At 41.4% G+C, this 139610-nt stretch overlaps 7 protein-coding genes across 13 annotated transcripts; 3 read left to right on the top strand and 4 right to left on the bottom strand.

Moving 5' to 3' along the window:
* Positions 1–19406: 19406 nt before the first annotated feature.
* Positions 19407–22066, top strand: irak1bp1 (interleukin-1 receptor-associated kinase 1 binding protein 1). Its single transcript, XM_029496367.1, has 4 exons — positions 19407–19663; positions 20256–20337; positions 20436–20566; positions 20685–22066. The coding sequence occupies exons 1-4, from the start codon at positions 19407–19409 to the stop codon at positions 20944–20946; spliced, it is 732 nt and encodes a 243-aa protein (XP_029352227.1). The 3' UTR covers positions 20947–22066.
* LOC115037681 (uncharacterized) lies at positions 20982–23839 on the bottom strand. Of its 2 annotated transcripts, XM_029496366.1 has the most exons (7): positions 23495–23818; positions 23157–23312; positions 22975–23064; positions 22682–22776; positions 22089–22249; positions 21890–22006; positions 20982–21821 (listed from the first exon to the last, which is right to left on the bottom strand). In XM_029496366.1, the coding sequence occupies exons 1-7, from the start codon at positions 23632–23634 to the stop codon at positions 21711–21713; spliced, it is 870 nt and encodes a 289-aa protein (XP_029352226.1). In that variant the 5' UTR covers positions 23635–23818; the 3' UTR covers positions 20982–21710. The 2 variants fall into 2 exon arrangements, with proteins under 2 accessions (XP_029352226.1, XP_029352225.1); XM_029496365.1 differs by having other exon boundaries at positions 20982–22006; positions 23495–23839.
* Positions 23840–25353: 1514 nt separating this feature from the next.
* On the bottom strand, positions 25354–58133 carry phip (PHIP subunit of CUL4-Ring ligase complex). Its single transcript, XM_029496205.1, has 40 exons — positions 57992–58133; positions 57820–57878; positions 57705–57734; positions 57495–57554; positions 54242–54392; positions 53923–54021; positions 53458–53618; positions 50239–50460; positions 49386–49486; positions 48949–49019; positions 48385–48485; positions 47826–47866; positions 47174–47272; positions 46029–46185; positions 45611–45745; positions 42882–43010; positions 42462–42687; positions 41919–42068; positions 40712–40895; positions 40485–40587; positions 40123–40260; positions 39862–39959; positions 39547–39754; positions 38732–38842; positions 38349–38456; positions 36595–36719; positions 36215–36297; positions 35949–36060; positions 34776–34837; positions 34477–34632; positions 32780–32900; positions 32553–32678; positions 32250–32325; positions 31282–31341; positions 30954–31106; positions 30236–30388; positions 29861–30072; positions 29165–29406; positions 28770–28904; positions 25354–28680 (listed from the first exon to the last, which is right to left on the bottom strand). The coding sequence occupies exons 1-40, from the start codon at positions 58029–58031 to the stop codon at positions 27971–27973; spliced, it is 5508 nt and encodes a 1835-aa protein (XP_029352065.1). The 5' UTR covers positions 58032–58133; the 3' UTR covers positions 25354–27970.
* A 3886-nt stretch (positions 58134–62019) lies between these two features.
* hmgn3 (high mobility group nucleosomal binding domain 3) lies at positions 62020–69717 on the bottom strand. Of its 2 annotated transcripts, XM_029496482.1 has the most exons (6): positions 69556–69717; positions 67501–67551; positions 67185–67214; positions 65396–65449; positions 64762–64860; positions 62020–62876 (listed from the first exon to the last, which is right to left on the bottom strand). In XM_029496482.1, exons 1-6 carry the CDS (start codon positions 69568–69570, stop codon positions 62835–62837), a joined length of 291 nt encoding a protein of 96 aa, XP_029352342.1. In that variant the 5' UTR covers positions 69571–69717; the 3' UTR covers positions 62020–62834. The 2 variants fall into 2 exon arrangements, with proteins under 2 accessions (XP_029352342.1, XP_029352343.1); XM_029496483.1 differs by lacking the exon at positions 67185–67214.
* Positions 69718–73870: 4153 nt separating this feature from the next.
* Positions 73871–80187, top strand: enpp5 (ectonucleotide pyrophosphatase/phosphodiesterase 5). Its single transcript, XM_029496566.1, has 4 exons — positions 73871–74102; positions 75016–75915; positions 76401–76577; positions 77805–80187. Exons 2-4 carry the CDS (start codon positions 75039–75041, stop codon positions 78206–78208), a joined length of 1458 nt encoding a protein of 485 aa, XP_029352426.1. The 5' UTR covers positions 73871–74102; positions 75016–75038; the 3' UTR covers positions 78209–80187.
* Positions 80188–85558: 5371 nt separating this feature from the next.
* clic5b (chloride intracellular channel 5b) lies at positions 85559–91095 on the top strand. Its single transcript, XM_029496536.1, has 6 exons — positions 85559–85609; positions 88774–88883; positions 89000–89125; positions 89741–89847; positions 90086–90267; positions 90931–91095. Exons 1-6 carry the CDS (start codon positions 85559–85561, stop codon positions 91093–91095), a joined length of 741 nt encoding a protein of 246 aa, XP_029352396.1.
* Positions 91096–99894: 8799 nt separating this feature from the next.
* runx2b (RUNX family transcription factor 2b) lies at positions 99895–138343 on the bottom strand. 5 transcript variants are annotated; one of them, XM_029495994.1, is made up of 8 exons: positions 138158–138342; positions 137816–137939; positions 120221–120483; positions 118542–118698; positions 116510–116614; positions 106773–106940; positions 105066–105227; positions 99895–102404 (listed from the first exon to the last, which is right to left on the bottom strand). In XM_029495994.1, exons 2-8 carry the CDS (start codon positions 137871–137873, stop codon positions 101926–101928), a joined length of 1392 nt encoding a protein of 463 aa, XP_029351854.1. In that variant the 5' UTR covers positions 137874–137939; positions 138158–138342; the 3' UTR covers positions 99895–101925. The 5 variants fall into 5 exon arrangements, with proteins under 5 accessions (XP_029351854.1, XP_029351857.1, XP_029351856.1 ...); XM_029495997.1 differs by lacking the exon at positions 105066–105227 and having other exon boundaries at positions 138158–138343; XM_029495996.1 differs by lacking the exons at positions 137816–137939; positions 138158–138342 and adding an exon at positions 121592–121964.
* Between the last annotated feature and the right edge of the window lie 1267 nt (positions 138344–139610).

Below are 139610 nucleotides of genomic sequence, written 5' to 3'. Positions count from 1 at the left end.
TTGTACCTTAACAGCTATTAATTGCATTTGTGGTTTTGACATCAGCTACTAGACATGTAATCAATTGCTGTTCATTGTGACCATGTTATTTTTGACTTATATTTTATCATTTTTATTTCACTGTATGCGGTTTTAAAAACAGCATTTTTTTTTTACCTTAAAAAAAAAAAAAAATCCAACAATGGCTAAACGGTTATTTGTGGGTTAGCTTGTCTTCAGGTCAACAGTGACTCTGTTCCAATACCAAGTTTGCTGCCCACTTCTTTCAATACAGTGCAAAACTTGATTTTTGAGGCTAATACTGATATCTGAAAGTTCAGACCCTTTTACATACAGTAAAGTTTCTAAATCCCATTAAACTTAATTCTACAGTGTAGTGCATTTTCTCCTCACATACACTGATACCAATGTAGCCAAAATAAGATAATATCTGGTGTCTGTTCTCACTGAAATTTGAGTACTACACCAACATGTATAACAAGGAAAACACAAATGTAAATCATATTTCTTTTAAATTACGCAAGTTAATAAAACTCACAATAAGCACAAATTTTTGCAGTATGGCTTAAATGCCCCTAGACAGGCGTTTGCTTGAAAAAGGAGGAAGAAGTGGAGAAGGAAAATAAAAGCAGATTGCAATAATCAAATACCCTTTTCCCCTGTTAAAGGGTTTAGGGTTTCCGAGTTTAAATTGGCCTAAAATAGAAAGATGAAGGAAAATGGGGGCTACTGATGTCTACAACAGTCTTTGAGGTTGACGGAATTTCTCACCCTTTTACTGCAAGCACCAAAAACCCGCATCCTGCCCCGTGAATAGAGCTAGAGACACACACACACACACACACACACACACACACACACACACACAGACACACAGACACACAGACACACAGACACACACTCAGACACCAGTACCCCCTGCCTGGCTGCTTCTTTGTAGCCATGTTGTGATTGTATCAGATGTGGAGCGATAGAGGTTAGGAGTATAGGGGTGTTGGTAGGGGGATGTGTGAATTTGTAATGTGCTTATGCTGGAACCGCAAAGACAGGAGATAGGGGCTCCAAAGCTGTGCTACACTCCCACACACTAACACACACATATTCACGGACACTGTAGGGAGTGGAACTCTAGCCCCTCAAACTCCTTTCATCCTACTGAAGGTGGAAGTGAGTGCAGGGTTTCCTGGAGTCACAGTGAGATTCAGCACTCTATATCCTCTGCAAAACTTCAACCTGCTGCCAGTTTGTGTTCATGTTCATATGTGTGTGTGTTTACGTGGTTCAAAGGCTCGGAGGGTGAGGTCAGAAATCAGTGTGTGATCTCCAAGGCTCTATGTATAACACATCTAAGTTTGAATTATTGCATTAGACCATATAGCACAGCTTTTCAGACGCAAGGGTAGAGAAGGGTTGAGGTCTTAACATTTACTCTACTGTACCATCCAAGCATTTCTGATTTTAAGTCAAGATTGTAGTTATCCTCGATATGGTTGTTCCTCTGGAGTGGCATGATTTACAAATGCAAATGCAGGGTCTTAAGACTGCATTGTTGGGCCACCATGTGAGGTGGTGGATGAGGCCCTGGAAGGTCACAGAAGCTAAGGAACGAGCAGCAGATAGCATTGCTTCCCTGAATGCCAGGTTAGAGGTCAAAGGGGAGCCACACTGGCCTGGTACTATGACATACCTACAGCACACTGCACTGGTGCTTAAAAGCCAGGGCAGTTTGTCACGCTCGTTTCCTTTTATACTCATTTACAAAAGAGCAGATGGTTTTATTTTCTTACCACCATTTTATGAGAATTATATGTGCAACATTTATAGATTGTAAAACATCTGTTCCTATTTATTAAATCATCATCTAATCATTTGATGTAAAATAGATCATAAGAACAAGTAAGAGTCTCACATCTAATTTCAGTCATATTCAATCAGGAGAATACCATGTCTTCTTGGACTAATAATCATATCATAAGGCTGATGTACTTTTTCAGTTTTAGCGGGCAAAAGCAAATATGAAGCCTGTATTGCTTCTCTTGTGAGTTTGTCTGATGTTAGGTCTCCAGCATATGGCTATAATTTAGGACTTACCTAAGTAATTCTTACTTAATTGATGCTCAAAATTTCTTTCAGTTGCTGTAGCATTTTCCCCAGAGTCATTTACCTGTTACCTTGTTGTTCAATCTGGTCACATGCCTTTTTAGTTTAGTTTTAACTTTTATTCTTTAGGCTGGTAAGGATAAAAAAAAATAATTCTGTCTCTCCTTCAAAGTGTTTCTAAAGCTCAGCTTGTTGACTGTGGTGATTTTGCGAGTGCAGTGGACCATGGCACACCCTTGGCCACATATACTATGCACACTAAACATATGGGTGTGCCTCTAAAGCTGTGGCCACGCTACATGACTGATCTCTTCATTGTTCAGATTTTAACAGCTTTCGTTTGTATTGTTTACTGGAGGTTCTGAAGTTATGATGTGGCACAAACAAGGTCACACATCACATAAAGCTTCACTTCCAGTTTAACCATCAGGGATCTTAAAACTTTACCCATCTGTCTCACAAAAAGAACACAATCACATAACTGAACCTTGATTTCGGGTTTAATGATGTGGTTACAAAACAATTCATGCCAACTATTGTCTTTGTGCTCCTTAAAAGAGCAAGTTGAATAAAATGACTTGATTTGGATTGGAGGTACAAACCGATATCACTGTACTTCTATATTTTTTTCTCCCTGTGGCTTACCATAAGTGATTCAAGAATATTCACAGAAATGTGACTTCTGCCTTTAGTAGCATCAGAAGTCAACTTACAGCGAAATTCCAATATACCTTCAAGCTAGTCCCTTCTAAGCTAGCTACTACAACGCAGCAGTGGAGTTCACTCCACTACTGGGACAGCTCTCTTGAGAGTCTCTGGAAAATGTACCCTTTCTGAACTTAGATATATAAATCTTTCATTTTAAGATTTGAAATTATACAGCAAAACTTAACATGAAATTTGTGAAGTCATAGAGAAATACACTATAGCTCTCTTATCCATGATATCCACCAACACTTTCTATAATATCCCTGGAACATTTAGCTGAATTATTTGAATTAATCATTTGGTAATATCCTGAGTCACAGTAAGCTCTCTTTGTAAGATGTCTTTTCAGAGTGGGAAAAAAGTGGACTGAATCGTTTGGTTATACAGGTTGTTCCAGAGATAGATTATTAAGCAGGTGTTACACTTTTTTCTAAGCTATCTCTCTACTTGAGACAACACTTGAAGAACTATCTGAAACACCATAAACTACCTCTTACAGATTTTATGTTCTATTGTTTTCTTATATATTAAACAAGTTTCTGTAGTCATTATGACAGGATACACACTATGGTAGCAAAAGATTTTGCCTGGTGAGTGTGCACACCCACAGACAAACACCAAGATCAGAGGATATCCTGCAGCCCAATGTGCTTGCGGCCATATGAGGGTACTTCATGGCACAGTGCCTTTGCTGGACGGCTCAGCAGGACACAGGAGAGTGTTTACACACTTGTACCACCACCACACGCATTACTGCTGGGTCTGGCTCCTGTCCCCCTCTGCTTCTCCATATAATATATCAAAGCATCTTTGGGGTGTCTATGGATCTCAGAAAATCCGCCCTAACTTCCTAAGCAGACATGCTCGCTTTCTTTCCCTTATGCGCTCTCTCTATCTCACACACTCACACACACACAGAGGCAAACACCATGTGTGGTGATGAAGGATGTTACCTTCCCTCTCTCCGGTCTCCAGCTGATGTACATACACGATTCCCGACAAAACACCTGGAATAACACCACACATACACATGCACACATACAGAGAGAGAGAGAGAGAGAGAGACAGAGTGAGAGAGAGAGAGAGAAGCTAGAGTCACTGCACTGCAACAGTGCCAAAACAACCCCAAGGCAAAAATCACACAACTGAACTGTTGCGATAGACATGAGTGTGGTATCATCATGTTAATGGATGAAATAAGAGACCTGCACTGGAGCATTGCACTCCCCATTTACTGCAACATTCCAAACAAAAGCCTCCTCATCAAGCAGTCACCAAATAAACTCTCATCATACTACAGCTGTGGGCTTAGTTTTTCAACCAGGAAACTACGTCAGCAACTTCACTGATGGGGAAAATTCTATCTTAATTGTATTTATGGGCTTACTTCATTCATTTGACCTAACTTTAACTCACTGCTTAACATGACTGTTCTCTCTTCCAAATGGCAGATATGATGCTTCGGAGAGCAACTGAGCTGGAGGACACAGTGGAACAAATGGCCTGAACTAGACTAGCAAAAGAAAAAGAGAAACATCAAGAGACAGAGAAATACACAGTGTGGGTGTTTTAAGTTGTACGAAAGAATCTCTCTGGCAAGATATAGAAGAGCACACACATCTCTGAATGTTTGCACACACTCCGTGTGTCTGTGCACATGCAAGCAAGAGTGAGAGTGCAGACGCCTATCTAAGGTGATACAGCCTATCTCAGTTCACTTCCTTGAGATGAGGAGGAGGACGAAGAGGCGGTGCAGAAATAAAAAGATAAGGAGAAAAGAGTTGAACCATTCATAGAGTGTGTTCCTCAGGGAATATGTTGTTTTGTACAGAAAAGAACAGTGTGTTCATCTGAGAAAGAAATGAGAGGAAAGGAACTTCACAATCAACCATAAAGCATAGAACTACTCATGAATCAAATATATCAAAAACCAAAAACTTATTATATATATAGATAGATAGATAGGTAGATAGATGGATAGAGTAGAGTAAGTATGTATATAGTGTACAATGAGTGTCATGCGTGTGGTCTCTTCTCATCGTGTTCAGGAAGGGGCAGAGAGCTCTGTTTCCTTTGGCTCTGAACACACTGTTGTGACTACATTATAGCTCGTCCATTTTCACTCCCAACTACATGTCTACAAAGCAAGTTTTAGTATGTATAGGTCCAGCAAATCCAAGCTTTCAACAAAGGCCTCTGTAGTTTTAAATTATTCATTTAAATTAGGAAACACCTATTCAGCAGTCTAAAAGATCAGATGAATATTCAGATCTACACTATACTATACTAAAATGTGAGGTAGATAGACAGAATAAAAGAAAGATATGCTTAATTTGCCAGGTTTAGAAATGCTAAAAATAGGGGTGTGCCAAAAAAAAAAAAAAAATATATATATATATAGATTTTTATAAGAATCGCGATTCTCATTTACTACAATTCAGATTGGATTTAAAATGTCCCAAAATCAATTAGAATACATAAATAAAACAAATCTGCAGGCTGTCTGCCTCCTTTTTGTATATGGCACATCCTGATGTCACCACAGATATAAGCATGCGCGGTAAGCACCAAAACAAGGAGGAAACTACAAAAATGGAGGAGAGTTGGACTCATTTTGGTTTTCACCTAGAGTCTTATAAAATCCATTTTATTTTTTCTCAAAATCCATTTAAATTTGTCCCATATTCTCTTTTGCTTTCTTTCTTTCTTTCTCTTTTTTTTTTTCAGTTTTTCTATAGAGGGGTCCGTTTTGAATTGAAAAACGATTTTGAACCAAAACGTAACTCCAAAAATCGTAATCGAATCATGAGATAGTAAAAGATTCCCCAACCCTAGCAAAAACGTTTCTCCTGCTACAGGTTTTTCTGCTACAATGTGAAATGTTTTGCTGCATACTTCTCACACAGACAAAAGGAGTATCAATCTTCTCATTTAACCACTTCAGAGAAAGTAAAGAGAAGTGTGTTCCCTAAAATGTTTGGAGTATTTTCATTAAAAAAAAAAAAAAAAAAAAAGGCTTTTCAACAATAACATCTGTGTCTCACATGATCATTTCAAACCCATATGATATGCATACAACCGAGAAGAGACAAGAGGAAACCTGGAGCGAATTTTTTCATGTTTACTCAAAATATACAGAGCCCAGTTTCCTCCGTCCCAGCTGAGTGCTTACAAATCCACCAACTGCTTATCAAATTAAACCCCCATTAGCAGTATAAACACACCGTCTCACACACTCGTACAAACAACCTATTACCAGCACAAATATGCTTGTGTCTCACACGTTTAGCTACTCAAACTACTCAGTGTGTCACAGGCTCTTCAGATGCGTCTCCACACCCAGGTGTACGGGTCTGAATGTCAGGATCTGACCCATACAGCTTGTGCTCCTGACCTCTGCCGTCAACTGTCAGCGCCTGTCACCATCCGTGTCGGGACGCATGTGCAGATATAGTCCAATAACACCACAGCTGATGAGACATGGCACCCAGCATGGAACCCACAGTTTAATTCTTTCCATGCGCGCTTGTTAACATGTAGGATTTTCATTGCAGCCACCATAAAAGAGTGTGTGCAGGTAACACAGCCTCATGGAACTTCACTCTGTCTGGCAGCTGTTAGAGGGATTTATCTCCAAATGAAGTAATGTAAACTCTAAAAGAAAGACATTGCTGTAAAAAGGACAATTGCATATGTCTTCCTTCCTCTTCCCATGCAGCCCCCAGGGGACGCCTTACTGGTAGTGGAGAATCTGGGAAGTGGAGACTGAATGGAATACTTAATTTCATCAGCATAAACCAATCATCAGGTGATTTTCAGGTGTACAATGGTGTTTAGATGAACATGATGAGGTGTGTTTATGGGTTGTGTCCGAGGAAAGGATAAGGAAGGGAAACTGAACAAGGCAGTTGATGCCCCCTGCACATTTCACCTAAGCTACTTGTGTCTCTCAGCCATGTAAGTTCAACTAGATTACACTGACATGAAATGATTCCCTCAGTAAAGCATGATCGCATGCACTTCACAAATAATTCTTCCACATTTCCCTCTTATTAAACTGATACAAGCAACTACGGCCATGTCTCGTGGGTCTTTGTAAACGCATTACCTGTTTGCCAAAGCAAACTTGACTTATTCTAGAGGGCAGTGGAAATAAAAGGTAAGTCATACAACTGCTTCACTCTTTCACTCACCATTTGGTTTTGTTTGTAAAAAGTTTATAGTCGTATGCTGAAACAGGCTGAAGAGCCATTTTGCTGTTGGCAAAATGATTTCTGAAAGCAGACCCGCTTTTGGATTGCTTTCAGTATCCTAAGTGAAATTACATGATTTAACATTACTCTTATAGTCTGGAGACTTTCCATGTTTACTGCTGTGAAAAGCATCTAGTCACCTCTATTTAAATATGCTTGCTCATAAAAAGTGGATTGAGAAGCTATTTCCATTGTTTGTGTGTTTCACAGCGATGCAGTCTATGGCGCCTAAATGTTTGCCCTGAAATTAATCCAAACAGAAACCCTATAGTTCTGCCTCTTTCATTCCGCCGCCTCCTCGTCTTCTTCTTCTTCCTCCACTCTGGTATTCTACTCTCTCTCTATTCTAATAAATCTGAGGGGGCCTTTTCCACTTTTACAGGAACAGCAACTCATTAAATGGTTGATTTCAGATGGCAGAGTGTGAATGTTTTGAGTTAACTTTATTGATCTGTGAGTGGGTCTGTGGGCCAGAGAGAAACGGACGTCCCCTTCGGCACATGAGCAGTAGATTTACACCTCCGCTATTTAAAGACACCTCTAAACCCAGGTGGCCACTGGCCCGCTCACTCCTCGATTGCCTTGGAGCAGACACTGTGGTCGTCTCTCCCGCACACATGCTCACATAAATAGGGCGGAAATACCTCAGAAACAGATTCTTTATTGGCTTACCTGGATGGATACACCTCTCTCCTCCAAGGACTGTAGTGATGCAGAACTGCCTGGTGGTTCATGCCTGATTTACATCGGACCCCTTGAAGCTTCAACTCTGGCTGTCTGTAGCACATAAAGAGGTGATATGGCAGTCATACAGAGCAAATTCATATAAATAAAATTTCATTCAATTGTTAAATCATAATTGGTGGAGCTTCACTGTTTTATTAGTTTTACTGTTTTATTTATCACTGTGCTGAGAAAAGACAGAGTGTTGATAAACATCACAGGCCAGCTTTTAGCCCAAGACTGAAAATGAACAGCATGCAGTTTATTCCATTGAACAACCAAGCCAAAAGATTTTTTTCTTCAAATATAACAGCTCCTTCTCTCTCCTTTGAGCATGATCTAGCAAAGGAAACTCAGGGGAATACAGAGGGCCTGAAAGAATACAGTTTGACTTCCATTGGTATTTTACATCCACGCAGCTCATATTTGCCCTCCCTTCACCGTATCAGCCAGGGAGAGCTTGGTCTGTCTCCTACATATGACATCACCCAGCATATGAGCCATTTCCCATAAACCTCTACAGTCCCCAGGGTGTAGACAGAGTGATTATGAAGAAGCAAGAACGCTTTTCATCAGTAATAAGTGAGTTTTTATCTTGTCTGGTTCTCTTTAATCAATGACCTGGCCCTTTTGGAATTAAACATGCAAGACGTAATTGATTTTGCTAAGATTTTTGCAAATTTTTTCATTCAAACCTCATCTCTGTGTATCCTGTTAATCTGTTTAGACCCTCTCTGCCCTCTCTGTATTTGTGTCTCTCTCTCTCCCTCAGGGCTGAAAGCTGCAAGGCTGTAAGGTCCCTCTCTTCCCACAACTGCTCTCACTCGCCCTTGTGACTGCTCAGCTGTCAATCACTTTAACGTTAGACCCACACTGAGCAGACTGATGTTGGCACACACACATATACATCTACATACATATCTGTGTGTTTGTGTATGTGTGTGTGTGTGTGTATGTGTGTATTATACACACACAAAAAACAGTAGAAAGATGAAGGGGGTCCTGTCAGCACCTGCTGGGCCTCACTGGAGAATATGTGGAGACACAGATACATCCCCCTATACAGACACACCGCAGGGTACTAGTTGTGAAGGTACCATTTTAATTTTCATCATATTTACTCAGCCTCCTGTGTTGCCTCCAACTTTCCTGCTCCCGCAGTGTCAGTATGGGCTGCTCTGCTATGCCTTTAACTAATGAAAGCACTAGGCAACTGAGAATCACAAAACTTACAGATATATGGGAGCACGCACATACAAGTAAAGGGAAGTCTGAGGTCATACAGTTTGTTAGACATACTAACATGTCAATACACACCTCAAGTCAGGTATTTTCTATGAGCAACACAATCTTGAAGAAATACACAGACTCAATTGTCAAGGTTCTCTCTTATGAACGTAAAGCCTTTCAATTAATTTCATCTGTTTCTGTCCAAAACCACATTCTCTCTCTCTCCCTCTCACACACACACATAACATATGCAAGCAGAACACATGCACGCAAACATATACACACAGTCCATTAGGCTCATGTGTTGGGCTCAAACCACGGCCCAGAGTGCTCTTTCATGGCTCCATCATTACATCAATAACTCTTCACATTAATCTCCGCACAGCAGAGCACACAGGCTATTACCAGACCAGCCCTGCACCACAGAGGCTCACCCCGAAGCAGACATGGGCAAAATAGTAGTCAAATATATTCTGGATACTTGAAAAACACATAAGACGTGCTGGGTTTGTCTCATTTTGCAAGAGATTTGTCCAGTTTTGAGGCTGATTTAACAGCAGAGGATAAATTACGTATACCTTGAGTAGTGCAAATCCATGAAAGTATATCTCGACATATTTGGCGACGTGTGCTTTGAAAAGCTTAAAGTAATTTTTTTCTGTGTGGACTGCTGATTTAATACAGAACACAAAATTATTTTTGAGGAGCTGGTTTCAATAGTGACTAACAACAATCTTTCGCCAAATCTGTGTAACATAAGATCATACCCTTTTAATGAAGCTCTTGAGAATAGTCTGGAAAAAAAAAAAAGAAAGAAAGAAAGAAAAAAAAAAAACATGGTAAATTTTCAGAGATTAGCTTACTCCATCACATTATTAAATCAGCCTTTAGTTTGCAGTTAAGAGCTCCTGTGAGAAAAAGGCTGCTTGTTAATAATCACTAGGATGAGCTAAGGCAACTGGGCTGAGGCTGCCATCACTAACACTACATCAATCACATTCAAAACACAAAAAAAATCTGTTTCGTGTTGTACAATGAACATCAAGCTCAGATGGAGAGACAGCAGAAGAGAAACAAGGAGGAAATAAATGGAGTGGAAGTGAAAGGAGGGGTGTAGCCCTCGTCTGTCTGGACAGGAAATGGGGTTCTTTAACCTTTGACCCAGGTCCACTATGCAACTGCGGGTGTGTATGTGTGTTTATCCTCCTGCATATGCTTTAGAACAGGTTTTCTCGCAAGCAGGTTTGATAGACAGATGGTCCTTGTTGTCATGGTAGCCTGTGCAGGTGCGTATGTATGGGGTTTCCTGCCCCAAGGTGTAGTGCATTGGTGGAGTGGGGTGTTTATTATCCAGATTGCCAACGGGCAGCAGACTCTCACCGCTCCCCAGAGGTAAGAGGAATGATGAAGGGAGAGGAAAAGAGGGGAAGAATGATGGACAGTAGGATGAATGGACAAAGGGAAGGAGTGCTGAGCTGTAAAAGTTTGGAGGAATGTCCACTTTTATCACCCTGAATCTGATCTTGGATGAAAAAAAGCTGTGAAGTATGTTTTTCACTCATCTCTGATTCTGTGCCATAATAAAAGACTAAAAGAATATTGCCTCAGAAACCTCCACTGTTCCGGGAATGGCAGCCTCTGCTCAGATGACCTCAGATATTGTTCCGTTTCTTTTCTTCTTCTTTCAACATTTCGGACCACAAATGCAAGACGGGAGAAGGAATCGCGGTAAGGGGGTATGTGGTTTTTAACGTAGAGGGATTTGAGCTGTGGGGCCAGGGGTCAATGCTGGAGATTCTCCCCCGAAGGCAAGTCGGCTGCAAACGGGGTAATAATAAACGTTTGGCGTTTTGAGTTTCTGAGCCCCCATACCCCTCCCCTCTGTCCTGAGTTCACCGGTTTAAACCATACCAAACACACACCCATCAAAATTCCTATAAATGTCTTAACATCAAAATGAAGTATTAAATACTTAGTATTAAGTATTAAGTATTAAAGACAAAAACTGTCTGATCTACATTTTAAACAATAAAAATTTTACAATAAAATACTGTGGTACCGAGAAAAATGTAGAACAGCTATCCTTCTTTTGCTCTTGCAGGAAAGACCAACATTGATATTACTATCAATGCTTTTCAAAGCTAAAGCCAAAAAACACAAATGAGGAAATGTCTTCTTTGAAAATATTCTGAGCTATATTAAAAAATTGCAAGGAGTCCAATCTGCCTTATTTTTGTGAGTTTAAACCAAAATATGATAACTTGAAATTAATTCAGGGGCAGAACTGATCAATAATCAATAAATGTTATAACAAACTAGATTTGAATGTGCAGCATTCAACAACAGCTTTACTATAGTATTCTGAATACAACTATACCTACAAATTATAGCTACCAACAAATATAGCAATTAGTCATTTAGCTTAGCACTGAATTGAAATCAAAATAAACATTTTGAAAAAAACATTTGAAAATTAATTTACAGCCACAATTTAAAAACTTTACAGTTCAGTTTAAGAAAAAATTAAATAACCCTGAGTCTCACACACACGCGCACACACACACACACACACACACACACACACACACAGAGTTTGGCATGGGGAAATATGTCTATACCACCGGCCTAATCCCAGGCCTCATTGCCTGGGTTGTTTGTTTTTGTGTTTACTCTGGAATGTCAGACATCCGAGGACGCGGCACAGCGGAAGGTCAAAACCAGCCAAGCTCCAAAGACTCAATAAACATTATTAAATTCTAATTTGTTATAAAAGGTTTGGGGAAAGCAGCGTAAACCATTAACAATTTCTCTGGTTATTTTCTTGTCCATAAAGGTCTTTAGGTATTGTGGGAGCATGTCCACTTTACATCTAAACACATACATACACTTGATGACTATGACACACACGCATGTGCGCACACACACACACACACACACACAAAAATAGTCTTTGTGTCATGTAGGATTTCAAGTGTACTGCAAATCTTGCAGAGAAATTTGGTTACAGGAAGTGTTACAGTGCCATAAAAAGTAGACCATGAAACTAAGAGGTAACTGAGGAGGTGAAAGCTTAAAAGGTACAACAAAGTTTTAGGAAACAGTGATATGGGGACCAAGAGTGAACGGGCACTACAAAAGAAAAATATTTTTAGTGAACACAGAAGCTGCTGATATTATTTTACAGATGAAGCACAGCTTAGCTGATTTGTTCTGTTGACATTTTTTTAATAAATGCATTTTGAAAGTAAAATCAAGTTTTTTTTTTACTATTTGTGAGAAGTCCACCAACACTTACAAACAAAAGGAAAATCGTGAAAACAGACTCAAGAGACAGTGATCTGGCTTCCCGAGAGAGCTGATGTTATAGAGACAGCTATCTTGTAAAATCACACTTTCCACTTCATATGTCAAGAAAGCAGTTTGATCTATTGTTTGGAATAGAGGGGAGGGAGAAGTGAAAAGAGGGAACAAACAAAGATACAGTGCTGAAAGGGTTGTTAAGTCTGTAATAGGTCTTTGGCACTCAAAAAGACATAAGTCCAGCAGTAACAATGAACTTTGTGGGAAATATTGCTATAGCCTCCATGAGGGAAACATGTGTTGTTGTGTGTACTTGACTCTGAGTGTGTGTGTATATGTATTTTTCTGTGTAGTGTGTGTAGTGTCTATGTTGTGCACTCATTAGTGAAAAGCCTCAGTGCAGACTAGCTCCAGTTACAGTAGTAAATGCTGCCTTTGAACTTTTAATAGAGCCCTGAAACTCAACCAGCCCTTAAAAAACACAGATCTACAGGAAAAGACAAAATGGAGAGAAAGAGGTGGAAACGGTGACAATTAAACCACACAAAGTGTAACAAAAGGCTAAAGAATTGGGTTATGAACTAGATCTTATAGGTCATTCAATCATGAGCCACAACACTGCGACAGCCATACCCAAAACGTTATAATTGAAGTCAACTCAGAGGCTAATAATGCTAACGAAGCACAACATATAAACACACCTGCCGAATTGGCGCAGAGACAAATTTGCGTTCTGAAAACAGGCAGAAAACATGCCGAAGCACAACTGGCATATGAAGGATCCAAAATACTTTGTTTCCATAACACACACATACACACCTCATTATCATCATTTATGGTGCTAGTGAGTGCCAACACCTGTGTGTGCGCCCCGAACACGCAAACCTTTCTGTGCGTGTGTGTGTGTTAAATTGAGTGGGTATTTATCTGGGTGGGTGTCTGTTGCAGAATCTTCTGGCATTCATTGCAATAAACAGATGTTGAGCCTTTATGAGCTCTTTACAACAGGTTCAGCCCCAAGTGTTTCTGTGTGCTCTGTGTGTTTGAGCATATATAGGCCAAACCTGGAAACTGCTCATCAGTCAACCTTAAAAGTGACCACAGTATGATGTGCACAGGAAAGGTCTTCAGCCAGGTGCCAAAGTTGCAAACAACCTATTGTAATCTACATACACAAAAGGGCATCATTTAAACTAGTTACAGGAAACGCTCCAGCAGGCAGCTTAAATTTCCCTTCATCAAAGCTAATCCATTAATCTTTTTTCATGGCAAACATGTCACCTTGTCATAACAGGAAAAGCACGGGTGTCACTAATAACATTAAGAGTTGTTTTTTGATTTAATGGTCCTATTCCGGCCACTGAGCCACCGTGCAGTTACGCAACCATGGAACCAGTACACATGAACATACAAAATAATGTTATCCATACCTGCGCTTTCTATAATAAATTACTAACAAACTATCAGCTGAGACAAACTATTCACTGATGGGAGCAGAAAGGGCTTGTGGACAGGACTGTTTATTTGACTACAGGCTGTTTACAGAGTTGAAGTCTGCAGAGCTGAGTGACAGCATGAGAAAATACCTCTGATAAAATACTGACATACACACAAATCTGCAGCAAACTCGCCTCCTTGCTCACACCATAGCTGAGGAGGGCATCTACAATGTTCCTGTTTACGATTTCAGTCATACATAATGCTTGATATGACCCCATCAAATATTATCAAATTTTTTCTTTATTATTGCATTTTTTGGATTGTATTACTCATTTGGCCAAGGGTGTCACCCTATAATTTGAGCAGCCTGCCATATTAGCTACTTTTGTTCAGACCATTTTCAGATCACAAATTTTTAGTAATTGATTCAAAAAAATTATAATAATAATCAAACCCTACCAGTGTGGCATGATCATTTTGAACAATTTTCGACATTGAAGTTTGACTACTTTTACGCCAAAAAACAGTGCTTTAAAACACTTTAACTTCTGGACAAAATCTTTTAAAACTCTGGTTAAGGCTAGGACAACAGATCAGCAGCAACAGGAACGATTTAACCATTCATGCTCCCGTCCTGCACGTAGAAGGACAAATATAACTGGGATGCAGTCATGTTTTGGGCTATTTGTCATTTTTTCCATACCAGATAACAACACATCTGCACTCAAGTTCATAGTGCAGAAATCTTAAGAGCCCATCTTCACTCATGCTATCATTACACAAGTGTTCCAACCTTCCACAAAACAATGAAAACAAATTTTAAAACTTATGATAATGACGATGTGAGCAAAAGATACATGAGAACATGAGACATTTTTCTAACCACGCACCAAGAAGTTTTAGTTCAAGTTCAGCATATCTCCTGCTGCTGAAATAATGATGATCACCACCTGAACCTGTTACTAAACAGAGCTGAATACTGTTGCTTTTATAACCAATAAAGCTGTTCGTCGGAAGAGTCTGGAGACGTAAACAATGAAAATCTCCATTTATTGTCTTTCCTCATTCTATCAGCATCTGTTTTTAACAGGGAGGGAGATTTGAGTAGGGAAATAAAAAATTAAACTTGACTTCCCCACACCCCCCACCACCCCCTTTCACAATAAAGTCCTAGACAGATGACAGCTGTGGACACACGGAGTGCATGCTGCATGTTTTATCGCCTTCACCCATAAATAAAAAACGCAGAGTGGAAGAAATACAGTCAAAATATACGATTAATGGCAACGGGCACAGGAGGGAGTCTGGAGATTTCTTGGACAATATGAAAATAAAACTGTAATAAAACTGCACGGGCCTTGATTGTGGTCTATGGAGAGACATGGAGGGCCTCCAACACAGCGAACTTTATTACTTCATCTGAGAGAGCAAGAGAGAGGGAAAGACACATCAACAGATTCAGAGACCATTACAGTCAAGTCTTTTTCCCTAAGTGGCCACAGTCTCCATGTGAGGACCCCCAGACCTTTTTCACCCAATGTTCAGGGACAGAGCAAAGGGTAAAACGTACTCCACTTAGTTTGCCCAGATTTTTATTTACACAACCAACTGTTTTTTTGGTTTACATAAATCTTTACAACATTTTTTCATAGCAGGCATCACAGTAAGTACTATTAAACGGATGGTAGTTGTATAAACACTAGTGGGAAAAGAAGAATTAATGCCTTTAAGAGTAAAATGGATTCTTGTTTATGTAAGTGGTCAGTAACCTTATGATGATCACCAACTGAACAAATAATTTACCGCCATTTTCATTTACCACATCATAGCATGCAAGTATGTTGCTCTAAGCATTTAAAAATTTTCAAGGAAGCCATCTCTGTAGTCAGAAAGGAGCAGGAAGAAATGGAGACAACATGTTTGAATTCATTAAAGCAACAGATCAATGTAGGATGGGTGAAAACGGCATGATGGTTTATAGGCCACTGAAGGAAAATGCTCTGGACGTCCATGGGCATTTAACAGTCAAGCTCCCCTCTGCATCTTTCTTGGCCACAGCCACGCATCAGATCTAGGGTTTCACAGATCATACCGGGGGACCGGCGAAACCGGAGACAATAACAACAAATATGGCCTTGTATTTTTAGGTTATGATTATAAAGCCCATTTCACAGTTTAATACCCCAGAGAGACCAAACAAACTTCACTGTTTAAAGAAACCAGCAACCAGAATAGGATCAAATCTCTGCTGTTCCCAAACGTCCTCGAAAAATACAAGATGGTGTGTAATAGGTCTAGAGTACATTAAGAGACGGCAGTTTACAATCTTCTATGACAGATTCATATGAGTTATACCAAATACAGCACCTTTTACTTTTTCCCCAAACGAAAACAAAGAAGCTCATGGGACGCACTATATCTGTATTGTTGATTTTTTATTAGACTATATTTGGACTGTTTATACTGGTATTCCATTGCCATGACTCGTGGAATTTTTTTCTATTACAATTATAATGTTTTAAAATACATGAACAAATGTTGAGGGCAGTAATACACTTTTATATATTAATATTCTGCAACAAGTACTTATATTTTAGATGATTAGAATTATTTTGAAAATAACAGATATTCATATCATGCACAACAGAAAAATGACAAGTTAAATGTATCAAGGGCAGACTACTATTATCAGTTGGTCCTACTTTTTCTTCTATCATTACTGTTATACTTTGCTGCCATCTGCTGAGGAAGCAGAGATACTGACTGCACAAATGATATCTTTATTCTCTGAACACTTCGGTCTACACTTCGATATAAAATTGATTGATTGAAATTGATCGAAAGAATTTCGTGAAGCAATATAAAGCTTATTGGATGTGTCTATTCTCTTTATTCTCTGGTTTCCGTCTAAATTTGCAGTATCAAATTCACATTTGTGTAAATTAAATTCAGGTTAGCGCCATCATCTAACAACAGTTTGGTTACACTGGTCACAAAGCGACACACACAATTAGTTCATCCAAATTTACAGCAAAAAAAAAACTGTGTTTGCTTCTAAACTGGGGGGTTCAAAAATGTCCCATTTATATCACTGAAATAAACACAAAACTACTGCGCCGGTGTTTGCTTTTAGCTAGCTAGCTACCTGCCGCGGCCGCTTGCAGCCGAGTAACAAAAACTAAAAGCTAAAGTTAGACAACATGAAACGGTCTGTTAAATAACTCAGGGTAATACTTAAGTGGTTATTTACCTGAAACTTTATTTTTTCGGGTTGGAAAGCAGATGTTGCAGCAAAAGCGAAAATGTGTTGAGAAAACGTAGCGAACTTCGAATTGTGAGTGAGTGAAGACGTTGACGCATGCGTAATAACTTTAAATAAAAAACGCCAGGTGAACGAGCGCGATGCCACGTCACGTGATCACGAGCGCCAAATGATTACACTGAATCAAAACTATACATCCGGAATGTATAATGTATGAGCCCATCTATGATTGATAAATAGCTACTGGTTGAAGAACAGAAAATGTAAATTGTGTGCTAAAATGAATTGATGCTACCTGAACAACAAATAAGATATCAATGTTTTGCTTGTATAACAGCGGTTAACTTTTTTCGTTCATGTTATTGGAAAAACAGACTGAGCCCTTTAACACAGGTACTGCATAAAAGATGTGATCACATCATCACCATTTCTGCTTTCTCTGCAGTATTTTAAAAAGTGGTACACTGCTTGTGCAAAGTGGATAACTGCCATAAGACCCATAGACTATAAAGCCATGCAAGTCCCAGTTTCTATATCTAATTGGCTAGACTAGACTAACATAGGAAAGTGAAATCTGAATTCACTGCTTCTCAACTGAATTTGGTAAATTAGTAAGAGATGTATGTCTGCAGCACTGTACTTTTGTGCTGCTCTCATTTCATGGGCACAACCCACATACTCAGCTCTGCTGCTCATCCCACAAATGCATGTTCCTTACAAATGTGGCACCATTTAAAAGGGAAAAAACAGGCTCTCCAACGGTACAAGATTTATTGCCAAGAAGCATTGTTAAAACAAAGAAAGAATCTACCAAACACACATTTCTTTACTTTTTGTGCTAAGTTTATTATGCACCATGCATTTGGTTAATTCCAATCTCTACTGATGGAAAAGGTGGATGCAGGTACAACTACCAGTTGGTTTCTGAATGTCTATTCATACTGGTGTTCCCAAACAGAGCCAGATCTTTTTCTACCTTGAGCTCCAGCTGCTCTCAAACTAAAAGGAGAAAAACACCATCAAAAAGAAATGGTGGCACTGAAGAGTGAAGTGGACTAGTTGATACAGCTGCTGGAAACCCCCAAGGTTGAGAATCACACCAGACGGCCCTGCAAATCTCAACTTCAAGCTGGAAAGCTGGGGGGAAAACTTAAGGGCATGAAAGAGAAACAGAAAATATCTGGAAAAATGGCTGCAAAAACAGAAACACAAAAATGAAGAACTGAGTTCTGTTATGACCCAAGCACAAGAGCACCTGAAGAATAATATACTCCAAGAGCAGTAGGAAGAAAAGTCCAGTGTCCTCCAATCATGTGAACAATGTCCAGCAGAATTTCAAGCAAAGAGAGATAGACTTGGAAAACCAGCCAGCAAAACATGATTAGTTGAACTGTCCATCTGGAGCTTCTGATGGAGGAGTTCCAGAAAAAGCCGAAAAACCTTTCCCTCAGTTGGAGGTTGGGATTTTCTTCACTGAATAACAAAAACAGCAAGACAGTTTTCCAGGTTTTTTGTCACTGAGGCAATTACTTCTATAAAAATAGCTTATTGTCTACAGTATACATCTTCCATTGTGATTTAAAAGTGATTAATGAACAAAATTCTAATATAGGCAAAACCACAACTTCCCTGTCAATATTTTCCAAACAATAATGCATAAACTAAATAATAAAGAAAAAATACATGGGAATCGTTTTCCAGGGACAGAAATACATTCATTATCATTTCAGCAAATTTCCCTGTTTGATCTTGCAGATTCTAAATAATTAAAGTTTTAGTCAGTGCATGATATACCAATTAGAGAGGAAATCTTTTCTAAAATGTAAGACAACATTGGAATTGTAATAAATAACCCAAACGTTTCATTGTAAATTTATTTTTCATGTTCTTCTGATACAACCATCCAGCACTTTATGACTAATTATATTAGTTTATTAAGTTAATAAAGACATGAGTAGCAGCATATTTTTTCTTACTTCCTCCTCATTGGTCTGATGAGCACAGCATTAAAGTCGGCTGTATGAACTCCAAACAGCTTTTGTATTGCTTGAGGACAGATCACATGTTACAGTCCTCATCAGATCCCACATGAGAACATTCTGGTTTGGCCTTAAAACATAGCGTCCACATATTTTCCTGCTTCAGGTATATTACAGCAGTTTTAAGGCCCAAGAACAAGAATAATAAAGAAAAAAGAAAAATATTTAATAAGGATAGTAAAGAAAGCCAGCCGGTGTATTAGGACGACAGGAAAAGCTTTATTTATTTTACTTACTCAAAACCCATATTGCAATCCTCTGTAGTCCAGTTCTAGAAATAGCCTACAATTCCCAACGTGCACTTCGCCAATTGCTATAGCAGCGGGAATTTGGTTTTCCGGAGTTTCCGTCATGCACAGTCCGAGTCGAGTTTATGCCGCTGTGTTACCGGGCACAGGCCGGGAGTTCTCCGGTAACGTCAAGGAGCAGGTTAGCCGACAGACTGCAGCCACCCGCGGCAGGGAGCTCCATGTTACTGGGACAGCGGAGCTTTGTCGCCCGGCGGACCGAGCGTGGGTTCGGGTCACGGTGGGAAACAGCAAGGAGTCGGTCAACGAGGTGACTAACAGCGTTTCCCGGCGGCTGGACTACATCTCCCAGTCCCTCAGGTGCAGAGTGTTGGTCTTCATTAGCCTGACGTTAGCTTACTGCTGTTGACCTCTGACCTAAGGAGACGGTGGTCTAAGGGCTGACAAGAGCTACTTTGTATGTATTACTTAAAAAATAAATAAAATACAGCTATAAGTTAGCTTTGGTTAAGTTATAATATATAAACGTTGACTTATTAATCCTCAGAATGGACTATTTGAGTATTGTGTTATGAACATTGCTGCATTAGTGTACGAAGTGTCATTTCAGTGTTGTATCTAGTTGTGGCATGGCTAATTCTAACAATGCAATGATGAGTGGTTCGATCTGTTACATTATGAGGTATCATTTTATTATGGGATTTCACTCAGTAATGTACTCATTTAAAGAACAGGGCCCTTATTGCAGACATACTGTATTTGAGTAGATGTATTTCCACCCCTGGTTGTAGCATTACTGAGAAGAATACTTCTAATGGTAGTTGTTGCAACAATAAAGAGCTGCAGCTGTTTCAGTGAGCAAGAAGCACTGTTAGTGTTTACTGTGCATGCTCACTTATTTTATCTTAAATGTTTTGGGGTTTTTTTTTTTACATTCATTCACTGTGTTTAGACAACATGGCATCAGTGACAAAGACACCTCAGTGAGGAAGTACCTCCACCGAGAGTCGGACCTATATCACATGGATGCAGAGGTGGAGTGTAATGCTTTAGAATACTGTTAATCTTTTATTGACCCGACAGCAAGTATGTGTGCCAAGCTGTCGCTAACCTTACGTAAATTCTCCCATAGGTCATGGTCACCTTTTCAGATTTTGACAAGATGGAGGGAGTGTGTACTGTCCTGCTGGAAAAGCTGGACAAAAGTGTCTGTGTGGGGACGCCACAGTTTTACCACAGTGCAGAATGCATGAGTCATCTAAGGTAAGAAAAAAAAAAAACAAAGATCACCTCACCCACTCCTTATGAAAGCATAGCTGCATAGACCTGGTTTTGTTTTGTTTTTTTTCCCATGATTTAGCAGTTACCTTCTCTGTTTTAGGAGGGAAGTTTGTGTATCGGCAGTTGAAAATGCTAAGCAGAAAGCCTGCGAAATCAGTCAGCTCCTGGGACAAAGCCTGGGGCCTCCCCTACTGGTCACAGAGGAGGAGACAAGGGAGTGGAAGAATGAGGATGAGGACAATGGAAGCAGAGGACAGGCAGCCGCAACCCTCTCTCTCCTTCCTCATATACCCACAGTCACTGCCTCCTCAAGGGTATCTGCCTCCTTCAGCCTCAGAGAAAGAAGCAGGAAAAAACTTTAAAGACATTACGCGCAAACTTATGAAACCAAGAGCTGAGCTTCACAATTTAAAAATTTTTATTGTGTAACTGTGGCTGATCAAAACTTATTTTTCTCTTTTTGGACTTTAGCCAAAGCAGATACATCAATAGCAAAAAAAAAATACCATTTTCAAATAAATTTGATCATTTTCAGTATTTCCAATTAACATGCCAGCCACTCAAGTCTGTCTTTATAGACAAACACACGAAATAAAACAGTGAAATAGGTTAAATTCAACATTTTCATTCTACTGCTTATCAGTTTCCAGGTCGCAGTGGGTCTGGCGCCAATCCCAGCTCACATTGGGCGAGGGCAGGGTACACGCTGGACAGGTCACCAATCCAACACACAGAGACAGACAGACCAACAACCACTCACGTTCAGACCTATAGACAATTTAAAGACACCAATTAACCTAAACATTCATGTCTTTGCACGTGAGAACGCAAGCACCTGGAGAACATGCAAACCACGCAAAAAGGCACCAGGCCCAGGAACTAAACCCAACAGCGCTAACCACTGCCTGAATTTAACATCTTCAAATTATACATAAAATTAATGTGCATTTTGATTATTGCAAAGAAACAAAGGGTGGGCAGTTCATAAGTCTTCAACAGAGAATGATTTAATTTCCTGGTCTCCAGTCACGAGTGATTTGATGATCTTGATCTGCACTTGGCCACAGACAACCATGGTAAGAAGAAAATGAAACTGTCAGTTGGATGCATCTTTGAGACCAAATTGTCAGGCATCATTGATCTCATCTTCAGGAAAGAGCTCTCTGAGCCAGGGCTGCATGACAAACCGCTCCCCATCAAAATGTGTGAAGTAATGCTCCAGGGTAGGAATGTCCGGCTAAAAACATCCAACAGTGAGTCCAGAACATATTGAGTGTGTCTATGTACCAATTTTCCAGTACTTACCCTCATTCCAGTGATGCGCTCCAGTTGTGTCTGAGGCAAATATGCGACTAAGAGAGAAGAGGGTCCAGGCCCACTGAATAGTACCTTATAATGCGGGGTTCTTTCTGCTGTAACTCCCTAAATATACACAAACAGTTCTGAACTAGAGACATGCAAATTTGTGAAACTTTATTACAGAGAAGAAGTTGTGGGTGCTAACCTCAGAGCTGGAATACATCTTGTTGATCCACTCTTGAGGGGCTTTAAGTTCAGGGTCCCAGCTCACTACTACACCAACCATATTCCCCTTCCGCTCTAGCACCACCTCTCCAACTCGTAGAAACACATATGGAGGACGGGGGCTGCGCACTGTCTTGGATGCTGCAGGAATGAGGAAGAACCAGTCAAGTTGAACAAATTCAACAACAATATTCTAATATTCATTATGTTGCAAACATTTCATGATATGTTGGACAGAATAAGATAATTTTTTGCAATTAAATAAGCAATGACTGAAAATTACAAACTATGGAAGGACATTCTACTTAACTTGAACACAATTCAGCGTATTTGGCACATTAAGACCGAATTGCGTACTTGCTGAAGCTCAGTTCAGGCATATAAAAAGGTCAAGAAAGGAATAAATGCAGATTCGGGGAATCTGCTGTAAAGGAATTAAAACTAAAAGCAGGTTGATTTCAAAATAAAATGCATACATAGTTTGCCCCTTTAATTAAATGACAAAATAAATGGGCTCAATGTGATTTTATATTTACAGAGATATTCTTTGTGATTGCTTTTCCAGACACAAACCTCCAAAGAAGCCCAGGTCATTGTCATAAAGCATGGTCTCTACTGGAGGCAACATGTGTGCCTGTTCCTCTCCCTGGCCCAAACCCACCAGAGACCTTTAGAAAGCAGAAATAGTTCATCTCTACACACACACAAATGTGGATTTTTCTCTGATAAGAATCGAAAACATTACAAGCAGAGAGAACTCCAGCTTCAAAGAAACGGATTATGCAAATAATGATGGAGCCATTAAAAAAATGAAATCACAGCACAGGCCTGAGCCTACAGAGCAGCTGCTGTGGGGTCACTCTCACATGGCATGGCTCATCTGCTGGTTTGCCCAGGTCGTCCATGCAGTGCTGTTGAGGTATGAGCTTCTCCACTCCTTCCAAATCCTCAGCATCCTGAAACATCACGGTTACTGACTGAAAACACCGCACCCGTCTCTCTCTTTAAAAAGACTGGCTCCTGTGACAGAGAAGTGAGGGGCACCCACCGTGTGGTGGCGTGGTAGCGCTGCGCGGCGCTGGCGCCGCTCCACCGGGTGAGGAGGTACTGCGCGGGCACGGCGGACAGCAGCAGCACGAGCTGCAGCACCGCGGGGCCTGTCAGCCGGGGCATGGCAGTCAGCTGTGATCCTCTCACTTCCTCCCTGTGAACACACTTCTGGGCTGAATGCCTTTGTTGTTTACTTGTTCGGCCTGATGTTTGTGTGCGTCAACCGCAACTTATAGAAAGTTAAAGCGTGATAAACTACACATGCTGATAAAAAGAGAAGCCAGTTGAATGATTTCAGTTCCAGAAGTCATTAATGTCAGTAATCGCGGCTCTTACCTCGTGTTAAACTCCTCAGTATTTCCCCCCCAACTACCTTCCGCACATTGCGGCTGTCGGGCCTGTTTGTGCCAGGACAGCAGAGCGAAGTGACACAGTTTCACTTCTGTTGTATTTACATAAAGCGGTGGCTCTTCCATGCCGCCGCAGCCACCTGTGTATTTACATTCTCGTCCAAATCACCAAACAGGCTGTCTGTCCAATCACCTCAGCCCACGGATGGACCGGCCGACCTTTAGAGACGCGCCACGTCAGGGGAGCGCCCGGGCCGGCTCACTCCGGAGGAACCAGGAAGGAGGGTCGATCAGACAGCATGACGTGTGAACGCTCTCAACTCAACTTCATTCACGCGTTTCTCTTCCTCAGCAGTATTATGAGCTTCGTGTGCCTTCTTTCCTTTAACAAGCACAAACATATCATCCCGCAAGTCATTTTATTAAAAAAACAAAACAAAAACGAAACACAAATCTTTAACTGTTTGAACAAAATGATGATGCTGTTTAAAAAAAAAATAATAATAAAAATGAACCCAAAAATGAATAGGAAGTAAAAGTGGATATGGAAACACAACTGTTTATTTACTTAAAATATTGGTGTTAACTAACAGGACAGCAGTACTCCCCTACACATACATTCTAGCTTTATGCTTCTTTTTTGCATGAATAGTTTTTTATATAAAAAGTATCCAAACTAACAAAGACATCGTCTTTAATCAGCGCACAGAAAACAGACCCCCTCCCCCTTCCCTTTTTCATTCTTTTCTTTCCCCATCCCATGCCCCATTAAAATGTAAAAACAAACAATCCTTCCTGGTGGCTCACATGCAGCCACTTCACACACACACACACGCTGTGACCTTTAACCCCTGACCTCCAACTCTATGACGCCTGGTCAGAGGCCACAGACAGCAGAACTGTGCCACAGATTAGCACAGGCCTGCGGAAAATGAATGCATGTGTCCATGAGCATCAAAATGCAGCACAGGTTGTGTAAAGTAAGAGGGCTGATCTGATCTGCTGAGTCAAGATGGAGAGCACTGAAACTTAAACATTATGAGGTCCACATGTGAAACACGACAGACAGGACAGGCCAGACAGTTGTGATTGATTTGTTTTAAAAGATAGTAAGTTCCAATACCAACTCTAGCTCATAACCAATAGGCTGCTTTTAAGGCAGCTATGAAGTGATTGCAGGCTGCAACTAACATGGTGAAGGTAACCTGACCAGCAAAGCTCAATTAGCTCTTTTACTTTGACAGATTTAAAAAAAAGCAGGCCAAGGAGTCCATTAGAGGGGAGGTTACCTAATTCCTAATATCGTTGTAAATATCCTGCAAATATTTGTTTTTTTCAAGTGTTATATTTAGATGGCTCATATGAACACATTGAAAAATTAATTTCAGGTTTAGAAATAAAATATTCATTCATCTTCGACCGCTTATCAGTTTCCGGGTCATGGAGGGTGCTGGAGCCAATCCCGGCTCACACTGGGTGAGGGCAGTCCATCACAGGACCAACACACAGAGACAGACAGACCAACAACCACTCACACTCTCACTCAGACCTACGGACAATTTAGAGTCACCAATGAACCCAAACATGCATTTCTTTGGATGGTGGGAGGAAACCCGTGCAGGCACAGGGAGAGTATGCTGATTCTGCACAGAAAGGCCCCAGGCCGGGAACCCAACCTGCAACCTTCTTTTTGAGGGGCAATAGCGCTAACCACTATGCTGCCATGCTGCCCGGTCTTAAAACTTTGCTGTCAAAATGTATTCATCATGATAATATCTGCATATATGTAAATGTGATTGTTGGTGACTGAGACAGAACAAAATCCAGAATCGTTATGTGCCTATGAAGAGTTGATAGGTCAATTTTATGAATGAAAGTCATCAACAAACACTTAATACCAACAAAATTGCTGCCCACAAAATAAATACATTCATGGGCAAAATTGAAAAAGTCTTATTTTGAGCAAACGAATCCCAATAATAAGATTTACTTTGATGTCAACAGAAACTCAGTTTGGAATAAAACTCTTCATATACACAATATGAACAAAGCATTTGTGAAACCTTGAATAAATGTGTAAATTGCGTTCTTAGAGAACTGCAGCAGAGAATAAAACAGTATTCCAACAGCATGACTCCACAGATCTAGCCACAGAAACACTGTCCTATGTGGCAGGAACACAGACAGAAAATATTTGACACACTTATATGTGAAGGAGCGCAACACACTCACTGTGGAGACTGTAAAACTAAGCTAAAATAAACACATTCAAAAGCCATGTCCTCAAACTTCAGTGCCCAAAGACAGAATTTGGCAGACTTATTTATAACAAAAACAAAAAAAAAATAATAGGCAATTGAGCTATATAGGTTGAATAATGTGTGACAAGGAAGACCTATGAGATGAATATGTATATCGACACTATCATTCAATGCTTCCCAGTCAACCCCACAAGTGTAGGTTTGGCATTCACTTGCTCTGTGCTGGGGTAAAAACAGAAACATGTCTAAAGGGGAGACAACCATCTTTACATGTTCTGTCCTCCAGGTGTGTGTACAGAGAGAGAGAGACAATATTTTTTTCCTGTCAGGCTTTTAATTTTTCTGACTATTCTCGCTTTCCAAAGCCTTCCCTGTGAGCCTGTCGGGTCCTGTCCAGTCCCCTGAGCCCAGCAATGAGCAGAACGAGGAAGTCCAAAACAAAAACAAAAACAAAAGGCCCCAAAAAGTGAAACTGAGAGTATTATGCCAGAGTAGCAAAGGCACACAATCAGAAAGATGAATGTAAGACTAGTCTCTCTCTCTCTTTCTCCATCCAAATTCTGTCCAATCCAGTTTGATCTGGCCCCGTCCTGTTTCCTTCAGGCATGAGAAAGTGCTAGAACATGCGAGACAGAACTGTATGTGTCTGTGTGTGTGCGTGCGTACGCATGTGTGTGGTCACTATAGAAACATATCAACATTTAAAAAGCTCATTTTTATGTTAACAATTTTTAAAATACACAGTACTCCCTACAACTGCATTGATAATCTGTCTGTGGTAAGTGCATCTCAAAGCTAGTCACCCAAAGCTCCACTTCCTGTACCTTAGGTATAAACTGACGATAGGTTGGTTATAGGATAATATATTGACATGAATAATGGTATGCTTACAACAACAGTAAAGTCTTTTTTCACCTGTTATAAATACATTTCTTTGAGAGTTTTCACAATGATCAAACTGTATGCCACTGTTTGTACGCTGAAAGTGAATGACACGCTTCATTGTGTTGTAAAAACACGCACACTCCTTCAATTGCACACTCACATAGTCACAACTAAAGTTCGTACACATTCAGGCACAAGTACTTTGCAGGGTAGATGCCAAGCACGCTTATACACACGTGCACACTCACGCACGCACGCACGCACGCACGCACACACACACACACACACACACACACACACACACACACACATGCCAAAGACATAAAGGCACAAGGTATTGCTAATTTTGAGGATGCATTGAAACATGATCTATTTAAACATATAAATGACCCCTTTCGTTCTACAGCTTCTAAAAAAAGATGCTTCCTCGTTCTATTTGACATGCAAAAAGAAAAAAAACCCACACATCCACACACTCCCACACATACAGCAATAGTAAACAAACCCCACTGAACTACAGTACCTACAAAGGTACACCTTTTGGTATTTTAGCGCAGACAGACACGCTCAGGTGTAAGACTTGCAAAACACAGAGCCGATCATTACGTACAAATCTTAGAAAAAGCTAAGAGAGGGTTGTATAAAAAAAGAGCAGGAACAATGAAGATGGGGTGAAGGATGCTGTCAGGCCAGTGGTCTGTATTCCATCACAGACCTAACAATTTTAACTCAGTGGGCGTCTTTGACCAACCCAGCAGAGGCATTTTAAAAGTTCTCTGAAAAAAGAAGTGTGATAAGATGTATCCAGCTCTTGTCGTGACTTTTTCAAGTACTAAATCACTGTTAATGTTTCACCCAGTCTAACACCAACAGTGTTTAAGGTCAGACAGAGGTGAAGAGTGGTTCACTGGACAAGAGCGAGTCACAAGACCACCAACACAGGAGTCAGCAAGTGTCCATCGGATCCAACATGGACCAATAATGTTAGAGGAGTTGGAACAAATGAACATGCGTTGTTTGAAAGCCACTGGTTGCCGTAGTGATGTGCTTCCTGGGCCGAGAAAGAAGAGGATTTGACACGTAACTGCACTGCTGTGTCTCTCCATAACCACAGCTTCAAATAGCAGCAGATGAACCAGCGGCAACCTGGACCCACACAGAGTAACGCACATAAATGCATAACACAACAAGCACGATTTGCCAAACTTAGCCCCCTTCTCCTCCAACGCATAGATCAAGAAATCTAAATCTTCAAAGATTTCTTCTCTGTTCAAAGAGTCAGGCTCCTCCTCCGTACATCCTGTGTATCTGCTCTGTTACCAGCCTATAAGGTTGGCTTTGGCCTTTTCTGTCAGCTTGCGCACACGCCCCTTTGAGGAGGTACCAAAGGTAATTGACGAGTCCTCAAACAGCAGCTGCCTCTGCTCCTCCTCAGAGTCCTCTTCCATGTACCAGGCTGACCGTCGCCCCTGGTTGCGTGTGCGCATGGACCCTCCGGCCTCGTCCCCTGCCTCTTCCTTCAGAGACTCCTTACGATTGGGTCGCTGGGGAGCCGTGTGCGGAGGAGGGGTGACCTCCTCGTTGCCTCTCCTGCTACTCCTCCTCAGAGGTGAAGGCTCAGGCGACTCAGCAGGAGGAGTGGATTCTTCAGTCCTTATCACTCGGGGCCGACCACGCCGTCTAGGCGTCGATGTCAAACCAGAGTCCGACAACACAGATGTTTCCTGCGCAGAGGACATCCCGCCTTCATCGCCAGTGGATTGGTCGAGCTCTTCATCGGGGGTAGAACTTCTGCGGTTACTGCTCCTTCTCATCTCTTCCAGTTCCTGCTTGCTCTTCCTGCCTCTCTTCTTGCCAGGCGGGCGACCTCTGGGTCTCGAAGGGCTCACTGGAGTCGTGACTTCTGGGGGACTGACTGGTGGGTCTATTCTGGATTTTCGTCCTCTTCTTCCCATGCCCAGAGTCATATGACTGCTGTGGCCATTTAAGTGGACAGTGCTCTGAGATGAAGGGCTGGCAGGACGGCCTAAGATTCACATAACAAAACATCAGTATCTGGCAGGTGATAATATATATAAAACATTAGCATTACAACTAATCAACACCCACTCTTACCAGGTGTGTGCCGTACAGGAGTCCTGAGTTTCCGCCGGGTGCTACCTTCTACAGTTGGAGAGGGCATCGCCTTTTCAAGAACTGATGGTGATGAAGTTGACAAAGAATTATGAGCCCTCAGCGAACGGGTAGACTCTGAAGATGGCAAAGAGATACACAAAAACTTAAGCATATTTGCAGAACATGCTGTGATGAACTCACACAATCTTGACCACTTGTGTTTTATCCAGCTGAAAAATAAGCTCCATATTTAGCATGCAGACATGAGAGTGATGTTGTGCTTCTCATCCTCTCTCATCAAGAAAAGGAACTAGGGGCATTTCTCAACATGTGAAGCTACACCTTTAAAATAAAAAAATGTCAAAGTATTGCTTTACATGTGCAACAAGTCTCACCTGCTGTGCTCTGTGTGCTGCTTGTGGTATTATGTGAGGAGGATGAGGCAGGTGGTGAATGTGCAGAATGTCTTGCTGCACTTCGCGTTCGCCCTGCTGCTGGTGTGTCCGCCTTCCCGTTCACCAGCTGTGGGGGCTGTTTCAGGGGGACACTGTGTCTCTGAGAGGAGGGTCGTGAGGGAGCTGGTGATGGCTCCCTTTTTGTGGCTGCCCTTGATGATACACGTCTCTTTCTCTCTGGGCTAGAGGAACAGCATAGGAAGAACAAACCCAAAACATCAAACTGAATGCACGATGAGAGCTCATTCATTCATTCATTCATTCATTCATTCATCTTCAACTCCAATTCCATTTCCGGGTCATGGAGGGAGCTGGAGCCAATGCCAGCTCACACTGGGCGAGAGTGGGGTCACCCTGGACAGGTCACCAGTCCATCACAGGCCCAACACACAGAGACACACAACCACTCACACTCGCACTCACATACAGACAATTTAGAGTCACCAGTTAACCCAAACATGATGTCTTTGGATGGTGGGAGGAAACCCACGCAGGCACGGGGAGAACAGGCAGAGTCCACACAGAAACAAGAACCTGCGACCTTCTTGTTGTGAGTGCTAACCACTATGCCGCTGTGCTGCCCACCAGAGCTACAAACTCTAAAATAAAAAAATGGAAATAAGTCTTTCCTTCTACCTTGATGCAGTGCTGCTTGCGGGAGACTCACTCCTCCTCCTCCTCCTCTTCATGGCGTGCCGTGTCTGTCTGTCCGTAGTGTGTCGCGTCTGTCTGTCTGTGCCCTGTCTATTGAGTTTATCTGTCAGGCCATGGATGGCCTTGTAGTCAGCCAAGATGGAGCTGACGTGCTCCTCAAACAGCGCTGAAAGCCTCAGACTCATACTGTAGATCTGGAGCAACAAAAAAGGATGAACTAAAATCAGCTACTGTTAAAAAGCGATGGCTAATTTCCGGATTATTTTCAAATCCATCAAATTCCAAATACTGGATACAATATAGTCAATATTGCTGTTTGTTTCAGCAAGTGTGTGTGTTTGTCCATGCATGTCTCACCCGAGACTTCTTACTGGGCGTGTAAGCTTTGGAATTGCTGAAAATGAGCCTGACATCTTTGCAGAGCTCAATGGGAGACTGGTACTTTCCTTCTGTCAGCGTGTTGAGAACAGTTCCAAAGTCCATTGGAGAGTCGACTATTTGCAGGTAATCCTGGGAGAAGACGGGAGGAAAGTTGGGACATTTCAATTACCGCTTTGTAAAGATGTGAACAGAATGTGGAATACACAAGAAGAAGACAGAGTCAGAGAGGACAGGGAAGTAAGAGATTTGGGGGATTTGAGGTTTCATTTAGAGTGGACTGGACTTTACTAAAGTGGAAAAAACCAGATTCAACATTACAGAATCCCACTCCTCTTCTGCTACCAAGAGAACTGTAGCCAACTGAAGCCGCAAGTGTTCACATTGTTTTTCTTTCACAACCTGCACATCCATTCAATTTGGTCTTCATTTCAGATGCTGAATGAAGAGGCTTGATCTTCAGATCAAACAGTTCCCTCACCTCAAACACCACTCCTCATGTAATTGAATTGTAGCCACTCAGGTCTCAGACAGACTTTGCAGAAAAACTCAAGGACCTAATGCAAATCAATGTGAGACTGGTGGAAATTCACAACCAGCCAAACTGAAACCAGAAGATTGGTTTGTGTCTGATGAGGTAGAGTTCAAACATGTGCACCATATGTGATAAAGAAAGTAAGACTTGTTGCATGTGTACCGGGTACTCTTGAAGGTCCACGGGTTCCCTGAAAGGCTCAGAGTCTTCACACTGAAAGATCAGGTCGAGCAGCTCCTTGCAGCGCCCCCGCCATGCATGAGGATCGTACAAAGGAGGTCGGGTTCGCAGCTGCCGCTGCATAGGCCGACGTCCCTACGCAAAAAGTGACAAAACACTGTAAGTAACTCGTACTTGATAATACAGCACAGCCTGCGCTTTCTTTAAAGCTGGTTTATGTGACACTGCAGTAGCTTTTCATGTGAAAGGAGACATGTTAGAGGGTTAGGGTTAACGTATGGGAACAAAATTCTGCAGTGAGACATGCTACCTTGTGGTTTCGTGTAGATGTTCCAGGAGTATTAGTATCTTCGTCATCCTCCTCTTCATCCTAAATAGGAAGAGGGAAGGGAATTATAAGTCTAATGCATTTTTTACTGTTTCAACTACCAGCTACCTTTCAAGTGTAAGCTTTCATGCATTATGAACTCTTTGAGCTGCTAAACTAGATTTATTGAAAGCACATATTAGATAGTTTCACTGCTCCGCCCCACAGAGCTAAAAAACAATAAATACATGTTGGCTCAAAACTGAGTAAAGACTAGAAAGTGATGTTTTGACCTAATTTTTCCACAAGTCCTCATACCTCCACAATTCCAGTGAAAGTACTTTACATTTACTACAAAATAAATATTGGCACAAAAAGCTAATGGAAGTTCTAAAATTCAATCTAAGCCATATCAAGCAGGAGCTAGCTACCCTTAGCCAAAGCAAAAATCAGTTTATTTTCTAAGCACTGTCGTTTTCCATCTGAAAAATGAATGCATTCGATTAAAACACATTTTGGTAGTGATTTTTTATAACACAGAACTAAAAAGAATTTTGGCACAAATATAACTAGTTTGCCAGAAAAGAGCACTGACTGCCATCTGTTGACAAATGGTATTCATGTCGTCTAATTTAGCTAGATTAAAATTCACAAAAAAGGGGACATTTGTGCCACATATTTGATATCTGTTACACAGTTGAAAACTTTAGGCCCTTTATTCTCAGTTTTGCAATGACTGCTCCGCTAATGTGGGGCAGCGACAGAGTTTTGACAGTTATTACAGGTAATCAAAACTTTTGTGGAAACTTTTATGCATTAAGCATTTCAACTTGGCTGCTTCTCAAGGAAGTTATTAGGACATTTGTTTAAAGGATGGGACTTTTTTAAATTGAAAACACACAACACCTTCCAGAAATAATACTCCATTTAGAAATCTTGTCAGCGATGGTTATATATATATAAAAACATACCTCATCTTCTGAATCAGAGAAAGTTGCCTTCTTCATTGTTTTGTAGAGGGGCATGAGGTCCGTCAGACTTTGGTCCCTGAGAGAGATGAGACAGCGCAAATTAATTCATGTGAAAGTACAAAAGTTGTGAGATGTTTAACATGGAAAGATAGAAATTTGTTGTTTCAAATAGCCATAACAAAAATTAAATACATGTTTAAATGACCAAATTTAAGCATTTAATTTCAACTGACGTAAGCTCTGTAACTAAATACCAACTCACAAGGTTTTAAATCAGTGGGACTACATATTTAAGACACTCACTTTATAAACTGCAGCATGAGGTCAGAGACAAACTTGGCAGTAGTGACGATGAATGATCCGGGCTCATTGAAAGTTTGAGCGTTGTGTTCAATGTAACGAACCTCCCACATCAGAGAGGACAGTCGTCTGAAAAGAAAATACACATTTATGAATTTATTTGTTTCAAGTTCACACATTCTGTATCATCTGCCAACTGCGTTACTCAAACACAGCCGGATAGTAGTTACCTGTAGAAGCGGTTCACCAGCCTTTGCCGTATAGTGCTGAGGTCAGTGATGTAGGCCACTACAGTGCAGTATGTGGGGTAAGCCTGTAGGTCCACTGGAAAGGCAAAAGGAGCTGCCACATCTGAGCGGAGAGTTTTGTCAGCAGAGAGAAGTTAAAATAGGATTATAACTGGCACAAATCAGCTGCAACAAGTGAAGCTTTTAGTACCATGTAAAAAACTACATCAGTTTTTAGATGACCAAGAAAAAGGAGAATTTGTCATCTTGTGTTGAGCCTCAACAAGAAAATGGCATAAAATAACTTACATGTATTTATATTTTAAGATAAATTCTAATTAGCCATAGTTGATATGCATATGCCAACAAATAAAAACAGATCCATAACATCTATACCCATAATTAAACTCCCAATACACAACGCAACCAATACATCTCTAAACCTATGTAACCCATATTAGCGCCCTATTTAATAAATGCATTTGAAAACCTAGAAAAGAAAACTTTTACAACTCAATGCAACTCATTCTGCCAATCAACAAAAACAAAGCACAAATAATTACATGAGATGAAATAGCTCCTTGTATCTATTTCTCATATTTAATAATTCCATAACAAATCTGAAATTCTCATAAATAAGAAATGTATCGTGCAATAAACGATTCCTTCTGTAAACAAATACCATCTTAACTTTTTTTAATATTGTTCTATTCTCTGATGTCAAGATATTTCATAATGAATTCCATGCCACCATTGTTTGATATATAACCTGTGTAGTAGTAAACTAATGATGCCTACCTGCAAAGTATTTGAGGGGGTTTTGTTATGATAATAATTCTGATAAAACCAATTAAATAATAATGCAATCTTCCTTTCACACTCCCCCAAGTTACATTATCAAGTGCAGTGAAGCTGCGGCTAACATCAGGGAGTTGAGGGTATTTAACAAATGTGGAAATCTTTACAAGAACTAGACATTACAACAGCAATATTAACTCACACATTTCTATATTTGGATTTATATTTTTTCTACCTATTCTAAATATTTCTACCTAAATTTAGACATCAGAAACTTATCTAAACAAGTCAATAACAATCCTGTTCTGTGAGCCAACTGCAGCATAAAGCGTGGGAGTAACAGGGAGGCATCTAGAAAGATTAATGCATCCATAATGTGTGCTGTGTATATTTCTGTATATAGTATCTCTCTTCTTTCTGTTTTATACTGTGCTCTTTCTTTGATTTGTAATGATATTATATTTTAATCTGTTTCTATTCTCTCTGTACATAGCAGCTGTAACAAGGAAATTTCCCCAAGTGGGATCAATAAAGTCTCATCTTATCTTTAGCGTGCTGGCTGTTGGTCCTTGTGTGTGCTGTTCCCACAGACTGCCACTAGAGGGAGCCCTCGTGTCAGCTTTTTTGCACGAGGATTGCAGTAATACAAAGCCTGCGCCTCATATGATATTACATCACTTAAGAGGAATTTGAACAAGCGCCTCACTATCTGGCTCAACCTGTTAGCAGCTTATTCCTTTTAGCATACGATCTGTGTCCCTGCTATGCTGGCCTCATGCTGATGAGCTCAGAGTGGTGACTCACATTGTGTGGAGTCATGCCTCTTTACTAGAAATGTTTCCCTTATGGCTAAACTTTACAGAAGTGGATTTTGTTTTCACAGAGGATTAATAATTTCATACCAAGTGTGCAAAGCTGGTCGATGGCTTTGATGATGCGTTCACACTCCTCTGCACGTGTGCGACAGCCCCATTCCCCGTCCAGAGGGACATACAGCAGCTCTTTCTGCTCATCCTCTACCAACGGGACACTCATGCCCAACTCTTCCGGGAATGTGGCTGCAAAAAAAAAACAACTGCAAATATTTGAAACAGGAAAAAAGAAAACAACAACAAAAAAGCCAGAATTCTACTTTTTAATAAAGAAATTGTGTGTGTGTGTGTGTCTAAGCATGTGGGTGGGTGTGTTCCACATAACCCACCATCATCAGGAATAGGCTCCATATCCCAAGGACTCATCTTCTCTGTGTCTCCATTATCCCAGCTGGGTGGGAAATAGTGCTGATATGAATCATCGACATTCATCACATTGTAGTCTCTTTGTTTGTCATTTCTTTTCTATTTCGCACAGGTGACAACCAGCATTGCAAACACTGCCATCCCTCTCCCACGTCCTAATGGGGACGTCATTGTCTTTTGAAGTTTTTCAACAGAACAAAAAATAACTCGGATGGCAAAACAAAGGGTGGTGCCAGTTAGCGTCATTGTACATATCACATTCAAACTGTCATGTGGGATACTTCTCTCAAAATTCTTGAATGATTCAATCCATGAGGTGTTTATGTGGTTAATGAGTGTTGTGAGAGGAGGTGTTGACAGCATAATCACAAGCAGCTATTTATCTATATTTGCCAGAGTTTGTCAAAATACACAAATCCCTGTTAGATGCAAAACATTTTAATGAAATGTCAGATTACATATTGTGTTGGTACAATAGTTGGATCGGTGAAAAGTCGGGTCTTAAAATCACTATGTCTTCAAAGATACTCTTTGTACTGAAACACCGCCTGCAACTCTGGATCAACTGGGAGCTGAAACAAAGTCTTCACACTTCAGTGATTCCCAAAAGTCTCTCTAAATTTCAAATGAAATTTCACAGGAATTTCAAGTCACAGATCTTGTAAAATTTTACTGTTGAAAAAATAACTTCCTTTGCAATTAAGCAAATTAGTGCTGCACGACTGCGCATAAAACAAGAATCCTGATTTGTTCACAAACAGATTATACATCTTCTGTCTATATTTCCTCTGAAACCTCTCATCCTGGTTTCATCCTATTGCATTTTATTGTGCAGTTTTAAGGAGCTGAAAACATTGCTGAAATTAACTTGCAGTGCCACAAAAATGCTATTTGTAAGATATATACTTTGACTGTCAAGACCTCAAACTGAAAATAATGTAATACTCTACTTCCTTTTCACTACCACCTGGTTTCCTTAGTTGTGTTTTTTTTTTATCTCAGCACCTCTCAGTCTCAGTGGGGTCATGGTAGTTACTGTGGTGCTCTCATTTGCTAAAAAAAATTATCAACACTTAACTGCAAGTTATATCTGATCAAACATGCAACCCTGTTGCAAAACAGTGACAATGACATACCAGACATTGTAGCACTGGAACAAGCTGTCAGGATACTGGGGCTGGTAGGGCTCCTGGCTCTCAATAGTTCCAAACCACCAGGCATCATCGATCACTGACCGAAATCTGTCACCTACAGACACCACAGGGTTATTTAGATTTTCACAGAAGAGCTGACTTTCAAAATTGAGCCAGAAAAAAGAAGTCACTTATAATTTATGTTCAAATGCTCCACATGTTTTCAATTAGTCTGAATTATTCAGACAGCATACACAAAACTGGCTGACCTATCGTCCACTGCCTCTTTCTGGCATTGTCAAACTGTTGCCGCAACACCAGGAAGTCGATTACATCCGGCATGTCGTGGTATCTACGAGGGGAACACCACAACACAACATTCAAACAACAAATCCTATACTAACAGTGCACAACAGCTCTGGAACACAGAATTTGTTTTGCGTTGAGAGTTCAACTAACACTTGTCAGAATAGATTGCTTTAGAGGAGACATTTACACTGAAAAACTGCATGGTGGCAGACAGGATATGACACACTGTAAAGCACCATGTGCCATCTTAACAAGGGTAAGCACTTAATTTTAAAAGACAAGATGTGTAATGTGCTGTACAGCTGGTAAACATCTGTCCTGCTGCAGATTTTACACTTACTTCATGGAGAAGGAGCCTCCTGTCAGTTTGCCAGTGTCAGGGTCCAGGAAGGAAAGCTTCAGACAGCACAGTGTGGGCAAGCCGACCTCATACTTGATGCCAACTATCTTCATCAGCTCCTGCTCCTGAACACAGAAAAAAAAGAACAAATGGCAGCAAAGTCATTTGTTGTCAGGGAAGATCTTTCACATGTCCTTGAACCTAAACATTATTTTCCACTGTTTAACAGTGAGTGAGAGTGAGAGCAAAGACAGATGCTTTCACATTGCTAGGTTGTTCAAATAACCCCCCACCCCAAAAAAAAAAAAAAAAAAAAAAAAAAAAAAGCTACTGGGCAGAGTGCTGCATTTCACACACTGTAGGCAACACAATCACAAAGATGCATGCTGTGCCTGCATTGCATTATGGTCTACCATCTGCACAGAATTTGGCATTTCTGCCTCTACACATGAAAAAGAAATGAAAAAATAAACCAAGTAAAGGGGCAGCACCGCACCATAGTGGTTTGGTTACTGGCCTGGGGCCTTTCGGTGTGGAGTTTGCATGTTCTCCCAGTGCCTGCATGGGTTTCATTGGTGACTCTAAATTGTCCATAGGTCAATTAGTGTGAGTGTGAGTGGTTGTTTGTATGTTGGCCCTGTGGAGGACTGGAGACCTGTCCAGGGTGTGCCTGGCCGTCGCCCAATGTGAGCTGGGATTGGCTCTGGCATTCCCTACAACCCAGAAAGTGGTAGAGGATGATGATGGACACCAAGTAAAAGTATGATCCCATAAGCTCTGCTTTTAAAATAAGTGTCTGATGGTGGTCATTTTCTTTTTCTTTCAGAGGCAGTTTCAAATACAGCACGAAACTTTGTACACTTTAGTGAAAAGGACATTTTTAGGAAAGAAAAGGGATTAAAGTGCACCTGAGAATGAAAAAGTGATAAAAAGAAAAGCCAGTAGGAATTTTGCTATTGTGGTAGTACTCTGAAGAATACAGTGAATACTAACATCACTCTAGGTTGCAGCTATGCGACTCTAAGAAGACATTGTGTCATTTTTTCATCTCAGAAATGTCAGTGGAAATATTACACAGCCACAGCTTAATGCTGGATCAAAAAAAAATCCAATATAATATGTTTGTTGCAGTTTTTCACAGTTATTTTCTTTTAATGTTTTTAAAGGACCAATATAAGAATATTATTTCACTCTAGTTCCTTACCAGGAGCAGGTGGTTTCGAGTGACACCTGACAAGAGCTTTAGCTACCATTGTTTTTATAATGCAAGATGCTTTGGTAGTACCTCGGAGCAGGGCTACATCTTAAGAGAGGAATGGAGGCTACACTGAGACTAGTTGGGGCTAGCTGGTCTGTGTGCTAATTTCATCGGCAGAGAGAAACACTGATGTTATTTTTCACCCCTGGAGAAACTCTTGGTCAGTAAATAACATTTGATTTTGAAGTTGCCATATTTCGTCTGGACTGCAATGCAAACAGCTATTAATGCTCTTGTTACTCATGTAGCAATGGCATTTCTTACAAATAGCTCCTTCAATAAATGTCTTCAACTTAAATGTCCAAGTATAGTTCCCCTGTCCAAAGCCTGTATTTTGTGACATGGCTCTATGATTTTTTATTATAGGCTTCTCCTCTGTGGTTGTGAGCCAACAAGTAAAGACACAATATAAATCTCACAAAACATGGGATGTTTCCGGAGCGCGACATCTCTCTTCAGACAGCCCTAAATGCATCTTTGTCAAACTGTTCCTTACCCGCAGCTCCATCTTGTGCCAGGGCTGCTTCTTAGGATTGATGCTGTAAATCTTTTTCTGTTTGGCCATCTCCACATAAGCTTCGTGACCCTGTCTGAAGTAGTATACCTGCAAACACACACTCAACCATTTATCATTTCAAATACATAACAGAACAGAACACCCATAACTGCGTCTTGGCTGTACAGCATGTCACTCTACTCAAAATCTTAAATTTATGGCAACAAATGTTTAGAAGTTGGGGATTCCAATAGTAGTTAGTGTACCCCTTGTTTTCCAACATGTCAAGAGCATTACAGCCCTAATCTTGTTTTTATGTAAAACGCCCGTGTTTATTTGGCACACATGTGGTGCGGCCACAGTAGCACGAACAAGTGGTGTACCTCGTCTCCCATCTGGGGTATGTAAGGACATCTCCGTGGGACTGTGTCTGTGATCCAAGCGGAGGGAAGCCACTCTTCCAGAGTCAGCCCTTGCTCCTGAAACTCTGCCCTCTAAATTACAAACAAAACAATCAATATTCAATAATGAATTCCCAGACAGGTCTTTCAAAAAATTGCATTTAAAACATTTCCTTACGTTTTTCAAATGTATGAAGATTTTGCATCTCTACAAAGTTCTACAGATAGTTCAAGATTACAATCCACCCTCAGTGTGTCTGCCTATTATTACTTGTAGAGTACAAAGGGCGTATGGTGATCACACCTGTCCAAGTCAAATAAATCACTATAAACAGAGGATTATTGCAACCAAATGTTTTTCTTTTTTCTTTAGTTCCCACGCAAATTATCTGTTATGAAGCATCAAAAGAGCCTAATCTAATATAATTTAATGATTATATGAATATAAATTAAACAAACAAGCATCTTAGCTTTCATCAAAGTGCATGTACACACAACACAACAGTAAACCTTGAACAAATAAATTAGAAAAGAGCCTCAGAACCAGACATCTTAAAGAGGTAGATTGCAGCAGTTAAAATTTTTTAACCACCATCATGAATATAATATATTAATATTATAAGACATAAAATGATAAATGCAAACCAAACGCTTGATCATGATTCTGTCACGTTGGTTCACTCTTAACTAATTAATGCCAAAGATTGACATTTCTGGTCTTGTAACATCATCAAATTATCAATTGAAATATTAACTGCACTAAAAGCTGATGGGTAATAACTTTTTAAATCACAAACCTTCCTCTTCTCCTTTGGCTTCTTCTTCTTTGGTAACACACCATCTTTGTCTGGTTTGTCTTTCTTTCTTTCTTTCTTCCCATCCCTCTTCTTCTCTGCATCTTCCTCAGAGCTGCTGCTCTTCTTTTTCACTTTAACACTCTTCTTGGGTGGTTCAAGGTTGATCCCTGCGTCTGCTGTCCAGTCAGAGTAATCGCTGGAGTAGTCACTGTAAATACATGAATACACAGTGTTGTTTCATTGTTTGCAAAGTAGATGCATGTATATGTTTGAGTATGATGATATTATTAAGGTGTACAACAGACTGTATTTTACCTTGAACTGCTATGGTCATCTGGCCAAGGCTCTTTCTCCTCCTCTTCCTTCTCTTCCTCTGAGGAGTGTCCATTGATTTGGCGTACCTCCACCTCTCCCTGAAAATAAAATATCAATTAAAATAAATTAATGAAAAACATGAAAATAATGTGAATATATCTTTAAGACCTCTTTAAAAATACAATAACAGATAGGATAGATTGATTTTTATCAATCAAGTAAAAAAGTAAATCCAAAATAAGGCAATAACAATAGAGCTACCTCTGAGGTGCTGTCATCATCATCTGCAGCCTCAGCACTCTGGCGACTCGTCTCCTCCATGGCAGCCCGAGTTTGATAACCATGGTTACCCTGGCTCCTCCTCGCCTCATCAGCTACACACTCTGAAGTGGGATGAACCTGCAACAACCGAGAGCAGACTAGTAAATATGGACGATAATTAGGGACACAAGGGTAAGAAGTAGAAATAACAAAACAATAGACCAAATTAAAATGAATACAGAGTTCTTGTAAGATGTTAAGGTGTCAATAAGATGATTGAAGTAGAAAAATAATCATGTTTCTGTAATGTGCTGTGAAACAATCAAGTCTACGAGTGTGTGTGCAAATGTTAATTCACTTACCCTGCTCTCCTTGGGGAGAGAGTGGATGGTACGGCGTCTCCTTTCTGACTGATAAATATTGATTTCCTCCTCCCCCTTAGCCTCACGCCAGTTCACCTGTCTCCTGCAAAATAACACACACAGACAAACACACTTCATGCCATGCTGCTACCACTTCCAAAGAAAGAAAATCACATAACGCTCAAACCTGCAAAGTCTGATTTTATGTGTATCTGTGTGTGTTTCACCTGACAGAGGCATCCTCCAGCTCAGGGACCAGCACCCTACGACTCCATGCTACCAGGTCCCCCTCTGTGGCCATCTGGCTGCGTGGGGCGTTGCTGTGCATCTGGCGCACACCTTCGATCTGGCCACTGCGCCGCAGGCCCACATTGGGTGGGGAGTGCACCTCAGTTGGCGAACTGACTGATCCTGTGGAGAAGAGGCATCAAGAAGAGAGAAACAAAGTGATTTGAATCAGGCTGTCAACAGGTAACACATTAACATTTTACATTTTTTAACACAAACAATTGATAAAGAATTAGAAGGTTTCCACTAGACTTTAATAGCTATAAGAGCACGCCAGTGTGCCCTATGATGACCCCAAAAATTATTTTCATTATGTTTTGTCAGTAAAATTTCAAAAATAATGCAAACTATATATCACAATTTCCTGAATTTGACTTTGAGTTATTCAGGTTGCTTGTTTCAACAGACCAAAAGTTGTAAACCCAAAAATACTTGTGTTACTATCACATGAGACAAAGAAAAGCAACATATAGCTGAGAGGTTGGACCCAAAAGGAATCAATTGTTGAGGTAATTATGTTTCAGTTGTAAAACCTAATGGAATTTACAAAGGGTACAATAAAGACACTTGCAAATAAAGACAAATACAATTACTTAACATTGTGTTCACTAATGTGTGAGAATGGATCACCAGAGCCACAGGTACAATGATGACTTTGATCAACTGTATTTTCATGACTAAATGCTGACCCAGAAAGCGCATAGCCCACTCAGATATCTTCTAAAACTCTTCACGGTTCAATGAGTGTTTCATCGTGTTAGAGTTAGGGTTTCTTTTTTGTTGTTTGTTTGTTTGTTTCATTTTGCATTAATTTCCCCTGAAAAAAAGTTTGGAACTAATTGTTTTGACTATAATGAATATGTAATTCTTATAAAAGTATTGTGCAGTCTAATTGTCACATAATTAAAAGGTACAGATTTATCATGTCGGGGTTAATGTAGTATCCACAAAAAAGCTAGGGGAATTTGCAATATTTGAGTGACACTGTTTATACAGTTTCAGGATGTTGAAATGACATCATGAGCTTCCTAAAATAACATTTTCACCACTCAGCATAGCATTTGAACCACACTGAATCCACATTAAGGAGCTGACAGCACTATACTCATATCAGTCACTCGTCACCCAGCCACGACTTTGTCCTACCTCTACTGGCCCTGGAGTTTGCAGCAGCAACAGAAGCAGAGACATCATTTGCTCCCAATCTTTGGTCTTGTTCCTGCTGCAGCCTCTGAATCATCGTGTCCAAGGGACTGGGACCGTCCACCGCCTGCTCACTCACGACTTGGTTCAGGCCTGACACAGATGGGAATGGACGAGGAGAAAGAGAAGAGAAACAGAAAGGAGCGAAGAATCTGTTGTAACACCAAAGCATTTCATTAACTGCTGAATGTTTCTGTTTATATACTTGCCAAGATTATAAACTGCCTTATTAATGCTGGATTTAATTGCTGTTGCTAGCACAGTTTCAGTAAAAGCTTCTCATTAAGCACATTTGAAGAGAGATAACATTCTTGCCGAGTAATGAGCTACAAGAGCTGCATGATCAGCTTGACAAAAGCGTCTTTGATCAGCTGACAGATGAGGTCTGATGAAGCCTCTGGGCAAAGTTCTGATCCAAGGTGTAAAAGCATACAAGGATTAAGTTCATCTTTAACTGAATCCAGGGCCTGGTTTCAGCCCCTGTACCTGAGGAAGTGACGCCCATCTGTGGTATCAGCTGCTCATCCCTGCAGCCCTCCCGGCCAGGCACCAGACGCTGGTATCTGGGAGGGTGGGGGTTCCCATCCACGTCCACCAGGAAGGGAGGAGGCATGAGGTGTGGCGCCTGCTGGGTCTGCTCATCCAGTACAAAATTGTTGGCATCTCGGATCAATGGCCGATAGTCAGTATGAAAGAACATCTGGTCCGCGATCTGAAGCAGAGGTGCAGAGTAACAGGTACATTTACACTAAAGCTAATACACCTATTCTGTATGTTTTCATTGAGGACCTTCCAACATCTGGTCTGAGCACTTTGTTACTACAGATAATATTTTTTATTTGCGTTATTTTTAAATGCCAAGCGAAGTGATATGTGTAAATTTGTGAGATGGCTCTTTTGCTTTACCTTGTCGTACTTGCTGCTGGAGCCAAAGCCAAAGATGAGCAGGTGTCCATGGGAGTCTGTGGCTGCAAAGTGCTGCCCATCAGGACTACATTTGCAGTCAAATAATGCCCCATGGCCCTGGCCTTCAATCTATCCAGAGACAGATACAGATAGGCAAATAGTGCGCATTGTAAATCTTTGTATTACACTGCTCACAAGGAATTCCAGGCAACTGTAGCAGATGTATGACATACACACAGTCAATTCAAAATGTCTAATACACAAGCTCATATGCACTATTCAGTAAGCAAAAAGTCTTGTGTTAAAAGACTTTCCTAAAATACTAAATCAAAATAAAGGAACGGTTTAATAGATAGCCGTATTTGAATAGCTTTTCGTGCCAGCAGCATTTCTCAACTACAGCAACATCAACGTGAAAAAAAAATCAGATGGAAAGCAAGATGAGTCATATCCACTCTGACTAAATAGAGGACCTGTACAAGCTGAGACTAACTCCTCCATTTTTACAAGTCGACAACATTTCTACTTTCATCTTTGGTTATCTGTTCCCTAGTCACCAAAAAGACTCTTCATTTGCTAAACCTGAAATACTGAATTTTCAGCCATCTCCTGCTGAGGTACATGCAGGGAGGGCACACTTGACAGCTGATGGGCAACAGTAGCAGCAGCTGTGATGACACAGTGTTGAAAGATAAATGAACGTGTGCTATCTTCAACAGACTCTCTTAATCGCAGAAGGTGTGGTGACTACATGAAGCAGCAACTGAACTTGTCTGCCTGAAGTGGCTTGCAAGCTTTGCCAATTTAAAGAAAAAGCCCTGAATGTCTAGAAATAAACCAATCTCTTGCTTTTTTGCTGAGGATTACAGCAGAAGATTGACACCAGTCAGCACACTGTCAGAAAAATATCAGGCCACAGCCGGTAGCTCCACCTCACACAGAGAGACAGAAGACAACAGAAAACACCAAGCTTGTCTATAGTTCACTACACAAGCAACACTCAGCACTCACCCCCACTACAAAATATAGACTTTGTAATTTTTACAGCATAAAGCTGCTGGTAGGTTCAAAATCCCCCTGCTTCTCTTTTTATATGACGCTAAGCAAACTGTCTGCTGTGTTTATACACTGCAGATACTATCTGTCGTCTCAGTTATCTCTCAACAGTGAAGTTTCCCAAATGCCACCTTAAAGTTTCATACAGAAATCTGGGCCTGTTCACACACTCTGTCTATGATCAGCACCAAGATTTTGTCCGACTGACCAGCTCTCAAGAGTGACTCACTCGTTTTGAGACTGTGATTAATGCTGTCCTTGGTTACCATAGAGACACACACAGGAAATACAACAGAGGCTACAACTATTAACACACCAGATGAATATGTACAGCAGCATATGCACATGAGCATGGCAGCATGATTTCACTTGATACTGGACTTGTGCCCATGGCCAGATGAAGTGTATCAAAATGGCATGCCAAAGCCATAGTGGAGGTGAAAGATAAAGAGAGAGGAGAGAGAGAAAGTGAAAGCAAGGAGTGAGGGGAGAGACAGTTAGAGGGTGAGCGGGAAAGAATGCATGGCGAAGAATGACATTGGGAAAGGAAAGAGAAAGAATGTGTGGTTGGACAAAAGTAAATACACAAGGACTAGATCAAATGAGCAGCACAGCGGTGTAGTTAGTGCTGTTGTCCCACAATAAGAAGGTTGTGGGTTCGGTTCCCGGCCTGGGTCTTTCCTGTGTGGAGTTTGCATGTTCTCCCCATGTCTGGTTTCCTCCAGGTATTCCAGTTTCCTCCCAAACACATGCATGTCTAGGTTAACTGGTGACTCTAAATTGACTGTAGATGTGAATGCGAGCATGAGTGGTTGTTTGTCTTTGTGTGTTGGCCCTGTCCAGGGTGTACCCCACCCCTTGCCCGATGTGAGCTGGGATTTGCTCCAGCAGCCCCAAGAAACAGAAAAGGCAGTAGAAGATGGATGGATTTAATGAAAAACACGTGCTAATGTTTTTGACTACATTTAGACTGCAAGCCTTGGTGCGTAATTTGGATTTCTTTCTACATCCATTTTTTTATTGTGCTTTTCACATTATCTTTTCATACTGGCCTCCAATTTGAACTGATCCTGGCCTTGATACAACGCAAATACGCAGAAGAGCAACAAGACATCACAAGCAGCACTCTGAAGTAAACAAGAGTTTGGTAAAAACACAAAGGCCACATATGTTAGTGTTTACTATTTAATAAGGTGTAATATTTCAGTTCCTCCACTGACTACCTCTGTCTGACATGTTTGGTTTTGTTTTGTGAGTCCCACCTGCGCACAATTATGATGATTGTCGATCTAGAGTGACGTTAAAGTCACATTAAATTCCATTACGGGTCACATGGCTGTTCAGACTGAGGATGCATTTCAGAAAAGTCAGAGCCATATCCAATTTAAAACTACATATGAAAGAGACCCAAAATTTGATCTGATAAGATCAGATTTCACATAATTTGTCAATGACACTTTCATTAAACAATCAAATCTGGGTCACATGGGGAAAAGAGGTTGGAGTTGGGCTGCTTGGACTTGCTGTGTGAACATAGCCTTTGCTAATTTTCTGCATAGAGAGACATCTGTGTCAAACTAGAGGTGGGATGTATGTTATGCTTCAGTGTGCATGTAGCCAAAGACAAGGGAAAGAATAGTGACAGAGAGACAGGGAGTGGACAGGAATCTCACCATGTTGAAGTAGGAGCGGATCTTGACACCTCTGGCCAGGTCCCACACAATGCAATTTCCATCATGTCCCGCTGAGAAAAGGATTCTCGGATCAAAGGGGTGGGGCTCCAGAACGAACACCTCATCCTCATGACCCTTCATTAAACAACATGAATGTCCAGGTTAAGACAATCTTGTTGAGAGAGAGAAAAAATAATCAAGGGTGTTTTCTTGATAGAAGATTTGATCTCTGAATTAATAGGTTTAATACTGTGTCACTTGCATTCCTGTCACTCCAAGGATTTCTGAGTCAAGTGAACTGAACCTGAACTACTACTAAGTTTGTTTGAACATAAATCACAAGATATTAAATTAAGTGAAATTAAGACTTACTGTTTATGCTCAAGTATGTGTGTGAACATGTTTAATGGCTTCGTACCATCAGGACGTGGACGAGGTTTCCCGTGGTGGAGTTCCACACCTTCAGCGTCAGATTGTTCGCTGCTGTGATCACCGTGCTGTCATGCTGATCCCATGCTACCATGGTAACCTTCAGCTTGGTCACCTTGTCCTCCAGTGGAGGAGGGTTGTACTTCCTAAAGTGAAGATGTTGATCAGTTTTGTGCAGGGAAAAAGAAATAAATTAAAAAAAAAAAAAAAAAAAAAAAAAAATATATATATATATATATATATATATATATAAATAACAGTAAAAAATGAAAGACAGATTACATTCTAAAATGTTTTAAACGCCAGAAAAAAATAAGAGAACACTATTTACAGTCGGCCAATCTAACAGCTAGACCTTATGTGGCTACAGCTGAAGATAAATATTCACAGCCACAGTTGTTGCATATGTAAACTGTGAAGAACATCATATACAAAACGTTTTACTGAATCCTTAACTTGGTGTTTCCAAAACAAGTCCATGTACTTTATTGTTTCTTGTGATGTTTAAGCTTTAACACCATTATTTAAAAAAACAGGTACATATATTTACACCACACATAACCAGGTCATCTGGATTTTTTCTCATTGCTGTATATTGTTTGCATTTGTGTTCAATCAGGCAGTAAAGACTTTAAAAGCCTGTCAGCATCATCTCCATTCATTCGCTGTCATTGATGCCTGCAGTGAATCTATATTCTGCCTAGAAGCAATTGTGTAATCAATCACTGTCACACTTTGTGCCACAGGTGTCATGGAGTAGTTTTTTTTTTTTTTTTTTCTTTAACTTAATTATTTATGCTCTATACATTATGAGGCACCCCACACAACTCAGAATAAATAAATGCAGCTGTAGGTAACTGAAAGAAAATCATTTTGTTTGTGGTACAAAGGGACTCAAGTGTAAATATTGCTAAATAAATGTTTAAATAAAATAAATGGCATCTTTTCTCAGCAAGGATTCTTCATAAACAATAAGTCTGGATCTTTTTGTTGACAAAATTATTGATTTTTGTGAAATTTAGCCTTGCATTATAACCTGCAGCATCATCCCAGCCCACGGCTCTGAGTTTTAAGCACAGCAGCACTGGTTGAAAAGCCAGATTTTGACAGCTACACACACACACACACACTTACCCGGGTAATTTTGTCTGCATGTCCAGCAGAATGCTTCTCCAGCCCTGAGGCTGCAGCTGCCAGATTCGTGCTGTACCATCCCTGCTGCCGCTCACAAACCTACAACAAACACAGAATTGTGATCACATACAGTAATCGTGTCGCGACTAAACTATACATATAGCACTTGTTTTGATTTCAGCTCACTGCGGTACAGTGGTTGCTTTCATCATTCAGCATACATTAGTATGCAGTATAATTGTATGTACCCTGCCCTTCTCAGTTCCTTCCACCCCTCCCCTTTGCATAGACCATCTACCTCCCTCACTGCTGAGATTACAGCAGCCCAGGGGGGAATTACAGTTGAGCTTGTTTTTCTGCAAACTCCACACAGACACACATCATTTTACACTCAGCTAGTGCATGATTTCTGCAAGTGTATGTGTGTGTGTGTCTGTGCGTATCCCAGAGAACGTGTATTAAAACATGTATCAAATAGTAAGTAATAGCGGTGTTTCTGCTGACACTATCAAGTCACATTACTACACCCCAAGGGTACATAAAGACAAACAGCAGTGTACACACAAAAATTAAGTACTCCTGCTATCTTGCTCTCCTAAATCCAGATGCGCCTGCATACACATACACCGACACACAGCTTGTGCAAACTTACCTATCACTGCAATGTGAGAACTGGATGCTGTCGACTTTGTCCTGGTGTAGAAATATATACATGAAGTCAAGACAATACAATACATAACAAGCATTTCCTTCACCCATCTTCCAAGTAATGATAATTTCACTGTGAATTACCAACAACTCATGTTTAACACAAGTTTACATGTTTTCAAGGGCTTCCATAATATCTCAGCGTCTTCTTCTGCAGATGAAGTTTGCTAAGTTGTCACAGCTAATGATAACTCTCTCAGTAATGATAACAATGTGGAAGATTCAGCAGGTGAGGAAGAAGTGAGGTACAGATGAAAGTTTTGAAACAAGCTACAGTAAGTGAACCTTGTAGGGTCTTTCTTTTTCTTAAAATCAACTTACACATTTAAATAACAACCCACTGACTGACGTTGACACAAATCACAGTTGTTTTTACCAGCTATAAACAGAAGCAGGTACTTGTTTATGTGTGAGCAAAAGAAAAGTACTTTCTTAGAATTTTACCCTGATGTACATAAAGTTTCTTTAAAGCACATAAAAAACCCAACAGTTTTTTCACTTACTGTATGGGACTCCAGCTCAGATATCTTCTCAGGTTGGCCTGATCCAAAGTAGTACACCCTGATTATATGATCTGTGCTTCCCGTGGCAAGGAACATACCGCCTGAATACAAAGAAAAAAATATTTTTTTTGAGTTGCAACACACAAATTCCTTTAAAATCCTATTAGAAATCATTTCACTTTCATTTCATTTCATGCCTAGGGGACCATACCACCACAATACCTGTACTCCAGCATATTTAAGATTAGTCATCTAGATTTAGATTTAGATAAATAATAGAATTTTAGCGGGTTAAGCCACATTTCAATTATCAAACTGTGACGAGTGCAAACTTTGAAAACTCTTAATTTATTTAGTGTTCAAAGTGAGTGACATCTTAAAACTCTTGCAGCACACATAGCACACTTATTCCACATTTCCTGACCAGCAACCAACTCATTTAAGTGTGCCTGTCTACTCTGTCAGCTATTCAAATAATCTGAACTTATTGTGCACTTTTTTGGTTGTAGTTTGGTCTCAGGTGCTGTGGAAGTGTGCACGAAGATCAAAGCAAACTGTATCCACCTGCACTGAAGGAAGAACAGATCATCTGGACTCCAGGTCTGGAACGCTCTGTGAATTTGCTGGGCCTTTGACTGGACACACACACACAAGAGCAGAAATAGATGGTTTGAGTGTCTGGTGATAGTCTGTTTGAATATATTGTTTTGTGTGTTTTAAAGTAAGCAGAGTTCGGAAGTTTTACGAACATTGCATTACTTGGCATTTATATTGCATGTAAAGAAGAAGAAGTTTGAAATCCAAATCAAACACCTAAAGCAAATCAATGTGTAATTTAGACATATTGTCAAGATACCACGCAGGATAATAAAGCCTCACTATGTAACAAACACAGCTACAACAAGAAAATAACATTTTCAGGTTGACCCATATGTCCTGTGAAGGTGTGAACAGTGAGATTGTGCAGGTGAGACTTTGAGAACCATGTCTGCGTTTCTCACCCAAACTTGAGTGTGCGTGCATCCCACTGCCAGAAGCAGATGGTGCCGTCTGCTCCAGTGGAGGACAGGTAGCGCTTGGAACCACTACAGAGAGGAGAAAACTGCAAACACAAACCAGACCAAAGTTACAGCTAAGTAGACTGAGAGATGAACTTAAATTTCAGACACTACAGCAAAAAACAGGACAATTACCATAGTAAGCATGTAGATAGGTGAGAGATCTGATATTTGTCTTATTGTAGGCAATGAATAAGCTAAATGAATGGATTGCTTGGTCTGAAAAAACCCTCTCCTCCATCAACAGACAAAATCTACAAATATCATTAGATACATTTCTGACTGTAACAATGAGTTTGCTCACAGGACAAATGCTGACGATATACTGCACACTGAATATCAGCCAGTCATGCCAACAATCACTCATATGTTAAAGGTTACTTCTTGACCTCATCTACTTAATATAGAAAAGCGACAGTTTGACTACAGTAAAGTTTCAGCTTTTGATTATTTAAATATAGGTCAAGTGGCTCTCCACTGTGTCATTACACAGAATGCCATTGGGTGCGTGAAATTAACCAACATGTTAAATACTCCCAAAAACTATTAACTACTACCAACTAAAGAGCTAGGTACTAGCTTTGGTTTAACATGAGTTAGTTGAACTGTTCATCGAACAAGGTTGGATAAAGCTGTGATCACATTCTGTAACCAGCACAGACCCACACACAGAAACAGGCCGCCTGAGGGAAAGGTAGAAAATATTTTTATCATCTTCAGTTCCTCTTTTTGGGCAAACCAACTACACAACAAATAAATATACATTAGAAGCCAGTCAACATCACAATCCTCCTACCTGTAGTGAGGTAATGGAGGCAGCATGTCCCTCCAGGACAGCCAAAGGGGCACAAGTCTGTAAGCACCACACTCTGATGGTCTTGTCACAGGAACCAGCAGCAATCATGGTGTTCTCATAGCTGACGGCCATGTCAGAGATTTCAGCAGCGTGGCCACGCAGCGTTGCCAGCAGACGACCGTCATCTGTTCCCCAGATCTTCACCAGGCAGTCGTCTGAGCCCTGGGAAAGAAAGACACATTCGTCAACATAGCTATCAGACACAAATGGTAAAAAAATTTCAATTTGGATAGTTGGAGAAGTGGCGTGTGTGCGTCTAAAGCCCAGTTCAAGTAAGACAAATTAAACATGTCAAGTTCAAAAAGACTTTTAAGAATCCATCTGAGCTCAGTGCAGCCCGCTGACTGTCAGCGACTGGAAAACTTGGAAAAAAGAAACAGATGAGCAAGTGAGAGTCTTCGGATGCAAAAATAGAGGTGATTCATCTACAGCCTGACAAAAAGTGATAATGAGCATTTGAAAGCACTGGATTCTCAAACCATTTCCATGCTGTCATTACTTTGATTATTAACGGTAAAGGATCTAACATTGCAACTGTCATGTAACCAACTTTTTTATATTATCTATATAACTATATAATATTATAGTAACACTGAGCATTTCCTGTTTATAACATTATGAGTATGTCTTAGAACCAAAACTTTATCATATTTTTACACATAAAGAGCAGCTCAGCCTTCTGTAGCGAGGATTTGAAATTTACTTGATTAATATACAGAAATGCAGGAGAACAAAGCACATATAGGATCCACTCTTTTATTTTGCAATGTTTTCTATTGGTTGAACTACCATATGTGTGTATCTTAAAATGGATATTAAACTGATTGTGTAAATTTGGGATATAGGGACAAAGCTGATTTTTGTAACCATGTCAACTTTTACTTTCAATGGTTATTTACAGTGGCAGAATTAAATGCAAACAACATGGAAAACAAACGTACTGACTTACTATCCAGAAGTGAGATTTTTCACACCACTGTGAGACAGGCCAGCCTCCAGTGTGAGCATACCTTACTCTGGCTGAAATAAAGCCCAACCGCACTGAAGATGACAGAGCAACATCAAACTGTAGAGAAACACTAATGTGTGTTTGCTGAGGCCTAAGAAAGACCTCACAAGATGTCTCATTTTAAAGGCTGGTTTTAGCAAAAAGGCCCATTTAGTGTTAACTTAAAGAAAATAAGCAAGAAAAGAATGAGGAGCAAAAGCAACTGAATTCTTGAGGCACCTTCTTAAAAATCCTCAGTCTCGAGTGAGATTCTTGATCAAGCATTTTCAATCAAGACATGGAAACAGCCTACAGGGACTAAGCTGACAATTTCTGGCTGTGATCCAGTTTGCCAGGGGTTAAGGTGTTTGTGATTTAACATGGTGTTAGAACCATCTGTGCCTTGATTAACATCTAAAAACCAACAGGTAACCAGTAGCGAGAATCTAAAACTTGGCGCAGCGTGACTGAAAATAGAGGTGAGACTTGAGAGTGTAATGTTAAAGGAATTTGCAGACTAATTGTCAAATTTCAAGTCTTTTTGGGCTGACAGTAGAGTCAGGCCCAGATCACAACATTAGATTTGTTTACAGTTGTTTACAATACAGAAGTGTTTATTTTATGGCTGCAAACTTTTTCTAATGACGGACCATGCCATCAGTGCCATGCCATCATGGATTTTAAGAGGAAATGTGAGGTGAAAACATAAACCCACCCTCCTCCTCTGAATAAATCATAATCACTCACTTCATCACCAGTTGAGCCAAGTCTGACTGAAGCTGTTATTGTCTGTGGACTGACCAAAACATCAAGTGCTCCCTGCACAAGGACAAATTAAATCTGTGACAAGATGGACAAAAAAGTGACATGGCTAAATTTGAACCAGGGTTGAAAGGCTTGGCACAAACTTTCCCTGGTGCTATAGATGTGAAGTTATTTTAGATACTGTCACATCAACAAACAATCCATAGCCCGGTTAGTTTAATTTGTCCTTCCCAATGGGCATAATAATGCGCTCGTAACCATTTCTAAAGCTATATTAGTGAAATCAATGTGGCTGCTTGCCAATCAATTGTTTAACCAAACCTATGTGCACATGCACATTGATCACGGTGAATGTTTAGCCTAAACAAATTAATTAATTTATCAATCAAACTGCCTGAGACTGCAGCAAAGCCTGAGAGAAAAGACTGAAGAGATCCAAAAATACGAAAATATATAAATAAAAATGATCTTGCGATGAAAGGAGACAGCGAGGAGGAGAAAGAGTGAAAGAGAGAGAGAGAAGAAACGAGTTGAGAGAAAAAAGGGAGAAGGAGAGAGTAAAAATGAATTTTAATTCTGGCACTTAGCCAGCGCCTCAGAGGAAACATTTTCTCCAGTTATGATGAGAAATAGCAAGAAGAAGGAGGGGGGAAAGGAGAGAGGGAGGGAGAAAGGAACAAAGGAGGGGCAGTGCAGGATAAGGGACGGGAGAGAGGGAAAAAAAGAGAGAGGGAGAGATAACAGAAAGGAAAAGAGAGACAGAGAGCCCCCCACCCACCCCCCTCTCAGCAGACAGCCATTTTTAGAGATTTAAGAAGAGAAAGCTGAAAATGGTGTATAGCAGCAAGCAGTGTTTGACTTAAGGATCCGAACAGAAGGACTGCAACATTAAATCAACATTATCTCATTGCTCGTTCAATATTTAACACATGTGCTTTCACTTCAGCCCCAGTGCAAAATGGAAAATAAAGCTAACAAAGTACATTATGTAAGGGGCAAAGGTCAGCTTTCTCCTTTTGACAACATTATTTTCCCCTCTTAAAAAGGGATCATCAGCACCTGAAAACGGTGTGAATTTTCTCTCCTGCCAACTAATTCAGCTACAGCAGTGAGTCAGTGAGTAAAAGCATCCCACTGCTAAGGTAAACAGTAATTACCTTTTACCAGAACTGTTACAAGGAGGACAGATGCTTGGTCATCTTGGTAATCAAAAGACAGCTTGTAACAATCAATTGCTTACACAACATGCAAGAGGCGACTAAGTAAACACAGAACCAACACTACTGCACAACAATGTCAGCGAGGTCATTTTGAGTGAGCCTGAGCAAACATGGAGGCCACACACAACAAAAAACTGAAGAAACAACCGAAAAAAAAAAAAACAACAACAACAACTGCAGGTTTACCGTGAAGATGCGTCGTCCTGTCCTGTCAAAGGTGACGCAGTACACGGACGACAGGTGTCCCAGGATCCTCTTGTGCATCTTCATGTGCTGGTAGACAGCAGTGGGCACCAGCTGCCTCAGACGGTAGGAACCGTTCAGTCGACGGCCATAGCTCGTCTCCACTGGGTGTTGATACAACATGATGTACAGTGAAGCCAGTATCCAGTTAATGAGAACTCATATTTAATGGAAGAAAATGAAAATGAGCAACAAGCATATTCTTTGCACAAAATCACACTGTGATTTTGAGGGAAATCGATACTAATACTACTGTCAAATGCTGCTGGCAGAAGAGACCTTGACGAGCAAAGACAGAGTATAGTATGTAAGATCTGACTCATTGACAGAGGATGAAAGGAGCAGTGAGGAAAGTGGTTCAATCATATATTTCTTCTTTTGTGGAATTCAAAGGTTTTCGTTCCATACCAATATTAGGTGGGCTCCCATAGATGATTGGCGGCTCTGGGGGTCGTCCACAGTGCAGTGCAGCCAGTGCTGAGCCCTTCCACACGACATGTTTGCAACCTGGAGAAAGAAAAAACATGATGACCTTTAATACACATTCAACACAAGTATTATACAGATTCTAAAGCTTGGCCGATGAGACATTCATTCTTTCCATAGCACATGAAACAGTTCATTTGCATGGGGCCTCTTAGTCAACACAATATTTGCCTGAGAGGGCATGTTTGAATGTGTGTACATTAAAGCGGCTCATGTGCACGTGCACTGTGCATCCACTCACTCTTGCTGGTCCGGAGGAGATTCTGCCTGCCGGCCCCCAGCAGGCTGGTGAGACCAGGCACACTGGCAGGGACCTCCCTCTCCAGCAGCGGACAAACTCTGGAGCAGACCTGCAGCAGATGGTCTGGACTGATGTGCCGGTAGAGCTTCACCTGAGCACACACACACAAATCTCAGTTTGGAAATAGCCTGATAAAGGACAAAAGTATGTAAAAAAGAAATGCATTCAAATTTTTCACCAAAACTAATACATCAAAAACATTGATTAAGCAAACAATTACTTTTTTGTTGCTCAGAAAAGAAAGCTCCCGGTAAGAACTAACATGGTGCCACCTTCCTACACCTAATATCAAAATCTCTTGGACACTTGGGGAGATAAAAAAAACATCTTCAGTGGGTGTTAATTAAAAATAAAGCTCTGGCTGAGAAGTAAAAACAGAATATTTAAGCATTAACTGCTGTCTGTGAGAAAAAAAATGTCTTTCATTCTTCTTCATTCCATTTAGTTTTCATTTTTTTACCAAAAACTATATATTTTTCCCCACAATGTGGAAAAGTAAAAAACAAGGTCACTCCCTAAAACATTTTTTTGCTTTGATGATGGTTTCTGAATTCAATTGGAAAATTACCCTTTTGATAACAAAATGATCACTTGTCTCCTATTGGCAACACATAAGATGATTACAGATCATTTGAATGATCTGTAATCATTTTTAAATGATTGCACATTTTTAACTGATGAATGAAACGGATCAAACAACAGCTACAACAGAATAAATGTTTCGAAATCATTTATTCTGTTTGCTGTTTAAATGGACATGGATGCAGTTTAATACAGTGCAGTGCTGCAGCTGCAGCAGCAGCAGCAGCAGCAGCAGAAGAACAGGGGGGCGTGGCAGGCAACATAAGCATCAAGCAGACTGAAAGCCACACGGTTATAAACACAGTGAGTCTCTGATTCCACTGACACATGGAGACACTCCTGCATGGCCTACTTCTGAAGACACATGCACGCCTCAATGTCTGGAAGAGCAGCTCCAGAGAACAGGATGAGAGATAAACATGCAGCATCCAGCACTCTGTTTATATCAGGATACAGGATTATTTCAAATATATTCATTTAAATCAGACATGCAGTAATCAGCTTTGTTTCAGACACATCTGATTTAAATATCCAAACTGGGTCAAATAATGCCTAAAATGAAACAATTACTCTCTCTCACACACACACATTTTTTCCATTCCTTTATCTGCGCACTGACACAAACACTTATTCTCTCTACGAAACACACACACACAATTAATGACCCCTTAATTGCTTTCAACATCCTTGCTGCTTCAGAGACGTGATCTGTGTTTCTGAGCACATATCAGCTCACAAGCCTCTCTCAGGTACACAGTCACAATGAGCACACACAGAGACACCCACACACACGTACACATCATTGGAGTGATGTGTAATAACAATTTGCTCCATTTTACTTGCTTCTGAAGGGTAACGGATAAAACTCCCCAAGCCACAACAGCACCACCAGAGAGCACATGGTCCTACACACACACAGACACACACATGGGCGCGCGCGTCTGTAGGGCTCCTTCAGTGTGGCTGTCACCTTCCTTACATTTCAACACGCTATAAAAGAAAATACAATATATATATCTATCTATATATATATAGATATATACCTGACACATTATTGTATGTAAGGTTGATCTAAAACCTTATAAAGCACCGCCCTGTTAAAAGTTCATATATTGAAAAAAAATACAATTAATAAATTCATGTAAATATATTTACCATCATAATGGATGGTAGGTTTTCGTTTCGATCATAAAACGGCGATATATTCGGATGTGTATTGTGTTTCTGATCGATTTCATATGCAAAACTAAAATGATACATCTAATTAACCCGCCTTAATTAATTAACCACAATTAACACTGTTAATTATTACAATATCACTGAAATCAGCGTTGAATCCTCATAGCTGCCCAACCCCCTTTCTATAGCAGCCCAGACATCAGCCTCACACAGCTCATGCACAACAGTGATCCACGGCTCCAGCTTCTGCGCACATTTAGACGTCTATATCTGTCCACATGTATTTCTTCTATTAATTAAAACCCCTCTGCAGTATTTCTAACGGAGGAAAATTATGCACAATAGACAAGAGGCAGGCTGAACGGCCGGGGAAGGGAGGAGGAGGAGGAACAGAGAGTCGAGTGAGCCAAGCAGGAAGAGAAAAGGCGCACACGATCACACACACACACGCGCACGCAGGCGGCCAAACATTGTCAATAATTTCTTAAACGTGTAGATTGACATCAAGCCGTGCTAGATGCGATCCGGTCTCCGGTGTTCATCCGTCTGCCTTTGTGAAGGCAGCAGGGGAGAAATCCGTTTTCAATAAAGTGTTTTCGCAGATTAAATAGGCCACGGGGCGTTGTTTTTATATAAGTGTTAAAACTTATAAAATAGCCCAAAATGAGGACGCACACTTTCAGCGGACCGGATAGGAAATGTTAAAAAAAGAAACCTAAGCGGTGATTAATTCTCTCCACGCCCCCGTGTGTAAACGTCGCTTTCAGGCGAGCCCTGTTTGTTTACATGACAATTAGCGCGTCAATTAATAACGCGATCAGTAGCTATCAGCTCGACATTACCTCTCATCTTCACACAAACTCATCTGCCCCTGCTCTTCCATCCGACTCTGGACCTGAGTCCCCAACAACTGCTCTCCAAAATGACTCCACAACAGGCGGACAGCAGCCTCCCCCTTCAAATGGGAGCTGTAACTTCAGCTTAACTCAATGTGCTGTTTATATTCTCCTCAAAAAAAGTCCTCTTTTCTAACTCTTGCCCCCCTGCGTGTTTTCAACCCATGCACACAAATTATGGTTCTTGCAGGACAAGAGCGCCTCCATCTCTCTCAGGCTTGTGGCGCAGGGAGTCCCTCCTCCGGATCCAGGCGCTCCTACACCACAACACTCATGACGTATCAACATTTCACACACAATTTTCCAACAACTATTAAAACCTTTAGGATATGCATGGCACCGAACTCGCACACCACGGTGCACATGAGGCTGGGACCCGACCCCTTGGTGCCCCAAAGCGGCCCGGACTTGCAGCCAGCTCGCCCTGCAAAGTCCTATTCAGTTTTTTTCTTTACCACCTGATTTAAAAATTGCGGGAAATTCAATTTTTATTTTGCTCTCTAAAAACTTTTTCCTCAGTTATAGGGCTCCCTTACCAAATTTTCGTATGTCCCGGGGTGTTCCTGCCCCGTCCAGTCCAGCCTCTTCGGCAGCAGCTGGGATGGAAAAACAGTGTCGAGTGTGATCATCCAGTTCATAAATGTATCCAATGATGTTTTAAAACAGTAAATGACAAATCAGAGTAAAAGCAACATCACAAAGTACAGTGCAGGGGAAGCATCTCTCTCGTACTGCTGACTGCTTACCTCCTTCTCCTCCACCTCCCTTATCAGGGTCTGAAAACAGGATAGAAATACAAAATTACACCCCATGACAATTTCGGACGGATTATAAATTAGCCTTAAATGCAAAAACACCAACCTCGGCTGCTTTTTGACACGGTCCAGCTTCTAGAAATCGGGCTATTAGGAAGTACAGTTCTGGTATGGTTGGAGGGGGAGAAGAGGACGGGAGCTGCGTTAGAAGAGGGCACCGAGGAAATTGTGGGGATATTAGAACAACCATGACATATTTTCCGATCTCCTCTACTCACCAGAAGTCAACTGCGCGATGTGTGTACTGTCTGAAGCCATTTTGGTGTTGTTTGCCAGGGCAGCGCCAGAGCCTGTGTGGTGGGTCTAGGTGGCTGCCCTGTAGCTGTCACTGTTTATCCACCAGGAAGAGGCTGCCTCCATTCAGCTCCGCTCACACACGGTCCCGGCTGCGTCCGGTATTCTTCCGCCAAACGCCGATTAGGGCGCGCAGAGCCTAAATTCTACCCCGCTAACCGCCGCCTTCCTCCGGCAAAGAACCGACCGCCACACCGCCCTTGGTTCGACCGTGTGTCGAGGTGAATTTTAGTGGCGGCCGCTCGCTCGTAGAGGCATGTTTGTTCAAATCCCCCTCCCCCTCAAAAGGAGGGGGGGGTAAAAAAGCGCAAGCCCTCTGCGGAAGAATACGAGTGATGTGTTTCACGCACAGCACAGTAGAGGGAGGTAGAAATGGCAGCGTGCTAAAGGAGAGGACACACTGCTGCAGAGCGGAGTGGCTGCTGCCCCGACCACAGATGACATCTATCACGTTTTACTAATTACTGCCCTCAACTTACACACACTGAATTTAGCTGAAATCTAGCTGAGATCCAGTGATATTTCCTGTATTTTTTATTTTTATTTTCTTTTATTTATTTTTTTTAGATGCGGATGTAAAACATGGCTCCAGTGTTTTGAGAGGGATTAATAGCCGATCTAACCGTTTCAGCCAGGTTTTTATTATTATTATTATTAAATGATAAACCAGCTGCGATTATTCTGCTCGTTCTCGTCGGCCTCGCTTGTTCTTGCGGTCGTTATTGTGTAACAAGATGTCTAGCTAACACACCCACTCTCTCTGGGAGCCGTTTGGTGGGGAAGTCGTCCATTTCTCTTCCAAATACTGCCAGGCAGTAAAATGGGGGAAGGGTTGGAGAAGAAGGGGGAATGCAGATTAATGAATGAAACCCCGTGAGTTACAGGAATTTAACGGCAATGAGAGTTTGATGCAGAAATAGATAATGACGGAAAATTATTCAGGAAATAATGAAATGATGGACAACACACTTTGTATCAGGCACATGAGACACCTGTGAAATAAAAAACAAACAAAACTATGTGCTGGTTTTGGACAATTAAATCACATTATAATATCATGAGGCAGGTATATGTTGATTTAACAGCCATATTATTAAAGTGGTCAATCAACTCAAAACAAGCTTCAGTCTTCTCACTGGCTCATTAACACTTCTTATTTAAAGTGAGGCATCAATAAATGCATAATAATTACTTTAATTACTTCTCACATCAGTGCAGTGTCTTTGCATTATGTTCAAAGTACTTTGAGATTAGTTTATTAACTCACAAACAATCATGTGACTAATATTGTTTTGTTGCAGTGCTCAGGAAATACTACCGAAATGGTAAAACTTGATTTTTCCTTTGCAAATATTTTCTTTCCAGTTCCTTCTTTTCACCTCAGTAAAAACTATTTGGATGTAAGCAGCTGCTTACATTGTGTAATCTTTCTCTGTGAGGAATTAAATTCATCATTATCATTTATATTGTACAAACATTTTCTGATCACTGGTGTAATTTAAAAAAACTCACAGTAACCGGGTGTAGAAGCAATTCCCTTATTTACACAGTCCATGTGTCACTTAAATGCCTGGAAGAGATACAAAGGAACATGCCAGTTAGTTGATGACATATATATATATTTTTAATACCTCACATCCATAAATGGCCCCAGTTTATTTCAAATGAACACAAAGAAAATTGTTGCATTATTGAACCACTTGTATTTTCAGTGATATACAGACAATTTGAGGGTAATTTAATGAAGTGTCTTTGTAAGACTTCAGAAACGAATAGTCAGTGTCTTATATACATAACGTTGTATTATGCCCAAACTGATGTTTGGAATGCAAAGGGAACCGCTGTAATTCAACATATTTCCCTTCCTTATTTACACTGTTAGATTCTTTGCTGTGGGCTTGTGGCTCAATTATGGCCATTGTCAAGCACTAAGAATGCAGATACTAGAAAAGACAAGCAGTAAATCCACAGAGGTTGTGATCAATCAGTGGCTACACCAACTACCATTTCTTTCATGTCAAATAGTCTCTGGAGTCTATATGGACATGTTTTTTTCTTTTAGCTGAAGAATGGTGCATACTTACTTGCACTTACATACAGCACACACACACAAATTTACCCTCCATTAGTTTAGTTTGACACCTTGATTAGCTTTGCCAAGGGTGATGTAAGGCTGAATTTTGCCCTTAGATTCAGGTTTTGGAGTGTAAACACGGAGCAATACAGCAGTTGGCCAACACATGCACTTTTCATTAAAGGCATCTAACTAAATCCAGGCCTTAAATACATTGAGAATGATGATAGTTACATCATACAATAACTGTGATTTTTACTTTTGCTTTCTGGCCTTGATTAATATTGGAAATTGTCAGTGAAAGTTCAACACCTGTACAGCAACCCCACAGCTGTCAGGAATTTAGGAAGTCAATACCAGCTGATGCGCCAACCACTTGATGTATGGTCTCTTAAACCTCTAAACCATCCTGCAATCTGTACAACATATTTCTCAGGCTTTATTGCTTGGAAAAAAAATTGTGGTGTGGAATAGAGCCAGGTTTGAATTTTTAGACCCAACCAATCTCTTCCATTTTACCTTTAATCTTGACCCATCAAGTGTAGTTGTTATTGTGCTGACTGACATGGCCACAAGGAGGCAATCTCACTCTGAACTACTCGGTCAAGCCAGAACCATGGCAGAGTCAAAGGTTATAAGCACTGAAGATAAATCTGTTACATACATTTTTTTCCTGTAGAACAAACATTCACTGATTATTGGTAACCACACAAAAACTCCACTTGTGTGTCTTTTACTTTGTGTTATCCACCATATAGTCCACTACTCATTATCTAATGTTTGTAAGAGACCAAATAGCCACTTCTACAGCATGCCAGCTGATGCCAACTCTATGATGTTGAAAATGTTTCATCTTAATTAGTGTTAACAAAATGAATCCACAACCTTTTGAAATGCACATCCTCTACTTTTTTCCCAAGTATTTTTACATATACTCTAAAAATTGGTGGAAAAAAAAAGAACTTTGCAAGAATGGCAAGATAACAATCCAGGGGTTGTTTTCTCAACTGCTATGCTGTAAAGTCACACTTTGTATCAGCCCTGTTTTTGCTGCCTTTGTGGCTCAACTGAGAGTTGTGATGGATTTATTGCCATTATTCAATATTATTATATTCTTATAGCCACATAGATCTACATGCTACAGAGACTATCATTCACATTGTACATCTTGTAACATTACTTCAGATTCCAGCCATACGTTGCAGGTGAGAATTTGGGGAAGGTGAGACATTTCCTTTTTGGAAAAATAAACAGCCACCTTAATATTTATGTGTATTCAGCACTTCCTGTCTAATGTTACACAAATGTTAAGAGCAGTATTACACTTTTGACTGAAGCTTTTGATCACAAATTTTAATTGGCCTCTCCAGTATCTGTGGTATTCAGACATCATCACTCCACACCTCCACATGTTGGAAAAAGGAACTTGTCATTGGTCTGTGAACATGAGTGACAGCTTGTCCAGCAATGAACAGACCGTATGATCCCACCACTCTGGCAAATGCTGACCTTTCACTTCCTGACACAGCAGTTGTATTTAACAGAGCCATGTGCCCCTGGCAACCTCACACACTCAACACACAAAGATGTGTGCAGACACACAGCAGTGGCTTTGTGTTGGTTTCAAAAATATCTCTTAATGTGAACACAGTGAAAAGGAAAACATATGTAGAGTTGTGCAAAGATTACCTGAATTCTATAAACTACAAAACAAAATGGGTCCCGGTATGTGATTACAGTACACCAGTGGATAGAACAAAACATGACATTGCCATCTAATTAGAGAAAACACATAGAATTCACAGCATAAATAACTCTGTACAAGTAGTTCTTATTAAACAATAAGAGGAGCCACAGAAAGACAGAAAAACTCCAACATGACATCAACTTTTTCTTTTATTTCAAAATATTTTCCCAACAGGATGAAACTCAAGTGAAGCCCAGAGGGTCCAAAGCCAATAGAGCTGTCTAGAACAGAAGCACCACTCATTATTGCTATGTCACTCTGCTGCAGGACAAGGCGTTAGGGGGGTGGGGAGTCTGGGGGTGGGCAAAGTGAACAAAGTCAAACACAGAGACCCACAAACACATTCACTCCAGCACACATACAAAAGGAGCTATGTGAAACACAGTGGCAGTAATTCCAAAAACATAAGATTTTTTAAAAAGCTGCAGATGTTCTCCATGGCAACTCTAGACCTGGTTTCTTGTGGCTCTGCATCCACATTGCTGACCCACAAATTTTCAACTTTACCATCAGGGGGTTGAACTGAATAATCTCCTAATGAGTCAAAGTGTCTGACAATAGAGATTATCTTTCATAGAGAAGAATAACTACAAATATAGGCAGAGCTGGTTTAAAGATCATAACAGTCATGTTTACGGCCCCCCTTGAGGCAAAATGAAGAACATCTGCAGCGATCTGATAAAACCAGTTCATTCTATCTTTCCGCTTCACAGAGGAGTAGTGTATAGCGGTGCAGTATGGAGTAGGGAGGCGAATCGAGCAAAAACCATACTGTAGGTGAAGGAGCTGAAAGGAGTGTCAACACATGGGGATGGGGCTGCTGGTTGTCCATATCTACTTTTACAAGTCTAAAAAAAATTCAGCATGGTACAAAAATTGTCAGTAAAAAAAGATGCTTTGCTGCCATGGAGTCAGAGGGGACTAGTTGGACGACACGTCCTTGTCTTTACACCTTCTCCTCAGTGGCCTCCTCTGCCGCTTCAGTTACCTGTAGGAAGGAAGAGGGGGAAAGGTAATGAATTACACATGGTGGAGGTCTCTACGTGTTACCCCGTATTCTCTCCAACGATAGAATCCATTGAGTATAGTCTCAAAAGGCCAACTCACAATTTCACTTGTCTTAGTCTGCCAAAGCTTAGTTGGCAAATCCTGAGTAGATGTAGACCACATTTATTCTGCATGTAACTAAATCAGCCTTCAACTAGGTGAACAATGAGAGGTGATCTTACTCAATAACCTCAAATAACTTGGTTGAACTTGGTTTTAGCATGTAAGGTCTATCGTTGGAAGTGTCCTTGCTAAATTATCTGAGTAAATTTACATTAGCTTGTGCTGCAAATCTTGTGATTTGGGGTTTTGCTTTAGGGCGAATTAATCAAACAACTTGTTAAAATAAGACCACAGTTTTCAAAATAGAACATCACATCAACTGTAAGTATCAAAATGTACTATACAATCTTCACTGAATGCATCCAAAAAAAGAAATGGGTCAGCAGTTTCTGAATCATGCTTGAAGGAATAGATTGGCCTTTTGAAGAAATGTATCCATTCACTCTTCTACCAATCCTAACCACACTTGCATGAATATAAAGCTATAGGCTTCATATCCCCCAAAACAATCCACCTGCTGGTTATTAAGATGAGCTAACCTATGGTAATCCTTATACACAACCACAGAACATACTCCAGTCACTGTGAAACGCACTACACTGTTCTGTGAAGGGAGAAACTTCTGAGGCAGAAAGTAATTCCAATGACAACTGTTAGTAGTGGCTACAACCTGGCCCTGATGAGACACGCTGGCAACGACTTTTTCAAGTGCTATCCCGAATTGATTAAACAAAAATCAACTCATTAAGCTGAAAAGCTTAAGCGAATCAAACTCAAAGATATATTGTAAAATATATTAGATTACACTGAATTTACTTTTAGTTTAGACTGTTACCAGCTCCAGTTGCCAGTGTATCTGCATACTTTCAGACCAAAATCAAGCGTCCACAAGATTGGTTGTTTTGACAGACAAGCTCTTGCACAGCACAAGGGTGAACTCAGTTCATTCACTATATTGCCCCAAAAAGCTACTCACTGAAACCCATAAGTCCTCTGGCATCAGCAGGAATCAACATTATCTCAACAAAGGAATCATAAATCCAGTTCTCTCTGTGTGTAGGGCTGCAGTGTGCATCTCCTGTCTGTTTCCTCTGCATGGCCACTGGTAGAGCCAGTTGTCTGTAAACACTGTGAGCCAATCGTTCTCCACGTTACAACTCTGTGTGCGCTGAACCTTCCTGTTCATGTGTAAAAAGTTGTCCTTGGCCCACTTCACTGCACACAGCAAGGGAACTGACAGACGTCCCCGCTTCTGCTGCTCTTCACTCTCACTGCACTCTCTTTCATCCTCTCTCTCTCCAACACACATTAGCACTCCAAAGGACACTCAGTACATGTTTACTTGATTACTGTACAATTTCAATGTAACTTATGCTACATATTAGTGTCCAAAACACGGCAGAGATGGATTAGAAACACTCGACCATACCCTTAACTCTGACTGTCTCACTTTGGCCTCTCACTGACATCATGGAGGGAGCCGTGCTTCTGATGGATGACACACTGACAGATGGACGAGACACATAGATCTGTGTGTGTGTGTGTGTGTGTGTGTGTGTGTCAGCCAGTTAACGTGTGAGTGGAAAGAGATGGGAATATTAGTTATGGTGGTCGTGGAGTGAGTTATGGAAGGATAAAGGTATGTCCATGTTTATACACAAATAGACAAAATAAGGGATTAAAAATTGTTGGGTTTTTTTTCTTTCCCAAACTGAATGTTCAGAATCATGTTTTTGATTCTTTTCACACAACCCCCCCCATACCTCATTGGTCTTGGTGTCTCCATTCTGGGCAGGACCATCTTCCTTCTTCCCCTTAGGGCCACCCTTCTTCACCTTCGCCCCCTTATCATCTGCCACCTTCTGCATGGAAAGCATTACAAGGACACACACTGCATATAAACTTGTTAATGGCACCATCACACCGGGGAAATGATCTTTGTGACCTTTTGTATCATTTAGGTTTTCATTCAAATTTTTGCTAATTTTCAACAAAAAGCATCCAGGATTACTTAAACAGTTACACCAAGTGAAACTAATTCAAACTCAAGTTCTCACATTTGTATGAATGAGAAATAGTTTTCAGTTCCCTGCTGCAAAATAACTGTGTTCAAGTAAAACAAAATAAGTTGATAAGTAATAAAACTACTGTAAGTTAAAGTGACTGTCCTGGTGATCTCTAGATTGTTTTGTGGGAAAATAATGAGCTCTGGATATTATAGAAGTAGCTGAGAAAGTAGTTCTGTGTGTGTTTTCCACATCCAGTGGCCTAAATTAAGAACATAAACTGTAGCATGTGGCAACATTGTGTCTCAGATTGTTGCAAATTTATGGGGATATAAATTTAGTTGCTAAGTAGATGTGCTTACATCAGTGTGTGTTTGTGTGCGAGGTTTACCTTGACAATGGCCTTCTTAGGTTTGGCCTCAAGCTTGGGTGGAGGAGCAGGTTTCTGAAAATTAGACAAATGCGAGTTAGGATTGATCCAGCTAACAGTATCAATGTGTGCAATATTAGTTTATATTTACTTTCCCCTTCTCTCTATTCTTACAGAGCCTTTTCAGTACCATTTAAAATAAAATTCCTTTAGTCAGAAGAACAGCTGAGAAATTTCATTAGGATGAACAGGAATGGAATGGAATGGAATCTCTGCACTAAACCCCACTGCAAACGTTAATATTGATGAAAACCTTAATGTATTTCCTGGGCAATGGGATGGTATTTTTAAATACCATCTTCTAAAAGTGAACTGACCTCAGATCACTGTGCAATGACTATATCAGATGGGAGTTAATATTCTAGCCAGTCAATGTGAGCAAGTTTGCTGCAGAGCTTTTTCCCAGCTGCCTACAGTGGTCCATGTTGCCCAGAAGCCACGAGCTACAGTAACACTTCTGTGAAACTGAATCATGTGATTCTCTCTGAGAATATCCCTGTTTTTCTGACAATCTGCACATGATTAATGGAAGACAGAATATCTTCTTGGATTGAGTCAAATCAGGAAATATGCAAACATTTACTGATAATATGTTAACATTGTGTTTCACAGCTAAACCTTACAGGAGTAGGCAGACATTTTGGGAGAATATGCTTATTCTTTTTCCTTTTTGCCACTTTTATGTGTGACTTAAAAATTAAGGTACAGCCAAGTGACAGTTAGCTTTGCTTAGCATGAGAAGTGATTAGAGCGGGAAACAGCTTAGGGACTTGCTGGAGGACAATGAGTGTGGCAATCTGTTTCCAGTCTCTATGGTAAGTTTAATGATTTAGCTGGTAGCTGCTTGACTTATCAATTAAATGTTGCCTCACTCAATAGTATGCATCAGAAATACTTGTCAACTGAAACAATCATTAATATTATATTAATATTACACAACTTGGCACTATCTTGTGTCTGAAGCACACTTTGGCGGTAGATTGATCAATAGAACGTAAAAATAATCTTATATGCAGAATAAACTGGCTTGTAACCACTCACCAAAAGAGATACCACATTCAGCACAGGCATGAATCAAAATGAAAATTTGGTCCCAGACACAAGAATGCTATTCATTTTCTTATCTGATTCTGTAGGAAAAAGAATAAGTGCATATCCTAGTATGTGTCAAACTACTCCTTTAAAGTGCACATGCAAATGTAAAAAAAAAAAAACATGCAAAGACTCGAGACCAATGAGTTTGACATGCAAAGTGTGACAAAGATAAAAACAGATGGTCTGTATAGCAGAGCTGCATGATCAACTAATTGCTGCATTTACTGGATACTACAATCATAGTTTCTGTCTCTCAGCATTAGTTATCAGGAACAAATGCAGAGTATTTTTTATGTGTGGTTGAGATCTTGGTTATAATAATCCAGTCTAAAGTCAATAAACCTCTGAATATGAAATTACACAATGAACATACAGTAATCATGCAGCCCTACATATCAACAAAGCGTGGCTACAGACCACACTCAGAATGGACAAAGACAACAGAAAAAAGACAGACATACCAAGATGCAAGGGGGAGCGTTTTTATGAAATTTATAAAATGCAATGATCAGATCAATAAACTGGATGAGGACTTTACTCTGAGCTCTGGTAATATAATTATCTCACAAGGTTGAGGCAGCAGGAGGAGGAGGCAGGGAGAGGAGGGAGAGGACAGTGACAGAGGTGAAGACAGGGAGGGGAGAACAAAACTTACCGCTGACAATCTCTCTGACCTTCTGGTGGGCTGCCGGAACAAGGGATGATCAACAAGAGAGAGAGAGAGACAGAGAGAGACAGTGACAGAGAGAGAAATATCAATTGTACCTTTGCGACCTGATCTTGAGTTGATCTGCTTGGTGACTGCTACAAGTGTCCTAATCATTAACCTGTCATGTGTCTATTGTTTCACTCGCTTAGACCCATACACACACACACACCCATACACACACACAAACACACACATACATACAGTCAGTAGGAAAAAAAAAACAAAACAAAACACAGCACACCAGCACCCCCAAAACATTTACCTCTTGTTTTGTGACTTTGGAGGCATCCTTGCCCTCAGGGCCCTCTGGAGACTGCAGTTAATAAAGCAACAAATGGAGAGACAGTTACAAAGTATGTTTGTACAGATTGCATGTGCGCGCCCACACACACACACACACACACACACAAACACACACTGTATATTGTTAATAATGATTTAATATAGTAAGCCAAGAGGAATAATAAGGTACTAAGAAGACAAGGTGTGAGTAAAGAATAATCAATTGAATCAAAGTTCATATATCTAATTTATGAAAAACAATTGAGCATTAATTAATCACCAATTTACCATCTTAAGCAAAAATCCCTCTTCACTTAATTTATGAACACTTGTTGCTGGTTTCATCCAGTCCGCTGATATTAGACTGAATACCTCCAGTTTCTCATTTAAGAAATCAATTAGGGAAAATGAATTGTTAGTTACAGCCCTATGGCTTACACTTGTTTTGTATACCAGCAGCCTTAGTTAGAAGGCACCATGGATATAATAAAAATCACACAAATTAAGATGTAAAAATGAATATAAATGGCATAGAACATAATCCTTTTTTTCTCCTGACAACATCCTGAAGAATTTAAAATACTGTACTCAAATCCATGGGGAAAATGCAGATATCCAGTAGCTCTCATACATTTCACACGACATATATAGACAATAAATTTGTATAAATGCAAATAAGAGTAGTATTTCAAACTAAAAGCAGCACAGTTGTTGCACACAGTCAGTGTGTAATTAGTCATATTTAGTATTTTAATACACTTACTGTACAATATAAAGAATTCTAATAATCTTGAGGAGCTTAAATTTAATTTTTGTTATTCCTAATAAATGCATTATTTCAGATTTTAGATTGATCCATAATTATATATATATATATATATTTTTTTATTATTTATTTTTTTTTGCTTTTAATAGTGGAACCAATGGACAGCTCTAATGTTTTCCCTTTTTCAATCACATTTTTTACCCAAATTTGAAAGCACACATGTAATTGCGTTTTCAAATTATCTGATTGTGACATATGATGATGCCAGCAGTTTTGTCATTCCCATTTTTGTTTACATACCATAAACTGAGTCCCCCAGAGAGTACTGAATTATACACATGGCTTTATTTAGACGCTGTGATTGACTAATAACCAGAGTGTGTGCTGTCAGACCGCTATCTGATGAACATATCATGAATATGGTGGCTGCAGGTAGGTAAAGACGGTACATATGACAGTCCACCCCAGCATAAAAAAACAATGTTGGATTAGCCTGCAGGTTGCCAATCGCATAATTTGCATGTGGGCGACCTCCGCCCCTAGAGGCCCCCCATTCTCTGTCCTCAAAGGCGAATCTGCGCAGACAATGGCAGTTTTTAGGAGGTAGAAAAGCCAGTTTCCATGTATGCACTGATACAATGCACGGGAGCTGGTCGTGAAATGCTGTTTAGACAGTGTCACGGCCCCCTTTAACACGGAGGCGATTGTCTCTGATCCCCTCTTTCTTTATTCCTTTCTCTTCATCTGGATATGGGTTTGTTCTGTCGGCTTGGCGCCGACCGTTCATCGCTACCGGAGAACTAAAATGAAAAAGGGGAGGTGATTCTTTTTTCCCCTTGTTAGATTGCACATGATTCATAATCTACAAATTTAATATATGATTGAATCGCGCTCCAGAGGAATTATCATCACGCACGTTTCCTTACGAGGTTTACGCATCCATCCATCCGGCGGGTCCGTCTGACTTTGACCAGTGCGCACAGTGGACAGGGAAGTGACAAATAAAACGACCACAGGAACGGCCATTGAGAGGACCACGGTGACATTTACGGCATGAAAACACAAAATGTAGTTGGCCATACGTTTCCCGTATCAGCAACGACGTGTTAAATACACCTGGAAGGCTGCGGGCTGAAAGACGCTTCCTCAAACTTTGGCATCACCTCACCTGCCTCGATGTCGCCACAAAATCGCGCACCGCGATTTTCTTCAAATTCAAGAGCAGAAAAACTACACTGAAGTGAGCTGCATGGCACAACCGATACTCACCTTTCTCTTCGGCATTTTTGCGCGTGAATTATTCTCCACCAAGCGCGGAAAAAATTAAGGTCAAACCTGAAGGTCCAGGAGAGGTGAATTTGAACTACCTCGAAATACAGGATCAATATCTAAGCACCTTCGATAATATGTTGATTATATGCACTCCCCAAAACTCTATACCTCCCACAGCCATTGGACAGAGGGGTCAAAATCCTCTCTTGTACTGACTCCTGATTGGCTCATGACGTCTGTATGTAAATAAGAGCGTAGCCGCCATTGGCCCAGATTTAACAGAGCCCTCCTGTGATTGGCTCCGCGCTCTTTGTGCGCAGATCCCACCAGACTGCCAAGGCTGAGAGGGAAAGTGGAGACAGGCCAATGAAAGCGGGGCCGACTCTCGGCGGATCTGGGTAATGTAGGATGAGAGGTAGAGAATGTTGTAAACAGAACACAAAGGACGAGAAAAAAGAAATGGGCACAAAGGCACAATGTCGCCCATAGACGCGCTCCAGAAAAGCATTGTGATGTCTTGTAGGGTTTCCAGCTTGTAAAGGACTAGAGTAATCACACACCATGGTTGTGAGCAGAAAACAGCCCACCTTGTCACAGGATATGTGCCAGTCCCTGTAGGAACACCATACTGGAAAGAGTTCACCATTTACGATACCAGTTAGTGTCTTCTGGATACTGTGTGTGTGATTTCTTTGTGATTGTACACAAATTCTGTGTGATAGGCATTATTTGCCATTTACCATTATGCCGGCACAACACGGGCCTTCACACTGACATTGATAATTATAAATGACTAAGCCTTGTTCAACAAGTTATTTGATGTATGTTAGTGTAATTACTTTACCATAAGAGACAGATAGTGAGCAATCAGTGGTTTCTATAATTCTTTGCTATTAAAGTGAGTGTGCAACCTGCTGTGACTAAATGACTGTAACAACTTCAACAAAATGCATAATTTAATGGTGCTATTGACTAAGAATTTATATTTAGTGTGTACAGGTCAGATTAGGTAAAATGCTCAATCCCCTATATATTGGTAAGTGATGTTTTTAGAATCGATATATTGCTTTCAAATCAGATTGCATCCAAATGTCCATTAGGTTTTCCCAAAGACCAATCCAACTGAACTCTCCAATCTCCTGTCTGGTGAAGCAAGAACTGCAAAGCGGGCTCCACCGTTCATGCCAAAGGGCCCCTGTGGAAGGACCCAGAAGCCCTTCTGGGGCCGGTCTCCTCAGCCCAACTGACCCAGACTTGAGGGATACGTTCATCGTGATACCCTTTCCTGAGCTGTACACACCACTGTTTCATATGTGCACAGAACAATTATTTCTTCATTAGGTTTTTCCTTCATTAGCAGACCATTGAAAAGGTTACTTACACAAAATGCAGGCATGGTTGTTTTGTCATTCTTCATTTACTGTGTAAACTATTCTTTCATTTTCATTCTTATATTACAGTATCACTGGATTATTCATGCTGTCCTCTGAATAAACAGCTCACATATACCGATTATCTTACTGAAAAGTGCTTTATAACTGAATCAACTTTAGATCTTCAGTCTTGTAATATTTTAAAGTAATTGCTGCCACATCATCCTCATTTAAGTTTAAAGTAAGATACACAAATCCTGCCATGGGAATTTTGTTATTCTTTAATTTACATCTTAATAAACTTCCACTCATCTTCTGTTAAGGTTGATTTGATTGTAAAACGTAAGCTACAAAGAGTGATACAAAAGCAACATTCTTATGTAAAATTACAATCGATGATGTTTTCCTGCCTAAAACACACAATCAAACAAACAACAAAAAAAAATAAACGTCATCTGTACATGGCTGTGAATACAGTACACAACTGTTTTAGAAGTCAACCTAGAACACACAGGAGCAGGTAGCCTGATGGCTGCTCCACTGTTCCCACATAGATTCACACTGTCAGCTAAATAGGCAGCAAACGCACAATGAGGAACACATACAACACATACATACATAAAAGAAAGGTACAAAAGCAATCCTATGTGAAAAGAAGCAGGCCCCATGAAATTAGCATAAACAGTGAAACAAGTATTAAACATTTGTTATGTGATAAATGTTTGATGCTCTCCTATTCCTATTTTTCCTTTTTCCATTTTGATATTTCATGTTAAGTATTCAGCCTTAAGGTATTTCTGTTGAGCTTCATAAAACACAGGGGGCACATCTCTGAGTGTTCAAACACATACCACCGCAAAATCAGGCCCAGATGATCGATAAAAAATGTATAAATGCTGGCATTTGGACTTCAAGAGGTATACAACAGTTTACTTTTTAAGTTCAAGTATTTTAGTTCTTTTTTACTGAGCAACACAATTTCCAGAAAAGGTGATCATTTAGACTTTCGAGTCAAAAAAGGTATGGTCACGGGTTCCTGCTGTGCTCCTTTTACTCGTTCAATGAACTCGTCCAACCTCAAAATATCTGCTGATAGATCTGCTGTGCTGTTGTCAGCTCAATGTAAAAGGACAAATTATTCAACGCTGACAATTTATTTTATTCTTGTTCGGACAAAATGTAATATTTGCCTGATGGTGACACCAGTTAAAATGAATTTGATTGGGACAGTAATTTGTAAATATATTATCAAACTACGAACAGCAACCTGCTTGCAGTGTGCTTGCATGTGTGTACATGTGGAAATGTTCATTAAAATTTTAACTTGTGTTATGTCAGTAATCATAAATTGTTTCTCTATAGGTCTGTATTTTTGTTTATCACTATTCTCTCAACTAGGAAAAATTATTAATTAGTCAAATAAGGATATCTGCTCATATAATACATGTTTTTAATACACGACAGCCTACATTTCGTATCTAATTGGCCAAATGGCAGTCAACTCAAGTTACTGCTCTGAAGCTTTAGTGTTAAGGAAGCTGGGTTTCCATCCTTAACTCAAAACCCTGAAAACCCATTTATGTCTTTATTGCCATTCTATTCAACTGTAATGTTCTTTTGTTTGGCTACCTGAGATGCTGCTGCTGCTAAGTGGAGTATATTAATGAAGGATTTTCCCAATCCAATGTAAGAGCTCAAACTGGAGAACATGATCCCACCACAGTAGTCTTGAAATGTGTTGTAAAGGTTAGAGAAGGTTTAACATTGTTATTTTGTTGTGCTCTTGTGTCAGAGGCTTATAAAATTTAATAAGAGCAGCTCGACACAGAAAAAGTATTTCAAAACTCAAAACAAACAATATTTGGTTTACAGAAGCCATTTTGCTAGATTAGTCCACAGATAAATAGATAAATAGTGGTAGAGAGTGAGTCAGGTCAAGCCCTAAACTAACTCCAGCTCAGAATGCTTGATCATGAATTTGACTAACTTCTGTCTGCAGGGTGACAGTAAATAAATATTGCACTTTAATATATTGAAGCTTGGAGTATGTACTGGTTGTAAATTGGTTGTGTAGTGTGGCCTGAGCAGCTCAAGGAAATCTACATTTATTTAAGTGAGGACAAAAATGATTTTTCACTTCACTCTTGACTCTGGAGCCTGCAGCTCTCCTTTACTTACTTTATGAGATGATCAGGAGCTTTCAGTCTGATTACATGATCTTCATCAGCAAGCGGAGCTACTCGAGGTTTCACATCTGTTTTAGCTGAGTGAAAATTTGAAAAAGTGGTCTCACCTCCGTGACTGTTATGAGCTGTGGTGGGTGTTTCGATCATAATCACAAGTCAAGGTCAAGAAAGTGAGCATTGCGTTAATAGCGAATGAACGGGCTCTAATGGGGAAAATAAAAACGATGCACTCAGGCAATCAGCTCCAGTAAACCGATCTTTCTCTCTGCAGAGATGGAGGCGCCTGTCAGAGGGTCAGAAATAGGCAGCAGCATTACTGAGATGCCATCTTTCTTAATGACACACAACATAGAAGGAGGCCTGGCTGTCTGTTTGAATGCCTGTTCGCGGGATGTGACTGACACCTTGTGGTCACTTTTTGCCATCACTGTTGCAGGTTGCAAATGCACTTTCGTTATTATCACATGTAAGAAAAAAAACAAAACCGGATTACCGGATTAGAGGAACAGTGTCTTTGAATTTGCACAGTTTTTCGCACAAAGAGTCGATTTGAGCGCAATCGAATGTGTTGTTGTTTTCATCGGGGGAGATTAAATGAGTGAAAAGGAGATGAAGACAAAATGTTGTTTTTCATCAGCGAAAGATGGATCTGCCAAAATCTAACATGACTGACACCCAGATTACCGTGTGTGATACAGGACTCTCCTCCCCCTTATCCCACATTACGTCATAGGCACCCGCGCACTTGTCGATCGCGGTGAAGTCGGGGATGCGGCTCTTCTGGAGGCGAAGTATGCACTTGGAGGGAGTACCGGGCAGCCTTTTGTCTCCTTTTGCTCTGCCTCTGTTCCGTTAGGGAATAAAAGCTGCCAGCAATCCGGCTTTTTTTGCTAGCAGAGCTGCGTTTCCTTCTGTTTATCAGGGCGTGCGGCGCGGTGCGGTGCGGTGCGGTGCTGGGCGAGCCCGTGCGGGATCAGATAAGGAGGTGAGCTTGTTGACAGCTCGGCAGTCCGCCGTGTTTTTTCCGTCTTAACGCTTCAGCTGTGTTCTTGCGTTGCTCCTGCAGGCAGAGCTGCGTGTTTAGCCGGCAGCTCTGCAGCACTAAAGCCTCCTAAAGCCGGCAGAAGGAAGGCTGCCATTATTTCATTTGCCTCTTAAGCACAGATGCATTGCAGTCCGCTACATTACTGACCTGTAATGTTTGTTTGGATAACGCTTGCTCTGCTAACTGTGAAGTGTATTGACATGGTGTCCATGATGTGGTTACTGCCTGGGTTTTTATTCTTTCCTAAGCACTGTGACAAAGCCTTAAAGCCGAATCAACCTGCTGCTTTATGAAGAAAGGGCTTTTTTACATTCTTTATTAATCTGTTGAATTGTTTTCTGATTCATGTATTCAACCCTCAAAATGTCAAAAGAGAGAAGCATACAGTGCTGTATCAAGAGCAATCTAAAAATAACAAACAAAGCTGCAAAAGCAGCATATTTGAGAAGGGGCTTTCAGTGTGCATGTTGTTTCATTATATCATTTTTGATAGACGACTTAAATTATTAAATTGTTAAGTCAATACTTGTAATTATCACATCATTACTATTCTGTAAAGTGAAGGAGTATGTTGAAACAAAAGTGTCTCTCATTTTTAGTTTGGCATTATCTGACATTTTAAGGGCAAAATACTTATTAAAAAATAGCAGATTGATCTAAAATAAAAATGTTACCGACTGTGACTGCTCTGATGTATCCCTGTGTGCTGTAACATTGTGATATACTGTAACTTCTTTGGATCTTTTAGGTTGAAGTCAAACCACCACAAACTTAATAAACTTTAGTTCACGTTGTTTAATTTTCAAAATGGGAAGTGCATTGCTTTTCCTTAGCAGTGTTTGTGTGTTCTTAGGCTGTGCCACCACACACGACACTATGCTTGGCTGTTTTGTACGAAGAGGCTGCCCTCTGGTCTGCCTGTGGGCCCTGCTGCTGCCTCTGGTCTCCCTGCATCGCTTGGACCAGCGTGGGCAGAGGGGACACAGTGTGAGAGACCGACCCAAGCTACTGCTGGTGTCCTTTGATGGATTCCGCTGGGATTATGTTGACCGGGTCCCAACGCCTAATTTCCACAGCATCATGGACGAGGGGGTGACAGTGGAGCGGGTGGAGAACGCCTACATCACCAAAACCTTCCCCAACCACTACAGCTTAGTGACGGGTCTGTATGCTGAGACTCATGGCATCGTGGCCAATGAGATGTACGACCCGATTATGAACCAGTCCTTCTCCATGGAGACGGACAGCATCTATGAATCACGGTGGTGGGAGGAGGCGGTACCTCTCTGGGTGACCATCCAGAAAGCTGGAGGGAAGAGTGGGGCAGCAATGTGGCCTGGCTCTGATGTGAAGATCCATGGGATGTTCCCCACTCAGTTCCTCCAATACAATGCCTCCGTCTCCTTTGAAACCAGAGTGGAGCGGATTGTTGACTGGTTCTCTGCACCTAAAGAGAAAGCTGTGGATTTTGGAGTTCTGTACTGGGAGGAGCCCGATGAGAGTGGGCACAACCTGGGACCTCAGAGTTCCCTTATGGATGTAGTCATCGCAGGGATTGATGAGAAACTTGGCTTCCTCATTAATGAGCTAAAGAAGGCCGGGCTGTACGAGCAAGTGAACCTGATAGTGACCAGCGACCACGGGATGACACAGCTTTTCACTGATAACATCATAGAACTGGATGAGTACGTGAGCAGAGACTTGTACACCTTGGTGGACAAGAGTCCAGTGGTGGGAATACTACCCAAAGAAGGTACTCAGTTTTAATATTCAAGTGTGACATTTATTTTTCTTTCCTAGAGGAATGTGAGAAGACTGACACCACCCTCATGTCTGTATGATAAATATGAGCCAGGTCTTAACAATAAAATCCTCACATCAACAACTCTAAAACCTACTAACTAATACTAAAATATTCCATTTGTTGAAATCATACACATGACAAGTTAAAAAAATTATCAATTTTTGGTTGCTGTTTATTTTAAATTAGATGGCCGCAGTGATTCTCCCATACAAACATGAGAGTGAATAAGCACGTTTGTGATTAAAAATTTTAAAAATGTCACATTTGAAGAATGTACATATATATTTTTTTTTCTCCTCTTGGAATGCACGTCTGTTTCACAAACTCCATTAATATAGAACCTTTATAATTATAAATGCATATATTCAATTATTTGTTGATGATTATTTGTTATTCATCTTGAGAAATTATGTTTGTTCCTCTATCTTTTTCAGGAAAAGTTCAAGAGGTGTATAATAAGCTTTTGGATGCAAACCCAAACATGGTGGTGTACAAAAAGGAAGAAATTCCCACGCACTTCCATTATCAGCATAACATCAGGATCATGCCCATTATATTAGAGGCCAAGGAGGGCTGGACCATCATGCAGAACAGGACTGGGCACGTCATGCGTATGTTTTCCAACCTTATAGCGCTTTCACACAATATCCTTGTTTTTAAACTTTGCACATTCAAGAGGTTTTTGTTTTGCAGCAGCAGCCCTTGTCTGCTCTATAAATAGCTTCACAGAGGGTTTTTTCTCACTCAGTGAACCAGAGTTATATCATATTATAACAGCTGTAATTAACAGAGAATGCCGTCATTTATCTTCTATTAGAAACAGCAAAAAAGGTATGAGTGGTTGTGGGTGTTCTTGCGTTTCTTCCAAGAACAGTTATTCTTCTTAATCCATCTCAAATCAGGCAGGCAACAGAGTTTTTAATACAGCTACAGATAACAGCAGCTAATTTTACTGCCTGATTCTTCCCCTCTGGTTGAAATTAATTAGGTTTGCTAATCAGGAAAATGACCCAGTGGCTTGAAGAAAACCATGCTGAGGCTCAGTATTCAGCGTTTGATCAAATGTGGCATCGATCTCAGATTGTGTTTACAGGTTGTTATGCCTCTACTCTATGCTATTAATTCAGTACTGTGAATGTGGCAAGGTTATGTCAAACAGATGATACTTTACATTTTTAACACGTTTTCTTCCTTGTTCAACATTTGCAAAGTCACTAATCTGACTGCTTTAAATAATGCATTGTGGAGTTCACTGTTCAGTCGGCCATATTTCAGCACATTTGCATCCTCATGAATGTTTATAATACAAACAAAATCTAAAAGTCATGGAAACATTCCTTGGCAGCATTACCTCTAACCAAAGACTCCATGGGGTCCCTTTAAGGCAAGATGAGTCTGAGGTAATGTAGGTAATTGGATGGTTGTTAAAGTCACCAACGCTCTCATCTCAGGCAGAACTGATTAACTGTATTGATTTTACTCAGGGAATCCCGTCAGCTCCTCAAGTGGGTAAAGGCACCAATAAGTTTTAGGGCCACATTTAGCTGGTCTAAGCTTTTTTCAGAGGTCTTTGTGCTTGTTTGCTGTGATTAAATTTTCAGTCTTTTTTGTACTTCTCTGTGATTGATTAAACAGTAGCTAGTAAGCTGGGCAAAGCAGGAGGTAAATCATTACAGGCAGCATCAGAACCAGATCCCATTAAGCCGTTATGCAAAAGGGCTGCCTGTGATACATGGGGTTTGGGAACTGGAGAGCTATAGATTAATAAGACAAGAATAATTAACATTAGACCATTTGCACTGCCTTTAAACAACAGTTTTTCTTGTCTTTCTCTTCAGTGGGAAACCATGGCTACGACAACACCTTAAGGAGCATGCAACCAGTGTTTGTAGCCCGTGGGCCGGCCTTTCGTCAGAATTATGTGAAAACCTCCATGCGCTCTGTCGATCTCTACCCTCTCATGTGCCACATCCTGTCTGTCCGCCCTCTGCCAAACAATGGCTCCCTGTTAAATGTTCAGGACCTGCTCTCCTCACAGCCAGTTCCAACTATGCCCAGCACTCCTCCCAGGGTCACTGAATACTCCTATGCCCCTGTCATAGGATCTTTCATCAGTGTGGTTATGGTGCTTTGCTTCCTGGTGTTCTACGTCAGACAAGTGACGCTCAAACAGCTGCCTTCACTCAAACACAGAAGCAGGGAGATGTCGCAGCCCTTGCTGCAAGAAGACTTGCACCTGTAGCTGGAGAGACGGAAAAGATGGCAGATATAAAAGAAGAGGAGCTGTTGCTCCCCAAGTCAGACCGCTCTGTCCAGAAGCATCCCCCAAATTACTCCCTTACAGCAGTGATTGCCATTGTGCGACTCTTTTATTAGGTGGAGCTCAAGGGAACATAATCTAGTCTCATAATCATATATAGAGAGGCATTTTCTGCTCAAGTGTGAGGGAACTGTTTGGGGTTGGCTTTTGGTGGAGGTGTAATCAAGATAACTATAGGGCATCATCGTGGCTTTGCTTTGATTGTGAATTTCACCTACTATCATCTCATCATTTTCATAGTCACTTAGAGAGTAAAAAAATTCAAAGCTTTAACCTGTGATTCTAGCAAGTATGAACTTTTGGTGGCAAAAACTTGGATGACAAGAAGGTGTCAGTACACTCAGAATGAATAGGTTTGTCTGCAGGTTACAGAATTTGATGTGAGGGACAGCTGCACTCCAAGGCATGGTGAAAAACTGCCCGTTGTGGAAAGGGTTGGAAGCAATAAACAAAAAAAAAGTATATAACTGCACACACCTTTAGACAATCTTTCCTTGATGGTATTTACAGAGTTGCTCTGAAAGTAGTGTGATGAAAAATACAGCTTGAGGGAGCAGCTGAAATTGCCCGACCCGCCCCTCTGGTCCAGTGTTGGCTGTGTGTGGAGACCACTTCTTTTAAAGTGTTCTTCCACCTTCACTTCAGTGAATTCGGTTTATTCAACATTTTAAAATTTATGCAAAGCAGGTTTGTATGTTGTGAGGTCAAAAGAGACCAAGGCCCTGTCACAATGTTCCCACCAATTACTCTACTTGAGATCAGAGCACTGAATTACAGGGTGGTGTGATATAAATTATTTTGTAAGTATTAAAAAAAGTACTTTGAGGAGATCGGCTGGGCTCAGTGTTACCTCTGAATGTTACTTGGAAGCAAATGTTCCACTGATGACTCACTCAGTGTGTCAGGCTTCCACTTGTGTGTAGGTCACTGTATGAGCCAATCACCTCACGACCTTGTTCTTCAGTAATCAGTTACCATTTGCCTTTTAACTTAACAGAGAACATTTCTCCAAGGTGTGCAATCGTTCATGTGAAAGTTGCTCTTTTTTCTTTCTTTCTTTTTTTTTTTTTTTTTTTTGGTAGCGTTTGGGTTGGGAAGGCATTCCTCTGTATAAATGGCTGTGAAATGCCTTCCTCTTCACATGGTGACCCCTCATTACCATGGCCATTTGTTGGTGAAATGTGAAGTGCAATTGATATTGGTCAGTATTTCGTCGTAGGGAATTTAAGGGTTTTGTTGTTGCTTGGTTGAGAAGACTATTTCAGTATGGCTTGCTGATTTGCACTACAGGATAGAAATGAAACAGAAGAAGGGACAGTAGTTGGATGCTTTCTAGGTCATGTATAATTTGCACTTCTTGTTTGTAGATGCTATTTGAGAAAATAATAATAATAACAATTAAAAGAAAGGTTAGGTGCCTCTTGCCAAAAAGCTTTTTAATTAGCATAATTGTAGAGAGTTGGGTAGAATCCAAATTTGCCAGTAAATGAGTAATATTTTTTTCAGCATCTTTTAACAAAGAATTGGTTCTTCTTATGCTTTTAGCTACATTGACAAATGCCTGTGTCTAAAGAAAATGACAGACATCACTGTGAGTAATTAGTTTTTACTAAATTAAAATTCATAAATTGAAAACATTTATATGGAAACTGTTCATTTTCTGATGATCGTCTTGTTTTATGGAAGAAAAGTGTAAATCCTGATAATTTTTCCCCCTGACTTGTTGACAGAGAAATGAAATATATCCATACTATATTCAAAGAATTCATTTGAAATAGTTAAGAAAGATTAAATACTAGATCAGGTTTATCTCAGTTGATTAGTAACTTGTATTTGAAATATGGATATTTATAATTTACAGATTAACTATCTTTGCCATGTTGATGCAATTAAAGAGTCTTCTGAAAATAAAGGGACTTCTCTGAAACTAAAGATGTTGAGTGTGTTTGTGAATGAGGCCAGGGCCTTCTCACGTTTTCTGTTGCATCATTCATGGTTACACTTTGCTTGTTGATGACAAGAAAAAAAAAAACAAAAAACATGTAAGATGTCAGTCTGTTCTTCAGTTAGGATTACAAGTTGTTAGGACATGGGGACTGTGTAAGTATTATGTGTCTCCTCTTTGGAACTTTTTGTTGACCAAAAATTGCACAACCCTCAACCCAATCTTCAAAATCAGTCTGGTACAATGCATTTAATTTCACTATGGAAAATATAAGGACGATAAAGCAGGAAAAAGCAGGTTACCCCCTTTTAATGAAAAACAAACAACAAAAACGTGATTTTCTAATTTCTAAACTCTCCTGTTTTGAAAAGTATAAAGTGGGATTTATTGCAAAGCAAGACACTTAATTGAGCAAGAGGAGTCCATTCTGCAACCTGAAAATGGATTAAAAACAAAACATGGACAAACCCTCAAGCTTAAGACTGAAGAAACAAAATCACATTGTAGAATTTTATTGTTTGCGTTTAGTACCGTGACGTTTTGAGTTTTCCCAACTACAATGGGCCTTGTTAAAAATTAAATACGTTTGTGAAGTTAAAGTATCCACATGTGCGTGTTCAGCCTGTCACACTTTAACCGAAGTCCCCTCCCAGCCAAATGTCCTTGGAGGAGCTGGCCTCAGTTTCTACGTGAAGGTTTCCTTAACTCGGGTTCAAAGGTCTTTTATAAGTTATCGCTGGAATTTGCTCAGCGCTGTCAGTCAGAGGCCGGCAGACTGTCCCTGCACTTCTCCACCTTCAATCTCAGATCTGTCCAGCGATCATGGACAACATCTATGCCACGGTAGATGAGGGGAATGTGCGGGAAGAGCTCCGTGATGGAGCGGGCAGCCCGCACCGGGAGCCCCGCATTGAGAGCGCAGAGCAGCTGTACGCCGAGGTGCAGGTCCACGACTCCCCCGACGGAGCGCGCAACTTGCCGGACTACATGGAGATCAGGGACGAGGACAGACGCAGCTCCTCGTCCTCGTCCTCCAGCGACGAGGACGAGGTCAAAACCGAAGCAGCCGCAGAGCCCAAAGAGCCGGAGCCGGAGCCGGAGGTGGAGCAGGTGAACGGCGGCTCCAGGAGATCGTCCTCCTCCTCAGCATCCTCTGACCCGCCGGTCCAGCCGAGGACGCTGGACGAAGACAACGCCGAGGACGGCATGCTGATGGCCTACACCCACCCCAACACTGACCCCGGGCCGGAGGAGGTGGTGGACTACAGCCTGAAAAGCCTGGAGAAGGTGAGCCTGGATGAGAGCAGCCCGGGCCAGCCCACCATCTCCCTGTTCGTCAAGGTAAGACTGCTGGCCTCCTCATGAGCCATCAGCCAGCTGGTAGCTCAGCACAACAACTTCATTCCAAAAAGAAGTTAATTCAGTGTTTATCATATAGCACAGCTGTAATGTGTCTTCAGGGTTCTGCTGGCTGCTTCTGAAGGAGCACCAATACTACTTTAAATAGACAGCAATAAACAGCAGCATGTTCTGCATTTGGACACAGCTCAAGAATATTTATCGATTTATTGATTGTAGCCGGCTGTTTATTGTAATATTACAGACTTACAAGCTGTTGCATAACAGTAAAACATGCTCATATCACTTTTCCTCTGTATATGTTCAACACATTGCAAATCTAGCCAAAAAATATTCAGGCATAAATAGCAATAATGGTAGTAGTCGTAGTAGTAATAATAATAGTGTATAGTGTAATGCTATAATAATGTGCACAACCAAGATATGTGACTTTCTGGTTCCATATAAATGTTAAAATATATACATCAAAGCAAAATATTAGGCATTTTATTTATTAATGAAAAATGATGAGGTCATATGATTTGAAAAGGCTCTTGACTCAAATGTCACAGTGATCTGTGTGTATTCAAGCCCCTGTCATTGACTTTAACATGGTGGCACTCTGATGTAATAATTAACTTGTTTTCTGTAAGACCATAGAAACCAGGGCTGAACTCCATGGCTGAGCAAACCAGACTGTGTGTTTTGCAGCATTTCTGATCCAGTATGAGAGGTGTATTATCAGCACACGTAGGGGTCACTTTGCTGATTGGGCAACACAGATTGATAGTCACTTGGTTGGATTTAAAGAGTTCAACAAACCCCTTTAACTGGGAATAAGAGTAGGCTTATGATTATTTTTTAAAGTTGTCAATTTGGGCAGTGGTTAAAAATAATGAGTGCATGCAATCAAGGCAAACAATTTGGAAACAAGCAAAAATAATTGCTACAATCTGGCCTGGATGCAAGTTTTTATAAACAATCCAAACTTCCTTGTACAATTGTGGACGGCACTGAGGGGAAATCCAGGGAATGTTTTATACTTCTGCTCTGTCAACTAAAGACAAATTATTTGTTCATGGGAGGATTCATTTCATGACTGTTGCATTATCCTGTGAGAAACATCCTGAATGTCCATTGTTCTAAGGTTTACCAAGGGAAACTTCACAGTGAAAACATAGATATCTTTTACCAAACCTTTAAGAAATGTGTTCCTCCACTATATATATCTGCCCATGCAGCTGATTTTCAGACTTTTCTTTGATATTGGTAGGGTAGGATATGGAAGTTGACCTCAGTCGTGACTGGAGAGCTCGGCACTTTGACACGTGTAACTCATAAGAGTACAGAGTAGGGCACAACTGACTTGTGAAGCAGAGCCACTCTCTTGATATTACAATTGTGATAAACATGACCCATAGTTCACAAGAGATATGACAACATACTTCTCATACCACATCATCCTACTCCGTATCTGGCCTTCCTATCTGAGCGAAGCCAAACCATGGCTGGATTTTCTAACAGCTGCCATAAACCAAACTGAGCTGTGCAATAAAAGCAGGGAGGAGGCTCAGAGGATCATCCATCTGCTGAAATTTTACGTGACTCCTTCACAGCTCTTTTTGATAAAGTAGGCCATTACAGAATAGGCTGCCACCACTATGCCTGAGTAATACTCAACGATTTTAATCTCAGACTGCATGGTAACAAAATGTTTGAAATGTCCCATTACTGCCGTATTAGATGGTCACGTCGTAAAAGTTAAGATAATAATAATAATAAAAAAAAGTCAGGGCATGTGTTGACAGCTGTTGTGCTGTCACATTTGGGAGCTATATGTGCTAACAAGAGGGGATTTCCGACACTCTCCTCCACCACTGACTCCAGGAAGAGAGAGGATGTCTCTTACTGTTTGTTGTTTGGGTGAATGATTAGCTCAACAACTCAGTGATCTGACCTTCCTTTTGTCTTAAGTCTCTCAACTTTTAACGTTTTCATTATATTTTTCTGATTATCAATGGTTTAGAAAACCCCTCAGGAGCAAAATACACAAATGGCGGCAGCTGTGGTGGAGGCAGTGAGGTCAGAAGGTCATTCATTTGAGTCCCGGCTCCAGCATGTCTTACATGTTCTTGGGTAAAACACTGAAACCAAAATGTCCCCTGATGGCCGCTCCATCAGTGTGTGGCTGTGACATACAGTAATTGTGTGTGTGTGTGAAAGTGCTATGTATTTTAAAGTGCCCTGAGACAAAAAGTTGTAAATATAAATGCTGTCCAATTTTACATTTGGCAAAATTATATTATTTGCCAGTGAGACATAAATGAGAAATATGATCCCACTCTAATGTGTGGATGACAAATATAAGGCTGTAGCAACGGTTAGCATGAAGACTTAAAACAGAAGGGAAACAGCTAGCCTAGTTCTGACTGTTGAAAAACAACTTTTGTGATTTTACAGGGTTTTTTTCTGCTGGACTGGATGGCTGCAGTGGGAAACTAAAGCTGTATCCAACATTATGAACCACTTTTAGCCAGAGCTAGTGCTAATCTAAACGACCTAGCTGGTGATGATAGCCATATATTTAATGGGCAGATTATAGTTACCTTCTCATTAAACCTGGAGAAGAAAGCAAATAAGCTTATTTCCTAAAATGTCCTACCGTTACCCGAAAGACCACAAACTACAGTAAATTTAGTTTCTCCTCCATACAGCAGCAAGAGGTTTCAGAAAACGCTTTAACATGCCCGTGCTAGACGAGGTTTCCTGTTTATTGATGTCATATCTGGTGGCTGTGAAAAGTGTTAAGGCTCAGTTAATTATTGTACGTTGTTTCATCATGAGCGAATTGATTATTGTCTATACAATTAAATTCTCCTCACCCGAAAACCTCAAATAACACGTTGAGTAAGCAACATTTCCCCTGATGAACACACATAATGAACTCTTCCCTCTTCAGTGGCTGGTTTGTGCTGCATGATGATCTGTCTGCCAGGAGAGGGGGCTGCTCTATAAATAGAAACATTTGAGGAAAAAATAGCTCTTGGCCCCCTGTCTCCTCTTTGCTTTCATCTAACTTTCAGACAGATGATGAGAAATGCTGTTTTGCCTGGATATATCTGTCAGACACAGTAAGCCGGAGAGTGCCACTCAATTCCCTCCATGTGTGCTGCATTTTTGTTGCCCTACATAGGCCCTTTCTGTGAATGAGTGCCAATTCCTGCCGTAAAACCAAAGCCAAGTATCAATTATTCAAAGAGAAGTCTTCTCCAGGTCTCCTGCTGATGATCGAGTATAACCTGCACCATCCTGCCTGACGTGTGAACGCACATTAAATATGAAAGATACAGCTCACATTTTCATATGAAACAGAGAGACAACCACAGGAACAAAGGGTGGCACAAAAATCATTCCACTTTTTAAACATAACATTATGGGAGCAGACAGTTTTAAGGGTTTCTTTAAACTGATTTGACATAATGTGTAGTTATAGATGCTAATGAAAAGTAAACGTGAGGGGGCTGGTGAGGATGAGAGCAAGCAGTGGTTGTGCGTGTGCTCAAGTATGGTTGCAGTGGTGGGAGGAGACGGATGCGGCTCCACCCCCTGGTATAGACTGACACCTGTTTTCCCTTCTGTGTCAGAGAGCGCTAGCTCTGCTGTCCATCTGTGTTCAAATCAGAGCACGGGGCTCTACCTGCCACCTGGACCGACTCTCAGCCTCACCTGCATGACAAAAACAAGGAAGCAAACACCTTCACAGAGGAAAAGTGTGGAAAACCTTGATCTTGGTGGAAATCTAGAGGAAACAGAAGGGAAACAGCTTTTTTAGGTGTGAGGAGTCACTGGAGAGGATCTCTTAGAAGGCGCCTGGTTTTTTCTTTCTTTTCTGGAGGATGTAGACCTCTAAGGAAAAGCAAAGGACTGTAGATTAAAAAGAGAGAAAGAAAATTACTAAAGCAACAAAGTGACAAGGTGAATTAGACATCATGTCCACAAATGGTCAAGACAGAGATCCTGATATTGAACTGTTTGTCAAGGTAAGACAGAGAAAGAATTGTGGTATTTTCTTAAGATTTTAGTGGCACTGTCACAAGCATCAGTGTGTGTTGTGGAAAAGCTGCTGTAACTCAATAGCACAGGTAGAGTTACAGCAGCACTGGCACACTGTGCTCCATGTTGTTGGTGAGCATCTCTGCTCTGGTCTTCAAAGGCTTTTACAAGGAGAACATTGTGCCACCAACTCTGATGTTGTCTTCGGACTTGATTTTCCTCCGCTAATAGTCTTGGACATTTTGGCCAGTAATTGTGCACAGGCACAGAAATGGAGCAAAAACCTTAAAAGAACCTTCAGTGTTGCTTTGTTCATTACAGCCAGATGAACTCGAGGCCCCCTGAGAAAGGTTAGAGGCTGATGACTATACCTGAGGCAGGTGAAGTGGAAGCTGGTGGAAAAACTGAAGCACTGACTCGGCCTGCATCACTCTTTAGCCTCACTGTCGATCTTTCATTACAAGCCGTTCTTAATGAAAACAAACTCACTATTGGCTGTGTGCAAACTGCGTTACTAAGTAGCAGGACTGAAACTAGTCATGCATATGCAGAGTTTTCCAGTAGCTACAACCCTGGATTTTTTCCCCTCATGCTCCCACTGGACATGTGACCTAGATGGACTATCCTACATAGCTGCACGTCCTTTGATGCCTTAACAGCACATTTGTTCAACATACAGTCATAGCACAGTAAAGTTTCTGCGTTAGTATTCTGTAGGCTGCACTGATGAAGAGCTAGAGGATCCACACGTTGTTGGACAGCAGCATGTTCACAGTGTGAAACTTAACACCCCTGTCCCACTGATGAATCACAGGATATAAACCCCCGTAGAGCCGCAAGTCCTCACATGGTCCAGTCAGCACTGGGACACAATATCTCACACACAATAAAAAAAATGTTTTAAACTAACTACTTTGGCTGTAGAGGTTGTCAAGCTGTACAGACATGAATGTGTGCATCTGGGTTCTAATTGGGCAGTGGTGCCCCAATGACAAAAACAGGTTGATTGCATTATGGCCAGTGTAGGATATAGTATTTCTGAACAGCATATTGAAGAATAAGTCAGGACATCTCATTTATTGCTCCTTATTCTTTTTTTTTTCTCTTTTTTGTGCTCCAACTTTATGGAAGCATATTACAAAATTACTTTTATATCCATTCATCAAATTTTCATCCGTACTAATGCTGCCAAGTATAACAATTGAAATTTTTTTCTGCAGTAGAAGTGGCAAGTTATGATAAAGTTCAAGTACTAGTGAAAAATAATGAATGGGCAATGAATAAAGAATTACATTTTTACAGACAGATAAAGAGCATAAAATCATTAATAGATTTACTCTCATTAAATAAAGGACAAACTGCAGAAACCAAACAACCTATTAAAGTTTAGAGTATGACTAATTACATATATATAGCCTCATCCTCACATCACTCAGTGGCTCCAAACACCCACAGCGTCTGGCTGTGTGCATATCGGGCTTTGTCCCCATGTTCTAGATGTTGATTGGCTATTATCATCAACTGTGTATTGTGTTACTGCTGTGCTGCTGAGCCTGGCCATAACAATGCACAGACCGAGGCATCACATGCACCCAGGCAGCATGACAGCACCGAGAGCATCAATGGCTGGCGCACATACAGTTGGCTCAGCTACTTTTGAACTGACAGCTCTGTTTTCTGGTGTTTGCTCGTAGCGTGGCCTGAAAGACAAAAATGTTCTCCAGTCAATGGAATTATCTTTTCTTTTTTTTTTTTTGAAGGGATATTAGCTATCTCAAGAACCTGCTTTAATTATAGTCCAAATTAAATTACACACAATAAAGCCTATCTGCCAGTCCCTCAAATTATTTAAATAGAGCGTAATTCCCAAATCATTGCTGCATTAATGAGACAGAATAAATCCTCTTGTCAAATCTGCTCAACCAGCTGACCTCCAGGTCAGTGCTCTTATTTTGCCATGTGGTGTGACTGCAGGCCAACAGCTCTGACCTGCACTCTGTGCCCCAGTGGCCACTGACCCAGGTTATGGAGTCACTATGTATAATTCAGCTGGGCCAGTGGCTCAGGTGTCAGCGTCTGTGCGCTACGGTGTATTCATACATGCCGACACATGATAGCAACATGTGAAGACAGCAATGCAACTGAGAGGATGTATTAGTAGAGAGAGATAAGAGTGTTGGAGCAGTTAATGAACGTTTAGCAGATGATTTGGACAAATCGATAAATATGACTCATTCATTCATGTTCTAGCGATTATCTGTTTCTGGATCGCGGGTTGTGCTGGAGCCAATCCCAGCTCACACTGGATGAAGGCAGGGTACACCCTGAACAGGCGACCTGTTATATTAATAATTAGTAGTAGCAGTATTATACGAACAAAACATATAAGTGTACCTTTCAAAGCGCTACCTTATAACATGAAACAGATCTAGCAACAGATAGTATCCAATAAGGCATAAAGTACAAGATAAGATGGATTTAAAGTATTGCATCCAGTAAATTACTGTCTAAAACACTAACACTGAAATTAAACATAATAGGCCAGTTGGAGGATCTGATTTGAAGGTAGAATTTCAATATCACAGGTTTAGTGTCATGTAGATGACCGACCACAGTAATAAAATGATACAAGTACACAAATTCCTCAGTAATGAACATTGAATTTAGATACGTCTTAAAAGTCCCAAAAGCCATTTTTCAGGTTCACTGAAGTCACATCACCTTTACTGTACTTACAATCCCTATCATTAAGGTGAAGTTTGTGAAAACGTTACTGCCAGATTGGACTATGGGTCAGGGTCCCAGAGTGTAAGTCTGACTCGGCCCTTTTTGTAGATCTGTAACAGTGTTTTAAGGGTGACGTATTTATGTGTTTGCACTGTGTTGATATTTACACAACTTTACCAGTCAAACAGCAAGATAAATCAGCGACACGCAATTCACACACGTGTTTAATTTCTTAGAAAGAAAAAATTGTAAGAAAAATCTGTACTTCTTCAGAGTGGAAACAGTTGTGAACATTTTAAAGTGCATGTTGTTGTTTTCCATACTGTTGTTGTTTCTGCTGTAGGATTAGATTATGCTTTATGTGTGTGTTTGCGTGCATACACCAGATTTCCATTAAATTCTCCGATGCTGTGTTTGTGTGCAGGCGGGCAGTGATGGGGAGAGCATCGGAAACTGTCCATTCTCTCAGCGCCTCTTCATGATCCTCTGGCTCAAAGGAGTCGTCTTCAACGTCACCACCGTCGACCTCAGGAGGTTAGGACACGGAGGTGGAAACTCCCCATGCAAAAAACAAACAAGCAAAAAAAAAAAACCAAACCACACACTGGCTTATATCTTGACATGCTGATCTGTTCCTGTGTCCTCTGCAGGAAGCCTGCAGATCTGCACAACCTGGCCCCCGGGACACACCCTCCTTTCTTGACCTACAACGGAGAGGTCAAGACCGATATCAACAAGATCGAAGAGTTTCTTGAGGAAATGCTCAGTCCTCCAAAGTAATTCCACCTGGCATTTTTACAACACATAGTTTACAGTATCAGATTATTTTACTGACTACACACATGCTGCTTTGAGATTTATTTCTTTTCTGCAACACCGTTGAAAGGACAGGAAACTCTTGAGCTGGGTAAAAGAGGGCGCAATGTGATAAAGATTAATGTTAGCTGATACTGTTTGTTGTTTATGGCTGTTGTAAATCGTTGGTGATGAGTCTCAGGGAGCTTTGTCCATTCATTTCCTGAAAATCAAAAAAACAAAAAGTACCATCCACAAATCCAAATAGATTTTCAACAGCCACAGCTTTTGTGTAATTGGGTTTCTTGTACTTTGCTGTTATGAAAAAAATAAGAAAAGTGTGCTAGCAGTTTCAGAGTAACGTCAGATTAACTAAATCTTTCTTTTATTGCCTGTAAAGTTTTTTACATTATAAATGGACCTGAGCGCAAGCGGACTCAAAGGGCAGCTGGCCAACTTGGTTTGAGTGTGTAACATGTTTTCATTCTGAGTTGAGCTCCAGTCCAGGTGTTAATGTTATCCAGATGTTTCAGTCAGACTGTGTCTCTGACTCTGTCTCTGACTGCGTCTCCCGTCTGTCCACCCCGTTTGCTTAGGTATCCTAAACTGGCTGCCAAGCAGAGAGAGTCCAATACAGCTGGAAATGACATCTTTGCCAAGTTCTCAGCCTACATCAAGAACACCAAACTGGAGGCCAATGCTGGTGGGCTGCTCTCTCTGAGTCATTTACACTCACAGACACAAAGGCAACAAGAACAACAACAAAAAAGAAAGAAAGAAAAACCTAAGAGACATTCTCGGCTTTCTCCACTAGGTTGTAGCACAGTCCACCATTTGTGACTCAAACTAGTGTTCGCTGTGCTGCCACCTAGTGAGATTATCACCACATCTTATATAACAGCCTTTGTGGCTGTGTGTTTCTATGTGACTTGCGTTTGTAGCTCTGGAGAAGGGTTTAAGCAAGGCCCTGAAGAAGCTGGACGACTACCTGAACAGCCCCCTGCCAGATGAGATTGATGCAGACAGTATGGATGAGGAGAGGGGCTCCAACCGCTGCTTTCTGGACGGGAATGAGCTCACGCTGGCAGACTGCAACCTGCTTCCCAAACTGCACATAGTCAAGGTAAACATGCAGGGCATCTGATGAAAATACAAGTCTTTGTTAATAAGTTACCAAAAAAATTTATTAAGTTGGACTTTACCCTGAGGCTTGATGATTTGAAAATGACTCAGTGGCATTTTCAAAGGTCACAAATTCAAGCATCAATTAAAGTAAAATAAAATGTAAAAAAAAAAAGAATTTCTCAAAAACTAATCTGATCCAGACCTTCATGCTTCACGTGATTTGAAAGCAGTTCCCCAAGTCCAGCTCCTCAAACCTTTCATCTCCACACATCAGAGGAAGCTGAACATTTCAACAATCACCTGCAAAACGCAAGCAGTTCCCATCAGCCTTGGCTGTGTTGATAACCCTAATGTACAAAGCTGGTGTTCATGGTGAACAATTTATCTGCTTAACAGTGTTTCAGCATTGTCATCTTAGCTAGTGTTAGCATTTAGCTGAAATCACTACTGTAGACTTTTGCTTTTTAAAATGTAATAATTTTGAATAAATATTTCAGCTTGCAGCATCTTCCCACTATCTTCTCTCTAAAACTCGTCACCACTCGCAAACTCCAAACGCAGCACGGGAGACACTCACTCATTAATTCTTATTAACAAAAAAAGCAGCAAATGCATCAACAAATAAGTTGAAGTCACATGTCAGCCTCCTTTTCTCCTGCAGGTTGTTGCGAAGAAGTACCGTAACTACGACATCCCCTCAGACATGACGGGTGTGTGGCGGTATCTTAAAAATGCTTACACACGTGACGAGTTCACCAACACCTGCGCTGCTGACCTGGAGATCGAGACCGCCTACAAAGATGTGGCGAGGAGACTGGCCAAGTAAACTCTCCATCTGAGCTCAAGCTAAATAAACGAGCAGCACAGCACACGCACACAAAAGTTCACTTTCACACTTCCATGGGACCGGTGTTCAGTTTTCTCAGAACCTGTGATAATCGTAGCGAACAGGTCAGATGGTGCAGATGTAGCGAGGCTTACACTGCTTTACAGCTCCAGATGTGATGGCCGCCAGAGCTTCAGTACATAGTGTAAAAACAGAAGCAGAGCAAACATATAAATGAAGCGCAACATGCTGAAGCAAGTCTGAAAATTTGCTGCTGTGAAACTTCTGTCTGAACGCTTTTCGCTCTAACGTTATTGTGTCTGTCTGTATTCACTTTTCATAACACAAAGCTCTCTTTCATACATACTGCACTGGTCCACACAGCCAAACATTTTACTAGCTGCTGATGTCAGGGTTGTTCACTTTATTTATTCCTAAGCCTACAGAAGTCGAGTCTGACTCCAGTGTTTATTATTGAGCTCTGGCTCCCAGAGGAGGCGCCTTGATTCATCTGTGATTGATGCCCCTAATTGTTTTGCTGAATATAACTGTTGCTATCCGCACATGGCTTCTGATTGTCATTCATTACTGTAGGTGTCACTGTAGTTATTCTGTTTCTTCACTTATTTGCTTTCTTTAAAAACTCGCTCTTGCTTCTGGTTGATTTGAAGAGGTTGGCTTTAAAGATGACATGACACGCTTGGTGACATTAGTTGCAATGAAGTAAATTTAGCTGATGGGCTTCCATGGTGTTGAACAAATCTTATTTCTGAATTGTTTGCATCCATCTGCAATCTGTTTTAAATCCAATAGAAAGCCTTTTCTTAAGATATGAAAAATCCTTGACTGCCTTAGTGCCTTTGTCTGGAAGTATCAAAGTCCAAGCCGATGTCACTGATGGACTCATTCAGAAAAATGTATTGCACCCAGAGCCAAGACATTTGTTTTACCTCCAGCTATTAGTGTTCAGTCCAGGTATTGATTTTGTCTTAAGTTACAGAGGAGATTATGAATGGAGAGAGTATTTATTTAGCAGCCCCAATCAGGCCTGATTAGCTTGAGCCATTAGCGCTGCGATGAAAAGCGTCTTCCAGGCCAGGTCCACGATGGTCAGGAGCCCTGCCCTCCAGCTCTTCATCAAAGGCACATTTCCTCCCCCCCGGAGGAGTCTATCAACTTCCACAGCCTGAAAGTTCAAGTTCAAAAGTCTCATTGTCCACACAGAGGAGGATGGAAATTTGTCTCAGGGCTTATCGTCTTTGGCTTGTTGTCAGGCTGCAACTATAGGGAGACTTCCTTGAAGAACCATAAGGCTCTTGTGTGGTTTGGACAAACATATGATATGAAATTGGAGCATGATGACTGAGACTTGCTCATTGCAAAGCTCTACAAATAAAATAATATTTTCGCAGATCTGCTTCTGCCTTTTCTTTTCTTTTCCAGCTAGGTGATCAATCAACACTGATACTTATAGGTTGTCACGGGAGGGAGGGGTGAGCAGTCTGTCTCCATGATAGCAAAGGTACTGGTGGAGCCTGGACTCTGCTCCTAAAGACCTGAAAAAGGGGTTAAGTGTGTCTGACTTGGATGATCAGATCCAGTGGTGCAGGTCTGTTTCTCTATCCATAACCAAGAGAGGGAGAGGGAGAGAGAAAGAGAGGGAGAAAGAAGGAGAAAGGGAGAGAGAGAGAGAGAGAGAGAGAGAGAGAGAGAGAGAGAGAGTGATGGCCGTTGACAGGCTTAAATAGAGGCTTCCATGCCAGGGATCAAACGCCATCCCTCTTCTCCACTCTCTCATTAAGACGGAAAACCCGAGCACCGCCATCCGATCTGTCTCCATTTTTCCTCAAAGGAGTCTAACTTGAAAGATCTGCGCCTGTCGGATTTACAATGGTGGGCGAGTGGTGTTTACTGAGACGCAGCCTTGCCAGAAACAACAGTCAAAGAAAATAAATGGAGCCTGCCTAGTGTTTCCACAGGAGTAAGGAAATATGGAGCGAGACTTGTGCCTTGCTGTTTGGTAATTAGTACCTAAACATCCCTGTCCTTGGATCCCATCGCTCATATCCAACATTTCTGCAAGCTGGATAATATACAGTGGAGCATTAACGTCAAACACGTCTGGTCGTGGGGCCTGGCACGCCACATTAATCTGTTATTACGCTCCCAGTGGATCTACCAGTCGCTGGCCTTGGCTCGGCCACCGTAGCACGGGGAGTTCGTATGGGCCGACACACAGAGCACTTTTATAGCCAGGTTTAGTAAACCTCTTCAGCTCGGGCATAAATTGTGTAAATTGAGTCTTGCTTTGAGACCTGAGCTGATTAAAACAAACTGGTGCGTTTGACGTGTGAGGACCTACCAGAAACAGACCTGTGATCCAATTAAGGGCCAGAGTTTACTAGAAAGAATTACTGCCATACAGACCTCAGCACCCCCTTCGCAAGAACAAGTCAAATGGAGCTGCTGCTCTGCTGAGATATTGTGCCCAGGAGACCTCTCTCCTCTCCTGCTCGTGTGTTTCAGTAGAAACTTTGTCATTTAGCAGCCGTGGTTGAGGAGATGGCGTCAGTTATTCATCTTCGCTTTGCATTTGGCAGTATGACAAAAAAATAAGTTAAATTCACTGTCACTTAAATCCTCCTCCAGCTCACAGACAGTTGTGGATCCCACCGACATGTGACATGAGAGTCCGCGTCCAGCAGGCTGGAGGAGGAAGCGTCTAATCAGAGCGCACAAACCTTGTCCTTCCAGGAGACCAGGTCCTGGTCTCTTCCTCCGGGAGGCAGAGAGCATCTCAGAGAGTATCGGGTTCCCGGCAGGTCCCCCAGCCCTCCTCCGCTCGTCTGCCCTTGGAGGTTTGAGTGACTTGTGGTGAAGCCTGATGGGGATTATTGATCTGCCTGGCGCGCGCCTGCGGTTTCTGCGTAAGCCTGACGACCTCAGCAGAGGCAGCTCCTGGCACGCGTCTCAGCCGAGTGTGTGGGGGAGGCTGGGACAGGCCTGTCGTGGCCCGAGCTGAGCCCCGAGCCAGGTGATCGAGACAGTGTTCTGTGTATTTAAATAATCAGGCCCACATTCAGGCCGGAGATAACAATAAACATATCTGATTGGCCTTTTGGAGACGAGTCGCTGAAATGAGTAACCGTGTCTGCAGACAGCAGGGCCCCGGGATATTTCTGCTCATGGTTAGATCCACTGGCTCGTGTTTCAGTTCCAATCGTGAACCACATGAAATAATCCACGGTCACTGAAGAAGGATGTGGACACTGTGCTAATTATGTGAGATGATGATGTCAGGTATTGATACCCACTGGTGAGCAGGGACTTGTCTCTCTATGCTGTGATCCAATGTATATAACCGCAGTGGGACCACACTCACATCCACATGTCGGACATGTCTGGATCCTCAGCAACCCTCACACATCCGCACTGTCAGGCTGGCCCTCACTTTATCATTCATGGTTGTAAATCATCGCTTCGCCTGCAGGAAACACACAGCATTTTATTTTCCAGTCATAAACCATAAAACCTGCCTCTAACACGAGTTATGATCCTTGGAGACAGAGAGGATGAATGTCTAAAGCAGAAGCAGACATGATGGCGGGCATCCTTCATCCCTCTTTTCGCCTGGCATCCCCTCACGGCTATGGTCATGTAGTGGATTTTCCAAACAGCCCCAACGTGAGCTGAATGTCACCAGGGCTGTATGTCATTCAGCAGTGAGCTGCTCCGAATTACCAGTTCATTAGCTCTCAATTAACACTGGCCTGATAAAGTTTTAACAGCCCTTCATCTGACAGGAAGAACACATTGGGCTCCTTCATGCTTGGTTTCAGGCAAAGATGGGGCCCATGCCCAAATTTTTGAAATTTTATTGCCTGGCTGAAACCTATGGAAAAGGCCTGTTTTGCATGAATATTTGGCAGCGAGCTGCGGTTTATCCTGTCTTATGTTCTGTACACTCAGCCGCGCTGCAACAGTTTGCCATTTTTGACAGTTGAGATGGTGTATAATTTGAAACACCGACATGAAGCGAAGGCCTCGGACAAAGGGGCCTTTTGTTTGTGTGTTTGGTCGCTGTCCATGGTCCTGACACTTGAATTTTCACAGTAATTCCCTTTTTTGGGGGGTCTTTTTTATTTTATTTTAATTTTTTTTTAGACTCCATGCAGTGTAGCCAGTGTCAGATTGCATAATCGGAACTGGCAGAAGTCATTAAATGTAGGCTTTTTAGGTTTCAGAAGTGCACTTTTCTCTGAGTTGGGTTTCACTTAGCAGCAAATGGTTTCATGGAATCAAATGTTTCCAAAGCATGCTAAAGACACAGGCATGCTTTAATCTAGTGATGAATGGACTCTAGCGCAGGATGTCAGGCTGCCTTACAACCTACCATGTCTGTGAGGTTCTGGGCTGCTGCCTGGATGCAGCTCGTCTGCCAATTGATCATTTCTTTTATTACAGGTCAAAAGACAAGTCGTAGTGTACAGCCCCGTCTCTGTTGGGGTGAGGAACTTTTCATATCTGGTATTCATTTACAGCACAAAAGCTCTTGAGCACGATGAAGTCTGCAGAGACAAAATGTGGGGTGTAGGAACTTTAGTAGGAGTACCAATAACATAATAAGCAGGAGTTTGGCCACATCCAGTCTGCTCTTGGCTCTGTGGAGCTCCATATGGGTGGGCCCCTCAGCCCGGTCCTCTGGGTTCAGTAAAAAAAAAAAGAAAAGCCACTAGAGAGCGCCAAAGTACACAGTTATTGTTGATTCAGTTTGAAATTTTCTTGGAAAGGGAGAGGAGTTGCTCAATTACAATCTGATCAAATTAAGAAGAGTTGTGTGTATTTTCTGGTGGGCACAGTCTGATCTCCAACGCGGTCTTCCTCTGAGCCGTTCAAGAAAAACGTGGCCATTTGTTCAGATCAGATGACAGAAGATTAGAGCGGTTCACAGAGAACAGGACTGCTCGCTGACGGGGCCACGCTGGAGAGCCCACTGCCCTCAGTTTATCTCTGGTCTAAATGAGATATCAAGCTGCATGGATCTGATTCCCTGTTTGATGGTAGAAAAGAAACGCACGTACGCACACAAACACACACAAACAAACATACAGCCCTGTTAGTGGAGACGGAAACATAGGAGGAGATATACAGCTCTGTGAGTGGTATGGGACCCTTGAGGATCACTTCCCGCCTGGGCTGCTCCTCTGAAACATTTGTATAGGTCAAGTAAACAGTTTGTATTGGACTGTCAGCTGTGTGTGTATGTATGTGTGTGTGCACAGTCATCTGATTGGAGTGGTTTTGTCTCCTCATAAACTCCTGTTTGTATTCCTCTCTGTTGATTGCATAACACAAGGAAGAAAGTGGAGTCTGCTTTTTGCAAGAGTTGCTGCAAAACTACTTATAACCTGGTATAAAAATCAAGCGCACATCATCGCTGGCATCATGTTCAACCATCAAATTTAACAGGGACAAAAACTCCAAACCAAGCCCATATAAATGAGTCTGCCTCCATGCCGCTGTCTCTCCCGTGCATGCAGGACATTATGCTAATTTCTCTGGGTGTCTGGGTCCCGTTGCTCCTCCGGAGTTCATTATTATAATTGCTAGACATGGCTGAGAACGCAGAGAATGTGAACCTGAAACCAGCGGGAGCTTTTTCCACGCAATCTATATTCAGGGAAATCCCGAGAATGTTCCCAATCTGAACCTTAAAAAAAACACATGGGATGGTGCAGCCCTCCCTCTCTGTTTCAACATGTGTACGTGTGTGCGCGCACACTTAGATTGGCTCTATTATGTCTTGGAATAATGTAAAACAGCTTCCCTGGTTCTCCCTGTCTCTGTCTCCGTCTCCATCTCTCTGGTTTCCCAGTGTACCTTTGAAATGAAGCCATGGCAGTGGCAGTGGCAGTAGTAATCTGGCCGAGTGTGCCGAGGCCCCCCAGCCCGCCTTAGTCCCTGTCCAAAGACAATGTTAGTGCAGACGGCCCGGCACACCAGAGATGACACTTTTAAATGTGCTTTTGGTGCACAAAATGCTGACAGATCTGCTTGTTAACTGTTTCAGAGAAGACTAAACAGGTGATGGCACTGTTATGTGTTCTGTAGAGAACTACAGTTGTGGTCAGACGTTTGCATATGCTCATCATGGGCATGAATGCCATTTTAATTTTGTGCTTTCAATAATTTAGAATGATTTTATGCAATCTACATCTTTAATTATTTTTCTGAACAAGAATTGGGTGCATAAGTTTGACTTTATTTAGGATCTTCTCTAATCCACACAGGGCCAAAATTATACATACAGGCTCAAATATTTATATACAGCCCCACTAATATTCGGTTAAATGTCCCGTATCAAGTTTAACCTTGAACAGACGCTATCTACAAGCTTCTGGCATAACTCTGGCTGACCACTCGTCTTGGCAGAATTGGTAGAGTTAATTTATATTGTTTGGTTTCCTGACACCGACCCGGCTTTTAAGCATTGTTCACAAAAGTCCAGTAGGTTTGAGGTCAGGGGATTGGGAAGACACTCCGTAAGCTTAATGTTAGCCTGTTTTATCTGAGCCACAACGAGTGCACCAGCAGCACTGGCAGCACAACAGCCCCAGAGCACGATGCTACCACCACCGTGCTTGACAGCGGGTACAGTGTTCGTAGGTTTGAAAGGCACCGTCCAAACTTCTCAATCTTTGTCTCATCCGACCATAAAGCTTTTCTCCAGAGGGCATTATGTTTGTCCATGTGGGCAGCTGCAAATTTCAGGTGAGCTTCAAGGTGTCGATTTCGGAGTTGGGGCTTCTTTCTTGGTCTGCATCCTCTCAGTCATGTAAAGCTTTCTTCACTGTTTACAGTGAAGGAGGTTCCTGGGTTGCTCCTGAATATTCTAACCAATTTCCTTTCATCTGAGGGTGACAGTTTGGGTCTTCTTCTACTTGGTGACGTATCCCAATAACTTATACTTAGGTACAATTGTTTAAATGGTGATCTTGGAATCTGCAGTCGTTTTGAAATGGCTTCAAAAGACTTTCCCAACTTTTGTAGATCTGCAATTCTTCTTAGCTCTTCACTGTGTTCCTCGGACTTTCCTATTGTTCTGAGTATTTGTTCAATCCAATGAGAGCTGTCAAACAAATCCTTTTCATACTGGCAAAGAGAAACTACCAGCTGCAGTCAATCATCATCACTAAAAAGAAGTTAACAGGACTTGGCCTTGTCAAGTTAAAAAAACCTTCAGCACCACTTATTTAAAGATTTAGGTGAATGCATATAAATATTTGAGCCTGTATGTACAAATTTGACCCCGTGTGGATCAGAGAAGATCCAAAATAATTCACCCAAAACTGCTTTTAAAAATCATTGAAGATGTATATTGTATAATCATGCCACCCTGGAAAAAGAATGTTAGAATAAATCATTAAAAGCCCCAAATTAATTTGACATTCATTCCAACGATGAGTGTATGTAAACTTCTGACCACAACTGTAAATTTGTCCTCAATGATTTCAGTGATTCAGCAGGCAGGGGTATCTGATCCAAGTACCCCGACAATACGGTGAATGCATAAACTGCTTTTAGACCAAAGATCTGATCTGTAAAATGTTCAGTAACCTCTTAAAAGCAAACTTCTTCTCCCTTACGGAAAAATTCACAATCTATGAATATGCAAATATATTTCCTTTTCAGATGTTCAACAACTGAACACAAGATGCTTTCAAAGAAAGGTCCACTCAGTGTTTGCGCACTGGAAGTAACAAGTTTCCACATCACACTTCTGTAAACTGCAAACTGGACCACCAGTCCTGGCTTCCCTTACTAAGGCCACAACATCATGTACCAAATGTTCAGTTTGCCCATTCAAGTAGACAAATAGGAAAACAACTCTTTAGCGTTAAACTTTGCACTGACAGAAAAAAAACTGTTACTTTGGTGAAAAGATTAAGAAGAACAATAAAGTTACAAAATTCCTATTTTATTCTTAAAATAAACAAAATGTACAATCACAATGCCAATTTCACTCACTGTTGTCAGGTCTGTTTGTCCCTTTAAAAAAAAAAAAAACAAAAAAAAAAAAAAAACCCAAAGCAAAACAAAAAAAAAACAAAAAAACCCCAAAACTGGATGAAACGTACCAGATAAAATCTAATGGAGATTCCATTAGTCTCAGTTTCCTGACAAATGTTCATGAGAGAAGCATAACAATAGACATAAGTAAACTTTACATAGAAACAGGGTAAAGTATGCTTCCTGGATATGATACATGTTTATCATTAAATAATACAAGGTCTTCAATGACAGATTGTCTGCAACATTAAAGCAAAAGAAAGGAAAATATGAATCTCCTGTTTTCTGAGGAGGAAGAAAAAAAAACACCACAAACAAAAGCACATGAAGACAGAATGGGATGTCAGTGCTGCGTTGATGTGTAAACAGTTTTTAAAAGACAATTTCCTGTTCAAAACTTTGGAAAAAAACAGAAGAGGTTTAAATAAACTGCAGCAGATGTGCATAGTTGCTGTGGAGACACTGGGTAAATTTGTAATTGGAAAAAAAGCTATAAAATCACAACAATCTAAAAGGTTTTTATTTGGTTTCTTATGTTACACTGTAAGAGCAAAAACACTTTTCGTTTGGGCTGAGGCAGTTGGGGAAATGCAGTGTGACATGTTCAATTCCATTAAGCGAGTTCAGAACATCCTCTGCAGAGACTGGGAAAGAGGCACTGCGTGCAAAACTTCAATGAAAAGCTTGAAGTCTGATCCTTGGACAGGGCCATGTTTTTCTCAGCTTTTTCAAATTGGGTTATAATATTACCTCCATGCACTGAAGATCATATTGTATGAAGAAAAGAGTTTTTTTTTTTTTTCATACAAATACCAACTGCCTTCAGAGATCAGATTCAACTCCAATGTAAATGGCTTGTTTGGCCAAGTGTTATCCATTCTGTGTGTGTGTGTGTGTGTGTGTGTGTGTGTGTGTGACTCCAGTGGCGTTATATCTGCACTGAGGACCAAAACCACGAGCTCTGCTGGCAGCCAGCCACAAGTGCTGCTAGAAATAAAACAAGAAATAAGTGCTTTATGAAACAAACATACACAAGTCTCCCATATCTTTTGGTTACCAGTTTGCTGCCAGCAGCTGCATCCAATCACCTCGGTTTTTGCACTTTTTCCTTTTGCTCCAACACACACACACAAAAAAAGAAAAAAGCCATAGTACTTTTAGATTGGAAAATAAAAAGAGTCAGACCTCCCACTCATCCTGGTGCCACAGACACCGCAGCACTGGTAAGTGAGGATGGTACAAATGGACTTGGTAAACCATGTCAATAAAGAATAGAAATGGAAAATAAATAAAAGTCTGGAGGAATGTCACAGTCTCTTCTGTCTTTAACTGTGATATCTCCTTTTCAGTCTTAAAGACCGAAAGAGAAAAATGCAAAGAAATACAAACAAAACAAAAGAGTACCCATGTGTGTCACACACTAAGACAAACTTTTTCAAAGCTATCTTATGCACATGATATGGAAGCTACAATAGACTCGGCATGACTCCCTATGATCTTGACAGAGCGGAGTGGATATGAATGAAGAAGTGCAGCGATCACCCAAAAGTTATTCCAGTCCTGAGGAGTTCATGTATCAAAAAGTGAGTGAACCTTGGAGTCTGCCCTGCTGCTTTGAAGCGAACCCGCAAGATGTGGCCGCGATCATCTTTGGACCTACCTGTGAATTTGAGTAGAAATGTACCATTTATAATTTTTTCATTTGGACAGAAAATACATATGTATCTGCGTGCATGTCAGACTATACAGAGTAAAGAAATAAAGCTGATTTCATCCCTCATTGGATAATTATTTTCTTCCAATGAAGCTCTCTTCCATGGTATGTTGCCAAGAGGCACAATGCGAGTTATTGCTCAATAAATACCAAAGGTTTAATTCCAAGCCAAATGTGTGTCAACGCCTAGCAAGGATGTTGGGCTTTTAACGTGTGGAGCAGTTAAACTGTAAGTTACACCAGAAGAAACATGTTGCAATACTCTTTGGAAATTACATTTCATATTTCAAATGATTTAAATCTTTGGGTATTACACAAATAATAAAAAAAAAACAAAAAACAAAACTAAACCTCTCACTCTGTTAAATTACCTATCAAAAAAAAAAAATAAATCATTTTAACTTAGTTATAGATGCATCAAAAATATTCAGATTACACTTCTTTGACTCAAGTTTCAAATACAATACATAATTTATGGCTTTATAAGTTAAAACTAAGAAAACGCCTCAATCTACATCGTTTCACCCACAATATACAAGTTAAATTAATGATTTAAAGCAATTTTACCGTCCATACCACTGAAGGTAACATATGTGTTACTCATCACTTGCTACTCAGTGCTCAACTTGCATCTTGATATTGTCGTAGTACAAAAACATGCTCTGCAAAAAGCCTTATTGAAATAGAAACACTATACAAAAGAGGCAGTCTCTTACAAATATTGTGAAGCGTCTTTTAGCTTGTGGATAATAATAAACTAAAATGTCTCATCCACTTGGGCCTAGTAAACCAAATTGTCTTTCTCATTATTGCTGTGAGAAATACTCCCTTTGTGGTGCGTTGGTCAAAACACATTCCAGGAAGACAAGTCCAAACAAGCCTAGTCTTTTTTTTTTTTTTTTTTTTTTTTAATCTCAACCTTAATTTCCAAGCAAAAGGCAGAGATAGCTGATGAGAGCTCAAAAATCCCCTTCTGAATAAAAAAAGGTTTTGTGCTTTCAAACCATGACATCAGTTGACTTCCAATCTCCACCCCTTGGCCTTCTTCAGTATGGCCTCCAGACAGCTTCATCCATACGGCCTCCAGAGTTAAGAACTGTTGGGGAGTTACTGTGGCTCCCGTCGCCATCCACCCCTCCTTCTGTCTGGCTGGGTAGGTTGGGGTTCACCAGGGAAGTGCCCGTGGAGGCGCTAGTGCAAGGCGGGATCATCCGGGAGGGTGAGCGATCCCCGCCGGGTACCATGGAGAACTGGTAGGAGCCGGATGAAGCTCCGTAGTAGAGATAGGGTGTGCTGCTGGTCTGAAAGGGTCCGCTCTGGCTCTGAGTGGAGCCCGGGTAAGGAGGGGGAAGGTAGGTGTGGTAGTGGGCGCTGCCAAGTGACATGGCTGAGGTCACTGGTGGGGTGTAGGTAAAGGTGGCTGGGTAGTGCATCCGGGGGCTGGAGAAACGTGTCTCTGTGAGGGAGGACAGGCCCGGGAACTGACGCTCAAACTGACCAGGGAATGGACTCAGGTCGGAAGAACCTGAAGACACACACACAGGAAAGACATTGAGTTCATTAGGGTTGTGTGAAATCAGCAGAGCAGCATATGTCATAATGGAAATCTTGCTAATTACACATCTTAGTAGTTTGTCAATTTTGATTATATGATTATGTGGCTTTGGACTCACACAATTTAGCACTTTTTCTTGTGGCATAATTGAATTTAACTAATAAGTCCCCTGAGAAATTAAACGGTAGTAAAATGAATTGTAAGAAATAATTTCAAGCCAGATATATGTATTGGCCAATCTGGCTAATGGATTCTGTGGGCACAGTTATGAAATAAGATTTATTTAGGAAAATCCATCAACTTCTCTGATTGTTCACTTCAACTTCCAAGTTTTGATACAGTTAACAAGCACATCAGCAAAGTCCCACACATGCATACGTCTTAATATGTTTTCGCCTCTGCATATTTATATTTCTGTGTGTGTGTGTTGGCGCATGTTTATGTGTATCTGTATAACTGTTTATGCATGCAAACGCACAATCCATCAAGCAAACAGAGAGTGTGTGTGTGTGTGTGTGTGTGTGTGTGTGTGTGGTGCTGGTGGGGTGGGGGGTTGGCGTATGTGTGTGAATAGTGTATGCACATAAAAAAGCAGTTGGGATGAATCAGGAGCTGCACATGTGGAAACACTTTGAGCAAAAACAGTTTCCATGAGATCTATAATGAGGCAGGGCTGAGCTCTGATGTGGCTCCTCTCCTCGCCTCCCATCGGCTCCAGCGTGTGTGTGTATGTGTGTGTCCATTGTGCATGCGCGCCTGAGCCAGTGAGCGAGAGAGAGAGAGCCGAGAAGGAGCTGCTCCATCTCACCCTTCGTTCCTCTCTTCGCTTCATCCCTTAAAAAATGCCCAAAAACCACTAACTGGCTGCGGCGAGCTTCGCGCTAGGCGCAGAGTTTAGGGAGAAAAGGAGGTCCTCCTGCTTTCACGCTCCCTCCCGTCTCTCCTCATAGTGGTTTAGTCCAGCCATGGCGCTCTTATCATAAATCACCAGGCGTCTTCCGTGTCACCATGTCTGCTGTGAGAGGACAGGGGGCGGTGGGGGAGAGGGGGGGACGCAGTGTTTATGCGCAGGGAGGAATTGCGAAGCCTGGTTTGTCGCTAGCGTCAGATAGCATATGCTGCCAATTAAGGCCTTTCAACTTCCTCTTTCCACAAGATCCATTTGATTCTAATAGGAATAGTAGGTGATTGTCTCTGCTGTAGAAGAGCAGTGTGATCTCAGACATGACCGGCACTTTTCAATAAACTCCTGACTCCTGCTTTTAACATTTGGACCTATTTTAGTGTTCAAAGCGGTCGTGTGATGATGAGCCAGATCAAACTTTATTGGTTTAAATGAAACCAGAGTGGAACATATTTGGATGGATTTTACAAAGTTTGGAGCATCCCTTCTAAATTAGGTGTCTGACTTCACTGATGAACGGTTTTGCAACTGCTTCTTAGCAGCTGCAACATTTCAACAGTAGAGCTGGACTGTGTGAAGGTGTGTGTGGACGGGCGGACGGGGCTGTGTTTGAGCTGGAGCGTCCATATCAGCTTCTGCTCATACTTGTCAGTATGTTCTGTGGCTGTATACTGTTACAGTGCAGCCTGGCGAGGTGTCAACATGATCTCCAGAGATCTGAGAGCCTTAGTCACATCACTTATGAGGCATTAAGCGTTTGAGGTGTTTGAATGGGTGAAGGTGGGGGGGGGGTTTGGCCCGTGTTTATGCTTGTGCACGTCCTCGCACATCCATGTGTGTCACTTTGAGAACAAAGCCTGAAGTTGGTGAGATGAAAGCTGAGGGGAAAGACCGAACTAATCAAAGCTGACAAGGCAGCTGGCTGGATTTTAAACCCACTAATGCAGAGTCACACGGCCACGTAGCGTAATCACTCACCCTCGCTCCGGGCACACGCACGCGCACACACACACACACACAGAGGAGAGTGCAGTATGTTAGCACAAGGAAACAGAAGGGGAAAAAAAAGCAGGCAGAAAAAAAACCTCACATGGCAGTGAGTCAAACAGGTGTATGAGGAGAAACTTGTCTGGCAGCATGTAAAGATTTTTAAAGGAGCCTTCACATTGGGGGAAAAACATAGACAAATTGGAACACAGATGCTGCCGTTACGGCAAACACACTGGCTAATGCAATTACCCAGAATGCCTTGTGAGAGTAGTGGATTGCTATAAAGACACTTTATTTGTCAGTCACGAGCCTGTTATTATCCCTGGGCCTGTTATTACCCATAGTCCTCTGGGATCAAAGACTTGGAGCGAGGAAAAAAGGAAACAATAGTTTTTTCCTTCACTGTTTAAAAAACGCCATCCAAACCGCTCTCTGGAGAGACAGTCGGACTCTAAAACATACTTCATTCCTCATGTTCGTTTCAGAATAAGCTAATGGCAGCTCGCTACTTCGTTTTATAGTAGAATTTTTCCTGTTGTCCATTGAACAAGTTATTGTTTATATTTCTGCTTCATCTGCGTGTGGCAACTGCGTGTGAGCATCTGTCTCTCTCGCTCCCCCTCCCTCCCTCCTTCTGTCACTTAAGAAAATGTGTCATCTGGATTATTTGTAGCAGAAAGGCCTTGACAGGATGAGGAGACGGGAAGTTTCACATGGTGGCAGAGAGGTGGTTCTACCTGGCAATCGTCTAGGTACGTCACTGATGGCAGGCAGGCCCGTGCCTCGGCTGGAGGAGAGGGGGGTGGTGGAGTGGACTGAGGGGGATGCCATGGGACTCAGGTAGGATGGGTACGTCTGTTCATATGACCAAGGAGGAGAGGACTGGGACTGACGAGGGTCTGATGGGGAGAAATTGAGCGAGGGAGGAAGGAGAAAAACAGGCCGGAAGAATATGAAAAGAGAGAGAGAAAAAAAAAAAAAAAACAGACAGGAAGAGAGAGAAAGAATAATTACCAGTGGCCCATCAGCTGTTTCAAAGGCTCGCATTTTTTGCTCAACTATGAAACAAATTGATAACAGCATTCACAACAACTGCAGACATTATTAGTCCCTCTGTTTTTCTGCTCTGGTGTTTAGAGGTAAGTATCAGTTGGGCGTGTTATGCAACATCCTCTGTAATGACACATCTGATGTTTACTTTCAAAGAGAAGATCTTCCTGTTTGCCTTATAAAACATTGTGCTTGCAGCTGAGCCACAGAGAGCCTTGTTGGCTCATACCCAAGGTGTAAACACACCAGCGGGACAGCCATGAAAATAACCGCCACACATAGTACAACATTGTGTCTATGATGCTATCTGTGAACTAATTTCTGATTTATTGTTTGAAATTCGGGTTCTTATACCCCAGGGGGTGGTTAGGCCGTTAAAATGGCCGAGCAACAAAAGAAATGAATAAATATGCTAATGAGTTAATTATGCAAATGGTTTGTTTAAATTAATTGATAAATAAGCTTGGGAAACATAAGAGATAAGTAATGAATAATACCCTTCATTCACCAGCACACTGCTATGCTGTCTAACTATCCTTCAAATGATCCACTGAGTAACACTACAAAGCTGTGTCAGAGAGTAACTAGGAGCTAAATGACGAGCTGTGACAAGGCTGCAGAGGTGTGTGTGTGAGTGAGAGATCATGTTGCAGCCATTCCCACCCGGGACAGATGGCGTTACCTTCGAGGACATAGATAGATTGAGTGACAGAGTAGAGAAAGACAGACGATCTCAGAGGCAATCTAAGACACATGGCGCACACAGCGTTCTGTGGCATATACTGCTGGTCCCATCAGGAGATGCCCATGGATCCAGTGGGGGTTTGATATTTCACCTTCAGTACAGTAAATGTTGCTCAGCCTGTGACTCAGCCTGTTCATTATTCAATCTTTAGTGTACTGTTTTTGGCAAAGTGTAGCGTCTTGGAGATGATCCAACTTGTTACTGTTATGTTTGAAATTTCTTGGTTTGTGTTTAAAATACAATGTAAAAATAGAAAAGGTAAAAATCCTGAAAAAACACTCCAACAAACTTAGAAGATGAGCTAAGGCAACCTATCAGAAATGTATTTACTGATATTAATGTCACAATATATTATTCAGTAATGTTTTTGTTAGTGAAGCCTTAAAATTGTGAAATAACTGAATGAACTGAACTCAAATGGTTGATGCTCTGGGTAAAAAAGGTTTTCATCTTACGTTCAGAGAAATAAGGTACAACATGAGTTTTGTTTTTGTTTTTTTTGTTTGTTTAAACTGAACAACACGAGACACTGGAACCATATAACCATACCTCAACTACAAAACAGTGTGCTAACAGACACTCAGGAGGGTGGATGCTTCTTCCAGCCCTCCTCTGGGTTTATGGTCAGAGGTGATGCTGTAGTGCTCACCTGTTATCTGTGTCTGTCCCTGCGGGTTGAAGGAGTTGGCTGCTGTGTTGAGAGTGGGCCGAGGGGCTTGAGTAGGAACCGTAACCCTCACTCTCATTCTCTCGAGCTCACTGAGGCGGTCTGAGAAGAGACCACTCTTGGGGGGGTCCTCTAGCTTTTGACGATGCCCTGTGGACACAGAGTTTTTCATTTGAACATCAGTCACAGATCGGATCCAGGCTGTAATAAAAGACCATTTTATTTTATTATATTGTTAATGCTGGCATGTTTAATATTTGCTAAACGCATTTTCAATAAAATTTTGTTCCTTTTCTTCTTCTGGCATACTCTGTCAGTTGTCCTGTATAATGGATATACTAATTTCCTCTGTGCCATGACTTAACTGGCAAATATTTGTGCCCTAAACAAAGGGAAGCTACACAGGCCTTTGTCAATGGGATGCTGCATCCTGCTCATTAAAAAAGACATTTGATTTGTATCGACCTCACATGACAGCAAAAAGGAAAGACAAGTGACTCTCAGGGTAAGAAGTTCCATGGATGTTAATGTTTAACCTGCAGCTTCTTCCTTCGTCTCACGGCATTCCCCTATTATCCCCAGAGGAGTTGTAACCTTTGCCAAATACATTATAGCTGCTGTTTTCCTGCATTCCTCTGCTGATCATCTTGCTTGCTTTATATTCTTGAGCCTGTTCTCATTATATTCGCGGGCTGGTAACCCAATACTCTACCTGCTATACTCACTATATATACACAGAGCATGCTCAGTGCAAACAGACAGATCGTGCAGACCTGTTGGCCCTGGACTGGAAGCACAGCCCAGGTGTAGATCATAGTTTTGCAAAGGTGGGGTGAGAACAGAGGCCTGTGCACACAGTTCCTTTTTAACAGACATGGGACTGTGTCAGTGTGTCTGTCTGGTCTCGCACTAGTTCCTCTGTAAAGGTGGTAAAGTAAATATCAAACAGAGGAGAAGAGAAACTCCTGCTGTGCTTGGCTGAGCTCCAGCTGGCTCAGACAAAAACAGCCAGCTACTTCACAATCCTGCCCAACCTGCCTGGGCCGGGAACAAAGGCCTGGCACTACACCTATTGCGCTTGGTGGGTGTTATGAGGGAGAAGAGAGGAGAATCATCATTTGTGTTCCTGAAGCATCATTACAAAGATCAAAGACCACAGAAAGCTGCTCACTCAGGCAGCTTGTGGAATAACAGTCTAACATGTGTACTAATAACCGCCCCTTTGACCCAGCTGAGAAGCTTTGCTGCATGCCCTCGCTTTCTCTGTCAGCACATTTCCTTTCACTTTCATTGTCCAATAAATGCAAAAAAACAAACAAACAAACAAACAAAAAAGATGCAAAAAACAAGCCCAACAAATAGAACAATAAACTACTTCATCTTCACCGCAGGATTTTTCCACCATTGAATCTTTAAAAAAAAAAAAAAAAAAAAAAGAAGCCCCAGAAATACTTTTATGAACCGTCATACTATTCACAACAAATTAATTTATTCTGGAATGACTGTTTGGAATTTTCATACCAAATACTGCTGCAATGAACTGAGACTTGAGAATGGCGGCAGTGAAAAAGCCGCCAGTGACAGACCGTGATTTTTATTACAGTGACGTTACTGGACTGGCATCGTTCATTTCAAAATAAACACACAATCTCATCATCAGCTTCTTAACATAGCTGCTCTGGAACACAGAATAATACCAGCTACTTGAAAACCTCAGCTTATTGAAGATTTTAGATCATAATTCACATCAGTATTTTATTAATAATATTTCTCCAGTCGTTCCTGTGGATAATTTGTGCGTTTCACTGCCATTCCTCATCTCTCTGCACAAGCTGTGCCCTGTCAATCATAGCGTTTCCATTTTCAACAGACCGAATTTCTATTCTAAAAGAGCCTTGGGACACAGTGCGGGCTTTGTGCACAGCCTGTCTCCTAGTGATGGGAATAAATAGCAATGGGAGACAGAGGTGGACAGACATGTGGGGGTGGGGGCACATGGAGAGGAAGAGACCCTGATGACCAGTAAATTAAGAGCTCTGGATATGTCTGGAGCTGTCAGGAGACACAAGCTCTATGAAGAGTGCTGAGTAAAGCAAATGGTGAAACAGTTAGATGGAGTTTGGGAGTTTTGGACATCTCTGAGGGAGATTTCAAAACACAGACGGATTTTTACAGTTATGTCTGAGAACATGAAGGCAGTTCTGATCTGCATGACCATGCCATGGGTGACAAAAATTTTATCACACAATTTCAGTAATTTTCACATTCCAGACGGACTACTGTTCTGTGCAACCCCCCCCCCCCAAAAAAAAGACAAACAGAAAAAACAGCTACCTAAGGCCGCAAACCATTTAAACAGAAAGCAATGCAAATTTTTTCTCAACAGGAAGGCAGCATGTCCACCACCACATCAAGATCCATTTTACACTGCAAATAGCTCGACCTCAAGTCCATTAGTTTAGCAGGCACTGACAGTAAATACAGTTTTTCATGAGTTAATTACACCTTTTAGACGACAACTGTTGCCAAACACAAGACGTCTCAGCTGTTTTATCGGAACCCTAGCAGGGTGGAGGAATGAGCCGGGGGTATTTAAAGGAGCGGGAAAGGCGGATGATTTCACTGCCGTAGGGAAAGTCCCTAAGATTCCCATCATCCCTGTGAAAACAGCGGAGATTTTCGATAGCGTCTGCCACTTCCCTGCCCAGCCAGCGGCCGGAAACATGGACAGATTCAGACCAGATGTGAGCAACTTGCACACACACGTAAAAACAAACGCAGAAACACACACATGCAACAATGGACATATGCAAACATGTCTGCACATGCTATCATGTACATTAGCACACTTGTATGTTGCGTATACCTTTGCCCATGCAGCCACAGTACTAGCACAAACAGACATGCTAAAATAAGATTAACAATGATTAGATAACACCTCTGTAGTTAGTATCTCTAATCACACAGTTGCACAGTGATCCTACAATAGTATTATTTCAGCCATCCAAAAGACATAAGTCTGGATTCGACTTGCCCCTGCTGATCTGATAACAGTTAAAAAGAGCAAGTAGGCAAACAGAATATAAGCCCTCTGTAATTAATGGCAGCATTAGACTGGATCTGAGCCTTAGTGCAGAGATCTTTAACGGATGGTTCGCTGATATGTCCTGGCTAAACATAGTCCTCAAAAACCCAAGTTCCTTTAGCTGGGATAGCTGCAGAGTAGATTTTACATGACAAGGGTAACCTGTTGCAAGGGCTAAATGGTTTAAAAGAATTGCAACAATTTAAGAAATATGCTAATTCAGTTTCTTGCCAAGTGTAAATATGAAGTTACAATGGGAAACTGTGAAAAAGTGTGAATTTGCCTGAAGGTAATAAAATTCATTTTTTGTTCAACTTAATCCATAAATGTGTTAATCAGTATGATATAGAGCTTGTGCTAAGCCGATTTTGTTCCTTTTGTAAAGAGCTAGGCTTACTGTTTCCCTGATTTCAGTCTCCATGCTGACTTGGCTGGAACATCATATATAACGGCTTCTCAGCCATCTATGAAGCAGGTTAAACTGCACTAATGTGTAGGAAAGGTGCTATGCAAACAAAGATATTCACTGACACACATCTCTCACCAGAAAGATGTTTCCAAAAAGTCAACCTACTCAAGTTTCAGCTACGGTTGCTAACACATCAGCGGGAAATTCTCCTGCCTACTGCCTGACTAAGTAACATGTGAGGAAAATGCGGAGAGCCAGAAAATCCTGAATAAATGGGATAATTTATAAATTTGGTGTCACGTCATGCCCTCTAAGCCCTTCAGTCTGGTTTATGATCACTGGGTGAGCTCAAATGAATGTATCTTTGGGGCTGATTCAGAAAAACCCCCATACTCATGGAGCCGGAGTTGAATCAGCCAGTCTGTGTTTGTGTGTGTATGTATGTGTGTCAGTCATCTCGTGGTGAAACAGCCAGTAAAGTCAATGAATGAATACACTAGGTCCATATTTCACTTTTTTATTTGGAGCCCTCACAGTGGCCATGTTGTTTTTGTGAGCAGTCAGAAACAATGAATTATTTCAGGTGGCAATCTGAAGCTGGCAGAGCGTGGCGCAGGAGGAAAAGCGCTGAGTGGGTGACAGCCAGGCGCCCGTCTACGATGGGGGTCTGGTGTAAAGAGAGAAGAGAGAGGAAGAAAAGGGAGAAAAAGAAGAGGAGAGCTAATAAAAACAGAGCCGGAGAAAGAAAAAAAGAAAAAAAGAAAAGGCGGAAAAAGTGGAAAAGAGAGACGAGAGAGGAGGTCTGGGAGATGAGGCAGCAAGTGAAGGAGAGAAGGAGAAAGAGAGAAAGGGGGAGCCAGGCTGTCGTGGAGCACTGCCAGCCGTCTGTGTGGTCCATGCGTTCCAGCCTGGAGGAAGCAAGCCAGGCAGGGGAAGGGCACATTTACACACACACACACACACATTTGCGTACACACAGACGTTCACAACAATTCCCACTGGCGATACACTTATTGAAAACAAAAACACTTTCTATACACTCTTACATGATACTGTCCATAGATTACAGAGCACTCTCTCTCTCCTACATGCACAAACACGGATGGAGGTTTCAGACAGCGTCCCTCTTCACCTCTACTCTCACATTTAAGTGTTTTGATTCAGAGTAGGGGAGAACAAATCCCTCTGAGATGTTTTTATTGCAGCTCAAAGCCAACTGAACTACAAACCCTCTTTCTTCATCTTTATCTCTTTCTTTTTCTACCGCCCTTTCTTGCTCTTTATTCAACTGTCTTCCTCTCTGTCGCTCCCTCCCACTGAATGATTTTGTGTTTTGCATTGTAGAGGCCTTGGCACCTCTTCAAGGAACTTCATGAGACATTCAACTGACTGACTGCCTCTGGAAAACCCTGCAGTATTTTTCTCTTCCTCTCTTTTTCCCCTTCTCCCTCCCTCCCTCCCTCTTTTCATTCCCTTTCCTCCTGATGTTTGGGTGAGTTTTATTTGTCCGGATCCCATTGTTAAAAGCTGCTTCGAGTAAGGCAGCAGATAATGGGTGTGGGTGTGTGTCTGTGTCTGTGAGGTACAAAAGACAACTGAGTATTCAAAAATCCCTTTTAATTACCTGGACGCTGTACAAAAGCATGTTCTATTTTTTTGGACAGGTTGTTAGAGGCAATCACTCAAGGTATGAAAATCCAGAGACCAAAGGTGCCTCATGTTCCTGTACATAATTCAAAGAATCTAAATGATACCTGGCTGACATCATCTAAATATTGTGGTACAATGTAATTAGCATATGTGAAGAGCTTCACGTTTAGCATTGAGCATAAACATCTGTTGTAAGAAAAGCCTGGGTCTTACAGCAGGTAATAATACCCTAGAAGTGCATGTAATGGCACGTGCATGTGTGTGGAGGCTTTTTGGTGTCATGACAGATGTGTTAACGGAGGCATCTCACTTACTCATGCTGTTTACAACCTAGCAGTACTGAATATGGCAAACTTATTTCAGGAGTTTTAATAGAGTGCAGCCTAGAAACCGCTCCATTAAGGTCGTTAAGGTCTGGAGGTTTGCGGTGGAAGTAAGCAACATCCTTCACTTTTCATTTCACTTGTGTTGTGCCACAAGGGTCTGTTTTAGGCCCACTATTTTTTCGGTTTAGTTTACCTCTTGGGGCACTATTATCAAATGTTATGTTAAACCTGTTAAATTCTTTGTATGATTAAGATTCATGTAAGGAGCCTTTTTCATGGTTCCATCTTTATATAGATTACTCCTAGCTGTATCACATTAATGGGCTCATTCTCATTAACTGACTTGACTGAGGTCAAGTACTAAATTTCCATGTATCTTCTTCCGCTAAAACTGCAGGTCATTTTATTTAGTCCAAACTTCACTCAGCGCACACTTAAGAGTCTTGGTAGTCTGCTTCACTTCTCCATCAAATTCAAAATCTGATCTTTTCTGTCATTTGTGACCTGGAAAGTTATCTACTGCTTGAATTTCATCCCAATGGAGCAGCTATAACTCAGTTTAAATGTCTCTCTCAATTCTTGCTTGTCCAAAATTGGCAATAATCAGCAGTTACTTTGCATTTTCATGTTCATAATTTATAGCCTAATATTAGCCACTGTATTTGCTAGTTGTTTTAACTTTTCTCTTAGTGTTTATATTAGTTTCTTTTGAACTTAAGTTTCATTTATAGGGATATATGCAATCTGTCAGTTACTATTATTGTTTGAGCGATCATGGGGAATTCATAGAAAGAGATATGTATCAATATTGCTTTCTGCGTATGTCTGTGACGATGCGTGTGTCACCAGAAGAGTTTGGCTTGGCAGGCAGGTCTCCTGAACCGCTAATATTGTCTGCAGGCCTGTAAGTTACCAGGGCCTCTTCACCAGACTTGTTAACACCCTGACCAAAACTAAACCAAAACACGACCCCTTCCCCGAGCTCAGAACCCCCAGACCCAGTGGCTTCAAACGCCAGAGAGCGGAGACATGCCTGACCACTAACTTCCACCACTGACACTTAACACACACACACACACACACACACACGTCACACACACTCACTTATGCACAATAACCACTGCAATATGCCACAACTAACACAGTGTGTGTGATGCCATAATGGTTTTTGTCACCTTCTGTGTTTGTCTGTCATTAATTAACTATAATGAGAACAGTGGGTTTGGACAGAAAGCCTTGTATATTGTGTTATTACGGCTCAGCTATTATCACTCAGGAAGTTTGTCTCAGCTGGCTGCGGCCACCATCAGCAGCTGAAAGGAGACAGAACCAACTATAAAAGCATATTGGTTTAAACAACCACTCCCTGTCTATTAGCTCAAAATGACATTTAATGAGGCCTATTAGCTCTGCTCCAAATCAGCACTGTGGCTACACTAGACATAAGACTAATGACACCCATAACACCCCCGCCCCCTCTCCCATGCGCATGTGGGTGCACACATGCAGACAGAGGCAATACACAACATACTAGATGATATACATGCATCAGCAATCACATCTAAATGAGCAAATACATGCACGTGCCTACACGCATGAACGCACACAGACACATACATGTATACTTGTTGAGTTGTTGGTATAGTGGCAGACCACAGAGTAACCAAGAGCTGTCAGCCGATTAAACACAATGCGAGCCACAGAAACCGAACTAGCCTCCTGCTAATAACACAGTGGCCAGAGGGACCCGACTTACCACTTAGCATACACACACACACACACACACACACACACACACACACACACACTACAAGCCTCTTAGGAAAGTCATACCACAGATCTTTAAACTGGGCCACACTGATACCCGTCACTCTAACCACACAATTAATTAGCTAAAGCTCAGTGCAACAGTTCAGAGATATGAGCTCCCTTCATCCACGGGTGGTCCCCCCTACTGACAATAGATGAGGAACTTCTGGGGAAATTATATTTCTTAGGAAGACTCATATGGCTACCATAAGGCTTATCAAACATGCTGACACAAACTGTCCTTCCTGAATGAGACACCAACAACCAGGCAAGTCATTAACAGCTAGCATGAGCTGACAGAAACACCAGGAAAAGTTTAAAAAATTCAATAAAAGCAGAGCAGGGTTATTAACTTTGACTGTCAGACCAGTCAGCACCCAATGTTTAAATCCAGTATTATTGTCACCTTATTTTCCACAAACAGCACAGTGCTTTTACAGAGCAGGGCCATTGAGCTCCAGTGTATGACAACTTTAAGGCAGCCTACTGTGTGGACTGCTCCCTGTAGAGGCCCAGTGTACCACAGACCTCCTAATTACCCACTCGTTTAACACAAAATAGAGCTGTAATGGCCGACAAAGACCCCCATGTGTCAATGAAGCGTTCATAGATAGAATCACAGTTTTGGAGACAGCCGGTGCTCTCAGCTCAGAGGCTCTCCATGCTGAAACTCAGAGGAGGGGAGGTGCAGTTGAGAGGGCACATGTGTGTTTTGCCACCCTCCGACCTCAGCGTAATGACCCCTGAGACAGAGACGTGTTTTGGCTGTAGTTTCTGGGTAATTTGGCCAGAAACTACAGCCAGTGCCGCAATTCTTAACAGCAAAGTAAAGAAGTTCAAGGGTCTTGAATGATGACATAGTATTTATTGTTAAAATTGCTGTCCTGAGAGTGAAGTTGGAACTTGCAAACTTAAACATTCTCTTAGAGCACAAATTGAACAGATACAAGAGAAGAACAATGGGTAAAAGAGTTGAGTCCCGTTCCCTCGCCTTACATTAGGTAGTACAACCTTTGTATAATTCAGCGTCTCAGTCTCACCTCACTTATGTCTAACTCCACTATGACTTTTTGATCACAAATCTAAGACAGCAACTTTCCTGCAACCAAACGATAGCTTTTCTAAACAAATTCAGCTCCAACTCCCATCTGCTCGCCACCAAGTAACAGGACTAGTTTGAAAGTCATCTGATGGGGGACAGCAGATGCACAGGAAATGCTTTTGATCAAACAAGATGGCTCGAGAGCAGGGAGGGATGTAGGGGGGAAAAAGTGGGTGTGACTGTGTACATGTGCTTTTGAGGACAAGCATGTGCCTTTGTTTCAGGGTGCGTGTTGATGAGCGCTGAATGTCGATTGTGTGAGGCGTTTTTTGGCACCACAGGCAGGTTTCCTACAACAGAGACTGATGGTGGTACTAATCCTTCTGTCTCCTGGCTCCTCTGTGTCTCTGTGCGTCCTGGTGCCATATGTGACGGGGCCAACAGGCGGGTGGTGGGTTGTTTGTGATGTGATATTGTTCATTGAGACACCATGAGATGAGAATATGTTTTTTTATGAATAGGGAGGAGGGTTTGGGAAACAGCTGCATGCCAGACCAGTTGGCACTGATGGCTATAGTAAAGTTTTTTTCCTCCTCAGTTGTTTTTATATGGCCCATTAAAATGAGCTGATGCTAGCACTCTGCTACCCAGTGTACCCTCACAGGAATATTCTACCTCACTTTTTATTTCTTTGCTTTCTCTCAAGCTGTTACATGGGAGGCTCAGCTGCTTTCTCATAGCAAAACTTAATTAGAATCCATGTGATTGCTAATTAACACAATCAGATCTATTTTCAGTAAAGATTTTATTCTTCAATTTTGTTAATATTCAGTTTTATTACTCTGTCTCCATTTTAGTTGGGTATCTTCTGCTATTGGCTAGCCGCACAGCCAGCCACACCCACAGCTTATTAAGGACCAAGTTTAGCCACACAACTCTGTCAGAAAAATCAAGCCAACATAGAAATGCCAAAAAATGAACCTTCTTGTAAGTGTGAGAGGTGGATGCTGTCACGAGCTGCTAGCTGTGTGCACAAATGTTGTGATGTCAGTTATTAATTAACAGGTATTGATGTCTATGATCATCATATCTGGCTTGCTAGGAGAGTTAAGTAGTCGAAAAATTCTGATTTTTAGTGAATGTTAGGGTTGGGCTTACTGTGCTGAAGTTTGATAGGAGTGGGCATTTAGGAGGCAACAGGGGTCTAAGGAGATGCACTATTGGGAATTCCAGGATCCAGTTTTTCTGAAGCTTGACCAATACGAAGCACTAAAAGTAAGGACTTGTGAGCCCCCAAACATTTTAACAGTTGACTGGCCTAAACCTTTAAAGGCATTTAAAAGATGTAATATGTTGCATGCATGTTGCCACACTGTATTTACAAGCTTTTGTACTCACTCCTGGGCTCACGTGGTCCGTCCACGGTGACCTTTATGGCTCGGTGGTAAGTGGCCACTTGTGGTGGGTTGGTGAATACTGTGATTGTCAGCGTGAAGCTCTTGCCTGTGGTGACATCAAACAACATCAAATGACATGCCATCTGCAGACACAATGACCTGCATTCATTGCTAAACCATCCCTAAGTCACAAGTGTGGTTGTGATGACATAATAGCAAATACAAACTGGTGAAAATCGACTTTAAGGGGATTAACGACAGACAACATGTTTGAGGGGGTCTATTTAAGTTCTTTGGCAAAGTCTAAATGGAAGATTGACTGGAGGGGGCAATATCTTGTTATCCAAAATTTCTCCCTGTCTAACATAGTGTGAGTGGGCGAGAGGCATTTTAATAGTCACTTCCTTTCTCAATAATCCCCAGCAGTTGCTGCCTTGGGGTTGAGTGTGTGTCTGTGCAAAGGCGTACGGTCCTATGTGCATGTACGAGGAATGCTATGAATCAGAGTGCAACAGCCAAGTCAGCAACAGCACTCACGCCTGAGGTATGCAGGCGCATCACGTAACCATAACTACACACAGGAAACAGGAAGTGGGGGGCAGGTAGCTGCAGCAACTCATCGGAGCAGCTGTCCATTCAGGAGCAGCCATCTACCCGTGCATGTCCTCCCGTCTTCCGTTCCCAGCTGAAGCTGACTGTAAACAAGCCTTTCTCAGCAGCGATAAGTCAGGGAGATAGTAGATCACAGATGCAACAGGTGTTCCACATACCTGGTTTGAGGGGCATGTGGGTGAATCAGAGCTAGTGATCTACGATAAAACTGGGACTCATCTCCTTGTGCTTTCTGCCATCATTGCTTTTGCCATCTGCACCAGTGATCTAATTTGGCCTTGGTGTCAGCACTATTAAGCCTAATGATGTTCAATTAAAAGTATCCAATTGCGCTCTGTTAATTTTCCTACCTCCCCATGCAGTCATCGTACAGTGGTGCAATTTCAGCCCTACAACTATCAATCTTTGGCCATCACTGCCTGCTCTACACACCTCTTTATACATGCTTTTATCTAACATCATATCACTTTGCTATTTTTGAACTTATCGTTGTCATTGCAGGGTATTCATTTCAGACACCTCGTATTCTGATCTGCCCTGGCTCCTGTGTCACTTCCTGTGGCTAGATTCTATGTCACAGTTAAGGGACACACGCAAGACCTCTGTGGTGACACATCCAGTGACAGTGCCGCTTCTTCCCTATATACTTTATCACCATTCATCCTCTCTGAAGAAGCACTGCTTCCTGTCTTTTTGACAGTTACAACAGAGAAGGAAACCAAAAAGTGGTCGAGCAGCTGAAAACTCTCATCATCATCAACTTATCTTAGGTTGACAACTTTCTATGAGATTTGTTTCTATTAAATTTGGGGACAGAGCATATCCAAGATAACTTAGTGACATGATGGTAAATGATGCAAAGAGTTACTCCAGTGATGGCCGATATTTCGGGAATATCATTTGACCCAATAGTAGCATGCTCCTACCTCATTGCCTCACTGCCTGAGGATGCAGAGAGTGATCAGCTGAAGGACGGGAGCACCAGCCATGATGTCTATAAACCTGGCCTGAGCTGGGTCATGCGAGGTGACCAGTGAGTACAGATGAAAACAGGCCTCCACCTCATTATCAAAGCAATAACTTCTTAAGAGCAAATCCTTGTCTGACACACAACTGACACACATTCCAACTGTCCAACAAAGCCCGTGGCGTTAACAAAGATTATCTGGCTCCTCTGGGTTAAAAGATTAAAAATTTTTAAACAAAGGCCTCTCATTTTAAAGTGAAGCAAGCGGCAGCAACATGATTCACCACTCAGACTTTAGGAGACTGGTGGTGGGATTTGAGCCCAGAGTCAGAGAGATCATTATGTGGTTGCCACGTAGGGAATGTGACCACTAATCCACACCACTGAACCTAATAGCCCAGACTGAGTAGTGGTAATGTACAAGCAGAGGAGCACAGAGTGCTTCAGGCCTCACCTCTGCCACTGCGGCCCACGAAGCGAAGGTCGTTGAAGCGTGCTACCTGGTTTTTCATCACACCTGAGGCATTCCGCAGCTCTGCTGAGTAGTTTTCATCATTTCCTGCCATTACTGTGACAACAGTCCCATCAGGTATGTCTCCCAGAGCGACCACCTGTCAGGAGGCACAAAGGTCAATAAATTTGGATCACTGCTCTGGAGGAATACATACATTTCACACCACATTACTGTGGCAAAAACCACAGGTAACACGTAATGTTCGTCCATCTATATGTTTAATGTTTAAGAAAATTCAAAAAATGTGAATAAAAGATATTTCAATCAAGAAATTATATTCTTCTAGTTTAAAAGCCAAAATCTAACTGAATCAAAAATGACTTTGAATCTGTTTCACCAGTGAAAGAATTTATCGAGCTAATGTGACTGACTTGTTTTACATCATGCCATTCTCCAGCAAATGCTGATGATAAATGGATCTACTTTTATTCTCTCAAAGCAGTTTGATCACTATGAACGTGATTATGTGAATCACTTATCAAATACTTAATGCTCACACAGTAATACTAACAAAAGCAGCAAGACCTTGTGTTATCATTTAGATTCCTGGATGCAGATAAAAGAGCATGAGTAGGCCTAGAGAGCAGAAATAATTACAGAGCTGAAGTAATAAGAACAGTTAAATAACACATATATTTAAAAATGTGTCATATTTGATTTGAAGCCAGCCTAACAGCCACAATTTTCTCTCTGGTGTGTCTTTGAAGTTTCCTTTAAATAATTGATAGGTCTTCATAAGCTCCCATGATATTTCCCAGGAAAGGGCCTAAGATATATAATCAATTTCTCTTTAATGCATCTTAAAATACATCTTTGAGTGTCTGTTCATTTAAAGTTCTGTGGAACATGTGAAAGCTAATTAGAGTAATGCTTTACAATTATCAGTAATAGTTTCAATTACAAAAGAAAGTAGTGTGGGCTGGTGAGTGTGTGTGTGTATATATATATATATATATATATATATATATATATATACATATATATATATATATATATATATATATATATATATATATACACACACACACACCATATATATACATATATAGATATATGTATATATCTATATATGATAGTAATTACAAAGTATAGAAAATTGACATTAATTGTTTTGTCCTTATTATTCACAGATATTTTTTCTTGGGGGAGGGGGGGTTAAACAAGAAACAATTTCGCAATTTACTGTAAAGGCTGTTTGAATAAAAAAATGTAAAAAGTAAAAAAAAAAAAAAATACTACCTTTCCTCTCTTTGAAACATCTGGATACATTTAACTTTTTTTCTGGCCTTTTAACATGCAGGCATTTTCTGCATATAGTTTGTTCGTGAAGTGACATTAAAAACATCGCATCGACGTCCAATTTGTTATTTTTGTCATTTAAAAATGAACAACAACGAGAAACAGCAGTGGGCTGCTTTCTGTGATAAATACAGGTAGTCAAAGTCAAATGTGGCAGTAGGAAATAAATAACATAAAGCATAAAATAAAAAAAAAAGATCCAATAAAATTTTAGAAATTGCAGGGTATGAATATATATTGAAGTTGTCGGTTGTGTCTGTTGCGCTGCAGAGGATCACCCACCTTCTCCTCTCGCCGCGCAGATCTGAATGAGGACTCACCTTGAAGGCGACAGGCAGCGTCTTGTTGCACCGCCAGTGGGAGGGCAGGACCGAGCACAGAAAGTTGGGGCTGTCGGTCCGGACCAGCTCGGCCGGGTGGTCGGCGATGATCTCGGCCATGCTGCGGTTTTCGTGGGGACGCAGTCTTGGCACTGCCGCCGCTGCGTCCGGCTGGCCGCCCGGAGAGCTCACATCGTTCATCTTCCCTGGGACCGGCTGGAGGCTACTGGACGGCGGACTGAACCTCCGACTGGCGCTGGGATCTACGGGAATTCGCATCACAACAGCGTGGATTGTTAGGAAAAAAGTCTGTGGAAGCTCCTGTCTGTCTCTTTCTCTCTGACACACTCAGAGAGAGGAGCTCGGAGTGTGCGCCGCTGCTCGCTCAACCTCAGCGCGTCTGCCAATGGAAAATGGGACTCTGTGGAGCGAGCACCGCGACTCAAAACCCTCTCCACTACAAACTTTAGTGGGCGCCTTCAAACGACATAAAATATTACTTCTCCGGCAAGAAAAAACAAGCCTTGAAAACTTGATGATGTTTTAAATGACAAGTTTCTGTTTTTCAAACTTCTCGGTGGAAGGGTCCGTGCGCCATAACGCAGGCGTAGCTGCTCATGTGTGGATATAAATAACATCAAATAAATGTCCGAGCGCGTAATGGGTTATAGAGTTACAAAAAACAGAAGCGGCTCTAAAACGAACAGCCGCTCCCAGATGGTCAAAAAGTTTTTTGTCTGTCTTCCCTGAGTGAGTCAAAGTCAAAGCGCTGCTCCAGGTGCGTCATTGAAGTCTTTGTGCCAAACTGAAAGACTCCCTGAAAGCCCGCAGGCTATGTACACACACAAAAACGTTTTCAAAGTCAAAGGGATTAACTTTAACAATACTTAACAGAGCTATTTATAACGTCGCGACGCCTACACATTCTACTTATTTTTCTATAAAGTCTCTCTCTGGAGCCCGAGTTTTTCTATATAGGGTTAAAATGGTTGTTGAATCGGTGAAAAAAAGATCGCCGTGGAGGTGTAGGAGGCGGAAAAACGAATCCCGTTTTAGAAGCCGTAAATGTGGTTAGTGTTTGGAGGTCGGGGTTTCCCGTGCTCAGGCTTTTTGTGGTTTATATAGCTCAAGCGCCCAGCAATTATTGCACTGATGCGACTCCAACACGTGGTGTCTGGAGTCAGATCCATTCCCTCAGCCATAATCTATCACGCCTATATAGTCTACCGGACAGGTCTCAGTGTAACATCTATACTCTCAGGACACACACAATCACACACACGCACATAACAACCGGTGATCTGCGTTTGGCGCCCCGGTATCTCTCAGTTTATTCACAGTGGAGACCGTCCCGCAGCTCGCCGTACATACCGACATGTCACAGCTCTCCGGGACCGTCCGTGCGCTCCCCGCTGTGGAGGTGCTCATTTCCAGTCGGTGCGAACACGCACCGGCTCCATCGGTCCCGTGTTGTGTTACCACCGTGTTCCCCGACAGTACGCGCCTCACTGAGAGCGTCCACAGAGCCGAGCGCGGCTGAGAAGTGAACTCCCCTCCATAAGGTAGGAAGGAGCGAGTGAGTCACCGGAGAGCGCCGAGTCAGGTAGAGGAGCAGGGGTAGGGTTTCACTCGGTCGCAGGGGAGAGCTGTTGTGCAGGTGTACAGGTATTTTACTTTAACACGGGGCTGGAATTCATGTTCGTCCGCCCATGTGCTCGTTTCTTGTTTAACTAAAGGCGCCTTTTGGGGAAAAAATAAAGAAAGAAAAAAAAAAATCCCGCTTCATATAATCTGCTAAAGTTTTCACGTGGTTGCAATTTCTTTACCTTGAAGACAAACAAAATGGGGTTAAAAGATGAACTCCGGGGTGGTTTCAAAAGTGCGTAATGACGCACGACCTTTCACACGCACATCTGAAAACGACAGACTAAGTCCATTTACTGCATTAACACACAATTCTCAGACTATTTTACACCTCTTCTACGCCCAGTGTTCTTTTTTTTACTCTTCCATATTTATATAACAGCTGAGGTTACTTTGTAGATTAAAATTTAACTTATAAAAGCTATGACGAGTTTATAACATAGGCTATGATGTATTATCATATATTAAACTAACCAACAGCGTATGAAATTGTTCAAATTAACTCCATCTGGACCAGCTACAACCATAAAATGTTCGTTTTAGATTATTCCACCAGTAATAACAATAATAATACAATAATGTGATATAACAGTGTAACATTTCACATCTTTATTTTACTTATGTTCTTTTACTTATGTAAAGTATCTGTAAAGTACTTCTTCAACATGACAAAAGAATCTTGACAAACACGTTTCAAAACAGTTTTTCGGGATAAAATTTCTGGGGATTTTTGTATTAATGGTACTGTTATATTATTATATAATTGCACATTTGTTCTCTTTGCAGAAAATCAATTCAGATAAAGGAATTAAAATTTCATTTTGATTTCAGGGCTTGAATGTCCAGTATAGACAGTGGATGCTGCTCTGAAGGAAGACAGTGGGCCCTTCGTGTGTTTACTGTAGAGGGCATCATCTGCCCTGTCTGAGCTCTCTGAGAGACTCCAGTATCTTGGCCAACTCTCATCACCCACCCCACCCTCTGTCTCAATCATCCATCAGCCTCCTGATGAGTATTTCTGAGTGCCACATCACACCACAGCATGTGTGTAGCTACTCTGTATTCCTTTTTCTGTTTTTTTATTGCCGTGTCTTTAAGACAAAGGCCTTTGAAATCCTGGGCCTGTTTCAAAATAAAAGTGACTACTGGGAGGCACAGCTGTCTGGCTATTTGGGTCCTGTCAGGGCTTTTGCAGTTTATTTTTGCGCTGTAAAGTTGGATATAGCATAAGACAAAGAGGGTTTACTCACAGCACTGCAGCCTTAACTTGACTTCTTTTGTTTCATGTATGTACGTGGGTGTGCACATACATACATGTCTGCAAGCCTAAATGTGTGTGTATGTGTGTGAGGATGTGGGAGGGATATATATAAAGTCTGAAAGCACTGACACGCATCTGGCACCTCGTCATGTGGACAGGGAGGGGGGGAAAAAAAAAAAAAAAGAGTGATTGAGTTACACTTCCCCTCTGTGTGCCCCAAACACCAGAAATATGGTTCACATTGTCCAACATTCTCAAAGATCAGCTAACAACTCATGGATGGATAAATGTGAATAGTAGTAATTAAATCTGTAATAGCGATAAACATGGCCTTGAAGGAACCATGAAGCCAGTTATTCCAAAAGAATTAAGTTTCAGCTTCGATAGTATCATTTTTTTCTTAGCGCTCTATACACTTGGACTAATGTGGAAAACATCCTTAATGTTGTAGTGGAATCTAATTTAGGAAATGTTAGAGTTGAAATAATAACCAACCCTGGGTCAATTTCACATGATCAATTTGCTCAGGCTAAATATTTTGAATGCATATGTGTTTGACACTGTTTTTATTCAGGTTTGAAATTAATTTTCCTTGTAAAATAAAATCAATCAGTACATTCAGCTTGCCAGTCAGCTTCCACTTTTTTAAGCCGAACTAATCAGTCTTATTTTTTGCACCCTGTTATTGTCCCATCAGAGGCAGCAGCAGGAAGAAACTCTTGATTTTCCCAGCCCAATTCCAGCCCCGCACGCACGCACGCACACACACACACACACACACACACACACACACACACACACACACACACACACACACACACACACACACACACACACACACACACACACACACACACACACACACACACACACACCCCTCATAGCCCACACTCCAGACCCCAGTGTAGTCGTGACTTAAACCCTGACAAGCCCGGCTCATCAAAGAGTGTTTGTCCCATCTGACTCCGCTTTTCCTCCCTGTTGTACGTCCAGCATCTGTCTCCCAGCTCCCTACAGGATACAGGCCGTATTCATACGCTAAGGCCTGCTGTCTGGATCTCTGTCATCCAGAGGTGTAGGGTGACCTCTGAGTTTAAAGTCCGCTGTTTGATGTCCTGGAGATGTGAGGCAGACAGCGGCGAAGGCGTTAACGTGCCAAAATACGCCATTCAATCAAAAAGGACCACTTCCACTGCTGCAGTGTCCTGGATTTAACTCAGCTAGAAATCAACTTCTGATTAAAATCCATGCTGCATCTTTTATGCATTATTAGACTTTTAGGATATTTGACCGAACCTGTTCTGTATTAACAGACTTAATATCACATAGTAATGAATCTAGTGTAAAGCTGTTCATGTGGCTGCTGCTCGCCTGGTGCACAGCTGGATCGTCTCTCTCAGCTCTGGTATTATTCATCTACTGTGTTACACTGGCTTGGAGTCATTGCACAGTAGGAGAAGTCACTAACAGTGAAGAACCACAGTATACCACATTGAGCCGGATGTGCATTTTATGATTTATGGTAATATTGTATTTCTGCTGCTCAGTTTCAATTATTTGTTTTCAATAAAAATCAAACTCAGCTGACACTGACTAATTTTCCTGTCGAGATATCAAGCATGTAATAAAAGTTTCTGTTCTCAATCCCACTTGGAATGACAAAGATTGTGTGAACCACTAATATGTACACACACAGACACACAGAGCCACACGCTGTCTGTATGTTGTCAACAGGCTAACCATGTGAAATCTCTCTGTCAACTTCCTCACATCTCTTTTGCTCATTGACATGCACAAGCTCATTTATAATCACGATTATCAACACCTCTCTAACAAAGATCAGAAGGCGCGAGCACACATGTTCAATGTTGATGCACTGACAATCTGATGCAAAAGGTTCAGCGCAACACACCCAGAGCGCACGTTAACACTTATAGAAAAATAATGAAAACGCTGGTGAGAAACATTAATGTCCCTCCACACCACGCTTCCTCTTCTCGTCTTTTTTTCATAAGCACATGCTCTCATCCTTCAAGAGGAAAAGTACAGCCACTTAAGACTCAGGATTAAGGCTCCATTTCACAGTGGTGCATTTTTCAAGACACTTAATTATAGCTTTCTAGAGGAGCGCTGTGATGAGGCCCAGGCCTTTTCAGCACTAACGGGATGTTTCCATGTTTGGCGGCCCACCAGCCAACCCGCTTGCCAGCTAACCAGTCAGTGAGCCCACCAGGCTAGGCTGCAAACCAGCCTAATATTCAGTCTACTAGCCAATCAACCAACACAACCTGGAGAGTAGACACGCAGCCACCTATCTAGCCTGCCAACCAGTCAGTCAGTGAGACTTCTACTTGTAGCTGGCCAGCTGGGTATGTCAACTAGTGAACAAGCTAGCCAGCAGAGGATGACGACAGGCAGAAACCTTACTCCTCGTGACCTCATTGATAGAACCTCACCGACTCACATCCACGCACTGATCCCAGATCACAGCTAAGCTCTTAATGACTGTTTGTCACAGAGCCTGTGACATCACCGCGGACTGGTAGGACCAAGATGGCACGTTCTGCGGTGTGTATGTGTGTGTCTGAGTCTAAAAGCAACCATTCTCACAGAAGTTTATCCAAGTTTTGTGTTAGACTTGGAGAGCTGGGGCGGCTGTCCATGTGGAATTAAATGTATTTATACTGCAGCGATGAGAGATGAAGAATAAGTTTGTATGATATTTCACTCAGCTTTTGAAATGGAAGGGAACAACATGGAAAGAGATGTAGACAGGGGGTGGCTGCTCACCGCTTGTTGCAGGAGGGTAGAGAGGGAGGCAGGGTGGGAGGGAGGGGGGTATAAAGACAATTTCCTCTCTGCTCTTATTGCGCTGACTGTCTGCCGCCTACAGCCTTCATGGAGGTCCCTAATTGAGATCACTTGTACTTAAAAATAGGAACAAAAAAGGAACTTCTGTGGGCTGTTAGATGGAGAGGAGAAAATAAAGCAGTAATATGTGACGAAGGCTGCCATTAAAGAGTCCCAATGATAGATCTGAGCGACTGGAGCAGAGAGCTGAGAACTCTAACTGTGTCTGCCAGAGAACCTTCACATGTTGACGTGTCACACACCACCTGGTGTCATAGCACTAAAATTGTGCATGTGTATAAGAGTATTTGTAGTTTTCGTAGTTTGGTGGGAATGTGGCTCTTTGATGGGGAAGGATGACAGTGCCTGGGGTTGAGGCCAAAAACATGCCAAGAAGAGGGAGTTCAGTTTTTCCACTTTTTACTGCATCTGTATGTGTATGTTACATTTTCTCTATACATCACTGCAGCGGAATATCTTTATAATCAGACATATTTGGCTTCACTATTCTATGCAGCCTTTGTGCCATTAGATCTGCTACTATTAGTCCTTCACTTTAATTCAAACGTTCCACCAATCAAACCCTCCCTGGAGCAGCCTGTCCCAGACATAGCCCCAGAGTGTCCCTAAGGTGTGCTGGGTTTCCCTTCAAAACATCCATCACTCAATCAGGTCTGATTGTGCTATTAGTTTAACAATGAGTCCGCCTCCTTGAAGACTAGTTTGAAGGATTGACTTGGAGGAAACGCAGCATATCCAGGAGTGGTACCGGACCATGGCTGGGAACAGGAACCCTGTAAAGAGCGTTTTTCTTGGACTGAAACCCTCTGTAGGTGCTAAAGACAATACAGACACTAGGGCTAGGCCAACATTCCACTTTACACTTTTCCCTTCCTCTGTGTATTTCACTGGTCTACTTCCCCTCTGCAAACTAGCCGGCTAGTATCAAAATATTTATAGTACATCTGCAAGACATGCTGTTCTCATGTATCCAGGACCGTTAAGCCCTGTGTTCATTATGCGAGGTAAAACTAATACCAGATTTATAGGGGGAGATTTCTCTCTGTTCTCCCTGTCCTTGTAGTACCATTGAGGATGATTTATGTGAGGTAAAGATGCAAAGGCGTGATAGATAGAGTGACTACAGTGTGAGAGACAGACAGGCAGCGGCCCAGACTCACACTCACAGGGGGGCTATCGGTTAACACTTGCCCATTTCCACCGCCCCTGTTCAAGATTGGAGGAAGTCGAGGAAGAAGAAGGCCAACAGGGATAGAAAGGAAGAAGACAGGAGACAAGGATATATGTACATAAATTCGTGGTGACGGGGGGAGAAATGTCCAGGTGCACTTGGTCCAAATCGATGTAAGCAACAGTAGAAGAGGAACATATGGAGTGGAAAAAAAGTCTGTCATGGATGCTCAATTGCACACAGACATAAACATTTAACCAAAGACAAAGTAAACCCATGCCTGGAAAAATACCATATACATTTTTTGTCTTGGTACAGTTAAATGCAGTATATATGCCATCGGTTTTGCTTGGCCATCTTCTCAGAAAGCATATCATGAATGGTTTTTACTCAACGCAAGTGAGCTACTCATGAAAAAGTGTGCATTGCGGCTCCATTTCTGGGCGGTAATCAGCATCAAAGATGACAGTCAATTGAGTGAATATATCCTGCACCAAGACAGCAGCCAATCAGATAAACAGGAAATGAAAAAACAGAACTGGACAGGCAACGTGACCATTTACAGGACTGGGCGTGCATCAAGAAACAGGACTCAACTTCCGAGGGTTTGGATCTTGCTCTCTTTTTCTTTTTCCTGTTCTCTTCCTGATCACAGTCCAGCTGGGAGTTGCTCCAAAACACTCAGCCTGAACTCTGCAACCTGGAGCCATACTTATTAGATCGAATTCCAAACCATTCAGACGTCAAAACGGCCCCAGGACGCCTTGGCTGGTGAAAATTTTGAGAGGCCTTACATGTAGCATCGGATGCTCTGTCAGCTGAACGAGTTAACAAATTAAGTTTAGAGTGTCATGGCTGAGACAGCTCACACAGAGATGGGCCTATGCCTAAAACCTTTTGCCTAAAGCCTGTAATTATACTGTGCCTATAAGGCCACTGGTCAGAAATGACTCACAACAGTGGGGAGTAGAGGGGGAGAAAAGATGGAGTTCACTTTCATAGCCTCCAGCCTGTCCTCAAACCAAATCAATTCCAGTTGTCTTTAGACGAGGGCTCAATGAAAGAAAACATCATGAAAGGAAAACATGATTTCACAGAATATAAATGACTATTGTCTGATTATTTGACCTATGACCCTGTATTTTCCACACACTCAGAACTTGCTTGTTATTTGAGGACAGGGCCTTGTCATGCTATGTCTGCTCTGCCCCTCACTGAGACGCAGATGACGCCAACTTTATAGTGCCTAGATTGAGTCCTGAACAGGGAGACTCATCAACTGCTGGATCCCACAGGGAACATCAATTATGTTGTGAAATGCTGTCCTTCCAATACAATCTATTCTGTGGTGTTGCATTATGGTAAAATTGAGAATTTGAATGTCACACACATTCACAAAGCAAAAAATCTCTGGCATCGGGCCTGTTGGGATGTGGTCTCGGGCTGACAATTAAATTGTCCACTTACAATATACAATCATGCTGGAAGCACATGATTTATGGCAAGTATTTTCACAAGAACTGATCATCTTAAATGTTTTAACTGGGTTTTATGGCATCATAGCTCACTCTGATATGTTCTTGCATTCTTGAGGGGCTCGATACTGTTCCCAGTGGTGGCAGATCTCGTTCATAGACAACTAAAGAAGCTCTAAACAATCTAATATCCTCTATCTATGTTGAAGTAATCATACTCCAAAATAAGTCTCTTTTAGCAACTTTCCAGCTAAGGATGCAGGTTCTTGACCTGTAACAATCAATGATCTTTCAAGCTAAAGCAAAGCAACTTTTACTGTGTAGAAACCCTAAAAATATAAAACAGGTATACAGGGTTAAGGGCTATAAACATTAGCCCTGTGTTTGCATTGCAAGGGTTTCTTTTTCATCAGTAATCGCCACACACTGTGAGCCTGATGATTGGGTAATATTTATGATGAGCCCTCAGGGTGTGCTTCCCTCTTAGTCTCTCTAATGTCTATAAAATCTTTTACCCTCGGCTCAACTGCAGTGCAGACAAGGTCCCATTAGAACCTGATTGTATATGTGTGTTTTAACTATGCCTCTATAGTGCCTTTAATGTGCAGAGGTCATGTGCATATGTGCGCATTATGTATGTGAAGTGGGTGTGCATGTACAGTATGTATGTGTGTACTGCAGTAAAGGGGCTGGCTCTCAGACTTTGGTTAACCAGACTATAATTTGGAGGCCCGGTGAAGACTCCCAGCAGCCTCTCACTGTTTGTTTACCAGAGAGACCAACTCTACTGTTTCTGCTGCATCTGCAGGGTCCTGCAGGAAAAGGGCGGGTACTTCTGTCTGGCTATGTGTGCATGAGTATGTGTGTAGGTATAATCATGTCTGTAATGCATCACGTGAAAAAGACGGTTTATAACATTGGTAGAGATACATTTTTCTGTGGGTAAAGACCAGTTCAACCATATAGTTCCTTCATTTAGCATATTTTCTAAAGGGCTTTGTTTCTTACCAGTGCTTCCAATTAAGCAAGAGAACTCTGACATCTCTCGTTCGCTTATTTTTCTCACGCATCTTTAAGCGACAGTAAATCAAAGCAGCAGTATACATACACCACCCTTCCTCTCATGAAATGGTAGCTTTGCCATAAATAAGAAAACAAAAAGAGCCCAATTTCACAAAAACACTCTTGCATTAAAAAGTGTTTGTCAGCAAAAAATGACTGCTATTTTTGTTTGTGCCAAGTGTAATTCTCCTGAGAATAAACTGCTTGCGTTCTGTCCCAATTGGGCTTTTTTTTTTTTTTTCAATTCTCCTCCCAAGCAAGAATACAAAGAAAACAATACAATTCAAAAGGCTGGAGCTCCCAGCCTGTCATTTAGCTGTAACTTTGAATTGTCTTTGCTCTGCGTGAGCTGTTTTCCTTCTCATACACAGACACAATCACACACACACACACACACACACACATATATAGACACATTCAGAGAGAGAGAGAGAAAGAGAATTGTTGCAGCATCCTAAAATTCCATCATGAGAGAGGAAGAAAGACAGAGGAGGGGGAGAGGAACTTTCAAAATCACTCTAATAAAATATTCCTGCTCCTCTGGGATCCTCCTTTGCTCATTCAGCATCAGGAGAAGTGAAGTGGAAAAGACCCGTTATTGGTCTCTGTCCAAAAAGGAGGAGAGAAAAGAGAGAGAGAGACCTATTTCCTCTGGGGAAAAGCAGAGAATAGAATGAACAGCGCAACAGTTGAAGGAAAACTTTTAACTGCGACAACAAAATGAACTACAGACGACTGTAAGAGGGCAGCTGTCTGGATGAGTGACAGGATTCAGCTGCAGACTGAAAGCCCGCTCTAGTGACGATCAGACACCGCGTACGTATATGGACTTTGATCACACAGAGCTGCTTGTTGGAGCGCCATGATTGGATTGAATATGTGTAAACTGGCACAGCTCAGGGATCAACATAAAACACAACAGCTACAAGTTCTCAAAAGAAGCCTGCCCCAGTGACAGAGAAGAGCTTTGAAACATCCTGAAATGTAACGTCAAGGATTTTGCACTTTTATAACGTTGCTGCAGCAGCTTAAATGTTCAAAACTTTTCTTTTCTTCACAGTTGCACCAATGTTTGGAATCCTGCAAAGTTGTATAACTTTATATAAGCTGCTTCAACTTTAGATCAAGCGCCTATATGCTGATATATCATTAATGTACTTATGTCTTATTTTAATGTTAGCGTGCTTGTCAAGGACTATCACTCTTCATACATAGCTTTTTTAATACTTAACGCCATGCTTAAGAATACAACACATTTGTTATTATTTAAAATATGTATTGATATGAAAGATAATGTTTGATGTATATTTATAGATAATTTTTGCATTTTCCGAGTGCTCCATTGGAAAATGTTAAGATATATTTCCAAATCATATTATATATCTAGTATTTTCACCTTAACAAAAGACTTTTGGATTCCGCATCAGAATGTTTGGCTCCCCTTATACAGCATTAAAGTCTTATTCCAATAATAGTTAATAATTAAATAAGTATTTCTTTATTAATACTTAGCCTTCACTGTCCAGCAAACTACACCCACATTGATGAAGGCCAAGCGATGCAACCAAATGCCTCCAGAGAATAATTTATTTCCAAGAACAGACTTTCAAGGTCATGTCTTCATTTTCAAAAAGATTGATTTCTATTTGTGCAGAGATGATAGTTAATCAATGCAAATGTGGTTACGTATAACTAAAGCTGTGTGGTACTAAACTATGAGAAAAACTACAATTGTTGCACAAAAATATAATACAAAGAAGACACGCATGTGAGTTTTGGTATATATATTTATATGGTCTCAATCTCTCTCTCTCTTTCAGCACCTTTACAAATAAGAACTACCATTCCAAGCTCCCTTCCTCTCCCAAGAGACTTGTCAATATCAGCTACACACACCATACAAAGTTCAAAGACTAGCATCCCACTACACACACCTACGCACACTCTCCTGGCCCCTTTTGTATCTCTGGGGAATATTTAATTTCAGCAGTCTGTGCACGATGTGTGTGTGTGTGCGCTGCAGGTGGTGCAGGCCTGGTGACTCTGATTATTGTGGTGACCAAAGCAATGCCGCCCTGTAACATTTGTCATCACCCTTTTCCTGAAAGTGTGGGTGGGATGGGAAGGATGAAGCAAGGACATAAAGGGAAGGAGAAGGCGGAAGGAAAGGGAAGAAGGGAAAAGAGGAGGTTAGATGATGGTAAATGGCCGCCCCCGCAGTGCCATATGGGAGGTGGCTCAAAAGTCATAGGTCTTGTGTTGCTCTTACTAAATGCCTCATGTACGCAAACTGATCCTTCCTTTTGTATCATATCTCTTCCGCTTTCTCACTTACTTTTGACTTTTTTTCTCATGCTTAATTTTCTTACATTTTATCCCCTACTCTCATGTTTAAGAATATTTGTACGATGTCTATCTCCTGCAAAAAACCCCCACAAACTTTCAGGGTTGTCAGGCCACGATGAAAGGTTTGTGTGGGTGTTGTCAAGTGGGTGGGCACTCAGATTTTCAGGTGTATTTGATCTGTTGTGTTCACACCTCAGCGCTGGCAGGGGGCCCTACGGTGTGGGCAGGTAATTTGAGCAAATTAGGAGATGGGGCCGGTGTGTTATTAATGACAGCCCATACCCTCCACTGCACGATCACCTATTGTTCCCTCCTCTGCACACACCTTTCTTTTCTTCCGCTCCGAGTCCCCTCATCCCATCTGTGCCTCCTGCTCAACACCCACCCAGAGCCCCTCTAAAGGCTCAGCTCAGTGTATGGAATTCAACCCCCCCCTACACACACACACACGGTGCACATGGGACGGGGGCGGCAGGAGGGGGGATTGGTTCCAGGTGCCAGTTTGAGTGAGAGCATTAATCAAGCAGACAGATCTCTCTGTCACAGACACCTTTAGTGTGTGCATGCACGCGCACACACACAGAGTATACACACACAGCGCTGTACATCTATACTATTACTAGGTTTCCAAAGTAGTAGCTACACTGTCATTACTCCATGGCTTCTTGCCAAACAGATCAGAAATAAGAAATACCAAATTTATTCACATTTTTCAAATGTGGGCCAAGAGCCTTGAGACAAAGTAAGTGCTAATACTGATGTCTGAAGACATCTATGTGCTACTTGTGTTGTGTACTTGTCCCCTTAGACGGCACCTTCAATCTGCTGCCAAGCTATTGATCACAGTGAAAGCTCAGTGTGACTCTTTGATGCTCTTTCACTCATCTTGTATCACCTTCTCCTCAAAAATGTTACAAAATCTTACTCTTCTATATTTACATTTTGGCACTTTATGTGTTACAATTAACATGCACAACATGGACTGCTCTTTCCATGACCTGCTAGTAAGTAGGTTTATATATATTTGGGAGTCCGGCCTGAGTCAGAGGGGATACTGCATACCTTTAAGATTAAACTAACAAGGAAAAACCTTCCCTTTTCTCCGTGCATGGGGCAGAACAGGTACAGCCTTGTGTAGGTGCTGTGGTCGTGCTCTCACTCACATCGTTACAGGCCGAACCCAAACATCCAGGAGGCTCAACACTCCATATTTCCCCCTTATAGAAACATGGAGAGTGGAAGCGAAGCTGCCTTGGCTGTTTCGCAGGTCAGCAAGGGAACGATAAACAATGTTCTTCAGGTTTTCTGTGGTTTGAATTTGCTGTATCGGCTTTGCTTAAAGACATCTCCTGACTTAATACTGAAAATAAAACCTGAACGGCGAAACACAAGTATAGAAAAGAAGGACATGAAACAGAGAGAGAAGAGGGAACGAAGTATATGAATCTGGGTTATAATACTGGTGTTCTGTTTCATTAGGCCGAACTGTTTCCAAGATAGACCAATTTTCAAAGTGTTAGGTGGTTACTTCCTCTCTGAGGGCTTATATCGGATAACAGTAATTCACCCAGCATGATGCAATTGAAATGGATGAAGGGCTGCAGGATCTTGTTAAGTGAGAAAATAGCACAGCGCTGCATTAAAAGCTTCACTGGTTAACACAACAGCATTAAGCTACCAGGTAATTATGGTGGCATCAAAAATTCTAGCTATGCATGGCACAAGTTTGCAGAGCTATCTGAAAATACACACTAATTTGACTTGTATCCCAAACAAACATTGTGAAGATATCAAACATTTGCATTGATTTATGAGAAAACTGAGCTTACTTAATAACCAGAGATGTAAGCATTAACAGTGTTTAAAAAATAGATTTTATCACTCCCTTGAGAAGACTGTTTTGAGTCTTTTATCAACACTTTAAACAGGCAGAAACCTACAGTAAGCACAGTCAGTTGGCAAGTTGCCTTGTCATAACAGTGTAATTAGCCCCGCAGCTACTGAATATGAGGATAAAACAAGAGATAATACACAGTGCCTTGTGAGTATTTACACTCAACTCTCCGTTTGTTGTTGCAGTCTCCATATTACAGGAGAAGATGTAATCTCACTCCTTTCCTTGCATGTTTCAATAAGTCTCCACTGCTTAATTTGGAAGGAGGAGAAGCAGATATTGTATCTGAATCAGTAACTCAGAGAGAAGAAAATTTGCCACTTTAAAAGACAGTAGATATATTAAAAAAACAAAAAACAAACCAGGGTTAGGGTTTCTCTTGTTTTCCAAAAAACGCAACACTCCTTTTCTTTGATACACTGATTGAATTTTGTATTTCTTATAAAACTTCATTTCAAGACCATGGAAATACCTCTGACGGCTGAAGGAAAAACACACATAGTTTTCTCCAAAGTCTTCACATCTTCAGCAGTGGGAAAAGCGTATTCCAGGCCATTAAAATCACAGGTTATAGTGTTCCCAAGACACTCTCATTTAGGCCCTAATAACTGCCTACAGCCTATTTAGGACCATAATCAACCCACCATTCAGTCTCACTACATTTGAGGGAAAATACAGACCAATTAATCTATCTTTGATTAAACACTGATCACATTAACACTTCACCTCTCTGATTACCCTCAGGAATTATGTAGACTCATGTGAACCTCCAGCACTAATAAGTCCTAATAGCTGGTACAGTTCGCAAACACACACAGCACCATTTTACTCCATCAGTATGACCCTGCTGGGATTAAATAACATGTTTGCCTCAGAGGTACAATTAAGCATCGCTAAATAGAGTTCTTTTGAGCCTGGAGTTAAGGGAAGAGTCTTCTTTGCACAGTAGCAGTCAGTGAAGCGCTTTTTCCCCCTGGCTTTTTCAAATTACCTATTGATGAGTGGGCTTCATGTCTCCCCCTCGCTGAGGCGGGGGGTAAGAGGAGGGGAGGATGTCTGGTTCACTTTTAAGATGTCTCCAAGAAGCAGGCCTGTGGTTAGATCTAAAGCAACACTTATGCAACAGAAGCTGCCTTTCTCAAATACATATATGGTTTCCCTGCAAATTATCTGAGATTTTCTTTGGGGAAAGTTTTCCGCCTGGAGTTTTCAGATATTTACCCACATCGACCCGCTTTTCTTTTGATCGTGTTGATTTTCTTCTGTCTGTATAAGCACTTTTTTTTTCTCTCCTGTAACTGCACAACTATACTGAACAATAATTGCTCCCATGACTTAATTGTCTATATGTAATTAAGTTTGTAATAGAGAAAATAGGCACTTAAATGTTCCCCAGAGAGGCAAGGCGGTTGAGTGGGTGCCACACATGTTGAAGATTATTCTGCTCTACCCATCAGATCTGCCAGTATTAAGAGTTATAAAAAATGTATTTGAGGCAATTAAAATGAAAATTCCTTGATGTAAATGCCAAAACAAATTTTAATGAGCTCCCTTCTCTCAATTAGGAAGATCTGCCTGCTCCCTCAAGTTGGCTCAATTTATTGCTGGGAATGTGACTTTAGCTCTAAATTAAAAATGTCCTTAAATACAAATCTAAATACGGGATGGAGTAATGTGGCTTTCTAACTAAGAAAACAGTATTTTGCAACTCGTGTCCTCAGAAAACAGACGCCAGACAAAATGATCCAGGAGAAACATAAAACCAGAGGGGTTTGAAAAAAATATATAAAACATTTAAAAACAACACAAAATGCTTAGTTAAATCTTCTTTTTGTCTTCACAATAGATTTAAGATGAACAGATATAAATATCTGTATTATATCTAGCTATTGTTAAATAATAATTTGATCCTGCTTCAGTTGGATGGACTTGAGAAATCGAACTAATCAGACTGAAGATCAACCTCTTTTTGTCTCATCAAAACAAAAATGCTTAAGATGCCGTTGCTAATTTTCACCAGCCCTGATACAGTACAGCCCACTCTATTTATTTATCCTAAATTAGAAATACAACAGAAAGCACTGGTGGTCTTGCAAAATCACATTGCGGTGTCAAGGGGACTTTTTGTGGTTGCACTGACAGATTTACTACCCAGATGTTCACAAACAGGGGCAACATCAATGGGCTGCAGCACTGTGTCATTCACCAATACTGAACACAAGAATCGATGGTTATCTTCCCTCTGAGTGACTCCACCTGAACATCTGCACACATCTGCTCTCCTCTCTAACTCTACTACAGCATGCTTTTAATTTCCTGTTGCGCTGCTCTGCTCCTATCCTGTGCTCCGACCCCAGAGACACAGCAAGAGGTCAGGGGGTTAACATGGTAATAGGTGGTGGTGATTGGTAGAAGACGCTCACTCTCTCCCGGCTTTCAGAGCATATTAGGAGCCACCGTGCTTCTGTGTGGAACGGGAGCCCTGAACAGCTGTGTCTGACCACGAAGCGACTTCTTAAAAACATCTTTTAAACATTTGATTTGGACAGCGGAGCGGAGGCTATGGAGCGAGGCAGAGAGAGAGAGGGGAGGGGAGGGCAGGAGTTGGTGGTGGGTCTATTAAACTCAGCCTGTCTATTCCTTGTGTCGCACGGGAATGAAAATGTTTGTTTAAATTGAGAAATTCGTCTGGTAAACCTAAAATATCATTTATTTTGCTGATTAAATTAGATTGTGTAAAGGAGTTGTCACAGTAGAATATGGCAAAACCAAAACAGAGGCTGCACACTGGAACATCCATGTTGGTCTTCACAGGTAATTGAAAATAATAAAGTTGACAATGCTACTGTTCACAGCTCTTGAATCAATTGTGGTCTTACTTCTTATTGATCCTCCCTGCTAGCTAAGGAGGATGTTTAGTATGAATAAATATGACAATTAAATCCAATTGCAAAGTGTAATTGTGCAATACTATGTAAATATAAATATTTTTATTGGAAAAAAAAAAAAAAAAAAAGCCTTCAGGGGGGTTTTTGCAACATGTACACACCAATCACAGCAGAGACTATAATTCCCTCAACAAAACTGTTTCTTATTTTCTAGACTCAAATTAAGTATTACAATGCTTGAATTCTAAACTTATAAAATGGAGGTCGACTTGGAACAACTTCTTGTTAAAGTGGATTTATGTCTGTCGATTAAATGCTCTCTGGAGGCTGCAGAAATCGGCATGGATTAATTAATGACAGCAGTGCCACTGAACAATTTCAGGAAGCGATTACAGACCTTTCTTGGCAAACTAATCAATACTTCTTCCCTACACACAACGGAGACACCCAACACACACAATCCAGTAATCCCCACATCTTGTTTCAATGCTCGACTGTAAACTCTCTTGTGCAGTGTCTGTTTACGTTTGTCAAAAATATCACCCATGCTTTTGTTTTTCGTTCCGCAATGGCATCGCTTTGTAAATCTAAGGGTACGTTGCACAAACATGTCATCTCCCTGTTAGAGAAATATTTATAAACATCACATAGAGTAAATACTGGAATCTCTAAATGTGGAGAGGCTTTTTTTTTTTTTTTGGTTGTTGTTGTATTTGTGCACCACAAAAAGCCGTGATGGTAGCTGGGTCTTTCTTCCACCACAAAATCTTGGACGATGATGGCAAGGTACTCAGTGACCTCAACTGATCCCCTTCACTCATCTGGACCCAAATCCTTCAATCAAATCCAAAATCCTTGCCCCCTTTACCAAAACCCCCCCATTCTTCTATCCAAACCTCAACACCTGACCCCGAGTCCTCCCCGTGACCCAAGCCCCTAACCCAACTGCAGACAACAACAGGGACCAGCAAAGCAGTACTCACCCCAGAAGAAGTTTTGTTGACATGGTGTCACTGTGCTGAAAAGGCTGTTAGATGCCATAGCTGCCTCTGGTTGCAGCAAGCCCCACTTTTGTTCCTCTGTGGTTTCCGTGACCCTTGACACGTCCTAAACCAAGAGTACGAAGCATGTCATGAAAAAAAAAAAAAAAATGGAAAAGCCATCCACAAGACATGCTTTTACGTATCAACTATTTGGATGACCACAAGTAACAACCAGGTCTGGTTTTATAGAGAAAAAAATTGCAGAGGCAAATATCGCTTTTGCGGATAGATCAGATGGTGTCGGACTTGCTTGCTTGGCGAGTGTGGTTGGAACGTACTTACTCGCTTAGCGCCGTCCTTGTGACTGGTGCTGGCCCGCGACGATTAACCATTTACACTCCAGGTCGCCCTCAAACACCAACCCCGAGCCGCACGTCTGTGGTTCTGTGGTTGTTTGGGAGGCGAGCAGAGCCCTCACACAACCCAAAAGGCACCAGCTTTAAAACTCGTCTCTTTCCTGCCCTCCATGTGCCGTCACTGGAGAGCCTGGGTCACATGCCCTCTGACGTCATCACGGCACAGCAATTGAGTGGGACAGCCTACCGTTGTGGCTTTCTTCCCTCTCCTCTCCTCTCCTCTCCACGGACTTTTTTCTCTCTTCTCTGGCTCCCCTCCTTCTCTTGCGCGTGGTTCGACAGTGCTTCCAAGCTCTCTAGGGGATCTGGGTCTGACGCTCCCATGAGTCAGGAGGCTTCAGTGGGGGCAGCTTGTTCAACCGCCCATGCCCCCTGAGCATATGGAGAACAGCGCTCTCTCTTTACTCTCCCTTCACTCTTTGACCGCCTGTGCCCCCCCTTCTCTCTGTCTCTCTGACTTTGCTGCTCCTTCCCTCAACTCCTCTAACAGGCTGCTGTGCTGCTCCTGTCTGCCTCTGAGCAGGGAGAGCTGAGCTTGGTAAGATTTGAGGGTGTGAGTGAGGAGCGAATGGCTGGCAGCGTGAGACTGGGTGTGTAAGCGTGTGTGTGTTTGTATGTGTATGCATGTGCAGCTGAGAGAATGAGGGAAGAGAGGGAGGCTGGTTGAGTGAAAGCGGTGTGAATGCAGCTTATGTCGGAGGAGTTGTTTTAGTGACACTTTTTGCAGCCTGAGTTTGTTTTCTTTCTCCCCTTTCACTCTTTATGCCGCTGTTTCATAGACAGTAATCTTGTTATTGTGCTATTACTGTAATAACTGCATGTGTGCATGCAAGCCTGTGCTGAGCTTTAAATGGCTCCCATAGACACAGGCGATTCCTGTAAGAGGCCGTAAATCATGGCCACCTGTCTTCTGTGTGAAAGAAATGCCTGCTCACGGTTACTTTAATGCACACTATAATACAGACACGCTCCAAGAATGGCCTGCCAACATCTACTGCAAAGCAGGCAACTCATGACAATCAAAGATGAATCATCACACTCTCTCACACAAATTCCCACATTTGCACATTCAGTACACACCCTCACAGGTCCCAGCACAGCATCCCAGCTCATCGTTGATTAGCGATCACAGATGTTTGTTACAACAGGTCAAAAACAGAAGAGTTTAACAGATAACAAGAAGTTATGTGTTGAATGATGCTGGGAGTTTGGCCGTTGTTGAAAGGGTTTGGGTCTAAATCATCGGACACTAGCCAGCGTGTAAGCATGACAAAACAGAAAACAGGAAACAGAGAAACTGGTCTAGGCCGTTATGTCAGTGGACACAAAATTTTAAGTCTGTTTTAATTTGCCTAAATTGATCACTCAGTTAGAGCTGG

The sequence above is a fragment of the Echeneis naucrates genome, chromosome 24 (genome assembly GCF_900963305.1).
Source record: "Echeneis naucrates chromosome 24, fEcheNa1.1, whole genome shotgun sequence".
Classification (NCBI taxonomy): domain Eukaryota; kingdom Metazoa; phylum Chordata; class Actinopteri; order Carangiformes; family Echeneidae; genus Echeneis; species Echeneis naucrates.
The sequence above is the reverse complement of the archived record's forward strand: the minus strand, read 5'-3'. Positions and strand labels throughout refer to the sequence as shown.

Excerpts from the sequence above, each read along its gene's own strand:
- irak1bp1 (XM_029496367.1), top strand. The coding sequence starts at position 19,407 with ATGCACAGTCCGAGTCGAGTTTATGCCGCTGTGTTACCGGGCACAGGC. Across the intron at positions 19,664-20,255 it reads TACATCTCCCAGTCCCTCAG|ACAACATGGCATCAGTGACA; the intron begins GTGCAGAGTGTT and ends CACTGTGTTTAG. Across the intron at positions 20,567-20,684 it reads GAATGCATGAGTCATCTAAG|GAGGGAAGTTTGTGTATCGG; the intron begins GTAAGAAAAAAA and ends TCTCTGTTTTAG.
- hmgn3 (XM_029496482.1), bottom strand. Across the intron at positions 64,861-65,395 it reads CTAAGAAGGCCATTGTCAAG|AAGGTGGCAGATGATAAGGG; the intron begins GTAAACCTCGCA and ends CTTTCCATGCAG. Across the intron at positions 62,877-64,761 it reads GAGACACCAAGACCAATGAG|GTAACTGAAGCGGCAGAGGA; the intron begins GTATGGGGGGGG and ends TCCTTCCTACAG.
- LOC115037681 (XM_029496365.1), bottom strand. The coding sequence starts at position 23,634 with ATGGAAGAGCCACCGCTTTATGTAAATACAACAGAAGTGAAACTGTGT. Across the intron at positions 23,313-23,494 it reads ACTGAGGAGTTTAACACGAG|GGAGGAAGTGAGAGGATCAC; the intron begins GTAAGAGCCGCG and ends GTGTGTTCACAG. Across the intron at positions 22,777-22,974 it reads CAGCAGATGAGCCATGCCAT|GTCTCTGGTGGGTTTGGGCC; the intron begins GTGAGAGTGACC and ends TGCTTTCTAAAG.
- enpp5 (XM_029496566.1), top strand. The coding sequence starts at position 75,039 with ATGCTTGGCTGTTTTGTACGAAGAGGCTGCCCTCTGGTCTGCCTGTGG. Across the intron at positions 75,916-76,400 it reads GGGAATACTACCCAAAGAAG|GAAAAGTTCAAGAGGTGTAT; the intron begins GTACTCAGTTTT and ends TATCTTTTTCAG. Across the intron at positions 76,578-77,804 it reads CAGGACTGGGCACGTCATGC|TGGGAAACCATGGCTACGAC; the intron begins GTATGTTTTCCA and ends CTTTCTCTTCAG.
- phip (XM_029496205.1), bottom strand. The coding sequence starts at position 58,031 with ATGGCTTCAGACAGTACACACATCGCGCAGTTGACTTCTG. Across the intron at positions 54,393-57,494 it reads CCGGGACATACGAAAATTTG|GTGAAGCTCTACCGGCACAT; the intron begins GTAAGGGAGCCC and ends GTGTGTGCTCAG. Across the intron at positions 40,896-41,918 it reads AAACTCCAGGGCCAGTAGAG|GATCAGTCAGTTCGCCAACT; the intron begins GTAGGACAAAGT and ends TCTTCTCCACAG.
- clic5b (XM_029496536.1), top strand. The coding sequence starts at position 85,559 with ATGTCCACAAATGGTCAAGACAGAGATCCTGATATTGAACTGTTTGTC. Across the intron at positions 88,884-88,999 it reads ACCACCGTCGACCTCAGGAG|GAAGCCTGCAGATCTGCACA; the intron begins GTTAGGACACGG and ends TGTCCTCTGCAG. Across the intron at positions 89,126-89,740 it reads GAAATGCTCAGTCCTCCAAA|GTATCCTAAACTGGCTGCCA; the intron begins GTAATTCCACCT and ends CCGTTTGCTTAG.
- runx2b (XM_029495994.1), bottom strand. The coding sequence starts at position 137,873 with ATGGCATCTAACAGCCTTTTCAGCACAGTGACACCATGTCAACAAAAC. Across the intron at positions 120,484-137,815 it reads TCAACAAAACTTCTTCTGGG|ATCCCAGCGCCAGTCGGAGG; the intron begins GTGAGTACTGCT and ends GAATTCCCGTAG. Across the intron at positions 102,405-105,065 it reads CGTACCTAGACGATTGCCAG|GTTCTTCCGACCTGAGTCCA; the intron begins GTAGAACCACCT and ends GTGTGTCTTCAG.